This window comes from Vulpes lagopus, chromosome 2, assembly GCF_018345385.1.
Source record: "Vulpes lagopus strain Blue_001 chromosome 2, ASM1834538v1, whole genome shotgun sequence".
NCBI lineage: Eukaryota > Metazoa > Chordata > Mammalia > Carnivora > Canidae > Vulpes > Vulpes lagopus.
Genome location: NC_054825.1, coordinates 101,418,666 through 101,562,844, shown reverse-complemented (window position 1 = coordinate 101,562,844; position 144,179 = coordinate 101,418,666). Strand labels below are relative to the sequence as shown.

At 40.9% G+C, this 144,179-nt stretch overlaps 1 protein-coding gene across 2 annotated transcripts; it reads left to right on the top strand.

Moving 5' to 3' along the window:
- The first annotated feature begins 53,894 nt into the window (after nt 1–53,894).
- CNKSR3 (CNKSR family member 3) lies at nt 53,895–142,044 on the top strand. Of its 2 annotated transcripts, XM_041737833.1 has the most exons (14): nt 53,904–54,442; nt 55,408–55,520; nt 106,317–106,480; nt 112,874–113,076; nt 113,565–113,652; nt 118,703–118,744; nt 121,436–121,555; nt 123,646–123,705; nt 127,954–128,022; nt 128,272–128,418; nt 132,470–132,594; nt 135,354–135,562; nt 136,055–136,144; nt 138,773–142,044. In XM_041737833.1, the coding sequence occupies exons 4-14, from the start codon at nt 112,898–112,900 to the stop codon at nt 139,069–139,071; spliced, it is 1,428 nt and encodes a 475-aa protein (XP_041593767.1). In that variant the 5' UTR covers nt 53,904–54,442; nt 55,408–55,520; nt 106,317–106,480; nt 112,874–112,897; the 3' UTR covers nt 139,072–142,044. The 2 variants fall into 2 exon arrangements, with proteins under 2 accessions (XP_041593756.1, XP_041593767.1); XM_041737822.1 differs by lacking the exon at nt 55,408–55,520 and having other exon boundaries at nt 53,895–54,442.
- Nucleotides 142,045–144,179: the final 2,135 nt, after the last annotated feature.

Genomic DNA, 144,179 nt, shown 5'->3' with positions numbered 1-144,179 from the left:
CTTTAAAAACTTCTGCAAAGCTTTCTGAGTTGACATCAGAACAAGTGTAGAAAAAAAAAAGAACAAGTGTAGAAATCCGTGGGGTTAAGCAGTGTTGCAATTCATAAAAGGCAGGGCCTCAGTAGGTAGGTGACTGTCCCCTTGTTAACTCTGTGTACATCTGTGAAGTCTAGTTATTCAGAACATAACATTTCTCAAGTTTCATGGTAGTTCATAGCTACACTTGTACAACTACTTAGAATCCCCTTCCCACTTTTTTCATCAATGTCCATCTTATTTAACCTTCATACTGTCCCACAAGCATTGCCTACTCTAGCTCACTTCCCATGTCAACCATTTTTATTTAGATCTTTCTTCTGCATGCCAAAATCCTACACATATTTCTAATTTAACTTGTATCCAATGGCTACAACCATTTATTTACTTTGCTTTCTTGCTGGCCATACTAAAATCTCTTTTGGGGTAGGGATCACACCTTACTTATTTAATTTTGTATTTCTAATGCTTAACAAAAGTGCCTGGCATGTTGTCATTGCTCAGTGAATGGTTTTTTTTAACTGAAAACCTGTAGGTTTTGAGAGTATTGTCCAAAAGTTACTATATCCATTTGAGTGCAAACAGAAAAGCAGAGGTTTTTCAAATAGAGCAAATTTAATACAGGAAATTTGTTTCAAATGTATTGGAAGATGGGACACCTGGGTGACTCAGTCAGTTGGGTGTCCAACTCTTGATTTTAGCTCAGGTTGTGACCTCAGGGTGGGGGATTGAACCCTGCATTGGGTTCCGTACTGGGCATGGAGCCTGTTTGGGATTCTTTCTCTCCCTCCCTTCTGCTGCTCTCCCCACTTATGAGCTCTCTTTCTCTCTCTTTAAAAAATAAAATAAAATGTATTGGAAGAGCAGAAAAATGAAGAGAGGGTGTTTGAAGAACAACAAGGAATAAGGGGTGATATTCACAGATCAAAAGTTGAAATTATCCCTGGGCTAACCTAAGCCCATGATCTTGAGGCAAAACTTGCCATTGCACTGCTGCTTCTGGATCTCCTGGGGAGGTCATCACTACAGGCTGTTACCATTAAAGAAGCAGTCACTTCCTGGGCTGCAGAAGTAGCCTCCATGTTATTTCTGCCTTAACAACTGCCAAAAACTGCCAGCAGCTATCATCAAACAAAGACTTCTCTCTGCCTCAGATTAGTGCTCCTCTCTGACAAATCTGAGAAGAGGAGAACTGATGAGAATTTGGGGAATTTGGTTTCCAGACTTCCAGCCTCCGTGGTTACAGGGAATGGGGTGTAGAACGGAGAGACAGTAGCCACTGAGACTTCCAGGAGCTCTCAGTGTTAGAATCCATAAATATATTGGAGCTTTCCAGTGAAACAGTACTGCTTGATTAAAAAGCGTGAATGTGAATATGACATTTTACCTCCTATCTAAAGACATGCTGATCAAATGTACCCCTGCCACAAAAATGGGGGATAGGAGGCAACTTTATGAAGCTCATCAGAATTAATATTCAGAATTTTCTCAGCAGATTAGAAGTAGGATTCACAAGTCAATGAGATAAAATCTAACAGGAATATGTAAATGCAATTTTCATTTGCATAAAAAATTCCTAAATCTTTTCACTTATTTTACATATGGGAAACTTACGAACCATAAATGTGATATGAACCATACGATGAGGCTTCTAAAAAAATTAGCCACACACAAAAAAATTAGCCACAACTGTTGGCTGCATTAATAAGAATATGATTTCCACATCTAGGAGGGTAATAGCACCACTGTACTCTATTTTGTTTAGATCTCTTTAGTAGTATTAATAATTCCTTTTCAACTGTGACTTTTCGACGTACAAAGTACAAATTTATAGAAATGTACCTCAGTATATAATTTTGGCAAGAGGAAGGAATTGTAGCCTGTATATCTGAAACATTCCACTTCATTGCTGTTTTTCTACCAGACTATTGGTGAAGATAAGAGAGTCATCAGTGCTTTCTCATTTTCACTTTAGATGGATGATTCTGTATTCCATTATGCCCAGTGCCACTTTTAATAGCTTCTTTGTAATACTCATTTCTCTGTCCTGAGATGGAATCTATTGATAACTTATACAGATAATTTCATGTAATTCAATATGATACCTTATAAATAATATAAAAGAAAAATAAAAAGCAGTTTAATATAGAAACTCTGATGCTGTGAAAGAAAACATAAGTGATTATATGCTTGCTTCCTGTTACAATGAATATCTATGGATTTATAAATAAAAACAGTATTCAACTGAATATTTTCCACAATTTGTATTTATTTTTATATTTTGAAGTAAGGGCTAAATAAGGTCTTAATATTTATATTTGTTTTATGGCCCAGAATTTCATTTATCTTTGTGAATGTTCTATGGTTTTTTGGAGTGTTCTATAAATGGTAGTCAACTTTGTTTATAGTGTTGTTCAAATCTTCTGTTTTCTTACTGACTTCCTGTTTACTTGTCCTGCCAATTACTGAGAAAGTAGTGTTGAAATCTCAAATTATTTTACTACTTTTAGTTCTATTGGTTATCATGTATTATGATGCTCTGTTATTGGAAGCATAAACATTTAAGATTCTACATTGTCATGATGAATTGACATCTTTATCAGCCAGAAATGTGCCCTTTTTATTCCTGGGAATATTTTATTGTTCAGAAGCTAACTTTGGTATTAATATAAACCCCTTCAATTTTCTTTTGCTTAATGTTTTCATGGTATATCTTTTTCCATCCTTTTATTTTTAATTCATTTATTTCTTTATATTTAAAGTGTTTTTCTCATAAACAGCACTGTAGTTAGGTCTTGCTTTTTTAAAAATCTGACAATCTCTGTCATTTAATTGGAGTGTTTAGTTTATTTGCATTTAATGTAAATATTAATATGGGGATTAAATCTACCATCTTACTATTTATTTTCTATTTGTCCAATTTAATTTTTGTTCTTCTTTTTTTACTGCTTCTTACTTTCTTTTGGATAATCAGTTACTGGTTTCTACCATTTTAGTTTTCCTCACCATTGGCAAATCTGTGATATGTTTTCTTTTATTTTTTGATACGTTTTATTTTTTTTAGTGGCTGCTTCAAGGTTTACAGTATGCATTTAACTTCTCACAATCTACCTTACATTTTAACTTCTCACAATCTACCTTTAAATAAGATTATACTACCACACATGGGGGGATCCCTGGGTGGCTCAGCGGTGTAGTGCTGGCTTTTGGCCCAGGGTGTGATCCTGGAGTTCCGGGATTGAGTCTCATGTTGGGCTCCCTGCGTGGAGCCTGCTTCTCCCTCTGCCTGTGTCTCTGCTTCTCTCTCTCTCTCTGTATCTCTCATGAATAAAAAATAAAATCTTTTTTAAAAAAAGAAAGATTATACAACTGCACATGGAATGTAAACACCTTACAGCAGACTGTCTCCATTCCCCACCTCCCCATCCTTTGCACTATTGTTTCAGACGTAGTGTTGTCATATATTGTGCTATTTCTGTCATACATGCCCCCACATAATACTGTTATTGTGACTTTAAATCGTCAGTTGTATTTTATAGAGAAAGGAAAAGAAAAGATCTTTGAATATGTTCCCATGTATTTATTGTTTCCACGTTCTTCATTCTTTTGTGTAGATCCAGGTTTTCATTTGGCACTATTTTCCTACTGTCAGAAAGACTTCCTTTCATGTTGCTTGTAGTATATTATTTTGATAAGGAATCCATTCAGCTTTGGTATGTCCAAATAAGACTTATTTTGCTCTCATTTGTGATGGCTATTTTATTTGGGTATAGAATTCTAGATAAAAAGTTTTATCTTCACTACTTAAGACATTACTCCATTCCCTTCTGGCCTGCAAAGTTTCTGATGAGAAGTCTGCCATAATTTTTATGTTTATTCCTGTGTATGTAGTGTGTTCTATAGTTTGTCCTCAAGAACTAGTAAGATTTTCTATTTATCACTGATTTTATGATGTTTCTTGGTTTGGTTTCTTTATGCTTATTCTTTGAGTTCCTTGAGAATCCTAAACTTGAGAGTTTATAAATTTCATGAGATTTTGACAGCCATTATTTCTTTAAATATTTTCTCTTTATCCCACCCATTCTATATAGTACCATGTATAACCATAGTTATACATGCTTTAGACCAATTAATATTGTTACATAGGTCACTGATGCTCTGTTTATTTTTTCCAATTTTTCTTCTCTTTGTGCTTCATTTTGGAGATACTATTCCTTCAAGTTTACAGATCTTTTTTTCTGCAGTGACTTTCTGCTGTCACTTCCATCTAGTGGGGTTTTTTCCCCTATAAGTAATCACATTTATCATCAGTATTTAGTCAAAGATTTGAGAGAACTCTTTTGCATATCTTGGAAACTCGCTCTCTTTCTCTCTGTGTTACTTCCTCCTTTCATTTTTTAAAGATTTTATTTATTTATTCATGAGAGACACAGAGAGAGAGAGGCAGAGACACAGGCAGAAGGAGAAACAGGTTCCCCCAAGGAGCCTGATGCAGGACTTGATCCTGGACCCCAGGATCATGCCCTGAGCCAAAGGCAGATGCTCAACCGCTGAGCCACCCAGGCGTCCCACTTCCTCCTTTTTTAAGAAAACTATTTTATTTATTTATTCTTGAGAGACACACAGAGAGAGGCAGAGACACAGGCAGAGGGAGAAATAGGCTCCCTGTGTGTAGCCTGATGTGGGACTCAATTCCAGGACCCCATGACCTGAGCCAAAGGCAGACGCTCAACCACTGAGTCACCCCGGTGCCCCAGTATGCTATTCTCTCCTTACCAGTCTTCTGCCTCACAAATTCTAGCCACTTAGACCTTTGTAACTCTGATCTCTGTCTCCTTAACTCATTAAGAATGCCAGCCTCCATCCTTTGGCTTGGAAATAGCCTCCAGGCAGTAAGCTGGGGCAACTATAACCCTAACCTCATTTGATCTCTCCTTTTAGGAATCACAGTCAGACTATTACAGCCAGTTGTCCAGTGTCTGAAAACAGTCATTTCGTATAGTTTGTTCAGTTTTCAGTTTGTGCAGGGTGGGAAGAGAATTACTGTAGTCATTGATAGATCATGAATGGAAGTAAAAATATAAATAAGTAAGTTTGAATGTTGATTTAGTATCATGGCTAATGCTATGATACTGATTGATATAGAATAAACTGATATAGGTGGTCTCTTATTGGTGCCTCCAACACTAGAAGCATTTGTCAATGGGGATTTCCATCAGTGATCAGTTACTTTTGGTATATTTTCAAACATAGGTCTCAATATTCCCTCAAGTTACATGATATTTGCATTCCTAGAGAATTCTATATATGTTCACTGTGTTTAAATATAAAATGGAATTTGGTTCTGGGCTCAGATAATATAAACAGGTTTTCCCTTTACAGGAAAGTCCATAGGGTATGAAATCACAATCCCTTGTATAGGCCTATGGTATAGCATCCTTTACCCTTATCGGAAACCATTCCCTACATAATTAGTACCTTTCACATTTATTTTATCTGTTGTATGCATGATCATGTAGTGATTTTGAAACTTACATGCTATTAGAAAAGCAATAAATAAATTCTGTCTTAGCTGTAACTTCTGTTATCAGGGAAAAAGGAAGATACTTAATGTTGTTTTACCAAGATAATCCTGGTACTTTATAATGAGAGAATCTATATATATATATATATATATATATATATATATATATATATATATATTATTTTTTATTCGGAGAGGATCTATTTTTAGTTCTCCTTCCAAATACATGACCCTTTCTCTAAAATCCAATGCAAAATTAGCCAAATCACCAAAATTCACTCATTAATTCATTCAACAAATATTTATTGAGCTTCCAATATATGCCAGGCATTGAGATTATAGTAGTGATCCAACCAATAAGAATCCCTGCCCTCCTGGAGCTTACATGTATATTAAGGTTCATGCAGAGAAACTGGATACCAAAGGAAACACTTTGCATTTCTCTCAAATTTGAATGACAGAGTTTCCACATCACATATTTCCATTAACTAGTAAAGCAGGTCACAAGAATATTAAGAGTTTATGAAATGGGAGAAAAATCCTTCATTCAATTTTTTTGGTCAAGATTCCAAACTTAAAAAAGACTTTAGTCTGAAGAACGGATAACCAAAATTGGAGACCAGACCTTCAGGCAAAGTTTAGATGATTTGCTTCGATTCTATTAATAGGTTCAAAGAGATTTTCAAATTATACTGTTCAACCTACACTTTGTGCTTTACTGAGAGAGAAGAAGAAGCCTGCTCTCTCACTGAGCCCATTTGCCTAGGATCACCTTGGCTTCTGAGAAATTACTGGTTTTGCTGAGATCTCACTTTTGGAACACACTTCCTTAGCTCTGGCAGCTAGAGTCCTGGATCAATGACCACTTGGCTTGTTTGGATTGATCCCCTGGGCTACCTGCTTTCTGATGTGGCCTCAGCCAGAGCCATAGGTAAATATACATGTTATTCTACTGCCTCTAGTCAGCTATAATGCCACTGTGGGATTACACTGGGAAATTAGGGATGTAAAACTCCATGAAATGTGCAGCCACAAAGATAAAACTTGGTGTCAGGTGCCCCAGGTTCAAATCCCGGACTCAAGATCTGTTTCATAGGGGTCCTGGGTTGAACCAGTTCATGTTTTCTTTTTCTGTGGATCAGTGACTCTAGCTCTAAAACAAGGACAACAGTAACCATCTTTATGGAGTTGCTGTAAGAATTATAATGAAATAATGTGTATGAGAATTCTTTGAAAGCCACACAGTACTATATATTGCAGATATGCATTGCTGTTATGGTAAGTGCATCTAAATGTGGTTACGTTGATGCCCAAGAGACAGTGAAGTAGTTGCATGCAGCACCCATCTTCCCTTCATTACTGTGGGAGCTTCTGCCTGGGGCTGACCTGCTCAGGATTGGGATGGTACCTGTGTAGCTGTCTCAAACTGACCATCCTCAAGTAGATCCAAGCACAACTGTGAATTATTTACCTTGCAGGGTGGTGCCTGTCCTGAGGCTAAGAGGGCATGCTTGCTCCTGTGATCTAGGCAGCCTAGTAAAGCATGATTATGGTTCTGCTTGCTGTGTGGGAGTCAGTGATACAATTATAGCCTGCCCGACAGATGGCAGGCATATGTTCCTGCACCAACGAGAAGTTCTTGCTGGATCATCAAAATGCGTTTCTCATTTGGGCATTGGACCTCGTAGAATCTCATTCCTAGCTTGAGGCTTCAGCATCTGTGTTTCATTGTCAGTCTGACCTCTCTTCAAATGAGATCTGGAAAGATACTTTTCCAGGAAGTCATCCATACACTGTTGACTTTTACTTTCTACTGGATCCCCTTCTCATTACCTCAACAGTCACTTATGAATACTAACCAGTGTGTCTTGGGCTAATTGGTCTAACCTGGTTTATCAGATCTATTGATAAGCTCCTTTCAGTTTGTTTACTTAGCTTCAGTTCTGTGTGTGCGGTTTTAATACTTTTTGTAGTTTAGACAAAAACATACAAATCACAGTGTTTCCATTTTATGCTTGATATAAGAATAGTAATCCATTTTACAGACTCTGTTATGAATCAAATGCTTTGTGTCCATGATCTGATTTAATCCCCATATTGCTCCAGAGCAGGCATTATTATCCTCCTTTTATATATGAGGCTTAGAGGATATAATAACTCGTTTAAAGCTACATAATAAGCAATCATTAGAGCTGGAATTGGAACCTAGGTAAGTTTAAATCCAGGTCTGTGTTCTTTCTACCAAACTATGCTGGCTCTTGGGTCTTCAGTTAGCCTTTGGCATGACATTGGACATTGGAAATCAGTACTCTATGGGTTTCAGGTTATTTTCCCCTTAGCTTTTCCATGCAGGGAAGGAGGATTGGGTAAAAGTGGTTCTGATTTTTACAAACGTTAAGATGTTTCTAAAAAGTAAACTACAGAACAGATAGCCACGAGGCACACTAAGCTCCCAGAGCCATGTTCAGATTATCAACAGTGAGAAGTAAAGCATAATGCCAATAAACAATGTCATATGGTAGATGGACCCTAAGCTCTGACCCCCTTCAATCTTTCTTAACAGTAGTCAGACTAATCATTTGAAAACCCAAATCTGATTATGCATTTACCACAATGTATAAGTTTATGTTAATTTGTGAGATTACTTTTTGAGTTAATGCTAGTCTCTCCCAATAGAGGCTTAGCATGATACTGCAAGGAGCATCTCTCTCTTATTTGGCATTGGATTCCTTGCTTAATGCAGTGCCTGTCTGTGGCCCTTTAAATATCAGGGTAGTTCCTGATTCCAAACCTTTCTGCCAACCATTCCTTCTGCATGGAAAGCCATTCCCCAGGATGCCTGCATGCTGCTCTCTTCTCACTTCATGAAAGATTTGCTCAAACTGTCCCTCATCTGAGAGCCCTTGCTGATCGTGGTTTCTAAATAACACTCTCTGCCCCTACCCTGAGTCCATCACCTCCCAGTCCTTTGCCTTTTTTATTTAAATAAATAAAAAAAAATTTCTAGCACAAATCACTGACTGACATTAGACTATTATTTATAAAAATAATCTGTCTTCCTCCACTACATTATAAGCTTATGGAGGCCAAGGACTTTGTTTGATTTACTGCTGCATCCTTGGCCCTTAAGACAGTGCCTGGAAATAATAGGTGCCTAGTAAATATTTGATGATCTAATCAGTTAATAAATAACTCAGTAAAGATTTATTGAAATAATGAATAATTCTCAAGTGTGTCCTTCAATCCTGTCTGTAGCAGGTGCCACGAGTGCCCTGAGCCACATCCCCTCGGTCCACCTCTGCCTGCAGTGGTACCCAGGGCCCAATTTGTGTGTATGTCACTGCTGGTTCACCTCATGCACTGGCAGCGTCCTCCTTTGCTGTAGCAGGCTTTTTTCAGAGGTTGTTCAGAAAGTTGCCCCACTGCCTGGAAATGTTGAGGAGTTAAAATTTCTGGGGTCAGGGGCACCTGGGTGGCAGTGGTTGAATGTCTGCCTTTGGCTCAGGTTATGATCCAGAAGTCCCGGGATCCAGTCCTGCATCAGGTTCCCTGCAAGGAGCCTGCTTCTCCCTCTGCCTGTGCCTCTGCCTCTCTCTCTCTCTGTGTCTCTCTTGAATAAATAAATAAAATCTTAAAAAAAAAATCTCCAGGGGCAGCATCAGCCACAGAGGAAAGGAGTCAGTGGATAAATGCTCGGGATGTCCTTTTTCAGAGGCCTTTCACAGAGTTACTCAGTTGCCAGCAGGCCTGCGTCCATAGTGATAATGTAGCTGACAGAGCCCCCTTCATGATGCTCCCACCCCTCCCCCTCACTATTTCTGCTCCTGTGTTCTCTGGCTTCCTTGGGTCACCTCTTAAGCCATCTGCCTCCAAGTCTTTGTGCCTGGGAAACCTGACTGTCCTTTTCAGCTCTGTATCAATGATCCATATGTGAGTACTGAGGGCACTATTTTTCAGATTTGCCTGCAAATATTACTGATATTTTATGTTTGTATTAGCTTTTATAGTTACAAGTGCCTTTACTCAGGTTGAATGACAAATTCCCAAACAGAATCATGATCCAAATAAGATGGTCAACGTATCTTGAAAAATTAGTTAAATTCAAGCCCTAAAGTCAAATAGGAAAAACTGTTTGAAAAAAAAATCCCTTCAGTTGAGAAAAACAATCCCACATATACACATATATAGAAGGGAAAGAAATAATACTCCAGGGAGGTGGGCAATAACACTGGGAGCTTTTAATCCACCCATTCAGTAAGAGCTAACAACATACACAGATGTACAAATTATCTAGTGAGCATTGGTCTGTATTTGGGGAGGTTTGCCTTCTAGCTTTAGGAGCTTTGTAGTTTATGGATTCCCCCCACCCCCAAAAAAATCCTTGGCTTCTGTGAGATACTATAAATCTTAAAAAATAGAGGATTTGACTTGTTAGTCCAATATAGGGGAAAGGCCAGATCTACACAAACAAAACAGAAGAGACTCTCACTTTATCTCTCACACAGGAGTTCCATAAAGAAGAGAAGTCAGTGGGAACTTAACATTAATTAATTAGGATTTCCCAAGGTGCACATCCCTCAAAGGGCCCAAGTTCATTTTAACAATAGCCCCCAGTGTTACAACATTGATAAAGTACCAAAGGCTCTGTCCTTAACAATAGGCTAGCCTCTTATTACTCACAGACCCTTTCCCTGGAACCTCTGGGGGCATTTCCCTTGGATCACACCTCTGTATGTCCTCTCCTCTGCTCGTCACACAAGTGTTCACCTGAGGATATGACTATGGATATTACTGGACACGTGTGCATGGGCCAGTCTCCACTGGAGAGTTATCTGTGCTCACCCAGGCCTGCCATGCCCTGCAGTAAACCACCTCTCAGTGATGAAAACCCCAAAGACAGATGTTTCCTACTGAACACAGCATGCCACAGAGAATTCCACGAGAAATGTAAATAAGCAGATTTTGAAACAATATTCAGTTTATGAAAGGTTTCTCTAGAATAATAGCGTCTCGTTATTAAAATCAGGACATAAAAGGACAACTGTTGTAGCAAATGTTCTAATTTAGAAGTTTCCCCCACTTATTCGAGACTGAGAACAAAAGATTGTGTAAAACAACAAAAGCAGCCAATTGAAAGACCACCCAAATATTGAGTATGATTAAAAGGAGCCTTAGGAAGAAGCCTGTGAATATTCTTAATTATTATCAGGTCTCTAGGACTTTGTGTACTTGCATTGAACTTGACTGTGAACAAGAAGCTGATTGTTTGAGATACAGAGCTCTCTTGACAAAGCTAATGTTGATCCCCCCCCCACTTTTAACAAAATACTTTTCTTTACATTTGGAACTGTAACTCTTCTCTAACACATTGAATTTTTTCCTGAAAAACAAACCTCCAGTATAAAGCCCATTAGTAAATACAAGAACAATAACTCTGAACACATATACTGAGTACTTAACTTATATGTTTTGATTGATTGATTGGATTGATTTTTTTATGAATATATTTCTTTATTAGGATGCTCACATGTTTTGATTTATTTAATGTACACATTACACATACATGGTCCTCTAAGATGCATATTATCACTTGCAGATTCCTATTTATGGGTGAGGAAAGTGGCCTGCACGTTGTCATCTGGATAATAAGTGGAAATGAGGAAGGTGGGACTCACATTCATGCAGTTTTCTCTTTACTACAGTAGGCCTTCCTAAGAGGGTCAGAGGACATCACCCCTCTTAGAACCACTGTGTGGGAGATCCCTTGTCCTTTTCTGACATTTTTATCCTGGCAAGGATTGCTTGTTCAAATCAAAGGTAGCAATGGTGGGGAAGGCAGCAGGGAGATAGTGATGGGAGGCTGAGTTGTTAAGAGAGAGAGAGAGAGAGAGTTTGTGTGCAGCTAAGAGTTTGTGTGCAGGCGGTCCTAGTTGTTACTAATATTTCATTACATTGATTTTGTCACCTACCCCAAGGTGAGCGATGGCTTCAGCTGCTGGACGGAGTCCTTTAAATCTGGGGGCCACTGGGGATCCCCCTGAGGCTCCCACCATCTAGGGTGGGACTAGCTCACACATGACTCTAGCAGCAGACACAGAATATAACAATGCCATTATTTCTTTCACTTTCTAAAGGATGTTCCCAAGGGGCCAGTTTGTTCAATGACATAATTCTGCCATTGTGGAAGGCATCATGTTGTAGTCATCAAAAGCCAAACGAGCATTAAATGTAATTCTTACTTGAGTAAGATCATATTTAGTAAAGCCAATCTTTTTGGTGTTGCTGTGAAATCTGAGTTCAGTTCTCTAGTGCTTGACCTGGAACTGCATAGCCACGTCTCTTAGACCTGAGTAAGCCCTCCCTTGATACCTCCCCTGCCCACCACGCCAGTTGTTCACTCACGGGATCTTTTCTCACATGACTAAGGGACCTGGACTGTCCGTAAACAACAATCATTTCCGTCCCTCACCACACCCCTGAGGGTGCTGCATGGGTAACATTGGGCAGTTCAGAACTGGGAGAATAAAATTGCTTTCTGTAGTCTTTTCTTTTTAAAAGATGTTATTTATTTATTCATGAGAGACACAGAGGCAGAGACATAGGCAGAGGAAGCAGAGGCTCCCTGCGGGGAGCCTGATGCAGGTCTTGATCCTGGGACCCTGGGATCACACCCTTAGCTGAAGGCAGATGCTCAACCACTGAGCCACCCAGGCTTCCGTCTATAGTGTTTTCTATAAGCTGACTTGCTTGATATGGCCATGGTTGAGTTATCTCCAAATATCAGCAAGTGCTTTTTTTGTGGACTGTAAAGCAACCTGCATTCAGGAAACTTGTTTCAGTGCACCTGAAACAGAGTGGAAGAATCACGGTGGATAAGTAATTAATATAGAAACCAGCCATTGGGAGAGTTTACCTTGTAGACACTATCCAAGGATCTCTTCTATCTTCAAATTGCTAGAATTGGAGGTGAGAATTTCTGTTGTTGGGCAGATTCTACTTCTTATTTCTTCTTCTTATTTTCGCCTATCTCTGTCCACTTAAAATGAGAATTCACATTTCCAGTGCTTTGTAGTTGATAGATCATATTCACATGCATTACCATATTGTTCCTTGACCTCATTCTGTGAGTCGGCCTGGCATAATTATACCCATTTAAAAAGTGAGGAAATAAAGGTCGGAGGACTTGTGACCACATTAAGTTCACATGATGCATTGAATGTGCTACCAGCTGGAAGCCAGGTCATGTGAATCTCCCTCAGCTCGCTTTCTGCCAGACTCAGGGCCAGCTGGTCTGTTCAGTGCTAGGTTTGGGGGTTTTTGTTTTGTTTCTTGGGGAGTGAGGTTTTGACCCACAAAGTAAGAACATAGTTATCAGCTAGTCATAAAAACACAAACTAAAAAATAAATATCACTTTCCATGATGTTAGGAGAGCAAATGTTCCATGCCACACAGTGTACTACTGTGTCCAACCTCATCTGGCACTTCAACGGAAACATATTTTTAAATGATGGTGTCATCATTCTCATGACACGTAACTGACCAGGTCTGGAGTAATGCGTTTGGACAACTCCAGATGTTATTCTTCTAGTGGGTCATTTCCCCTCATTGTATCCACAAAGTGGTTACTGAAACACAAAGCTATCCCTGTAGATTTCTGGTACCTGATTGAAATTTTCCTGGACGCTCTTTTACTTCCTGGCAGCAATTTAATTGGTGGAGAAATATGAACTGAATATACCTTCTGGTTTTAACATGTCCTCAAGTCACAAGATGCTTTCCCCCTGAACCTAACAGCTGGCATATACAGAAAGATCTGAAAATATCATTTAATAAATCATGTTCGAAAAAAAAATAAAAAAAATAAATCTAGTTCGAAAAAGTATTCACCACAAAATGCTATTTTGATGGCTGTTTAAGATATAAACAGCTAAAATGAACTTACTCCAGCACCTTAAATTTTATATTTTTCAAGTATATATATATAATATACATATATAATAAATATATATATGTAATGAATTGCCTGACCTGATTTCATTTGTTGTCTGTGAGTTCAAAGTTTCAAACTGAGGGATCCCTGGTTGGCGCAGTGGTTTGGCGCCTGCCTTTGGCTCAGGGCGCAATCCTGGAGACCCGGGATCGAATCCCACGTCCGGCTCCCGGTGCATGGAGCCTGCTTCTCCCTCTGCCTGTGTCTCTGCCTCTCTCTCTCTCTCTCTCTGTGTGACTATCATAAATAAATAAAGAAAAAAAAATAAAAAAATAAAAAAAAAACAAAGTTTCAAACTGAAATATTTATCTTGTATTATAATCACAAAAGTCTATAGAAATGCTTAGTCATGCTCTTCTTGGGAGTTATGATAGATTGTAAAAGAAATGTTGAATTATTATTCTTTTTTTTTTTCTGATTCATTAAGCTGGCCACTCATCTCTGATCCATGTTTGAACCTGGTATATAGAGCTTCACTCCTTGGTATTGTTAAGGATTTCAGCTCCATGGACAGGTTTTTAAAAAATATAATAGCTTTATTTATATATAGTTTAAACATCATACAGTTCACCTCTTTAAAGTGTAAAATTCGGTGGTGTTAAATTCACAGAACCGTGCAACCATAAACACAACCAATTTTAGAATATTTCATCACCCCCCGAAGAAACCACACACCTATTGGTAGCTCATAGACAATCTTTTTTGTATATGATTATTATAACCCTGGAAATTCTGCTTAAATACAGTAGATTAATACATGTGTTTATCTCTGAAACAAACAAACAAATCTCCCATAAAACCCATATACAAACATAAGAAGAGGGGAGATAACAGCAAGTGATTTGAAGTGATTTTGGAAACTGAACAGTGAATGGGTGAGTTGTTCCTGACTTGGATTAGGGAACCGACAGCTAAGCGCCTGCCACTGGTGGCAGGTGTCAAGTGGCAACTAGTTAGCAACAAGCTAGTTTGTACTGCAGAACCTCCAGAAAGGCTCAGGAATTGGAGGCATCTGAAGAACCTGAAAGCAGAGATGTTAAGTGGGCTGCAGAGTAGACTTTAATTTGGAGGGAGTTGGTTGAAAAACTTTAGAGGAGGAGGTAATGTTTAAAGTTTGAGCCTGAAGGCAGAAGACCCAGTGTTCTTGCTCAAAAGACGTTAGGCAGGAAAAATCCCCTCTTATTCAGGAGAGAACCAACAGTTTTGGTCTATTCGGGTCTTCAACTGATTGGTCGAGGCCCACCCACATTTGGGAGAATAATATACTTAAGTTAATCTACCATTTAAACGTTAATATCCAGATCCCTGAGTGGCTCGGTGGTTGAGCATCTGCCTTCAGCTCAGGGCGTGATCCCAGGGTCCTGGGATCGAGTCCGCATCAGGCTCTCTGCAGGGAGCCTGCTTCTGTCTCTGCCTCTCTCTGTCTCTGTGTCCCTTATGAATAAATAAATAAAATCTTTAAAAAAAGTTAATATCTTCTAAAATCACTCTCATAGAAACATACGGAATAATGTTGGACCAAGTATCTGGGCATGCCATCAAGCTGACGTATAAAACTAACCACCACTGTTACCTTATGAAGTTTTCTTCTTTACATCAACCCTACCTTTAAATGTAGGGAATGTATTTTATTTTTCCAGTCCTTTTTTTTTTATAAGATTTTATTCATTGAGACAGAGAGAGAGAGAGGCAGAGACACAGGCAGAGGGAGAATTTCCAGTCCTTTATAGAGTTGTTACATAGTAGTAAAGTATAGAAAGCATTTTAATCAGAGCAATAATTATAACTTTTAAACTTTGATTTGCTAACCTTATACATGGTTAGAATATTTGTAAGGGCATTTTTTGCCAATGTGAAGCAAAGGCAAATAAGAAAAGACTTTTCTCTTTCCCAGAAACAAAAATAGTGATAATTGTAGAAACAGTTGCCAATTCAAACTAGAAGTTTCGTAAGGATACTCATCTCTTCTCTTCTCCCAGGAAAGCATTTTTGTTGTAGCACCCGGCCTCAGGATAGAATGGGTTTCCCAGAGTGTTCCAGCTGTAGCTAAAGAATTCAGGAGTGTTAGATACTCTCAGTTACCAAAACACCAAGCCTGTGGGCAAAACCTATGCTTTGGAATTTCTCTGTGACCCATCTGACTTCTCTCCCCCACAGTAACAAAACAAAGTTCATGCTTGCCATGGATATTCTAGCTCTTTGAGATTACACATTAATCCATACAACATAATTACCTTGCAACGACTTAGTTTTCTTAATTGATGCTGAGGCATTTGAAGAATTTGACAGTGCTGGTGGTAAGGTTGGCATTTGTTTATACCAACCACATACATCATTAAGAAGCTTTACTTAGCAAAAGCCTAATGCTGTAGAAATGTCATGGTAAAAATGAAATCATATCACCAGGCATATCTTAACCCAGGTAGAAAGCTATGACTTTTTATTATGAGTAAGGGAGTCATTCCCCGTAGGCTAGGGCATGGTTAAGTTGAACACAGAAATGACATCATCCTGACTGTGTTTAGGCATTTAGCCACATGTGCAATATATGTTGCATCCTCCATAAAGGGAGGAGTTATTTTATGTCTCTCACCAAAAGAAGGAAAAGACATCAGGTTTAAATTGAATTAAGTGCAGATCATTTTCAAAATTTTAAAACTGTGGCTTTTAGAATTGAACTCAAAGAAGTAATAGCCTGTATCAGAAATGGCTTGGGGAAGATTGGAAGTTGTCCACATTTTCCCTTTCATTACCTACACATTATACTCTTGACACCATAAAATGTGGGGGTTCCATGACGTAGAGGGATGCTGACACCCAGAAACCCAAAGTCTCTGCAGACAGCAGCATGATGGTAGAGCGTTAGTGGAGGAGGTTAGAGATGTCCATGTGGCTGTAAGGTTAAAATATTGAGCTTTCATGGGTCACAAAGAAAATGCAGTTTAATTTTTTTGATCATGCACTTTGCTCAGAAAGGGAAAGGTATCGGATGTGGAAAGAAATTTGAAGATGAGGCAAAACCCCAGATCTAATCCTGGCTCACTATTACATGGCTCTGTGTCCTTACAGTAAAATAAAATGGAAGCATTTTGGAAGTTGTAAAACATACACAAATTGGAAAGTTTTTAAAAAAATTGTATTCTCTTTAGAGAGATCTAGGATAGTAGGAAAGTAAGTGGTTTTGGCAACATAGAGTTTAAGATCTGATTCTTGGCTCTGTGAATGAATTTCTGAATTGTCCAGGCAAGTTACTTATCTCTTAGGGATTCCATTGCCTCACTCTTAAATAATAACAGCTATCTCACGGAGTTAGGTGTGAATTAATGACATGACATTTGCAGTGCAGCTAGATCATTGCCTAAAATATGGGAAGTACTCAGTACACAGTAAGGATTATTATCTGTAAAATGAACAGGTTGGCTAACATGATCTCTAAAGTCTTGTATAACTTCCAAAAATTCTAAGTAACGTTAGCAACTCTTCTGCCCAGTAGTGTCTGTCTTAATTTCAGACTTTGCAAGAATATCAACCCCGCCCCCCGCACTTTGGAAACTCCTTCCAATCTCCATGAATTGACACCACACTTTACCAAGCTGCCCAAATATAATGTCCCTTTTCTATTTGACTGATATCCCTCAAATCCATTCCCTTCTTCCCATATCCACTGCCACACACTATTTAGACAGTTATCGTCTCTTGTATGAATTATTGCAGCTGCCTTTTAACTGGCTTTCTTCCTTCCAGATTCACACTTTATCGATGGGTAAATGCACTCTAGGAATGTTTACCCCTTCAGCCCTCATGGTAGCTGGTCAGGACCTGGGGCCACCTCTTTCTGTCCTCTTGTTATGCTTTTTAGTATTACTGTTTTCCATGGATTTCATGGATGAAGAATCTGGGAAGCACTGGTGTCTAATCCACTGTCTTCACAGCAGCCAAATTGATTTTTTCTTTTTTTTCTTCAAGAGAGGGAGAGGGAGTGTGTAGGGGCAGAGGGAGAAGGAGAGAGAGAATCTGAAACAGGCTCCATGCCCAGTGTGAGGTTGATGTGGGGATTAATTTTACAATCCTGAGATCATGACCAGAGCCAAAATCTAGTGTCAGATGTTTGCGGTGCCTGGGTGGCTCAGTTGGTCAAGTGTCTGACTCTTGGTCTCAGCTCAGGTCATGATCTCAGTGTTGTGAGATGGAGCCCTTTGTTGGGCTCTATGCTGGGCATGGAGCCTGCCTTAGATTTTCTCTCTTGACTCTTAACTCTAGGAAACAAACTGGGGGTTGCTGCAGGGGAGGTGGGTGGGGGAATGGGGTAATTGGGCGATGGGCAATAAGGACAACACGTGATGTGATGAACACTGGGTATTATATGCAACTGAGAAATAATTGAATACTGCATCTGAAACTAAGTATGTACTATATGTTGGTTGATTGAATTTAAATTAAGAAAAAAGATTATTTCTTCCCCTCTGTGTCTTCCTCTCTTCCCCACTTCCTCCCTCATATACTCACATATACTCTCTCTCTCAAAAACAAAGTCGGACATATAACCAACTGAGCCATCCAGGTGTCCCCGAATTGATCTTTGAAAGAAAACATGTAATCATGTTTATAATAGTCAATGGTTCCTTGTGTTGCCCTTAGAATCGATCAAACTCCCTTAGCTTGCCAGATGAAGTTCACTTCATTAGCTTTAAGTTGTATCAGACTTGCTAGACTTTATCTTAAGAAAATATTAGCCAAATTCTTTTAACTCCTTTTTTAGCATACTAACAAGTTAGCCTGGAGAAGTGAGCTTATAGAATTCTCTCAGTGTAGAGGAGAGACTCCTGCCCCCAGTTATAGATGGAGTAGGAAAGGAGGAAGACAGGACATGGGAGAGGAAAAGAAAAGACCACCCATTTCTGACCCTATGGATGGTGGGGAAGGGTGTGTGAAGGAGAGGGTAGATATGGAGCCAAAGGTCAGCCTGTCTTGGAGAAGGTGAGGGCTGATTAAATCAGTGGATTATACTAAGAGTAAAGAGGGGTGATCCTGTCCCAGCCATCCTAGTGTGTGACCTCAAAAAAACAGGGTAGTGTGGATATTTCCTGAGGTTCAGCCTCAGTTCCTGTGTGGGAATGAAGCTAATACTGAGTTATGGCAGCGTAATCTAGGCATGGCTAGATGGAGCCCAGAGCACTCCACTCAGGGAAGGCAGCTGGTGGGAGCCCAAGTGAGGTGGAAGCAGCCACAGAGCCCTTCTGATCCAGACCAGGCCAAGAAGTCCCCATCACAGGTTCTGCCAACACCTAGGATGACAAGGAACTCTGGTATCATGCTGTGGACCCCAGTGACTCCCCCAGATCTCAAGGACAGATCTATTCTCACACCTTTGTTCTTATATACTTAGATAGCATTTCAAGAAGAAAAGCAGAAGATGAGGAGGCTTCTTGAGAGGCTAGGCATTTTTTTCCCAAGAAAGATTTGGCATTCTCTAAATGGTCTCTTAAAATTATTGGATTGGACTATGCTTTTATTTATTTATTTTATTTTTTTGAAAGAGAGCGAGCACTTGAGTAGGGGGTAAGAGTGGGACAGAGGGGGGGGGGAGAGAGAGAGAGAGAGAGAGAGAGAGAGAGAGAGAATGAATCTTAAGAAGGAAGAGTGAGGAGCCCAACACAGGGTTTGATCCCACCACCCCGAGATCATGACCTGAGCCAAAATCAAGAGTTGGATGCTTAACTGACTGAACCACCTGGGCACTCCTGGATCAGACTATGCTTTTAATTTGTTCTTCGTTTACTAGACTTAGGAAAAAGACAAACTAAATAAAGTACATTTTTCTCCACATCTCAGTTGGAGTCTGTGAAATGTTTTACACAACTGCTCTGTATGCAAAGCTCAAAGAAGAGTAGTGGGATAAGTCAGAACATGAAATTCTCGGTTGCTCTTTCCCAGTTTTCCCCTTTTCTCCTGCTTCTGATGGTTTACAAAGTCAGCAGAGAATAGAAGGTAATGTTTTGAGGTTCCAGTTTGGGCAGCTGATTGATGCAACTGATTTTTTTTTAAAGATTTTATTTATTTACTCATGAGACACACAGAGAGAGAGAGAGAGAGAGAGAGAGAGAGAGAGAGGCAGAGACACAGGCAGAGGGAGAAGCAGGCTCCATGCAGGGAGCCTGATGTGGGACTTGATCCCGGGACTCCAGGATCACACCCTGGGCCAAAGGCAGGCGCTAAACCGCTGAGCCACCCAGGGATTCCCTGATGCAACTGATTGATGCACATAAGACTAGAGTAGATTTGGACCTAGGAACAGGACTGTGAACTGTACTTTGGACAAGTTTAACTTGATACAATTGTGCAATATCAATGTCAGTATATATTTTAGAAGTTGGGGGGATACCTCCTTAAGCAAGGGGTTGGGACAGAAGGTGTGGACTGGAGAGTCTTCAATATAGGAGTGAGAAGAGAAGCTATTGGAATGGACGAGATCTCCCTGGAACACGGTAGGAAGAACATGTATTGATGGGGGAGGAAAGGGTCAATGCAGGAGACTAAGAAAGAAGACTTGTGAGTAAAACAGCCAATTGGGAAAAGCAAGACATTTTTAAAGCCAAAAGAAGAGAGAGTTTCCAGAAATACTCCATGATAAGCTGGGTCAAATGACTTAATTATCGATTCATTCAACAAATATTAAGGGCTTATCATGTGCCTGGTATGGAATCAGGGTCTGGGGAGGCAAAGATGAAAAGACAACAGGTACAAGGTAGTTAGGTGGGGTGAGAACCAGGAAGGGGGGTAGGTATGCTTCACCTCACTTCATTTTTATTTCATTTTAATTTTTTCAGCTTTTATTGAAGTATAATTGACAAATGTTAGATAAAATTGTAAGATATTTGAAGTGGACAAATGGTGATTTGATATTTGCACACTGTGACGGGCTCCCCCGAGTTGAGTCACTTAACAGATCATATCCATCACCTCTCATATTTCTTTTTGTTCTTTAAATGTTCTTAAATAGAACATTTAAGTTCTATTCTCATAGCAAACTTCAATTATACAGCGCAGTTTACCAGCTCTGGGATGCTTCTTTTGAAATGTAGAGGAGGACCATATAAATGAGGAAATGTTCTGTGATGCTGGCAATTTCAGAACCTCTCTGGGCCATTTTTGTAAAATAGAAAATCACCCTTGGGATTAAATTGGCTCATACTGGGGCAGCCTGGGTGGCTCAGTGGTTTAGCGCTGCCTTCAGCCCAGGGTGTGATCCTGAAGACCCGGGATCCAGTCCCACGTTGGGCTCCCGGCATGGAGCCTGGTTCTCCCTCTGCCTGTGTCTCTGCCTCTCTCTCTCTGTCTCTGTCTCTGTGTATCTCATGAATAAATAAATAAAATATTAAAAAATAAATTGTCTCATACTGCTGAAGTCCTCAAGGCAGCTGAAGGGATTCCTTCCCAGTGGATGGTATCGTCTTGGTGAAGTAGTGGAGAAAGGTCTCCGAAGAGTGAGGTCCTGGGGCCAGAAGGAGAGAGAGAACATTTGGAAACTGCTGCTGAGGAGGCTGAGAGGGATTGGGAACCACAACATCTAAGGGTCTCACTAACTCTGCTTCGATGATATTTTCTCTCCCTGAAGTATTTCTTTAAGCCAACGGTTTCATCCAAAACTGAAGTCTCTTTGTTCTGAGCCCAAGAGCAACAGAAGTCATAGTACAATTATAAGCCTTGACAGGAAAATAGTACCCAAGGGAACTGTCCCCTGGACAGGAGGAAGCTTTCTTCAGAATCTTCCCTGACCATCCCCAGCCTGCCCTGAGTGTGGTCCGGCCTGAAGATTCTAAAATGAACTTCCCTTGGAAAGGGATGCCATTATGGGGTGAGGTTAGGGTGATGGTGCCTGTGCCAGTTTACCTCCAGGTCCAGTGCAGATGTGGGTATCCTTTACAGCAAGCATGGGATTTGGTGACATCCAGTAAGAGTAAAGGATAGGCATGGTACATAACATTTTGATATGCAGTGTATATGCGTAGGGTTATATATATATATATATATATATATACACACCCCCTATAAATATATAAATAGATCTGTATTATTTTTTTGAGAGAGCAAGCGTGTGCTTGAGTGGGGGTGGGGAGGGGCAGAAGGAGAGGGAGAGAGAATCTTAACTGGTTCCACACCCAGCATGGAGCCCAGCACATGACTTGATCTTACAACCTGAGCTGATATCAAGAGTTGGATGCTAAACCAACTGAGCCACCCAGGTGCCCCCCAATTAAGGTATGTTGTAATGGATTTAGGTACACAGTTCATTCCCTTGTTTTTCTATTTAGGAAACGTATTTCAGAAGCATATAATATGCATACAGTATTCCTATCCTAAAAAATTACTTACTTAAAATTTCTGCTATTTTCTTTCTACCCAGTTTTCTTTGCTTAACTAATATATGCAATGTCACCATTAAAATATGTGCTTTATTTCCTTAATGTCCACTGTCTTTGGGTGAAGTCACTAAGTGAATTAATCTCCTTTGTACTTCTTGTTTTCTTTCTATAAGAAAATAAAATGTAGAAGTAGTTTCATGTGGTTATTAACAAAAGAAGTTAATTTAATCCTTAGTGATACTGATTTCACAGTTTTTCTTTTCTATAAATTGCTGTAGCTTGTTTTAATGAAACAACTTGTGAAATTTCCTGAAGTAATGTTATTTTCTCTTCTTTTCCTTTTTCTCACATACTTTCACATTTAATTTAAGAGCTCAAAACATCTCTATTTCTGTTTCTAACTGTTAAGGTTCTTTTCCTTAAAAAAACATTCTTCCAGAAATTAAAAATCCAGGATGGATTTATGACTTTAGACTTATGTTGAAGTTAGGAGACATTGCATTGCTGTTGGATAGAAGATTTTCATAATGCAGCTCTCTTTGGTCTTTTCTTGGAAAGTGACCTTTTCCCATTAAATAGCAACTATTAGGAGAATGCTAAGAAGAAATGGAAAGACAGTGTATGGGATTTATTAATGATGCTGTCTCCTTGATATGAAGTCTAAGAAATATATCAACATTCTGGATTTCAATGTCCTATACAGAGTCTTGGTTTGAAAATATGATCAGAAGTCAATGTAATTGCAGTCTGGGACCACATAGTTCTCTCTCAATAGTGCTTGACTCTTTGGCAGTCCAGGTGGGTTCACTTTCTGGACTGTTCTACCTTAAGTGAAGTTGCAAGCTGTTTTGCAAAAGTGTAGAATGGCACTTCTGTATTATTGAAAGCTGTGTCTTATAAACATATGATGCCACATGAACAAACTGAAAAATAACTACCTTGCCAATTGCCAGTTTTAACCTACAGACACATACACACACACACACACACACACACACACACACACACACATACATTTAAGGATTTTATTTATTCATGAGAGACACAGAAAGAGAGGCAGAAACATAGGCAGAGGGAGAAGCAGATTCCCTACTGGGAGCCTGATGTGGGACTCAATCCTGGGACCCCAGTATCATGCCCTGAGCTGAAGGCAGATGCTCAACCACTGAGCCACCCAGGCATCCCTTAACCTATATCATAACACTGTTTACTTTGAGTAAAAAATGTTCTTTAAACATTTAAAAAATATTCTTGCTATTTTTGAACTGTGGTCAATCCACAAAGTAAACTGTGCAAGTATTAATTCAGATTGAACTTCTATGCATGTTAAACTTCCATTCTTAGTAAAGTTAAAATCTCTAGTGTTGCTGGTCAGTCTTTCTCTTTTGATTGGTTTTAGGATTCCTTCTTTAAATTCTGCTTTGATGACACAACTAAATCGTAGTTTGACATTTAACCAATAGTAGCACATTAGCTATTTTAAAGAACACAGACTTAGGATGGAGGAACAGTGAAATCAAAGTGTTCGGAATTTGGATTTTCTGATCAGTCAGCAGAGAATGGATATTTTCCATCTGGCGTGGTGACAATGAGAAAATTTATTTAGAAGTCATGGTCAAGAGGAGGTCCCTGGCTGGCTCAGTCAGTAGAGTATGTGACTCTTGATCTCAGGGTTGTGAGTTCAAGCCCTATATTGGGTGTAGAGGTTAAAAAAAAAAAAAAAAAGTCACAAAGACTTGAAATTTCTGAGCTATAGAGAATCTTAAATTCTAATACAATTTTATACAAACAGCTCTCTTATTTTTGTAGAGATGCAAGCAGGGAGAAGGGAGGTGATTTATCTAAGGCACTTAGCTGTTAGTAGTAGAGACAATTAGAACTGAATTCTCTGGCTTCCAAATTCAACAGTCTGCTTATTATACAACAAATTATGAAAGTTTAAGTATGGAGAATGAATATAGGGAATTGGAATAGGATTTTGAAAACAGTTATCACCAGTTCCCTTTCCTGAACCAGCTATGTTTGGAACCTGTAACTCAACTAGATGTAGCTAACCAAGTAATGTCAAGGGGGAAAAGGAGCTTAGATTTGCCTTGATGTATTTCATACCTTCGAGGTCTGCAAGAGATTTGGAATCCAATTCTAATTTTGATACTAACAATTTTAAGCTTTGCTGCCAAAGTTGTAAAATAAATTGCTTGAACTGAATCTGTCATGGTTATCAAACTTTACCATGGATGAGAATTGCCTGGGGGGCTTGTTCAAACTAATTGTCTGGGCTTAATCCCAAAGTTTCTGGTTCAGTAGATCTAGGTAAGGCCTGAGAATTTACATTTCTAATAAATTTGCAGGTTGTCTGAGGGCCGCATTTTGAGAAATCAGGCTAGGGATCATCTTAAAGTCTTTTACTGCACCAAAAATTCTTAACTTTCACCTTCTTAGCAAACAAAAGTTAACATTTTATACTTTAAAGACTCTTGGAAGGGACGGGGCAGGGAGGTGTTATATTAATGAAACCAAGTTTTTGTGAGATCTTTGCATGAAAGATACAAGTTATTTCTGGAATGATTTTAATATAGTATTGTGATGAAAGTCACAAATATTGAAACAAGAATGTGAGATATTCTGACAAGAAGGAACTGTGGAAGAACTTTGCTGTACTGAGTGCATTGTAGGCATCTCAGCAGTGCCTTCTCATGGAAGCCGATCTCAAAACAAACTGTATTTATTTAAATTGGAGTCTGTGGGAGTTCCTAATGAGAAAAACTCAGCTAGAAGATCAAAGCAGTAAGTGAAAAACCACAAAACAAGAATTTTTATAAAACTACTATCTAAAGAATTCTTCAGGTAAGACTTTGCAGTTACATCTTACTAATGTTCTTTCATAGTTAAAAATGGCATAACGCCATGGTTTTAATCCCACTTTCCTCCTTTCTTAATCTTTAGGACAAATATGCTTGGTTGTTTTATTGAGGTAAAGGCATTTCTTTAATCATAACAAGGAAAAGGGGAAATCCAAGTGTATAGTCAATTCCTTGTTCCTATTGCAGATGCACACAGTTTTGCCGGTAGCAATTTTTAGGAATGTATATTGGCCGAGGTGGCTCTGCAGGGGTTTCTGCGGGAGTTTTAGCTACTACAGTTACGTTTTGTACTGTATGTAGCCTAATTACTAAATGGATGCACCACTTACTTTTTTACAGTTTGTTTTAGGCTGCATTTTAAAAGAAATATTGCTAAGTTTTGGAGCAAGTCTTTTAAAAACTAAAAATTGCATATAAGATGTAAAAATATATCCCCAATATAAAAATTTTATTTTACATTTGTTTAATTTAAAAATGACCCCAAATCAAGTTAAGGGGAGGTTACTTTTCTGATAAAGATCTAGTGTACTGGTAATCTACTTTTGTCCTAATTAGATATGACCCTTGTAAAGTGTAAATTTGAAGAGAATAAAGAAAATAAACACATACTTCTCAGTTGGCTTTCTGTTGACTGCATTAACAGTGTTTTACCTGTTTTTTCACAGACACAGCAGGAAGAAGATATGTGTCTTGCAATGAAAAGTAGCCTGACTGATCATTGTAAGGCCATCTGGGAAACTTCCTTTAAATAGGTGGAGGGTGTCCAGGACACTGAGGGCTTGGGCAGCCGTTGTCCCCGCAGAGCCACAGAGGAGCTCTGCTGCAGGTGTCAAGATTAATTGGAGCTTTTTCTTTTTTTCTTAATCTGGTTGATTTGTGGGGATCCCTGGATGGCTCAGCGGTTTAGTGCCTGCTTTCGGCCCAGGGCGTGGTCCTGGAGTCCCAGGATGGAGTCCCACATCAGGCTTCCTGCGTGGAGCCTGCTTCTCTCTCTGCTTCTCTCTCTCTGCCTATGTCTCTGCCTCTCTCTGTGTGTGTCTCTCATAAATAAATAAATAAAATCTTTAAAAAAAATCTGGTTGATTTGTGACATCATCCAATAGTTGTTTTTTAGAAGTTAATTATGTCAGAAATAGAAAATGAGTTTCATCATGGCTATAATAAAAACAAAGTCAGATAGTAACAACTGTTGTCAAGGATTCAGAGAAATTGAAAACCACATAACTTTGCTGGTGGAATGCAGAATCGTGCCGGTGCTTTGGAAAACAGTGGCTCTTCCTTACACAGTTATACCTAGAGTTACCTTGTGATTGGACGGTTCCACTCCTTTTATTCTTTCTCTCTCCCTCCTCCCACCTTCTCCACGTAAAATTTCAGACTTGCTGCACTAGAACATAAGCCCAGTGAGAGTCCAGGCCTAGTCTGTGTGGTTGCTGCTGTATCTCCAACAGGAACAAAGGTTGACACATGGTGGGTGCCCAGCATATTTTTAATTGAACAAAACCAGTAAGACACGGGCATATAGTGAAGTCATTAAGAGCACAGGCTCTGGGGTTACCCTGCCTCTAGTGTGAATTCTGGCTCAACTCTTACTATGGGATCTTGCATTAGTTACTCAGCCTCTTTGAGCCTCAGTTTCCTTATCTGTGAAATGGGAGAGTGATAGCACATAAGATTTTTGAGTGACAAGCTCTCAAAAAAAGTATTAAAAATAAAATTCATTTAGCAAAGTTTTTTTTAAAGAATTGACTGTGTAACACTTTGCACTATGTAATATGGGATTCATTCCTGTAGATGCGTAAGATGTGTCTTCTGTTCTCCCGATCCTAAGGAACTTTTCCCTTATTAGGGAATAAACCAAGGTGATTGTACCACATTAGCCAAACACAGTAGGAATCATGGATTGGCCAAACTTTATTCCCAGTTTTTAGGATCAAGGAGACACAGTAATTTTGAAATGAATTGATTTTTCTACAATATTGTGTTGTGTGTGAAAATGTTAATTTTTACATATTTCAAGTGAACAACATTTAGTCATCATGAGAAAATCATATTCTATGTCTGGCCCACTTATTTCATTTAAAAACAATGAAAATGTGTACATGAAACACAGAATATGTTAAAAATATTTTGTTTTTGTCTCCCACTCTTCTTTTAAAATGTATTTCAGGTGGAGCATTTTTCCCCTGCCCCTGGATCTTAGCTTAGACAGGTCATGGGGCTCACTCTTGGATCATTGTAGTTCTGTTAGGTTTTGGTTACAGTACCAGGTTGTGCTTCTATTTACTTATTAAGCTTCCGCGTAGGCCTAAGTTCCAAAAAATACTAAAGTAAAGAATTCACAGTTAAGAAACTTAGTGCTTTATAGGAAATCAAAATAGAGATGGGAGACTGGACCAGGATTTGATATACTCTTTCTTTAGAATCCCACGTTCATGAACTCTGGCTAGTGACAATCAAATTTGAAGGATTAAGCAGCACAAAAACAGCACAAACATTGAATCATCGCAACATCTGCTAGTTTGGATACCTCCTCACCTGGCTTTCAAACAACACAAGTATGTCACCAACCTCCTTAAAAGAGGGAAGATTCCCCTGTGAAGAAAGAGTGGCAGCACGGAAGGTAGTCTATTCTACTTCTTATAAGAGTAATATTAGGAACTTTTATAAGGAAATCATGACTTTTTTTATGGGCATATTTTTTTTAATGTGTTGTAGGAAAAAGGTAAAGCAAAAGTTGGCTGTTAAGAAAATCACTGTATCTGTAGAATGTTTAGATAATGGTTTCCTGTATATATATATATATGGTGTGTGTGTATGTGTGTGTGTGTATCTTTTTATCATCATTATACTGGTGAAGAAGCCAAGTTCTAGCATTCTGCTTGCAACTGAGGTAGTAGAGACATTGTCACCATTGTCTGTTAAAACTGAAATGTCAGTGCTTGTCTTCTTTAGGGGAGATGCCCCAAAGTGGCTTTTCTATATAAAGCAAGACTAATTCTGTACAAAGCAGGTCCAATTAAGTAACAAACTTTTTGTGACAAAAATGTCCCATACAAAGCCTTTACAAAGTCCCGTACGTGTATTTTGCATTTAATAAATAAGACTTTGTACTAGATAAAAATGTTTTTGGTGGCATCTTAGACGTGTTCAACTAATAATAATGAGCGATAAACTGTTCCTGGGCAAATACTGTAGCTAGAAACTACCTTCCATCCTCTTCTAACTCAAATAAATTCATTTTCCTTTGGCAAATGAGGTCCCAAGAGTGATCTCCACCCTCTCATTCCACCTCTGGCCCTTCAGTTCCATGTTCAGCATGTCCCTGGCTTCATCATCACCCTGAGCTGTTACACTGCTCTTTTAGATTCCACCATGACCCTAGGTGGTGTAGTCCTCGATGCTCATAATGGGAAAGTTCAGAGAAACCTTCATTTAAGATGTTTGTTGGAGGGATGCCTATGTGGTTCCGTGGTTAAGCATCTGCCTTCAGCTCAAGTTGTGATCCCGGGGTCCTGGGATCGAGTCCCGCATGGGGCTCCCCATGGGGAGCCTGCTCCTCCCTCTGCTGGTGTCTCTGCCTCTCTCTCTATGTCTTTCATGAATAAATAAATAAAATATTAAAAAAAAAGATGTTTGATAGAATTTTAAGCACATCTCAGTTTCTCAAACCCCATCGTCATGGCTGCCAGGACACCGCATTGCATAGTGTCAGCTCTGCCCATGAGAACTACTTGCCAGTGGGTCTGAATCCCTCCAGCCCTTCCAACGTTGAGTATCAGTCATGTTCCCAAGTGCTATCACATCACTTTCATGATCCGTGCAGAGCTTTATTACAGAAATCTTGGCTTCTGCTTTACCTAATTATTTTCTGTTCCTAATGCATGGTATCTCCTTTTCTAATTATTTCCAAAAGAATGTTTTAGAATTCATGTGTGCTGCACTGATTTGTTGCTGTCATCTAAATGTCACATAAAAGTAAATTCACTGTATCAGAAAATGGCATCACGAAACTTCTGGCTGAGAAGAATTTAGTATTTAAAAACTAAGAGCAAATGAACAAATAAATGCACCCAACGAAACAAAAACTCTTGTTTCATGGAGTAGCTTCTTAATATAGGACTTGCTACTTCAAAAATGATCACTGGTTATTGCTAACTCTGTTCAGTAAATTTTGATAACATATTGTGATATAAGCGTGTCTTGGCCTTCTTCTTCTGTTTTTTAACCTAAAACCTTAATGAAAATATACAACATCACATTCTGCAGTTTCTCCTCATGCATTGTTACGTAGGCAAAGGCCATACATCTCCTTCTGTCACATTACAGTACCCACGGCTGCCTGACCCTTGTCCTTTGTTGTAATGTCTTTGAAATCAGGACTGGGTTTTATTTATTTTTGTATTTTCCCCTGGCTCTTAACTTGTCCCATAAATTATTAGGGGAAAATTCTTTCTCATCACTGCTTTTTATTCCCCTAGAAGATGATTTACAAAAAGTAATAAGGTCTTTGTCAGCATATACCCTCCAAAGAGAAATAAAATGTTGTGAGTTTTTTTTTTAGATTTTATTTATTTATTCATGAGAGACACACAGAGAGAGGCAGAGACATAGCAGGGAGCCTGTTGTGGGACTTAATCCCAAGACCCCAGGATCATGACCTGAGCCAAAAGCAGACTCTCAACCACTGAGCCTCCCAGGTGCCCGGAGAAATGAAGTTTAATTTGTGCCAATTAGTCATTTATTTCAATAGCACGAAAGATTGGGGAAAAAAATCAGAGATGTAGAATCAGGATGGGATGGTCTCTCTAGATTCCTTTAAGGCTAAAAATCACACAACTATTGTTTTGTTGGAATGTTTTTGTTTGCTGCTGTCATTAAAATAACTCTTAAATTGTGACTTTATTTTTTTTTTTCAGGTAAATCGTGACTTTAGACGCAGTTACTGTGGGCAAAATATTCAAGACTTGCCAACCTTTGCTCTTCTTTAAAATGAACCAGGTCAATAAAAGGGAGAGGGGGAAGACACAGAGAAAGTGAACACACACACACGCAAGTTAACAGGAGCTGCCTCTGTGGCTGCCCTGCAGGCTCAGCTGGTGTTTTATGGCCTTTGTGGGTCTTGCTCAGGACAGGGAACTAATGGCCATGCCTCATGGTAACTCCTGAAAACCCAGATGCAGCTGTGTGCTCTATTGACAAAGAAAACAATAATGGTGAACTCACACATCTCGCAATATAAACAATTGTCACAGAGATGCATGGTAATTAAGCATAAATGCTTAGCATTTTACATAAATTGCTTTAATTATTATTATATTTTTACAGAAAGACAGGCTTTTAATTTCCTGCTTCAGTGTACTTGTAATCAGTCCAGAATGTTCCCTGTAAAGCCTATCATTCCTTTCTATCATCATCATTACCAAATCTAACTGCATTTACTCACAGAGTATTTGGGATTCCTTTGCCTTCTATGGCATTCCTCTATATCCTCAAGGCAAAGTCTTGCTTATGTGCTTGGACCCCACACCCTGTCTCCTCTGTCCTCCTCCACTGTACTTTGGCCCTCAGAACCAAGGGAACAAGCTCAAGGTTGGAGGGCTGTGGATCCCAATGGAGGGTGGGTAAGAAACAATCCAGTGTTATAAAAAGGAATAGAGGACAAAGTTCAGGGACAGTCATATAAGAATAAGAGGATCTATTGAAATTAAGGGTTGGTTCCCCTTATCTTGAGCTGTGATCAGGTGTGTTGAAGGAGAGGCATCAGGAAGGAGAGGAGGTCAGTCGGAAGCACCATATTCATCCTCTGGCTCACCACTTCTACCCACTGATTCAAAGCTACAGACTTCTAATGTGGGTCACTTTCAAGACATGCAGGCTATCCGGGCCATTTCTAACACCCCATCTAGTCTGAGGTATGCCTACTATGAATATTCCACACTGATGGGAATTTTAGGGGGTTAATAATAATAATAACATGCCAATTTTGTCTGGAGCTGTGTAATTTATGAAGAACATTTTCATCTAAACAAATAATCGTGACTGGTAGGCATTATCATCATCCCCATTTTTACATAAATAATTTTTTAAAAAAATCTCAGCTTTCCTGGGGTATAATTCACATCTAAAATTATATGATAAAGTACACATCAAAGTAATTTCATGTGTGTGTACTTGGTGAAAGGATGCAGTGAATTCATGCATCCATCATTTCATGTCTGTATCTTTTTCCTCCCTCAGAACATTTCAGTTCTACTCTTTTAGCATGTTTTAATTATACTCATTTTTAACTGGGTAAATTGAGGCTCAGAGAGGAGGCACCCCATAACTCCCTGGTGGTCAAGCCAGAGCCCTGACTCATATCAAAAGAGCCAAGAACACCAGGAGGTAGCAGTGAAGCAAACTTCAGGTAAAAAGGGAGGAAGAGTGTGACAGTGGAAGAAGAGAGGAGGATGGGAACTGAGAAGACAAACTTGCATCCTCCCCATTTTGTGGGGCTGGCCTCAGTTTATCTCTGTCTTTGTGCAGTGAGGTAAGACCTACGCGCAAATTGGTTCACCGATCTGGCCTTTTGAGGCTGTACTTCTTCATCTCAGCAAGAATTAATAGCTGCAATTTTGAAAACCTGGAAAAAATACATACTATTTTTGGAAATCATTTCCTACAGTTTTCGCTCGAATCAAATTATCAAATTTATAATGAATTTGAAGAGGCTGTAAAAATCCTTCCACTGTGCTGACATCTGGCATCAAATGTTGCTTCTCTGAGAAATCTTAGAAGGATTTCTTTCCTTGGGATAGCTGGGTTCTGTTCTTTTTACCTCTATATCACCTATAAAATATTTTACTGTAGATTATTAAATACTTAACTGCTTCCCTGCTAATCTTGCTCTTTTCTAACTTTAAGAAAAAAAAATTTCATTTAGTTTTTAAGTGGCTTAAAAAATCTGTTTTTAGATGAAAATATATTTTTGTCCCCCTCTTAGTAGTCAGGGGACAGTTGTTCCTCTTATGACTTCTCTGTTGCTTCTTACTCTTGCCTGGTGACTTCCACGTTCAGATCATTTTTCTATAAGTAGAGTCAGGTTTATAGGTTATTTATAATATAATAGGCATGTCTCTAAATTACCAGATCAGTGGCTCTTAAACTTTTTAGGCTTTGGATCTCTTTATGCTCTTAAAAAAATATCAAAAACCCCAGAAAATTCTTTTGTGGGTTTATATGAGGTATATATATCTGCCTATATCTACCCCAAATAGAAATAAAACTAAGAAACTTGTGAAATATTTATTTATAATTCATTAAAAACAGCAATAATGTTAATAGAAATAACATTAAATAACAAATAATAACATTAAAAAGCAAATAAAAATCACCCCACCAAACAAAAAGAATTGCTGAGAAGAATGGTATTGTTTTACATTTTTGCAAACATCTTCAATATCTGGCTTAATAGAAGACAGTGAGTTCTCGTATCTACTTCTTTATTCAGTGTGTTACAATATCATGCATCACGCAGCCTCTGGAAAACTCAGTTTTATTATGAACATAATTTTGACCTCATAGAGTGCCTGAGAAAGTCTTAGGGGCCATTATGGGTCCCCACACTACACTTTGATAATTACTGCACTGAATCTTTGGGTAAGGGTTAAAGGAGGAACCAAACAGATCATTACTAACAATCATGATCATTCTTAAACCATTCCAAAATGTTGGTTATCTTGTAGATTGTCTTTCTTTACATGTAATTTTTTGGGGGAGGGAGAGAGGTAAATCCATTCATCTACCTATCATCAGGAGAGTTTAACATTTGGAAATAAGCAATATAGTGTAGTGGTTAAGAAAAATAGCTTTATGAGGTGTGCTTGATGGTACCATTTCTGTTAGAAGTAAAAAGAGTGAGCAAGAGTTACTTTATGGACTTTCTAGAAGAATATATAAAAAAAAACGTAATAGTGGTTTTCTTTGAAGTGAGGACTGGGGAAAAGAACAGCTCTCCCCCATTTATTGCTCACAAGTTTTTTTTGTTTTTTTTTTTACAGGTGTATGTGTTAGTTTCTCAAAATATGTATTTAATGACAAAAGGAAAAAGCAACAAATCTTTAGGGTCAGAAAGATTTAGGTTAGAATCTTAGTCTGCTACTTATAACCTACAGAACCTTGGCCTAATTACTTGACTTGTTTAATATTCATTTTTTAACCTGTAAATTGGAGTTCTTGATGGTTCCTACCTCATAAGGTTGGTGTGAGTGCTAAATGAGAAAATAAAATAATATCTTGTTTCTGAAGAAGGGTATGTTTTACCTATTACTGTCACTAATCATAATTATCATCACTTTATAAATCAAAGGCTTATTTTGAAAGTCAGTCTTTCTATAATTTCCCTGATTCTGAACCTTCGTTTGATGAATATGGTAATGCAATTGCAATCATGATCTGCTCATTGAGGGGTCCTTAAAAAGTCTAGATTATTCGGTCATTTTTGACTGCATCTTCTTATCTTTCTGCCTACAATAATTTGTGCTAGACTTCCATGATCATGCTTCTATGCCTCACACCTGTGCTTGGCAACCTTAAATGGGGGCTTGCGCTTAGGTCCATGGTTCCAACCCAACCAAGCTGAAGTCCCTAGCTCTAGATCAGCCAGTCTAAGTTGGTGTTGTGCTTTTTATTCTTGAATGTGATTCATCCTGCTCTGTCATTTCTGTATTGGGTTTAGAACCATCTATTTTTAATAATCTTTTAATATTTTGGTTATTCTGCTCAGTGAGGATAGATTTGTAAGTTCCGATTCCTCTGGTTTTGATTCTGTGTATGTTCCTAATGCATTACTCACTTCCTACTTAATATCCATATGATTATTTCCTGCATGCTTTTCATCCTGTTCTGTTGGGGTCTGATCCTTGATGGTCACTTCACAAGTGTCTGAGCTTCAACTGCTAATTCTTGGTGCTCAATAAATCTGAAGAATCCTATATCAGTAATGTATAGATTGATAGGAGAAGCAAATTACTTAGCTTGGTGAAGATGGAGAATATAGAAATGTCATTCTCTGATACCTATGAAATATAGTATACTCTAGCAAAGATGGGGTTAGGTGAGACTGCATTCTATAAGGGGTGCGGCTTATTAGATTTTGCCAGGATCTTGAAAGCAACTGTCACAAATTCACCTGGACCAGATATCAGTATAAAATAATAGCTATGAAATTATATATTAGGAAGACAGAAGGATTTATTGAGTATGAAATGAGAAATACATGCATTTTTTCTATAGCCTATCATAAATAAATTTTAATGGATTTATTTTTTTAAGATTTATTTATTCATGAGAGACACACAGAGAGAGGCAGAGACATAGGCAGAGGGAGAAGCAGGCTCCATGCAGGGAGCCATATGAGGGACTCAATACCATGATCCTGGGATCATGACCTGAGCCAAAGGCAGACAGTCAACCACTGAGCCACCCAGGTGCTCTGTAATGGATTTAGATATCAGTCCTCAGGACCTTTTAAATAAAGAATTGGTGATAAACTTAGGGATCATTGCTGAAAAAAAAATAGCCTCGATTTTAGTCTAGTTCAGTTACTCAGCCTGGACACTGTTGACATTTTGAGCGGGTAATTCTGTTGTCAGGGCTGTTCTATTGTAGGATGTTTAGCAGCATGCCTGGCCCTGCCTGCTAGATGCCAGTAGCACCCTCTTAGTCATCACAATCACAAATGTCTCTAGTCTAGACTTTGCCAAATGCCCTCTAAAAATGTGGGTCAAAATCAGCCTCTATTGGGCTAGTCTTTATAAATTTATAACGGTGTGCCTAACTTTTGATTTATTAGCAAAACAAGTGGAAGAATATTGGACTTGACTTTGCCTCATTTTTGTGACAATGTCTTATTATTGTAACTTTTTGTTTCCATTCTTTCTTGTTTTGTTTCCCTTGACAGAAAGTTAAATTATTACATTTGCAATATGTAATTCTATTACATAGAATTATTATTCTTGTGAAATTGTTTTGTCATCCTCAATGCTATTGTTATTAGTCATTACCCCTTTTCCCTAGTAGATTCTATTTTTTTAGATTTTTATTTATTTACTTATTCATGAGAGACAGAGAGAGAGAGAGAGACAGAGAGAGGCAGAGACACAGGCAGAGGGAGAAGCAGGCTCCATGCAGGGAGCCTGATGCGGGACTGGATCGCGGGACTCCAGGATCATGCCCTGGGCCAAAGGCAGAGGCTCAACCGCTGAGCCACCCAGGGATCCCTTCCCTAGTAGATTCTAAACACTATGAGGTAAAAAAACATTTTCTAGACCAGTGTGTGTTCTTGTCTATATTAATCACTGCCATTTGGTAGGTGCTTAATAAATATTTGTGGAGTGAGCGAATGAATGAATACTTATACTTGAATCAAGAAGCAGTATATTCATAGAGAATTAGAAAAAGAGTCAGAAGCGCTGCTTTCTGGTCTTGGTTGCACGGTGATATCTTTGACAAATCTTTTCATTTCACTGGTTTTTTATTTCCTCCTAAGAAAAATGAGGACTCACGAAAGATCTTGTATTAGTTTCTTTGCCATAACAAATATCAGGTACTGGGTGGCTTGACACAGAAATGTATTGACCTGCCTTGATCTTAGACCAGAAGTCTGAAGTCCAAGTGTCTGCAGGGCTATGCTGTCTCTGAAACCTGTAGGGGACATACCTCCATGCTTCTTCTAAATCCTGATGTTTGCGGACAGTCCTTGTAATTACCTAGCTTCCAGATGCATCCATCAGTCCAATCTCTGCCTCTGTTGTCACATGGTCTCCTTCTTCATATGAGTCTCTGACTCTCTGTCTTTTTGTGCCTTATAAGGACACTGTCATACTGGATTAGGACACAACCTAATGACCTCATCTTAACTTGATTTCAAATAAGGTCACATTCACAAATAAGTGGGGATGGGGGGAGGGTTAGGACTTCAACATATCTTTTGGGTGGGGGGATATAATTCAATACATAACAAATCCCATTTAATCTGTTTGTTGCTATTATGGTTTCTGATTTTGTCTGTTGCTCTTAAAATACAGATCACAATTGAGATTGAGAACAGAATTATAATTTGAATCCAATTTAGGATTTAGACTCCTTTGAAAGAAATCGCTGAAAACTGACCGTGCTAGAGGAATCTCTGAGGATTGATTTTGTTGAACTCTAATCTACACTATAATGCTGAGCTCACCAGACTGCTTTGCCTCTGTGTTTGGTCAACACCAAACCATGACCATCAAAAAAACCTCATCTAACAGAGACAGTGGCCACTGGCAAGTCTATGCTCATTGCCTGACTGCACTATAGTCTGCAACAAGCTCACCTATAAATTAATTATAGAAAACTATATATTAAAAATAAAACCAGAAAAGTATATGATAGAATATTACTTGATATGGTTAAGAACCATAAAGTTTAAAGTTAGATGTATTTTTTTAATGGAGAGCTAGCATGATGATTAAGAGGTCAAACTTCATAAACACAATGCCTGGATTTGAATCCCAACTCCATCATTTACTTAGTGGCCTTGGGCAAATTACTTAACTGCACTAAATATGCTTGTAAAATGGGGATAATAAATACTATCTACATCATAGAATTGCTTTGAGGATTAAACGACAGGGACATGATGTCAAAAGGACTCACTGAGCCAATTTGAAATTCTCACTGATGAAAGGTAGAAAAATCTGAGTTTCAATGAGGATAAGAATTGCAATGGATTGAAACCTATCAAATACATTTAAATCTATGATTTTGAAAATGCACATGATTAAAATAAATAATTCAATAATCTTCTAAATCGGTCATCAGTCAAGCTTCTATAACAGCTTTTCCTTTATGCCCTGCTCTTTTAGTTCGATCTATCCTGTGGACATATTCCACTGAGCTGGTTGGAAAGTCATAGTTGACCAAAACAAAACAAAACAAAACAATAACTTACTCTCTTGAAAATTGCTTAAGGAGAAAAAAAAATCAACCATTTATCTTGCCTTACCCATATAAACAATGCCACTAAGTAAATGAATAATAAATGAGAAGAATCATCTTATAAATTATTTCATTTGATAAGTAAAAGAAAAATGGCAGCACTAAAACATCAATATTTTGTAATTCTAATTATTGAATAGATCTAGGCATTGAGCATCAGTAGCCACTAACATAAAAAAGAATGAAACCCAGATAATTTTCCTGATGAAAAAAACCATAAGAACATTTACTAGACTTTCCAAAAATGTCACAACTGAATCTGAGTTTAATAAAGTTTCTGGATCCAGCTGCCAATTTGTAGGAAATGCAGAGGATAGAGGAGTGTGTTAAACTGTACCGTGAAAATGCAATCACCAACATTGAGACTGTGGGAAATTCCATGTCAAATGAGCTGGAATGTTGAACAGATACTTTTTAAGGAAAAGGAATAGAAAGAAGAGAAAACCATATCATAGATTAAAAGATTTATCAGATTAAAAAAATAGAGTATCTAGGTATGAATGCTTGGGGATAAAACCAATGAAGGAAATGATTGATTGATTGATTGATTGATGAGAGAGACACGAGGGAGGGGTGAGGAGCAGAGGGAGAAGCAGATTCCTCTCTTTGCAGGGAGCCATACATGGGGCTTGATCCCAGGACCCTAGGATCATTACCTGAGCTGAAAGCAGACTTTTAACTGGCTGAGCCACCCAGGCACCCCAGAAATGATTATTCTACAAGTCAAGAGAGTGCTTACTTTTGGGGTAAGGACATGATTAGGATAGGGCACAAAAAAGGAACTATGGGGCGACAGGCAAAGGCCTATTTCTTGGGTGGTTTCAAAGTTTTTGTCTTATACAAATTCACTGTCCTTCACATTTGTTTAGAGTGGCTTCTGGTAGCTGTTTTTTTTTAAAAGGTTAAATATTTCTCCAACACTGAAATATCATCTAACAACCTGGGAGACCAGATTTGGATGTTAGAAGTCCTTGACTTCTCAGAGTTCCACTTTGTGGAAGCACAGAGTGGTTTTGGAGAGTTAGCCCTGGCCTATGACCTAGCTCACTTCCCTCCCACTCCTAGCCCCATATCATACTTGAAGGGCTCTCATGCAAGCACATGTGCACCCAAGCTTCATCTATACTTCCCTACAAATCGCTACACCTTAGAACTAGGGAGGGCACTCTGGCAGCCTGTATATAATTGGGCTTGAGAGAGAGTCCTGCAAGGCACTGACCACAGACTTGGGGCTATGTGGGCAGTATACTTATTTCCTAAACCAAGAGCTGCCATAACAAAGTACCACAGCTGTGTGGCTTAAACAAAATCAGGATGTCAACAGGGCCATTCCTTCTGAGGAATCTCAGGCCTCTCCTTTTGGCTTACAGCTGTCCATCTCCTCATTATCTCTTTACATCATCTTCTTCCACTGTGTCTGCCTGTGTCCACTAGTCATAGTGGGGTTAGGGCCCACTCTAATGACATCATTTTAACTTGGTTATCTATATAAAGACCTAGTTTCTAAATGAGGTCACATTCTGAGGTACTGGGGGCTCCAACATATTTTTAGTTGGGGATACAGTTCTACTCTTATTAGGCAGGAATTCTAGGATTCCATGGAGCATCGTCTAGAAGGGGTTCCATAGGTTCCAAATGGCCATGTCCTCTTAGTTCCATGGACACCTTACCCAGTAGGGAGGTCCATAGCCAGGGGAGAGCTATAGGGACCCTGTTAGTAGTGTGCCTATTAGTAATGTATCCTATAATGTAGCATATATAATTATAAACTGTAGCCAACTCTGCTCCACCCTTTTCTCTCAGCCTTATTATTTCAGAGCAGACTGGACCTATGACCTACTGCCAGCAACTACATCCCTTTGCCTGAAGGTTTTTTCTGGCCCAAGGAGCCTGCTCTGTGCCAAGAAATTAACACTCCTCTGGGAACAGCCTTTAACCCATGACTAAAAAGATTTGGGGCATGATCCAGATCCCTGGCTCCTTAGGAAGGTTGAATCTATGGAAAGGGTAGATATGATATGTGGGTCAAGGTCAAAGACTTTACCTCATCATTAAAAAATGTCGTGAAAAGATATTAATGTTGAATTGTCATACATATGTGTTTTTCCCTTGTGGACTTTATTCATTTTTTTGTGTCCTCCACCTTAAAGAGTAAACTTAAAGGAAATGAGGATTTTTTCTCTCTTTGTTGGCTGCTGTATGCCTAGTCCAACACAGGGTCTGGGACACGCACATGTGGGTGATACTGTTGGGGATGTAGATCCTAGGAGAGTAGAGAATGGCTGCACTCACAGGGCAGAACAGGGGGATTAGGAAGCAAAGTTCAGAGTACTTAGGAATGCTGCATTTCATTACCTTTTATTTTTATTTTCTAATTTTTAAAAAATATTTTATTTATTTATTCATGAGAGACACAGAGGGAGAGGCAGAGACATAGGCAGAGGAAGAATTAGGCTCCCTGCAGGGAACCGGATGTGGGACTCCATCCCAGGACCCCGGGATCACGATCTGAGCCAAAGGCAGATGCTCAATAACTGAGCCATGCAGGTGCCCCATCTTGTTTTTATTTTTACCATGATTTTCCTCACCCTTCCCCAATATTATGATTATTTGAGAGCTGTTTGTTTTGGGCGCATGATGTGTATCTGTATTTAAATTTCCAAAATAACTAATCAAGGAAGAAATGTGGTTGCAAAGTAACCAGTCTGGCCACAGACACACCCCTACTCAATCTTCTCCCTGATGTTTCCTCTTCTAAACATCTCTTTTCTTTTCTTTTTTATGGAGGTACAATTGACATTATATTAGCTTCAGGTATACAAAAATAACAATTCAATATTTGTATATATTGTAAAATGATCACCACAATGTCTAGTGATCATCTGTCACCATACATGATTACAAAACTTTTTTTTCTTATGATGAGAACTTTTAAAACTTACTCTCAGCAACTTTCAAATATGCAGTACAGTATTATTAGCTATGGTCGCCATGCTGTACGTTATGTCCTTAGTATTTATTTATTTTATAACTGGAAATCTGTACCTTTTGGGTACCTTCTGACCCCCTCTTTCCTTTTGCCCACCCCTAACCCCTACCTCTCTGGCAATCACCAGTCTTTTCTTTGTATCTCTGAGCTTGTTTTTTTAATTCCACATATAAGTGAGCTCACTTAGTATTTGTCTTTCTCTGTTCGACTTATTTCACCTAGCATAATGCTCTCAGGTTCATGCATGTTCCTGCAAATGGCAAGATTTCATTCATTTTTTTTCTTTAAGATTTATTTATTACTGTGTGACAGGAGGGACAAAGGGAGAGGGAGAGAGAATCCCAAGCAAATTCCCCGCTGAGTCGCTGAGTGTGGAGCCTGACACCGGGCTCAATCCCACCACCCAAGCTGAAATCAAGAGTCAGATGCTTAACTGACTGAGCCACCTGGGTGCCCCAGAATTTCATTTTTTTTTCAAGATTTTATTTATTTGAGTGAGAGAGAGAGAGAGAGAGAGAGAGCAAACACAAGTGGAGGAGTTGGACACGTAGAAGGAGAGAGAGAAGCAGACTCCCTGCTAAGCAGGAAGCAGGATGTAGGCTAATCCCAGGACCCTGAGATCAGGACCTGAGCTGAAGGTAGATGCTTAACTGACTGAGCCACCCAGGTGCCCTAAGATTTCATTCTTTTTCATGGCTTAATAATATTCCTCTGTGTGTGTGTGTGTGTGTGTGTGTGTGTGTGTGTGTGTGTGTGTGTCTGTATGATTTTCTTTATCCATTCATCCACGGATGGACACTTCGCTTGTGCTTCCATATCTTGGCTATTATAAAAAATGCTGCAATGAACATGAGGGTGTACTTTTTAAGTTAGTGTTTGCATTATTTTGGACAGATGCTGAGAAGTGGAATTACTAGATCATAGGTTAGTTCTATTTTTAATTTTTCTGAGGCACCTCCATGCTGTTTTCCATAGTGGCTGCATCAATTTACATTTCTACCAACAGTGTACAAGGGTTCCCTTTTCTCTACATCTTTGCTAATTTTTGTTATTTCTTGGCTTTTTGATAAATATTTTTATCTATTTTTATTCTATTTTTATATTTTATCTATATTTTAGGTATTTTAACAGGTATGAAGGAGATATTTAATTGTGGTTTGATTTGCATTTCCCTGATTATTAGTAATGTTGAGCATCTTTTCATAGCCATCTGTATGTTTTCTTTGCAAAAATGTCTATTTAGCTCTTCTGCCTGTTTTTTTTATTGGATTGTGTTTTTTCTGTCGAGTTGTATGAGTTCTTTATGTATTTTGGATATTAACTCCTAACCAGATACATGATTTGCAAGTGATTTTTCCCCTTCAGCACGTTGTTCTCAATTTGCTCATGGATTCCTTTGCTGTGCAGAAGCTTTTTAGTTTGATGGAGTTCCACTTATTTATTTTGGTTTTGTTGCCTTTGCTTTTGATATCAGATCCAAGAAATCATTGTCACGACTGATACCAATGAGCTTACTGCCTATATTTTCTTCTAGGAGTTTTACATTGTCAGGTCGTATATTCAAGGTTTTTTATTATTTATTTATTTATTTATTTATTTATTTATTTATTTTATTTTATTTTATTTATGATAGTCACACACACACACACACACACAGAGAGAGAGGCAAAGACATAGGCAGAGGGAGAAGCAGGCTCCATGCACCGGGAGGATTCAATCCTGGTGGGATTCAATCCCGGGTCTCCAGGATCGTGCCCTGGGCCAAAGGCAGGCGCCAAACCGCTGCGCCACCCAGGGATCCCATATATTCAAGTTTTTAATCCATTTTGAATTAATTTCTGTGTATGGTGTGAAATATTGTTCCAGCTTCATTCATTGCAAGTGGCTGCCCAGCTTCCCCAACATTTATTGAAGAGGCTATCCTTTCCCCACCCTGTATTCTTGGCTCCTTTGTTATAATTGACCTATTTCCATTGGTTTATTTCTTGGCTCTTTATTCTGTTCCGTTGATCAATGCATTTCTTTTTATGCCAATACCATACTGTTTTGATTATTATAACTTTGTAGTATAGTCTGAAATCAGAGAGCCTGATGCCTCCAGCTCTGTTCTTTTTTTTTCTTGAGATTGCCTTGAAGATCTTTCAATAATTCTAATTATTTCCCAAGGCACCAATAACTCATAAAGAATCAATTATTATTTTTCTATGGAAGGCAGAACTCCACCATTAACTCAGGTTTTAGGCCTCTGATTTATTTTTGGTTTATCACTTTTTTCTGTTCATTCTTTTTCTGTTTATTTACTAGGGTTGTTTGCTTCAGGACAGATGTAAGCCAATTTGACTGTAGCTCATTCAACCCATATAAGAACCTTTCTCCTTCTGAAATGTTTACTTACTTCTGATTTCACTGACCTTGCATAGCTTCCATCTCTGTAACATAATTCAGCCCAGAGGTTGAATTAATATATTATTACCCTAGTTGCCTGTTAGGCACAAGCCTACTGTGGTGGTCTTGTCTACTGCTGTAACATTTTTGGCGGGCAGGTTACATTATCTTTTAGAAAGCATTATCTAATTTTTTAAAATATTATTTTATTTGTAGGACCCAGAACAAATAGGAGTTGAATTGATAATAAGATAATCATAGACTTTTTAAAGCTGTGTTAGATCAGAATGGTTAAAAGGCAGCATAGTTACTTAGTGTTTTCTCATGTCCAGTGAGTACAAAGAAAGTAAAATGACACAATGACTGCCATGGAAGAGCACAGAGGAATTGTATAACTTGGATGAAGAGTCAATTCAGTAGAGAAAGATTTAGTTAGACACAGGGAGAAAATAATTAGACTGATTAGAGGAATCTTTATATACAAATAGGAAAGCAGCTAAAAACAAAACCAACAGATCTATCTGGCTCTGTAGTATACACAGGAAAGCAAAAGCTTAGCAGGTGTTGAAAACAAACACTGTATTATTTATTTTGGCTCTTAGGAGACTGACCACACTGTACTCATGTTACAGTCTCTCAGCATTTTCAAATTATCAATAGAGTCAATCATATCTATTCTCTCACACTAGATTTGGGGGTGGTGGGTGCTTGTTTGTATGTTTAGTTATTGTTTTGCTTTTTGCTTTTTTTTTCTTTTTTTTGCTTGTTTTTCTATAGAATTCTTCCTTCTCATACTTGTTCATTGGTTAGCACTATGTGGAGAGATTCTAGAATTTTATCCTTAGTTCAATACTTTCCTTTTGTCAACAAATAGTTCCACAAGTAGTTCCAATGTAATAAAATTATCTTAACATTAGAAAAGTTATCCCACCTTTACTATAAATATTGTTACCATTTTGCCACTTTGCTAAAGTTTAGTTTACTACTGAGGAAATACTTGAAAAAGTTTTTTTAATCCTCTACTATTTATCTGATAGAGATTATGATGAATTCACCACATGATTCATACGTTCAAGAAATATATATATTTTAAAGATTTTATTTATTTATTCATGAGAGACACACACACACAGAGAGAGAGAGAGAGAGAGAGAGAGAGAGGCAGAGACACAGGCAGAGGGAGGAGCAGGCTCCATGCAGGGAGCCTGACTTGGGACTCGATCCCAGGTCTCCAGGATCACTCCTGGGGATGAAGGCATTGCTAAACTGCCGGGCCACCGGGGCTGCCCTGAGCCACCAGGGCTGCCTGTTCAAGAAATATTTATTGAGCCCCTACACTGTGCCATGCATTGTTTTTCACTGTAAGTGCACAGCACTGAAAAAAAGGAAATTTTTTTTTTTTGCTTTCATGCAGAGTACATTCTAAAGGGATGGGGCTGACAATGGATACATCAATAATGTTTGAGATAGTGACATACTATATATGTATATGATAGAAATCTTAGTGTAGAAATGGTTCAGATATTCTATATTAGTTATCTATTGTTGCCTAACTTACTGCAGCATAAAGCTATAAATGTTCATTGTCTCACTCACTTTCCATGAGTCAACGATCCAGAGTTGGCTTAGCTAGTAGTTCAGCTTAGGGGCTTCTCAATCAAGATCTTGACCAAGGCTGCAGATATTTGAAGGCTCAACTAGGGTTGAAGGATTACTTCTGCGGTAGCTAACTCCCATGGCTGGCAGGTGAATGCTGGTCATTGGCAGAAAGCCTCAGTTCTGCATCACACAGACCTCTCTGCTGGGCTGCTTAGGGGTCCTCCTGGCATGGAAGTGGGCTTTTTCCACAGGGAGTGATCCAACAGAATGATAGGCAGAAGCCACATGTTCTTTAAGACATAGTCTCAAAATCACTATCTTCACTTAATGCCATATTCTGTAAGAAGCAAGTCACTCACTCAAGAGGAAGGGAATTAACCTCTACCTCTTGAAGGGGAGATATCAAAGAATTTGCAGATGTATTTTACAACCTCCAGAATTACTCTGATGCATTGAAGAACAATTTTTTTTTTGAAGAACAAATTAAATGGTATGTTTCAGAGATATTTCAAAATTAATTTTGCCTTATTTTATATACAGTATGAAGAATGTTAATAAATTCTACCTTATTTTATAGCTATTGTTTTTTATTTATTTTGGACAAAGAATCATTGAACATTTAGGTTTCTTGAGCTTCATTCTTTTCTTACTGTTTTGGCTGTTTTGCTACTACGTGTCAACACTGTTTAGGGTTCTGTGGGTAAAAACATTTGAGATTTATTTTTTCAGTTATGGTATTAGCTGATGGATTTAAGTTTGTATTGAACTTTGTACTGAACGTGATTTATCTGAATGACTGGAGACTGGACTTTCAAGGCTCAGGGTTAAAATAAAATCCCCTCTGGTTCTCAAATACATTACTTTTGAAGCGACTTTCTTTGTCTATAGAAACAAAGCTCCTGTGTGGGATCCTTAGGCTTGTCTGTACATAAATGCTGTGCCAGAAAATGAACATTTAAAATTGTGGTCTGCTACCCTTTAGTTTAGAAACCTGGTGAAAGATTGTGTATCCTTATTCAGAGGATATAAATAGCACATAGAGAAATGAAGGCAAAAGAATAAATCTTCAGCTACCTGTCTATATCTGCATATTTGACTGGAACAGATGAGAGGGCCTTTGTGGCCTATGTTTGAGAACAGTTCTTCTTAAGGACTGAAATGGCAAATTTGGAATTCATCAAGCTCAACTTTTCTCCATGACTGGACTTCCCCTTTGGGCAGTCTTCCATAGAAAGCCTTTAGGGATTCTTTAAAACTATGGCAGTTCTACTGGGGATTGACAATGATTTAGCCTCTGCATCTTTGAACATAAAGGACTCTTGTCAACTATATAAGACCTTCCCCTGGAAGGGAATGCTTTTAAGTTTCTTAGTGGATTAATTAGTAACTGAAGATAACACCATTCTTTGAATTGTTCCCCCCTCTTTATTATGACAAATAACCACAGAGGCAAGTATTATCAGAAGAAGAAATTTAAAAAATCATATAAAAGGTAATCAGTCAGATTTCAGACCTTGTCAGTTATGTGAAGATTTCATTTCTATTCCTAGATCCTGCTGTAAATGGAAGAAGCTGGTGACTGAGTCAGATGTTAAAGAGAAAGGGGAGTAGAAGAGGCACTTTTTCTCTCATTGCATTGGTAGGGGAGTGTGGGGTCTTGGATATCTTACACATTTCTAGTTGTACAGAGGCACAGACTGAGGAGGATAGAAGGTCATTGTCTGAGAAAGACATAGTAGGACACAATGAATGTGAAATGAAAAAAAATCAAGTGCTGATTAAGGGCATACTTGTATCTGGGAGTTCCTTTGGGTAGGAGGGGGCAAACCTCAGATGTATTTATGCTGATTTTTAAGCAATGGTAGGCAGTGTGGCCATGGTTAAATATATGATGACATGGAACAAACAGAGACTTTATAGATGGTTTGATTCTCTCTGGTCTCTGACTCCAGAGAGATGAAATGATTTGGTGAATCATTACTTGGTGAAGGGATATGGGCACAGCTGATAGTAGAACATTCTGGTACATGTTTCGTTTTGCTTTGTTTTTCTTTTCTGGATAAACAAAATCTCTGAATTTAGGATTTCATTCCTTACAAAATTGTAATTAATTTATTTAAAGATTTTATTTATTTATTGACAAGAGACACACAGAGAGAGGCAGAGACATAGGCAGAAGGAGAGGCAGGCTCCCTGCAGGGACCCCGATGCGGGACTCAATCCAGGACCCCGGGATCATGCCCTGTGCTGAAGGCAGATGCTCAACCACTGAGCCATCCAGGCATCCCATAAAATAGTAATTTAAGTAGAGATCATTTTGTACATATGTTTTCATCTGAGGGGGGGAAAAAGGGAAAAAAACCAGAACTAAATAAAATTTAAGTTGTTAAAAAAAATCTAGTGAAATTAAAATTTAAACAGTGTTTGCCCAGAAGACCTCCTGAATAGTGGAGAAACCAAGGTGAAGGGGACTGGAAAGGAAAAAGCAGTTTGAAACCTAAATGAAATAGGGGGCACCTCACTTCACACCAGGTAACATTTCTTTCTTGGGCAGCCAGACAGTCAAGAAGGAGCCAGACTTGGCATTTGATGCCAAGTAATATGTGTGTCTCTTTGCCTTTAGTATCTTTACTAATTTTATTTTAATACTGACAGAAGTGAAATCCTTAGTTTGACAACCAAAATAGGATTTGCTATGATCACATGATTGATAGCTTCTGGCAAACTGTGTAACTTCATTCTGACAAATTGCTTATGTTCATGCTATGGTAAAATCTATAAATAATATACAGAAGCTTGAACCTCTTCCTTTTTTTCCCTTTATCACTATTTTGTTTCCTATTTTCAAAGCCAGTTTTACCTAGTGATTTTATACAGCCATGGTGAGCCCTTCAGGCTGACATCAGACAGGAAGGAATGGGTCAGGTCTCTCATGCAAAACTGCCTTCCCCTCCTCTGTCCCCAACCACTGACACCTCATTGTTTAAAAAATAGAAATGCAAAGCTGGAAGGATTCTTAAAAGTTCCTTTAGGCCTAGATCCTCCTTATAGGCCTGAAGAGGCTGATTTGGTCAAGGTTACCTGGCTGGTTATAGGCTGATTAAGAGATTGAGATGAGAAAGTTAGCTAGGATCTCAAAGAGTTTCCGTTCAACAGGTGAATTCTCTAAGAAGATGATCTTCTTAGGTCAGTGTCTCAGCGGAGATGAAGTTATTGAACCACAACACAGTGGCATAGAGGGGGAGGAGTTTGCTCTGGGAAAGGGAGGTGATACAGAAGGCCGACCTGGCCTTTTGGTGTTACCTGGCCAGTGAAGCCAGAAGCAGAATTATTCTGATACCCTCCTTCCCCTGGCTGGCCACCGTGTGATATCCACAGGGGACATTGATGGAGCAGGGCAGAAGTAAGGCCTGCCAGTTACCTCTCATGGGGCCTATGCAGGTACCCCCTTGGTTTGGTTCCACCAGCAGCAAGGGATTTCCTGGGACTTGGGTATCAAGCGTTTAACCACCAAAGGGTTTTCTTTGAGCCTCCAAACTGAGGTTCCTCCAACTCTTGGAATCTCTTCTTGGGAAGCTTGGGAGAAGGAGGAAAAAGAAAGGGAATGAATTTAATCCCATTCTTCTGTAACTAAATGCGAAACTTCAGTGGAGCTCAAATTGAAAAAAGAGATTTGATCTGGGAGTTTTGTCAGAGTACAGTGCATACTGTAAAACAATTACTGTTGCTAACACTTGTGAGCTGGTTGGGGTTTTAACAACTATTTTGCTGACTCTTTGGCAGCAAGTGTGAGTTTTCCTGTTCAATTGGACCTTTGGGAGTGTTCTTAAAATCCTATGGAATCATTTGACTCTATACAGGAAAACACTGATTGGTATTAATTTTCATCCTTTTCTTTTTGATGTTGAAGGAGGCTGAAGCACTTCCTGCTTTTCTGCCGTGTTCTTTTTCTTTCCACCTTTCCCCCATCCCAGATGATTATGGCATTTCCAAATACGAAGGGCTAGTTGTAGACAATTAAGGAATAGGGTCCTGTTACAGGCTTGAATGCCTGAGGATCCAAATAAGAGGAATAAATGTGCTGTGGGTGAAAATCTGGTCGTGTTATTTAGTGGTGGCTGCAGAATTTACATGCTCTTGGTAGGCCAAAACTTGAATAAATTCCCCTCCTCTATATGCAATAGTGGCTATGTAATGAAAGTAAGCATCTTACATGCTGAACTCCAAGTTCATTAAAGTTGTTTAACTCTAGTCTAGAGCATTTGGATATATATTTCCATTTGATTTGAAACGTCATTATAGATATTTCAGTTAGGCAAAACTCAAATTAGAAAAATATAAATTACCAAATAAACAATGTTTATGTTCTTGTGAACACCTTAAAGAGTTTTGTAAAATTTTGGGTGAGTGTGTTTATGAAACTCAAACTTGTGTTTTATTTCTACTGTTAAAAGTTTACTTGGCCTAATTGAATTATAGGGTTTTTGTTTTGTTTTGTTTTGTTTTTAGGGCTAGAATGACTTACATTAGTCTTTTCTTTTCTTAGCCCCAATTTTTGTCTGTCATTATCAACATGGAGTTTATATTTGAAACAAAAATCATTGAGTCTGAAACTATTGGTATTATTTGTACTTGTTTGGAGATTATGAGTCCCTCAATGTTAAAATGAAATTATAAGAACAACTGGTGCAAATGGCATTCTGTTCTTTTTGGACATTCTGCAATTTGATAGCTGGAATGAAAAGGAGCGTAAAGCCGTGGGGGAAAATGTAGGATTGATGGTTCCTTCTTTGTCTATAGCATACTCCTTTGTTAGCTATGTTAGTCATTGCGGGTGAGGAAGCTCAACTCTTCTGTGGATATTGCTTCATGAAACAACTCTTCAAAAATATAGCTATAAATCCTGGAAAATAGGATTTAATGGTGTCACTGTTTCTCTCTTGTGTTAGAAAAGTCTAATCAGCATCTCCCAGTCTGACTTAAAATAGGTGGGGTGTTTGAACACTTATCCAATTGACATTGATCTCTGAGTTACAGACAAGGCTCAGTAAAAAGCCAAATATCAGCTTTCCTCCTGTAGGATGACTTAATTAATGTAACTGAATGCAAAAGAATTAGAAGAAGTAAGGCAGCACTTGTGAGACTTTAAACACACACACACACACACACACACACACACACAGAATCTAAGGACTTGACTACCTGAATTTTCTGATGGGGAACCTGAATATTTAGGAAGATTAACCACATTACCATGGTGTGAAGAATTCAGACCAAATGGGATTGAATGAAAGACAAGATTATCAGCAGGCTGGATAATTTAGTTAACTGAGGATTTTGCAATGAGGTCATGTCATAGATAAGAATGTGTCCTTCTAACTGTGGGATATTTCCCAGGCAGCATTTTGCAGAATTGTGTGGGATTGCTCAAGATAAAAGATAACTTGAGAGACATACACGAGACAATTATGTGTGAAGAAAACATTAAATAGTTCGGAATGTTCTGAAAATAGTAAAGGCAATGTGATAGGAAAGAAAGAATAATGAAGGGGACCTAAGATTATGAGATAAAGCTGAATCTTTGGAGTACCTTGTGTTATATTTATTTTTTCTTTATATATATATGAACAAACAAACAAACCCCAGTGTTTTGGACTGGTGAAGGAGACTAGGTCTTTATAGATTCATAACCTGTTTAAAAGCTTCCTTATTTTGCTACTCCCATGTTCGTCCAATTTAGTAATAGCCACTAATCCAAAGTGTTCCATCCTTAGTTCTCCAATTAAAACATTAATAAAATATGGACTGGTTCAAAATGTTAATACCATGTTGCCCTTTAAAACTTTCTTGTCTAGGTTTACCAGGATCCTTCCCTCTGATAAAGATGACTGAAGAAATCTTCCCCTCAGAAAATCACACGGTACCTTTGGCCTATAAATATTACTGGCACTAGGGGCACCTGGGTGGCTCAGTTCGGTAAGTGTCAAACTCTTGATCTCAGCTCAGGTCTTGATCTCAGGGTCATGAGTTCAAGCCCTGTGGTGGGCTATACACTGGGTATGAAGGCTACCAAAAAAAAGAATTTTTTTTAGATATATAAAACTGCCATTTGTTTCTGAATCTTCTTTGTGCTTAGTTTAATGCCCTATAAGTACTGAATGAGTATTTCATTGGTTGACTAAATGACCTCTATGTACAAGGAGACTCAAAGTCAGAAAAATGAAGAAGCTGGAAGAGAAATCTAGACTTGGGTTCTGGTATCAGTTCTACAAATCAGTTCAATTTAGAAGAGGATTTATTCAGTTTCTTGCCCTGTGTCATGAATTGTGGTAAACATCAAGGTCCAAATGAGTAATTCTGAAGAAGATGACATAGTTGCAGTTTGGTAATGTGCATGCATACACTGTGTAATAGTAGAGCTACAGATTATAACTAGCAGAGAAGAAAACTTAGCAAATTTACAAATGATCTTTCTGTCTGCACTTTAATTTCCGAAGCTATTTACCTAAGATTCTGCCTTTATTCTGTGCCATTAGTGACTCTGGATGTCTTCAAGTTTGCATTTCAGACAGGAAGGCAGGCCTCCCTAAAACTTTCACATGCTAACAGCTGTAATTAAAGCAGAAGGCCTTATTTAAATAGTAATTAGCCTTCAGGACTTGAAGTGTAAACAGAACGCTAATTCATTTAGATAGTTAATTGGTCTTCTGGGTTAGAGATCTTAGCATGGCCTTCCTCTTTAACTATGATGTATTTATGTACTGAGAACAGATAGTGTGTTGACTCAGTGGGATGCAATTTTGCAAAATCTTGCTTGACTCTCAGAATTTTAGCTTTTAACTCCCCAGTAAAGGCTAATGTGAATGAATTCAAAAACATTGTGAAAAACCTCAAGTAAAATTCTATAGCAAAATCATGAACACTTGAATTTTTTTTTCATAATTACGGGGACCATGTGGCCCACTTTATTCATATTATTTCCATGTGATTATCGATAGCTTCCCTTTAGTATTCAGGAATATCTTGGTTTGGAGATAAATTATGTGGTCATCCTATTCATAATTAAAGGTGACAATGTACAGTTATTGCTGTAACAAAAGGTGTGGATAAGATTGGTTGTTTCCTAGTGAACCCAATGACAAATGTCAAAGTCCTTTTCCCGACTTTCTGCCATAAAGATGATTAACGAGTGATATTATTAAGTTTTAAAGATCACCTTTTTTTTTTAATTAACTTTTATTGGTGTTTAATTTACCAACATACAGAAAAACACCCAGTGCTCATCCCGTCAAGTGTCCACCTCAGTGCCCGTCACCCATTCCCCTCCAACACCCGCCCTCCTCCCCTTCCACCACCCCTAGTTCGTTTCCCCGAGTTAGGAGTCTTTATGTTCTGTCTCCCTTCCTGATATTTCCCAACATTTCTTTTCCCTTCCTTTATATTCCCTTTCACTATTATTCATATTCCCCAAATGAATGAGAACATACACTGTTTGTCCTTCTCCGATTGACTTATTTCACTCAGCATAATACCCTCCAGTTCCATCCACGTTGAAGCAAATGGTGGGTATTTGTCGTTTCTAATTGCTGAGTAATATTCCATTGTATACATAAACCACAGCTTCTTTATCCATTCATAAAGATCACCTTTTTTGAAGGTCATTTACTCAACCAGGAAGTTTGTCATTGTCTTTGCCAGGTTTGCTAGTCTGCCAATAACTCTTGATCAAAAAAAAAAAAAAAAAAAAAAATCGGGATCCCTGGGTGGCGCTGCGGTTTAGCGCCTGCCTTTGGCCCAGGGCGCGATCCTGGAGACCGGGGATCCAATCCCACGTCGGGCTCCCGGTGCATGGAGCCTGCTTCTCCCTCTACCTGTGTCTCTGCCTCTCTCTCTCTCTCTCTCTGTGACTATCATAAATAAATAAAAATTAAAAAAAATCATTGTATTTGATAACTGCATATCTGTGTTGTGTTTCCTCAGCCCCAGAGGTGGCATGGGTGGGTGGGTGGGGGGGGGGTGATCTGATGTTGTTTCACTTTTTAAAGTTTTTTTTCTTCTTACTCCAGCTAATCACAGTGTACAACAGGTGCTAAGGCCTGCTGCTAGCCATCTTTTCAACATATGCATCCTAACAGACTTGTATAAATAGTACCTATCACACTAATTCAACAAATATTTTGTGAATATGGTGGCTGGGGGCATAGGAGGCATTCACAGATGCTGATTGAATACTAAGCACTCCTTTGACTTGGTGTGAGGTGCTACCAGCTGCGTGATAGGAAGAGGAAGAGGAGAGAGCTCTATATAAATAATATCAGGTAGGTTCTGCCTTCAAGTCTCCAAGGGGAAGGTGTGAATAAATAGTCATAATTAGAGGTAAGAATCGTGAAGTGCCAAGAGAATCTTTATGAGCAGGTGGTAGAGCTCACTCCCGGGAGGAGGGGGGTGTTTCATGGGAGGCTTTGAAGGAGGAGAGGTAAATATTCGAATTCATGACTTTCCCTCTGTTCAGGGTTCATTTTGGCCTCAGAATTGAGTCTTATGAAATGTGGAAGGGCCTTCCTCATGTCATTCTCCACAATTGTGCACTCGATTTTTGTATGTTTTTGTTGTTCTTATTGTTTTGTTTTGTTTTGTTTTTGGCTGGCTAGTACCTTTTCCTTCAAGATTGATGACTAATCCAAATGAGCATCAGCTCGTTTTGCAAATACGACTATTATATACAGCAAGAAATAATGCTGAAAGCTACCAATGTATTATGATTCACTTTAGCATGAAGTTGATGTATCATTGCAGTAGCATTACTAAAAGAAGTGAGTTGAATCTTGCAGGGTAACCATTACCACACCAGCTCTGGCCTGCCAAGCACCTCATACTCAGTAACAGGGAGGTAGCCTTTCCCCTGGCATGCGGGCGATTGCTTTCCATTAGCGCAGGGACGGCATGGGAGCTGCTCTTCAATCCCTGGGTGCTTGCTGTGAGTGACAGCCCCGTGGCCCCTGACTGCCACCCAAGACCTAAGTAGGAAAACAGAAGGGGTTGGATCAAAGTTTTTCATTTCAGATGAGAGTGGGAGAAGGCTGAGAATGAGATGATTAGCTCCATTTCCCCTTGCCCCAGAAGTGAGGGCCATTTCCTCCCCAACTCCTCTGGCTTTGCCCACACGCCATCATTCTGTGTTGGGCACCTTCAAATGCCTTGGCCCTTTTGTTGCCAATGTGTTGGGCACCTTCAAATACCTTGGCCCTTTTGTTGTCTTCAAGGCAAGATTCATGGGACTTTGTGGCCCAGCCCATCCCAGAGTCAGGAGAACTTGGCCCATATCGAGTTAAAATGAAAGATAATTGCTCTTAGACCCCTTGCCTTGAAGATCCAACAGGGAAAGCTTAGTTTGAAAATGAGTAAAAGGATGAAAATATACACATGGAGGGCCAGTTTGTCACTGCAGGTTAGAATGGATGAACTGGAGGGTGAAGTGAGTAGCCCAAACTCTTGGTGAGCTTGCTGTCTCTGGAGAAGGAAATAACATCGGGCTGGTGTTCAGGGCGTTAAAACAAACAAACAAACAAACAAACAAACAAACACCAACTGAGTTACCTTGTCACAGTGTCACCTAAAATACGAAGTGAAATAATTTTGCCTTGAGATACTTAAAACGAAGAAAGCTTAATCGTAGAGCGATACTGATGCAAAGCGCTGAAAATGAACAGAACATGCAGATCCTACTTTTTTTTTTTTCTTCTTTCTTTCTTTTTGTGTGTGTATTGTTGCTCACACGGAGACAGACTGTTCTGCTACCAAATAGGACCTGGGCCTCACCCAAGCCAAAGGGCTCTCCGGGATGCACGTACGACCTACAACCCGCCCCCTGAAAAGGAAAGCAGGGCCCGGGACACTCCGGCTGGGCGCGCAGGGCTGGGAGAGGGAGCGTAACCCGAGCCGGCCGCTTCGGGCGGACCCACCCACCCCCGCCCCGAGTTTCCCCGGGCCCTCCGCCCCGCCCCTCTTTGATTCCGCGAGCAGCGACCCGAGCCGAAACTTTGTAACCCGAGCGCGCTCGCCCGCGCTCCTCCCTGCCCAAGTCCAGCCCCGGAGGAGGCGCGGGAGGTGGGACCTGCGGCCGGGCCGGCTCGGGGACGCGGGCGCACGCGGCGCGGAGACCCCGGGGGAGCGCGCGGCGGAGAGCGGGAGGGCGGGAGGGCGGGAGCCGGAGGGGGGCGCAGCGCACGGCCCGAGAGCCCGAGCTAGAGGTCCCGGCCGTCGGCGCGGGCGGGCGGGCGGCGGGAGCGGCCGGGCCCCAAGGGCCCCCTGCGGAGCCGAGGCCCGGGGGGCCGGGGGTCAGGGCCCCGCGTCCCCGCAGCTGCCGTCGCCCAGGAGCCGCAGCTGTGCCGGGGCTCCCGGCGGCGCGGGGGAGGAGGAGGAGCCGCAGCTGGACGGTGGCAGCTGGAGGAGGGGCCGCGCGGCCGCCCCGAGGCCGTCCCGGGGGAGCGGCGCAGGGATGGCCCGCTGACCGCGGTCATGCAGCCTTGACGGGGCGCTGCGGCGCACGGGGACCAGCCGCACCGCCTGGGAGCAAGACTCGCCGCCGACCCTAGCCCAGCGGGGAGCGCAGCCGCCTACCATGGAGCCGGTGACCAAGTGGAGCCCCAAGCAGGTGGTGGAGTGGACCAGAGGTGAGCGGGGCTGGGGGCCCGGGTGTCCCGCGCAGGGATGGGGGGACCGCGGGGCGCGGGGCGCGGGGCGCGGGGTGCGCTGCGGCTCCTCCAGGCGAGACGCGTCCAGAGCGCTGCGCGGTGACAATGCAAACTTCGGAGCGGCCCGTGCACCCCTCGCTCTCGTGCCTGCTTTTGGGGGTGCGGTTAAGGCGGGCCGAGGGGAGCCCCAGCGTCCAGCGGTGCAGCGGAGAGCGAGGTTGGGGGCGCCCCCCCCCCCGCCCGGGCCCGGGTGCGGTGCCCGGCTCCTAGGCTGCCCGTCCCGGGGCGGAGAGGCACAAGGCGCCTTTGTGTGGGTGACTCCCCGCGGACCTCGTAAATGCCGCCGGCCCGGAGTAGTTCGCCGGCGGGACGCGGCGGTTGGACAGGTAAAGGGAGGGAGACTCGGGCGAGCCGCCGAGCCTCTGTTTTTGTTGGAGAAGCGACAGGGCAGCGGGACAGCCGGCACTGCGGCGTGCACGCCGGCGACAAGCCGTGAGCCAGGCTCCCTGGAGGGGGGACTTGCTGGGGGAGGTGCCAGTGCCCACCCCCACCCCCACCCCCACCCCCACCCCGACCCCGGCCGTGGCGCTGCGTTTTTAGGCCCCAGTGAGACCCTGGCAAGAAGAGATCTGTTTAGAATAAGTGTCCTGACCTGTATTTGGGATGAGGAAAGCAGTGGGGTTGGGGAGGTGATGGGTGATGGAGCAGGGGTAGAAGAAGCACTCAGAGTGCCCTGGCTCACTTTTTACGGCCTCCCAAGATTTCCAGGGAAGAGTGATAGAGCTTCCTCAAGCCTCTTTGTACTCTTCCAAAGAAAGGAAGCCCACAAAAACAATCTCTGTTTTCATGGGTCCTCCCCTCCCCTCCCCTCCGCACCCCCAGCTTATCATCTCTTGGTTTCAAGTCACTATTTTTTTTTTTCTTTCTTCTATCTGCTCTTCCAGGTGAGGAATGGTGTCCTTTCTCAATAATAATAACTAGAATTGTATAGCGCTTTACAGTTTGCTAAGAACTCTCTCTCTGTTATTGCCTTTGGTCATCACAGTAAACCTGTGAGGTAGGTAATACTGGTAAGATCAGGTCATCTTTCCAACTGTCTCACCCGTGGCTGGGGCGTAATGGAAACTGGTCATCTCTGCATCTCATTTCTCATGCCTGCATAGTACACAGAGACCACGTGGAATGGGATGTTCTAGATAGATGGGCCATATGGCATGTGTCAGTGGGGAATGCCTAATCATTTCCTGCTGTACCGGGAACAGAGAAGAGCTTTGTCCAAGGACCAGAATTTCCTGGGCTCTTACTTAAAATGAGGATGAACGCAGCACAAGCTTATACACTGGTGACTAGGTTTGCCTAGGTAGAGAGTAAATAGCATTGCCAGTGCTTGGCACAAAACGTTGACTTAAAAGCTGTGAGTCCTCAGACCCTATTTTGAAATGGGGTATGTTCCCCTGTTCAAGACAGCACCAGATCCCCGCAACTGGTGACTTGCTGAGACTGAGTTGGTTTTACCCATGTGTCCATCATAGAAGCAACTTGAGAAACGGCTGATTTTCAGCAGGTTTTGACCTCCAACAGCTGTTCTGAACCAACAGGGTAGCTCCTAGCCACATGTGACTCTTAAGCCCTCAAAGTGGGCTGGTTAGAATTGTAGTGTGTGTTTTAAGTGTAAAATACACCCATGTGAAGACTTAGTGCAAAAAAAAAAAGTAAATTACCAAATTTTTCATATTTACTATGTGTGGAAGTGACTATTTTGGGTATGTTGGGTTAAATAAGATTTATGATTAAAATTAACTTCACCTACTTATTTTTATCTTCTTAATTGTGGCTCCTAAAAAAAATGGAAAATTAGACATGTGCCTCACATTTGTGCCCTGCAGTGTATTTCTGTTGGAGCATACTGCTCCAGAGTAAAGAAGGGGTTACAGTTTATCAGTCTTTGGCTTTCCTACGCCCCTGCCAGCCTACTTGATAATGTACAACTAGAAAAATGGTAACAGGCACACAGGAAGGTTTTGGAGTGAGATCTTCACACCCTCAAGATTCATGTCTTTTTTTTTTTTTTTTGAGAAGTGTAAATTCACATCCTGTTATGTTTGCTTAGTATCTAAAAGGAAGAGCAGATTCAAAGGTTTTTGGTATCCAATTGCCTCGACGTTATGACCTGAGATTTCTTTCATCCAGGGAAAGTTTCCTACTGACGTGAAAGAGCAGTTATGAGTGGTTTGATATCTTGGTATCAGGAGCACTGGACACTGATTAGGTTACATACCTGTGGTTAGCATGTGGCAACTTGATACAGAATGCTTGCACCCTTTTGGACCTTAAGTACAGCCTCATAGAATGACCTGGATACTTTCTGTGTTAGAACCTAGAAAAGATAACAAGAGCGAGTGTGGCAGACTCTTAGACAAGAGGCTGCATTCTTCCAAATTGCACGACACATTGCCTAAATATTTTTCATAGTAATGATGCGAAAGTATTGACTTTTCAATCAACTATTGACTTAATGCAAACTTGTTTGCTTATACAACTATTTTTAGTTGTCTTTGCTAACCTCTCTATCCAACACCCACTTTATAAATACATCCTCCTGATAAGCAGTTCTTCGTGTAGACTTTGCCACTCTTGGTGTTGCAGGAGTATGGTATGGTAATTGTGAGCATCGTAGAAACCGTTGGATTTAAAGCTGTCGAAACCTGAGCATACCTTACAGCTTGCCCTCCCTCGTGAATGAGGTTATGAGGCAGGTGCATGCATTAGGAAAAAGAATTTATGTCTATGGAATGAACTAATTCATGTGGATTTTATTATTATTATTTTATTATTATAATTTTCATTTGTGTGAATGTTTAGCTATACTGTCACCAATTTCATCATAATTTTAATAGGTCCTCCATAAATCTTAGCAGCATATCAGGCTCAGTTCTCTGGAATGTACAAGTATTCACTTGTTTAACATATGTAACCACGTTTTGAGGTAGGAACAGATTTTTCCATTTTGTAGTTCCATTCTGAGCACAGAAAGGTTTAGTACCTTGATCAGTGTCACACAGGGGGAAGTGACAGCAGCATGTGAGCCTGGGTGCTTTGGCTTTACTCCCATCTTCTCAGGAGGTTCTCACTCTTAGAGGACTCTCAGAATCTTCACCACGTTGAAGAGCAGACCTTCAGATTCCCACGATGTGAGTTATTAATACCATGTTAGTGGAGGAGAGGTACTTGGTACATGTGTGTCTTATCCTACCTACTTAGTGTATGTCAGGGAGATTATTTGTAAATCAGATGAGTTCACAGGTCATGGCACTCTGCCTTTAAATAATTCCAAAGGCTTTTGCAGAGCAAATGATCTTTTACAGTGTATATCAGGTGAGGATAGTGTCTGGCGCCCATAACTGAAAATCCAATTTACAGGAGTTTAACCAAATGGGAGTGTTAGTTTTCTCTTGTAAAAGGGGGTCTGGAGATGGGGAATTCAGAGGTAGATGGGGGCTCCATGATGTGGTCAGGGGCCCAGGCTCCTGCCATCCTCTTCAGGCATTCTTAGCATGTGGTGTAGCAAGTAGCATTCATCTTCATACTTTAGGCCTCAGTGCAAGACGGCTGTTCCACCTCCAGGGTCACGTCTTTATTCCAGGCAAGAGAAGGGAGACCCAGAGAAGGCAAAAGACTGGTGGTCGCCAAGTCTCCTCCTGGGAGCTCCATCAAGTGAGTTGGCTTACATCTCAGTTGCCAGACTGTCACGTAGCCTCATGCTACAAGAAAGCCTAGTTACTGTAGTTTTGTTTTTTTAACTGGGTATATGATAGCCCTGAAAAATAATTGGAGTTTGTTCAGTGAGAAAGAAGAGGGGGTGGGGAATAGATATTGGGAAGCAGCCAGCAGTGTCTGACACACAGTAATTTATATGTATTGATCTTTATAGGTTCTCAAAGTAGGATACATGTCATAATTTTCCAGTTAACATCAAGCCCGAGGTTCAGCCCTGTTTTAGAAAAGGTGCTGCTCTCATTCCTATTAAGCTTTCTCAGGTCAAAACTGTAAGTCATATGAAATCTTTATCTGTAAGCTTGTTTTAAATATTAGAAATTGCAATGGAAAATGCAGCTACCCAAGTTGTGTTTCTGTTTTCAGACCACTGGGAAGTGTCTTTGACAAGGAGGAAGGACCACTGATTTGGGCTAGAAGTGCCGTTGGTCCTTGCTGGGCCTGGAGTAGGCTGGTTCTCAGTAAGTGTGTTGTTGAGCGAGCACACCATAAGACCCAGCTTTAGTGGCAGAACGGAAGTCTCTCTGGCTAGCTTCTGGCTCCTAGCATGGTACCATTTCTCCATCACCAGGCAGGAGTAGAAGGGTTTCTTGTGGGATTCAGGGCATCTGCCCATTGTCTGCGGTCCGACCGCAGGGACTGCTCTTCCCTGTCACATCTGTTAGTATGTGGCAAGTTGGCGGTCTTAAAGCGCCTCACTGTTTGGTTCTGGAGGGGCTAGAATTTCAATGTTATCTCTACAGATCTGGTACATAGTAGGTCAACTCCAGCATTAGGCCCCTGGGCCCCCTCCTGCTGCCAATCCATACAGAGGCCAGTTCTTCCTATAATCCTGATTCGGACTAGGTTGTATTTTTCCCATTAGCCTTGTGGTCAGTGAAAAAAGGAGGTCCCTTTCTTTTGACAGTTGTAGGTCTCCTTCGTAGGCTGGAAACTCTTCTCTTGATTCTACTCTCCTCCTGGTTCTAGTCTACTTCCTGGGTTCTAGCCATAGAGTTGTCATAGTCATAGTAATAGAAAAATGTTTACAGAAGCATTTATGATGTGTCAGACATGGTGCTAAGTGCTTTATCTTGACTCCTACAATTCTCAGAAAACCCAATGAGGTGTGCAAACCATTATTAACCCATATTAAAGCTGAAGAAACTGAAGTGGAGAGAGAGAGAGGGAGAGAGAGGGATAGGGAGAGGGAGAGAGAGAAAGAACATGCTCAGGGTCCCATATTTAAAAGTGGTGGTGCTCGTAAACACCTTCCTGTCCCCCGTGACTTCATCACATCATGGCCTGCACCAGGACAGTGGAGCTCCGTGGTGAGTGTGGGCCCGGGAATCACATTCGGGAGCTCTATCCCAGTTCTGTCCCTGAGTTTGTGGTCTTACGTAAGTTCTCAATAAATTACTACTCCTGTTTTTATTGCTTCCTTTTATTCTGTAGCCCCAGGTCACAGATTTTTCTCTCTGAGCCATCGGGTGTGTCATAAGGTCAACTCCTTATCAGGGGCACCAGTCAGTCCCGAAGACATTTCCCTGCTATTTGACAACCACTCAGAGGATCCAGGGCAGGACTTGTAGCGGATCGGGAAGATTCTTGGCTAGCTGAGTGAAAGACATCAATTGCCAATATCATGAACCTTCTTTGGGTCGATAAATCCAAACCATATTATCTCAACCTTTTTTTAAAAATAGTAACTGGACTTCCAGTGGACACAACGTTAGGGCTGGCTCATGCTGTCAAATGTCGACTGCTGTCTGGCACCTGGTCCATGGCCAGCAGTCCATATCACCTGGGAGCTTATTAGAGATGCAGAAGCTCCGGCCTGCTGAACCAGAATCTGCATTTTCTGATGATCCCCGGGTGATTCGTGTGCTCAGGACAGCTTGAGGAGCTCTAGCACATGACTGCAAACACATTTTTTTTTTTTTTTTTATGATAGTCACACACAGAGAGAGAGAGAGAGAGAGAGAGAGAGGCAGAGACACAGGCAGAGGGAGAAGCAGGCTCCATGCACCGGGAGCCCGATGTGGGATTCGATCCCGGGTCTCCAGGATCGCGCCCTGGGCCAAAGACAGGCGCTAAACCGCTGCGCCACCCAGGGATCCCTGCAAACACATTTTTATACTCTGCTGGTAGGTTCTGCTATCTGATCTGACACAGTCTCAGTCTGTTTTATTTAAGTCTTTAAATGTTGGCACTTCATTTGAGGATGCTTGACTTGGCCACTAATTAAAGCAAAAAGGCAATCTTAGGGTGTGTGCTTGTATTTATAAGCACCACCTAGCAACAGCATCAGGTAATTCTCTGCAAACTAAATGAGACATTTCCCCTGAGATTTTGTACGTATGTTTTGGGACTCGAAGAGCTCTCTTGACAACCTTTCTGTTTCTGTTTTTGTTTCTTACAAGTAGTAAGAAGGGAGCTGTGGGATGGTCAGTGGGCATCATGGTTGGAGTTTGTTATCAGGATTGTCAAGTGGACGTTGGAGGATGAGGCGGGCTTTTTGTGACCACCCAGAGTTTACCACAATTAGCAGATTTTGTGAGATTTCACAGTTGGTGAAAATGACACAGAATGTTATTTTGGGAACATCAGAGCAGTTCTCAAAATTTAAAAGTGTGTGTTGTGCCAAGGCCAGGTGTCTCCGTTCAGTCTCCATAGAGATTAGGAATGACCTCTTCATGCTCGAGTCCCACGTGGAAGCTGCCGTGTCTGTGTTCAGAGCATTGCATGGAGCTATGGGCGGGGGGGGGGGTCTCTCTTCTGTGTCCCACGCTTCTGTGTCGCTGCCGCCAGCTCTGACCGTTCCTAGCCTGTTGGGTTCTTGCTCTGGGACATTTCGTGTTCTCACCTTGATTTCCCATTTTACTCTCATTTCATGGTATTCCTAGAGTTTTCACCCCAGGCTTAGCCATCATTTAAACTTCTAACAAATAAGACAAGTTTTATTTACATGAGCTCTGCAGAGCTCTTCCATGTATGTATGTTCTTTCTTGAGTCTTTTCACAAGCCTGAGAAATGTGCAGTGAAGCCACATCTCTGTTACAGATGAGATTTTGGCTTCTAGTTGTTAAATGAGTTGTCCAAGGGCAAAGGCCAGGCACTGGGACCAGACTCCACACATTTCTGTTCCCTTGTTCTGTCCAGTCCAGACCTGGTTCCTCCTCTGGCCAAGGTGGGTGTTTTTTGTCTTCTCCTAATTGACACATGTGGGAAGGGGCAGCTGCAAAGAACTTCTGACTTTTTGTGTTTCCTGATTATCCATTTAGTATTTATACTCATGGAGCATAGGCCTTTCCTTTCTTTTTTCTTTCTTTTTTCAATTACACAGCCTAAGGAGGACCCTACATATTTTGAACCTGACCTTTAGCATTCGAGACACTTACTGCTAGTTACTTATTTTATTGTGGTTTGTTCATTGTGTTGCTTTGTTTCAGAATACGCCTCAGGAATGGAATACATCATTTCTTTTTTTTGACACTCCTAATCTCTATTTTGAGTGTCATATTGTAGTTTTTTTGGTCTACGATGCAATTAGCGTTTCTATTTGGTACAATCATACACAGAGACATACACACACACACATACGTAGACCCACAGCCAGTGCTAAGGCCCTGAGGTGCAAATGAATTTTGGAGTGTTTGAGCAAAGGAAGTGTGGTGGAGTCTTGAAGAGCAAGGATGGTGATGGTGAGGGGAAGGGTGGGTAGAGATGGGGTGAGAGATATACAGAGGTAAAATCCTATGGGGTCTTACAGATCTTGGTCTTGTGTTGGCAGTTTTTTTCTAGTTGATGTGGAAAACAGGGGAGTGACAAATTTGATTTGGATTCTGGGGCAGAATTGAATTTAGGGGGTCCAGCTGGAATGCATTACACTGTTTTGGACATGATGGCATTTTGGACTAAGCTTTGGTGGCTCCAGCATTTGAGAAGCCAAGTTCTAGATAGAGTCAGTTCGTTGATAAATCATTTTGAAATTATGTTTGAAATTGTGCTATATGTATACTTGTGGTTTTTTTTTTTTTTCCTTACTAGGGTTAGGAGAGCTCCCGCCCTCCCCTCATCCTGATTACTCTCTTGTCGTTTAAATAGAGAGTGCAATCTGTCTTTTTGCATTCACATGCTTTGTTCCCTGTATTGTTCTTTCCTGGCACATTTTGCTGGGAGCTACAGTTTCTGAAGCTGTTTATTCATCTATGAATAGGGGTTTTGTGAAAGTGGACATAGCCTAGTTTGTTTTCTTTGACATCAAATGGCTGATTGAACAGTTTTTAACCTGGGATCAGAAGGGCAAATGCAGTTGTGTTTATTAGAGCAAAACAGTTCCTTAGAATGAAGATCAGTAGGTTGTAAAAGCTAGAAAGCTTTCTGTAGGAAAACTTAAGAAGTGTTTGAGTCAAAGGAACTCATAGATAAATCTGATTTAAAATATTTTTGCTTCATTGAGAAACTATCCCACTTTTGCCTTAGAAAAGAGAGCCACAATGCTTTTGGTTGAATAGATGGTGAATTGAGAAATTTTTAACAGGTTGGAGTTGAACACGTTTTTAAACAGTTAATGCATTACTTATCAACAAGGTAGAGTGGGAGGGAAATGAAGGTAGGTAGGCTTATAGGAGAGTACCCTGGAAGCTTACTACATGCATCTCCCTTTACCCCCAAGAAGAAAATCTGTCAGCCCTTTTAGAGGAGAAACCCCTACGTGTTATCTATCAGAAAAGGCAGTGATTATGATAATCTGAATCATGCTTTCCTGAGGAAAACCTTTTAGTGAAAGGAAACATTCTATTTCCTATTTTCAGAAATTTGAAGCCAAGGGGAAATTCATTGCTTTTGGATTTAGTAGTGTGTGTGTGTGTGTGTGTGTGTGTGTGTGTGTATTTCCAACTTTAAACTGTGTTAATTGAATAGTCTTTTCATGTTCTCAGAGTAATTTTATATTACAATGTTTTAAAGGTAGTCAAGTCAAACTACCTGGAATATGATCTTTGAGACAAGAAAACTAGCTTCCTATGTAGATTGGACCAGACTTCATGTAATACTTTTTGAAGATTTGAGCATCTTCTTAACATGGATTCCAGGTGGAGTCTTACATGAACCATGCATAGATAACATGGCTTGAGTAGTATGAGTAGTGACTGTCTATGCTAAAGCCAAAATTGTTAGTAATGTTTTTGAAAAAACCACAAATACTCTCTGCTAGAAATATGCCTAGAGACATGTAGTATGAAGTGGTTTGGTTATAAATACCCCTGGGCCAAGTTGGAGAATCTTACATAATGCTCATCTGAGAAGAAAGACCCATTTTGGATGTGAGGAGAGTCTTCATTCTTATCTGGTGCCTTCTAATCAGTACACTCAGTAAGCACCTATATAAGTATATGAATATTGAACCTGACTCCTGACATTTTTAAGCTGAGATTTTCTTGAGACCCTTTCTCAGCCCCATACATGTGGCACCACACTTCCCCCCCCAACATCTTATCATTGTTATTCTTGAACTTACTTTCTCAGCATCCACATCAGCTGGGAACTTACACATGTACATTCTTGGGCCTCACCGCAGACTCACAGAGTCAGACACTCTGGGGTTGGGTCCCAGGAAGCTGCATTGTATCAAGTTCCTCAGGGTTTCTGGTGTTGGCTAAAATTTGAGGACCATTGATCCATACCACTCATGTAGAACATATAAAAATAAATGATTTAAGGCGTAATTCTTATCTACAGTTTGTTTTCCACTAATACATAATGGGCAGTTGGAAAGGAGAGCTTTTCCAGTAGGGATGGTTGTTACGTATTTCGGTGGATGAGTTAATGTACCTCTGTCTGTGAGTGTCCTTTCACGGAGTGGGCAGGGAAGGGTCACAGCAGTTATCCGTGTGGGCTCCTAGCCAGCTGCTCTGCCCCAGACCCAGGGGATTCTTTTGTTGTGTACCTCAGAATGCTGGGCCCCAGGAACACACAGAAGGAGAGGAATGTTTCATGGTCTGAAGGGACCTGTTTAGGTTTTGGGTGGAATTTTCAGACCTTGCTCTAATAGAAGAGCAGAATGTAACACCCCCTCCTTCTTTCCATTTTGAGAGAGAGGGTGGATAGTTGTTCTCTCTCACTTAGCACTCAAGTTTTGGCTTTGAACTGGGCAGGCAGATGCAAAGAGAGGTGAGGGAAAGAAAAAGCAGAAAAGAGAATTACTCAAAGCAGCAAATAGGTTGCAGCTCAAGGTGGAAGCTCTTTTGTCTCAGTACATGGATATTGAATCAGCACAGGTGGAGTTTGGCAGCACCCCCCCCCCCGCCCGCCCCTTGTAGTTGTCCAAAGCCAAGACAGTGCAAAATATAAAAGGTATTACAGAAATGAGCACTGAAGACCAGGATTGGCCCTCAGACTTGGAACAGGAGTTGCAAACTCAGAGGCCTACAGTGGCCAGACAGGCAGTGTCAGAAATTGAAATGTAGGACTATGTGAGTCAGTAGGAAGTGGTAAAGAGTGTGGCAAACCCAAAGACATATTCATTGGCTCAGTTTCTGCTGACAGGACCTACAGTTTCCAGATCTTCTGATTTTTGTTGTTTTCTGTTTTTGTTTGCACAGTGAGGCTAGAAATCTGGTTTTGGACATGACATTTTCCAGTTTGTAGAAAACTGTTTACAGTTTTTTTGCATGGGACAAACAAAATACATCTGCGGGCCAGTTTGTAATTCCCTCTGTGGACAGCCATGGTCAAGTGTTAATGCCCGAGTGAGAAACATACCTGTAAGATGTGAATACAGTTGGCTTTCTAGTAATTCATCAGTTATTTAGAAAATCTGTTTGTTACCTATGATTTCACTTTGCTATTTAATTAGTTCCATTATTTCTGATGTTGGAATGCATAGTTCCATGCAGGTATTGTTAGGTCAAAAAGACCAATGCTTTAATGGACGTAGCAGATCATTAGGTAGTTACCCGTCAGTGTGAAAACAGGAATTTGGCTACTCTCGATTGAGTTTACTTTGCCATTGGCTGTGTGGTGTTGGCCTTTGACAGGAACTGTTTCTATTTGTACAGAAAGATTTCATTCATACATAAATTCATCCCTTTGTATGGAAAGATTTTTAAAGTAGGGTATATGTTCCGAATCTTTGTGCTAGTTTGTGGGGTCCTGTTTGATTTAGTAAGTTTAAACAGTTGATGTAAGGTCTTTTCAGGGTGAATTGGAAAACAAAACAAAACAAGAAGAAAAGCACTAGCATTAGTACTTAAACTGGGGGTAGTACTCACTCCAAAATGCAATCTACACATTTCTCAACAATATTTATGTATTATTTTAAACTTTTGGTTTGCTATATAAGTAAAAAGTCGATATGTATGTATAATAATAATACATACATACATAACATGCATATACAGAACACATACACACACGTATATACATACAAACATATTCATTATAGATAATCTTCTGTTAAATGTTCATTAAGTTTTTATTTCAACCATTCATTTCCTTTTGAAAGTATAAAAGTCTGTCTATCTATCTACTTATTTTCTTTTTCATACCAGTTATTCTGCTTCATACTAGGGACAAAAAGATGAGTCAGTTATAAATGAGGCCTATTGTCAAGAAGCTCATGAGAGTAAGGAGGCAGCAGTTAGCAGGTGACATTGAGATTCTCTAGGTGCCAGGCCCTTGCCAGGACTTTTTTTGTGAATTGATCTCGTTTAGTCCTCAAAATGCTTTTTTGACAGCAGCACTTTCATTGTCTTCATTTTAGAGTTAAGAAAACCAGTCCCTGACCTCTCTGAGGTTGCATAATAAGTAAATGGGGTTTGACTCAAGACACATTTGATTCCAGAACCTGACCTGTCACATAGCTGCTCTTTGACAGGTACTGACATAAGCTGGCTGGCAATAAGTTTTGAGGGCAAGGGAAAAACATTTCTATTATTAATGGTATGATTTGAATTAACCTACTTAAATTTAACCTGTAATTTTACCACCCAATAAAAGAAATTCTGGAGAAAACTGTGTCTGTTTCTTTTCTTTATTATTATTGTCTTTTTTTTTTTTTTTTTTACAGAAAGAAAGTGCACATGCAGGTGCATGGGAGTGGGAGTGGGAGGCGCAGAGAGAGAGAGAGAGAGAGAGAGAGAATCTTAAGCAGCCTCCACACTTAGCAGAGCCCAACCCAATGTGAGGTTTGATCTTATGACCCTGAGATCATGACCTGAGTCAAAATCAGAAGTTGATTCCATAGCCAACTTAGCCATCCAGGTGTCTCTGTTTCATTTCTTTTTAAAAATATTTGATTGGGCTGTTGTAAATGGGGAAAGATGGATTTTCAAATATATTTGATAAGGATGATGTAACCTTTGGATAGTCACTTAATGATTTTAGGTTCTGGTTTTCTCGTGAGTTACAATTCTGAGATTGTGTGAATATTCATTAAAAAACAGACTGGAAGGAAATAAGTGCCAACACGAGTTATCTCTGGATGATAGAATTAAAGGTGGTTTTTATTCTCTCTTTGTACATGTGAAGAGAAATGATTTTTCTCTTGAATTTAGAGCAATGGCTACTCTCTGGTTGGCCTCTTGTCTTCAGGATGCTTGGGAATCAGAAAGACTTAAGGAGTGGTTAGATTTTAGTGGGCATAAGAGTCAGTAGTATGGACTAAATGGTTTGTGGTCCTAACTGCCAGAGTCTGCGAGTGTTCTAGGTGAGGGAGTCTAGAGCCACGTGTTTAGGAGGCAGCCCTGGATGTCTTTTGCAGCTGGTCTATGAACCACAGCTTGAGAGCCACTGATCTTTAGGAACTTTGTTTTTAATTCACTGGGGAAATAATAGAGGGGTTTGAATGGAGGCGTGTTGCTGCTAAAATTGTGGGAAATGGGGAGAACTTTGAGGAAGAGTGATTAGGGATTAAGAGACTTGCTTTAGAGGGCACTTGGAGTTCTCAGTGATTGCTGAGGAGGCTTGAGTTACAACAGAAGCCTTGGCAACAAAAGCAGGGAAAAGAATGGTGAGAGAGGTACCACCCAAGAGTGGACTGGGAGCTCCAGCAGGGTCTGATGAGTGAGTAGTAGAAGGGACTTTCATATCCAGGTTTTGTGGCTCAGTGACTTCTCATGGCAGCACCAGTAATCTGAGTTGAATTCTAGGGGCAGCTGTTCTGCAGGTTCAAGGATGAACACACCTTATAGATACCAAGCTCTAAAGCTCTTCCAGTTTGTAGAAGATACATCTTGCATGGTATACCAACGTCTTACATGATTCAAACCCTTAAGAAAACACAGTGCCCTCTCTTATTACAGCACTATGATTGTCTCATGTTTTAATGAGGTGTAAATATCATGCAGCTTGGCACATGAAATGTGTTAAAATAGAATAGTGTTAGCTGAAATGTAGGTCCTCATACTTGAGTGTGAAATGATGCAATATACATGAATATGACACCTAGAATTATTTCTGTATGGTGCATTAGAGGGTATGGGATGCAAAAGAAAATGGAGAAGATGACGGTCCTAGAGGGCAGCATGTAAATGGACATATAAAATCAGTGCTGATAAATGCAGAATTCATCTTGGAGTTGTCCTTGAAGTTTTGTCCAGTGCTTAGTGAGATTAGCAGTTTTGGCTAACATGCTTGGTCTCAATTGCTGTGTGGGTGGGCGAGCTTGTGTCCTGGGATTAGTGCTTTCTCTGGGCTGCCAGAGCAAATGAATGAGTAGAAGGACCAACATGGAGAGCCAAGGGTATGTAGGGCTCTTCAAAGACCTCACACCAAAGGGCATGGGCGGCTGGTCCTCCTGCATCAGGTATGATATGACCCATTTTCTTATTCATCGTCAGCCCAACGAACCCTTAGATATAGGTATAATTTCTTCTGTAATTTCCCTCAGGTAAAGTTAATAGGTTCTTAATAGGATCAGCTATAAAGTCATAGATTATTTTTCTTACAGTGTTTTTCCCAGTATTCTGAATGGCTGACATTTCTATTAAAACTTGCTAATTTCCTATCTATGATTTTTGTATTAGTACTGACTCCATTTCCCTGGTGTTCTGAAATGAAGCCACTTGTCTTTCACTTTTATTTTATTTTATTTTATTTTATTTTATTTTATTTTATTTATTTTTTCACATTAATTTTAGTTCTGGAAACAAAGTTTTTGGTGAAATACTGTGTCACTAGGCCATATCAGGAGAAATAGAACTCTTTTTTTTTTTAAGATTTTATTTTATTTATTTATTCATGAGAGACAGAGAGAGAGAGAGAGAGGCAGAGAAATAGGCAGAGGGAGAAGCAGGCTCCATTCCATGCAGGGAGCCCAATGCAGAACTCGATCCCAGGACCCCGGGATCACACCCTGGGCCAAAGGCAGGCGCTTAACCGCTGAGCCACCCAGGCGTCCCCAGAACTCTAACTCTTTGCATTTAACTAACTCTTAGTCTGTTAATTAGAGTGCCCTGTTAACTGGTACTTCCACAAACTCTGGTGAGGGTTCATAGTCACCATGTATTCATTCAACGAATATTTATTGTATGCCCACATCGTGCCAGGTAGTGTTCCAAGAGCTGAGGATACAACAGTGAATAAGAGATGGTAGTTTCTGTCTTCCTGGAGCTGCTATTCTAGTGGAGGTAGACAGAATATAAGTAATATTTGCAACACATAGACATGGTATATATTGTGGGGAAGGGGTGCATAGGTGGAGGCAGGAAGGGAATGGGGATGCAATTTTAACTGTGGTGACTGGGGAAGGATTTCGGTGAGCAATGAGGCTAACAGGTGAAGAGGTGTTTGGGCAGAGGTAACAGCAGGTGCAATGCCCTGAGACAGGAGAGTGCCTGATGTGTTGGATAAGCAAGGTGCCTGGTGTGGCTGGAGCAGAGTGAGTGAAGGGAAGAGCAGAGGAGGTGAGATCAGAGATTGAGATTGGAGACCAGATGAGCAGAGCCTTAGAGATCAGTATATGCTCATGGCTTTTATTTGGTGTTTGGGGACCTGCTGGAAGATTTTGAGCCAAAGAGCACTATCAGATTTGCATTTTAAGGTTACAGTGGTTGCTGCGTTGAGAAGACTGAAGTGAGCAAGAGTAGAATTAGGTAATAGAATGCTAGGACAGCAATCACATGAAAGATGACACTTGTACCCAGTGGTAGTTGTGGCGACCATGGGAAGTGGCCATGTTCCAGGTGTTTTGAAAGGCTAGAAGCATTTACTGGGAGATTGGATGTTGGTGTAAGAGGTTACCTATCAAGTGTTTGGTCTGGGGGGTTGGAAGGAGGAGATGGTTAAGGGAATAGTCAGATTTTAAAATTGCAATGGATATTAGTTCATCAAGTGAAGTAGGAGGTTGTATGTATGTGTCTCGATTAATGGGCCAGGTGGGGACTGGTTCGAGACTAGATGGGTCACCAAATAAGTGAGTGAAGACAAGTGAAGAGAAAAGGAAATGTGGGGAACCCAATCTTTAGAAGTCTGGAAGATGAGCAACCAGGAAGATTGCTGTGAAATCGCTGCCTATAGCAGATGGAACGTTAGAAGAAAGTGGTGCTGAGGGCCAGTGCAGAGAGCACTCCCAGAAGGAAGGAGTGGTCAGCTGAGCCAAGTGTCACTGTCAGGTGGATAAGGCAAGGACACAACCGACCAGCATTTGAACTGTGTGGAGGACTGGACAAGTTAGTTTCAGTGGGTTGATGGCAGTAAAAGTCTGAGTAAATCCAAGAGCAAATGGGAGAAGAGGAATTGATGTCTTGAGAGACCACCTTGTGTTAAACATCTTCCCGAATGAATACAGCACTGGTTTATTCTCAGTATGACTTAGGTACTGAATGCATGATATTTTAATTCTTTAAAATCTGTACCCAAGTTTTGAAATAGATAACTGTTTGGTAAGTAACTATTTGATCAATTCATGTTACGCCAGCTGGGTAACAGTACACTGTAGATGATGCAATCTCTTATTTTAATACTAACAAAGCCATTCATTTAGTGAGTGACTGTGTACTGTGGCTCCCATAGAGAAGAGTTATTCAGCAGAAATTCTCTTGACCCCATTTTTTCCTGCATTTTTTTTTGGAAAATGAAAATTTGGAAATTTGACTAAATAGCTCTCTACCTGAGTTATGTGATATTGCATAGTTAACCCATTTAGGCAGAAAATACTTGTTGTGGGTGGATCTAAAACCTTGGGAGAATTCCTTGTTGCTGATGATTTGCCTCCATATATTGTAAGATTTATCTGAAATACTCAGAGTGCCATAAAATAATATGTAAGTAATGTTGGTTACAGCCTGTACATGGAGGCCATTTGTTAGCAGGAAAATTAGTGCAAATAGGTAAACCAGTTAACTTTATATATAAGTCATCAAATATTTATCGAGTACCTGTCATATGTAATGTCCCTTCTAGGTGCAGTAAATAAGACAGGGTCCCTGGTGTCTTTGGCACCTTTTGTTGAGTAGAATACACAGACAAGTCCATAGGCATTTTAGCTACAGGGAGGGTGTCCTACGAGTGCAGAGGAGGAGTGTTTATCTCAGATTTGAATGGGTGATGCATGAATGGCTTCTTGGAGGAAGCCACTTTCAAATCAAGACCTGTAGTATGAGCAAGAGGTAACTTGGCTTAGATTAGGTAGGAGAAAGGAAATATTTGGCAGAGAACTGAAAGGCAAGAGAGAGCCAGACATTTAAGTACCAGCTACTGAAAGAGCTTGATTGTGCTCCATCTATCAGGGGGTAGAGCGAAGAGAGATGAGGCTGGAGAGGTGGTGGTTGGCGAGCAGGGCAGATCACCAAGGCCTTGTTTATGCCTATGAGCGGACAGAAACCAATCAAGGAATTTATATCTCTAAGTGGCTTTCCTTTTTGGAGGAAGTATGTGTGCCTGTGTACATACATGAACAAACATAGGTATATTCACAGCCATATAACTATACATATATATGTATATAGATTTCAAGATTTTATTTATTTATTCATGAGAGACAGAGAGGCAGAGACATAGGCAGAGGAAGAAGCAGGCTCCCTGCAGGGAGCCCAATGTTGGACTCCATCCCGAGAGCTTGAGATCTCGCCCTGAGCTGAAGGCAGATGCTCAACTGCTGAGCTACCCAGATGCCCCTATGTATTTATATTTTTTAAGGCTACTATATGTTACTTGATTCAGGATTCTGTTAGGGAAGTGCTTACTTGATGGACTCTCATGGAACAAAGCATGATACTGGGTTTATGACCCAGAGTGAACTAGTCGCTCTACTGTAGAAGGAGCCCTCGAATCTCAAGAAGTATCAGTTAATGGCTCTGTGTGAAAATTTACTTGACTTCCTGGGTATTTATTTCCTTTGATCTGTGAAATGTGAAACTGATTAGACTTTTAGCGCAAGGAAACAGAAAGATTCTTCATTAAAACAAGAAGTGCTGAAATATTGACTTGAATTAGAAAAGTTGAAGTCTGGTGGTGGGAGAGAGAAAGAAGGTGGTGAGGAAGGGAGAGGATCAGAGCCTTTGGGGGGGGTGGGGTAGGCGAGAACAGAGAGGAAGTTAAGTGCCTGGGGGAGTGTGGCCTGCAGGTCACACCTTGGACTGTGGGTGTTCTGTGTGTTATCACCTCCAATCTGCTGCCCATGGCTGATTAATGATTAATGATTGTTTCTAGCTCAGCATATAATGTAGTCTTTATATGTTCAGTCTTCACTCCAGTGGGGTGAGCCAAAGCATAGTATAGCATTTGAAGGAATTTATTATCCAGAAGGGGTCAGAAATACCAGCTAAAGTTTAGGAAAGCTCTTTCTCCCCAACCCCAGAAGGATGTTCAACCACTGAGATACACCATTCTCTTCCGCCCTTTCCACTTTTAGCTTGGTGTAGTATATACCTAAATCTTGAAAATATATGTTCTGGACATTTCTGACCCAGGCCCAGATGAATCACACTTGCTATACCAGATCCAGAAGCCGCCACGTGGGTGTTCATCTCTGAGGTCCTGAACTCTGGAAGAACATACGGATTGTACTTAAAACTAATGGGGCTTGATTATGGTTGGATGAAAAAACCAAAGTAAGAACCCACCTCTGAAGGGTGTGGCTGCCCTTTCTCTTGCTTTGCATTGTTTCCCAGATTGTTGTGGGTGGCTGACATTGCCACATCATTCCCCGGGTTAAACATATACTCAGTTCTGGGAAAGCTTCCATCCTCAACAGTCCACAATTATAATTCAGTAGAATGTGGTTTTAAAAATAATTTAACAAGGTAAAATTTTAGTTCTTAATAGTTACCATTTAAAAAACCAGTCAGTTTTTGTTTTTGTTTTTGTTTTGTTTTGTTTTGTTTTTTTGCTTCTGTTCCCCTCTCCTCCCCACAATGATTTCTGAGTATGTTTCTGGATCCCTGGAGGACATCCATATCTATTTAATTAATTTAAAATGCTTTTCTGTATATTTTAGTAACCCGGAGTTCTGTTTTGTAACTTTTTTGCATCAATGCCTTGTTTCCCATCCCAAGATTTGTTTTTTGGTTTCTCCTTCATCTTTTTTTTTTTTTTTAAAGCTCTAGAGTGCATATTACAAAAATCTTTTATTGAGGTAGAATACATATTGGTACCTTTTTCCTATTTCTGATTTTAAAATTCCAATTTTAAAATGAGCGAATGTAATGTTCCAGCTCTGCCACAGACATTCCATCTCCTAAAATCAGGTTCTAATGAATCAAAGAGAAAAGGAACATTTCTTTCTTTTTTTTTTTTTTTAAAGATTTATTTATTTATTCATGATAGAGACATAGAGAGAGAGAGAGAAAGGCAGAGACAGGGATCCCTGGGTGGCGCAGCGGTTTGGCGCCTGCCTTTGGCCCAGGGCGCGATCCTGGAGACCCGGGATCGAATCCCACGTCGGGCTCCCGGTGCATGGAGCCTGCTTCTCCCTCTACCTGTGTCTCTGCCTCTCTCTCTCTCTCTCTCTCTCTCTCTCTCTCTGTGACTATCACAAATTAAAAAAAAAAAAAAAAGAAAGGCAGAGACACAGGCAGAGGGAGAAGCAGGCTCCATGCAGGGTGCCCGACATGGGACTCTCATCCCGGGTCTCCAGAATGACGCCCTGGACTGAAGGTGGCTCTAAGCCGCTGAGCCACTCGGGCTGCCCAAAAGGAACATTTCTTAAGACTAACTAATAACAAAAGGGAGGAAAAAAAAGTATAAATGCTTATAAACAACCTTAGGAATTCAGGGTGAAATCTAAGGATCTAAGATAATCTATTTTATTAAATGCAATTGTGGTAGATTTCCTGGAAGTGATCAGTGAGGTGAAATTAGTCTTTTATAAAGGCTTGTCATCAGAAGATCTGAAAACAATTTTGTGGGGTAAGGTAGGTAATTATTATCCTTGGTGATCACGATATATTATTATAAAAACATTTTAAGACTATTCTTTCTTATAAAAGCAGACTGCATACTGTAGATCTTAGTATTGTAATTGTTGGTTTTGTTTGCTTTTTACAGATCCAAAGTTATAATGAAAGTGACATACTGTTGCAATGAGCTGTGAGGAATAGAGTTGCGCTTTTTTTGCTTTTTTTTTGTTTTTATTTGCTTTGGTTTGGTTTGGTTTAATTCTCTGCAGTTAACATTCTTTTTCTCTTTTAAGAAGATCATTTTCATCTTAAGGCCAAATGGTAAGATTGACTTTTGCATTTGAGATGGTCAGGGATGGTGTCCATTTATCTTCTCAAGGTAGGGCCAGACAATAATGGTCTTTGGTAAATACTTGATAGGTAGGAAGGTAAAACTTGTTAGTCTCTCTAACAAAGTTGGAATTAACTTTTACAAATCCTGGCGCTCCATGGAATGTGTCTGCTTTGAGTCAGGTAGGAGCACATGCCTGCCTTTAATTGCCTTGCAATAGAAGAGCAATTGTTCCACTCTTAAAGATTTTGCCTGGAGAGAAAATGTATTCATGTATCCATTCTTAGTCTACCTTCCTTCCTCTCTCTCTTTCTCTCTCTCTCTCTCTCTCTCTCTCTGTCTTATGGTTGTATAAATTTGTATGTATGTGTGTGTGTGTGTGTGTGTGTGTGTGTGTGTGTGTGTTGGGGCATTCCTCATTTTTAAAACATTGGCGGCTTTTCCAGTATGGCATAGTGGTTAAGACCAGGGCTGATGGCTTAAGTTTGAATCCATTATCACTAGATGTGTGATGTTGGCTAAGTTATACACGTGGTTGTCATCAACTAGCTTATTTTCAAATTTGGGGTCATGCTGTTACTAAACATTTGGGGTTTGTGTTGGGGGTTAGGTGAGACCATGCAGGTGAAGCCCTTACCACAATAAGTGATAAAATAAACTATATGGCACAGAGTAAGCGCTTAGTAAAACTCAAGCTGTTGTTTTGTTGCATAGGCTACTTTCAGGGGTATTCTGGGCCAGATCTCACATTTCCACCAGAATAGTTGCAGATTAAACACAGACACCCTGCCTTTTACAAATGGTGAATTACAACTCAGTGAGAAGGAAGGCAAAAAGAAGATTGGATCACATTTTCTTTGGGGGGACAATACTGATATAAAATGGCATCGAAAAGAGGAGATGCTGGGCTGCCTGGGTGGCTCAGTTGGTTAAGTGTCTGCCTTCAGCTCAGGACATGAGACTGGGGTCCAGGATCGAGCCCCATGTCGGGCTCTCTACTCCTCAGGGAGCCTGTTTCTCCCTCGTCCCTCTGCCTGCTGCTCCCCCTGCTTGTGCGTTCTTGCTTTCTGTTAAATAAATAAATAAAATCTTAAAAAAAAAGAAAGAAAGGGAAGAAAAGAGGAGATGCCAGTTATACCTCTTGAACTTTAAGACGTGGGTAATTTCTTAAATCTCTCTCCCTGATTATTCCTGTAACCGATTGTTCCGAGACTTGACAGCTGCTAACAGTGGTCTGTAGAGTACAGTTATTAAAGTCAGAGGGAAGGCTGTCACCAGAGGACAGCCCTTTAAGTTTATATTTCTTCTGGTATCACAATTAATGTTCACTTTCCTGCTTTTATGGGCTCTTGATATTACCAGTGGGGTGACAGCAATTCTAGGGTGTGTCCTCGGCATAGTGCGTATTCCACTGAGTAATAGTCTTCTGTCATCACCTGGCCCCACAGCCCCAGTGGAAGGTGCTCCGTCTCTCCAAGCCCAATTAAGAAAACCAGCCAGGTTTCTTCTTGGGAGCCAAGAAGTTATTTCGTAAGATCGGCTCCTGTAAGCACTGTGGGAATAGCTATTGGGATGGTGATTTCCTTGTCCTTTAGTTACCAGAGTGGCTCCCCTCAGCTTCAAAAGCATAGAAAGTCACAAACCCCTCAAAGGACCTTGAGGTTATATGTGCAGAGGGAGAGAGGAGGATCCACGGGTCTCAGAGAGGCACCTGTGCAGGGAGGCACCGGAAGTGATAGGAAACAGGCTGTCAGTGGGCTTATGAGCAGGGCTCATACCTGACCTTGGTTTGGGAGGCATGGGGTGTGAAATATAAAAGCTGGAAAGTTGGGGCGCCTGGGTGGCTCAGTGGTTGAGCACCTGCCTTGGACTCAGGGCATGATCCTGGGGTCCTGGGATGGGGTTCCCCACTGGGAGCCTGCTTCTCCCTCTGCCTATGTCTCTGCCTCTCTCATGAATAAATAAAATCTTTAAAAAAATGCTGAAAAGTTGACCTGATTTGCTTATCAATAGGGAGAATAGACTTTTTGTAAGGCATCTTTGAGGGGAGGAAGGAGATGTTTTTTGTAGCTTAATCCTTGTGTACCTGATTCTGAAACAGGATTTCAGCAACAATTAATGTAGGAAAAAATTTTTTAAAACTAGATAAATCTGTATTAGTGAAAGATGACCCCTCTCCCCTTGAGAAACTGGCACATAATTTCTTCCAGATCAGTTTTCCACTTACTGTATTTGTTTATGTTTATGTATTACTTAAAAAAATATATTGGTCAGAGATATCCATACCACTCCCCATCCTCCCATTATACAGCTTTAGATTCTGTGTAGGGAGATGCAGGCTACTACTCATAGATTAATGCAGAGTATAGTTTAGATGCTATCAATTTTCTAACTTGTACCCTGAATTTAAACGATGAGAAAAATCCACAGGAAATCCTGTGAAGAGAGATTTAAAATACCTGCTGATTGGCAGCAATGTCTTCAGTGGAACTGGCAATTTTGCTCTCTTAAGAAAGCAGGAGTGCTAAGCCAAGCTGACAATCCCCTCCATAGGCCTGGAGCAATCTGACCAGGCGAGCCAGTCAGTAGGCCTGTGTGGCTAATCTTACTGTCTATTTATAAGCTTTAAAGACCTAGGGTTTGCGGTCTGTATTCTTTTGCTGCTTAAATATGCAACAAATGTCTTTGCCTCAGATTCATAGCAATTTATTTTAATTTCAAATTTTTATTCATTTTATTTGGGGGAAGGTATAGGGGAAACCTGTTAGCTTTGAGATCAAGGAGACCACAAGGATCCTTGGAACTAAAGAAATAAGAGGTGTGAAAAGCAGTGCTGAGATGGTAACCCTGCTTAGGTTTGTGAACTGGAAGATGGCTTTTTCTTAGGAAGAGCAGGCGATTGCTTGACTTCTGCTGGAAATATAACAAGGCAGGGGGTTTTTCTTCGAACTGTGGTTCCAGCACTCTGATTTCCACCTGTTTTCCCCATTACTAACATAAAGTGATATCCTTAGAGTATGTGGCCCAGAAACATGTTCTTTTGAGCAAATAAATTATTTCATTTCCTACTTAAAGAACATTTGGCCCAGAGAGTTACATAGCCAGGATGCATTGGCAGGACCTAGACCAGAACCGAATTCTCCATACTTCCATCCCAGAATGTCTCTGATCATCCTGTTCTCCCAACTTCACCCTCATCACACCCTAGCTCACAGTCCTATACACTTACAGCCTATAGATGCCCCCTGCAACCCCCCTCCCCTGCCAGCAGTAGGATGAGGCATTACAGTCCTTTTCATGTCTGCGCTGCGGTCCAGATCAATGAGCCTGTATTCATCACCTGTGATGTGCTAGATTCAGGGTCAGCCCTGGGGATCCAGTGATGCAGGGTTTCCAGTCTAGCAGAAGAGATGTCAGCACTAATTATTACACAACGTAGTCTGGTACTTACAGCAATGGACGTAGGTACAGGTCTAGGAGCCGTTCAGAGGAGCACACAATGCAGTGTGTGTGTGTGTGTGTGTGTGTGTGTAGTTAAGGGGCCAGGGATAAAGGGGAGTTTGCCAGCCAGAAGGGGAGGGGGGTGGGTCCTTCTAGGTGAAGAGATTTAGAAAACTAAAGACCATGCACTGGCAGCGCTGGAGGGTGGAGCCAGTAGCAGGATGGTTACCGGTTGCAGAAATCGAGAGGTTATACTCACATTGTTCACCTTCTCCAGGCTGTTGCAGAATGGAAAGAAGTGGTTGAAGGTTCATCAGTAACTTTGTTTCTTTTAAACCAAAGAACAGTAGATATCTTTGAATATGATGGCTGGTGTGACTGTGTAGAAGCTGTGACTAGTGTGGACTGGCAGGTGCCCAGAGGCTCCTGGCAATGGCTTGGGTGAATCAGGAAGGAAGGTTCAGGAATAATGCTTTGCCTTAGACTCAGAAATATAAAGGTAGCAGGTTCTGCGTGGAGCCTTCCTGCCCTTCCTCCAAGATGCCATTGGGGTGAAGGCGTGGATGCAGGTTTATGTGTTCAGCTTCTGGAACCAGACAGAACTGCCTTGCAGTTTTCACGGCCTTGGAGGAAGCAGATAACGGATGATAGGAAACAGCTGCTGCTAACGACGCAGGCAGAAATGCAGCCTCATGGAGCAGTTTGGTAAGCACAGGAATATTAATGCAAAGCCCTCTCCGATAAGATGTTTGGATGCTGTGGAATGCGATTTGTTTTCATACATTTACCCCCCACCCTGTCTTTCTGTTGCCTGCAGATTTTATTTCGGTTTGTCCGATAATACAGAAATACCTTCTTGTAAAAAAAAAAAATTAAACACTGTAACTCTAGACATTTAGAAAAGACAGTCACTCTCTCTACTGAACCCCCTCCTTTTCCAGAGTTGAATGTGAGCACCTCCAGAACCCTTGCTGGATACTTGCATATACTTTTATATATATTCATGGACAATTCTTTTCTATAAATGGATTCATGGGTAGTTTAAATCTAATTCATATATATATATATATATATATATTTATATTTAATCCTCTCTTAAAGATCTTTACGTATCACTTTATTTAAATAAGCTCCAAACAGTTTAGAACTTTAGAAGTAATTTTTATACAATCAACCTTAATTCAAATCATTAGTAATTTAGGATAGCCGTATGAAAATCTGGGTGCCTCTTAGGAACAGGAGGGCATTGTGGCCCACCCACATTGGTCCTGAAAAGTGGATTTAGGATGTTTTATGGCAGGCTGGCTTGGCACCTGGCAAAATATCTTGGGTCAGCCTGACAAGAGAGAACTGATCTCTTGCTATGAGAGTTTATTACTGTGTCCCCAGTTCTGCTTCAAACAAACATTTGGTCTTTCTTTTTCATGTCAAGATATTAAAGGGAAAGGTGGCCTGATACACAATCTTTGAGATCTCCAAGACGTAGAGAGAATGCAGAACTTGTGTCTTCTTCCAAAGCTTGCATCATAATTTTGTAAAGACTATTTGAGAGAGATTGGTCAATTTTTGACCCAATGGGCAAGGTCACTTCTTTGAATTTCAAGGCTGAGAAGTAGGATCTAGAGTTGATAAGGGGAACTCTTTGGAAGGGGGATTAGGGTAGGTTATTGTTTTTGATACATTCATGGGTTGGTGACATCATGGGAAGCATTTGATGATAAACTTACCAAAATTGTATTGTACTTTTGAGCTTGCCAAACCCCAGCAGACCGGGGGCCTTTGTGGCTGTTCCCCGAAGTACAACAGCAACTGTCCCAGGAGCAGCAGTTGCTGCTGGAATGCTGTCGGTATGACCTCAGTACATGTTGTTTAGACAAAGAGGGGAAGATGCATTATTGGCTTGACAATTTGCCAGCCACCTGCTGTCATTCTTTTTCTCTAGTGCTCTGAAAGCGACCAGAATCTGGTAGTTAGGTCTCTTTTTAAAAAATAACAGAACAGGGGTGCTTGGATGGTGCAGTTGGTTGAGCATTTGACTCTTGGTTTTGGCTCAGGTCATGATCTCAGGGTCATGAGATGGGGCCCTGCATCGGACCCTATGCTCAGCAGGGAGTCTTCTTGTGTTTTTTTTCTCCACCCCTCTGTCCTTCCCCCCTGCACTGTCTCTCTCTAAAATGAATAAAATAAACTTTGAAAAAAAACCCCATAAGCGTGCATAAAATTGTAAAATCTAAGATGATGATATAATTACGAAGGACACATGCAGTATATTCCTATTTTCCTCATCTTCTCTATTCTTGAGTGCACTAGGTCTTTTGTATTTTACATTGTTAGTTGCTGCCTTAAAGAGGGAAATTCTTGAGGAGAGATAGGCTTTCTTGGTCACTTAGATCTTTTATAGAAACTGTTATCAAATAAGTAATAGAAGGAAGATGTGAGTCCATGTCCTGCTTTTATAAAGAAATCATAATCTCTAGATCCGATGGTATATACCCAGTTCATTATTTTAATCTGGCTATCAAGGAATCTGGGATTTTGTGGGCCATAGTGAGGTCAAGAACATGGTTTATCTTCTGTTGGCTATCGAATTGCTAATTATGGATCAGTGGTGTCATCTCTTTGACAGTGGACAACAGGGACCCTCTCACACAACGGTTAGTATGAATTCTTCAGACACCAGGTTTATATCCTTCATTTAGTAAGCATCAGTCAGTTTGATCACATAGAGAACAAGTCAGGGGGATAACTCTGTTTCCCTTCTTCCATCCTGTTCATGAGGCTTGTCTGGGGAAGTCACTCTAGGATGGGAGCTTCACCTGCTGTCACCTGCTGTTGGGGGATGGCGGAGCCAGTCTGGGGCAGAGTGAAAGCCCTGTGTGGAATTCTCCTCCAGTGCTTATGGGTGGTATGACCTTGAGCACTTAGGCATTTACATCCTGCCTCCCCATCTGCAAGATGGAGACACTGATACATCTTCTGGTGATTGAGTAAATGCCCAGCTCGGGTTACGGAATCCAGAAGGGCTCAGGAAATGGTACTTATTTCTTTTTCTTCTGTGTTCTTTTCTCATGAAGCGAGTTGGCCCCAGCACCAGACACTCTGGTTCTTGGTTCTCTACGCCATTCACTAGTCAACACAGAGAAAGTTTCCTTCTCCAGAAATGATCCTTCTGGAGTTGCAGCCATTCTGTGATTTATTTGCTTCTTTTCCTACCCCCACCACGACCAGTGCTAGTGCAATAAACCAAAGATTGTTTAAGGGAAGAGCTAATCTTAACCATTGTGTGAAGGGGTCTCGGGGCTGAGAAGACAGTGTACAGTTACAGTAAGTTGTATGGACAAAATCTCAAATTACTTTGGCACAAGTTTTTACGTTTGAAAGTCTTTTCCAGGTGCTTCCTCTTGAACAACAACGACGAAAATTTAGAATCCCATGGAAAAGGACACTTTATTTTTAAAAAGGCCATTTGGAAAGATGTAAACACCAACATTTCACGGCGTCTGCGCCGTTGTTCTGTGCTGCACGTCCTTGTATTAATTTGTAGCAAGGGCTCCTTTTGTAAAGTGATCATCCTCAGCCCTTGTTTCCCTCACATGTTCCCAGCTGCTGCAGGAAGATCTGTGTTGATGTGAAATATGGAAATGATCTCCCCTACCCCCACCACCACCTTGTTTCTTTGGTGCTTGAGCTGGGATGTAGCAGCTGAGGTTTTCCTGTGTTATTTTTAAAGGGTCTTCAGTTTCAGAACTGTAGTTTGGGCTCAAGGAGGGACAGCTGGCAGCGTGGCCCTGGCTGGTCCTCAGGAGGTCCAGCTAGCATTTGCAGCTGAAACCCCACTCTGCATACTCTGCATCCAGCATCCTCACACTGACATGGGAAGCTCTTCCTTCTAAACCTCATTGAAAACAAAATACGACCTAGAATAATGGTGGGGGAATCTGCTCCAAAGGAGGCATTTCTTCCCTTGAATCTGTCTCCTTTATCGGGAGCCGTGTTTTATGCTCTAATTTCTGCCCCCCCTGACTGCCCCCGGCCCACAATTTTTTCCTTCTTCATCTGCCCTTCTTTTTGGGTGCCATAAGGATGGGGAAGGTAGAAGCTGAGCGTTAAAAGCCCAGAGTGTAGCTTCAGAAAAAGAAGAGCCAAAAGAGAGTATGTGTTCCTCTCCCCGCCACCCCCCTTTGAAACAGTTTATCCTCCTAAAAAAGAAAGTTTTGTGAAAATGATCCCAGGCTATAAAAGAGTATATAAGTTGCTTTCATTGTGTGCAGCATTACATTTTCATTGTATCTTCGGTGGTCCTCTTGGTGTCTTGGCAGATAGGGTTTCTTTTCTCACAGCATAATGTTTTTCCAACTGCCGAGTTATTGCTGCATGGTGTACCATGATACATGGCAAGGTGTCAAGATAATTTTATAGGGGGAAAAATCCCAAGAGGACCTTTAAATCATGCAGCATTCAGAAACAACAACAACAAAAGTCAGTTTTATAAAAAAGGCCTTTAAATAAAAGGGCACTCATGGGTTCTTGGTGGGTAGATCTCCTCAAAGATGGCATTATAAAAAGAGGACATATATTTCATTCATTCATTAACTGAGCTTCTAAAGTTGTAGCTGTCTTGAAGGATGAGGTCCTGGGGACACAGGGATCAATATCATGTTCTGGCCTTTGAGGACCTCCATTTTCCTAAGGAATTAGACACATGACATGATCCAGGTGGCAGAAACGAGGGCCGATGGCCTTGCTCAGCTGGGTGGCGGTGTGCAGCTGGTGTGCAAGGGAAGGCCTCGTAAAGGAGGAGAAGCTTCGATTGAATCTTGGAGGATCAAGAGGAGCTTGCCAGATCAGAGAGGAGTGTAGAGGCCTTGAAGGCAGAAGGGCAAATGCAAAGGCAGGAAAATGCGAAGTGGCAAGGTGTGTTAGGAGAGAGGGTCCTAGCTTGGAGAGGCTGGAGTGGCCTCCCCAGTTCAGGGGAAGAACTTGGCCAGGAAGCCTAGGGTCAGCTGTGGGAGGCCTGTGCATGTCTATGGTCATACCATTTCCTTCAGGACTGTGTTCTCTTCACTTGAGAGGTCTCCTTTGACTAGGATCATTCTTTCTTTTCCCTGCTTTATCATGCTTTCTAGCACTTATCACCTGACCTGTTCTAGGCTAGTGTGTTCATTGCTCATGTCCTGTTAGGATGGAAGCCTGTATTTCTAGTGCCTTGGACAGGATCTGGCATTGAGTGACGTTAGGGAATTTTTTCATCCTGTGAGTGTTGGGGAACCGTCAAAGGGGCTAAATCGGGGTTGGGCTGGAAGAGCAGTGTGAATGATATGTAGAGCTGATGACAAGTGTCTAGAAAGGGAGCTCATTGGTGCATATGGAGAGCAAGGGTTAATTATCAATAGCTACTATCAATCTCATTCTATTAGAGATGTTTTGAGACCATACTAAAATTACAGAGCTCAGAGAACTCCCCCCCCCCCCCCTCTACAAAGCCCGTAGCTGCCCAGGGATTCTAACAGAAGTCATAATATCATAATATTATAATCATTTTCTTCATTTACTGGTAGTTCAGTGATAGATTCAAGAAATCTTAATTATCTTTCCTTGAAATGCATTGAATGCTTTGATATAAATGAATTTCTTTATGTAAAAGCTGGTTTTACTAAGCTTCAAACAGCTGACCTCATAGCCATTTGTGTCTGCAGTTAGATTGTTTGCAAAGTTAGAAAAGATGAGAAAGTGTTCATTCTGTAATTCCGGAGAGAATTGATGTGATGTATCATCCTATTTCCTGGACTTGATGAGGGAATGCAATATTCCACATATGCAAATTTTCCTAATAACTGAACTTCATTTTAACACCTGGATATTTATTATTTTTCCCTGTGATTTTGAAGGGACATATTTCTGAAACAAATTATTGTCTTTCTTGTGCTGCTAAAAACCAGAGTGCACTCAATATTCCTTCCTTGTGGAAGAATGAATTTTGCATAATCATCGAAGTGAGCAATTACCATAAAGAGAATGTATTGATACTGTGACTATGTTGCCAAATGGCCCCAGAATGCCACGTTTTCAAAGTTAATGTGCTTGGCTCTTTTTGATAAGTTAATGTGCTTGGCTCTTTTTGATACCGTTCCTACCTTGCCTTTCTTAAAGTTACCTAACTTGTGTCTTTGGAAGCTGGGAAAGCAAATAACTGGCTGCCTTCCTGAAATGAGAAGAGCTAGGCTTTGGGTGAGCGTCTGTTGGAGGAGTCTTCTGTAAGTTAAGGGAATGTACCTTATTGTAGAGGCTCTATCTTGTCTTTAATGAAAGGACTCCTTTTCTGTTTTCCAAGCTTTCATAACATGAAACCATTCACATCTGGAAAACAAATGATAATATCATTACTTCCCCCGGCAATATAGCTCGGTTTGCAGAGTGAAAGAAAGTAGTCTCTAGGCCTCTTAGACTGTTTGTCTAGAAGCCTCTTGGCTTACGTTTGGGTTCCAAAGTGTGAGGTGAGGTTGCTGGAGGTTACTATATAAAGGTGGTTTTTCATTATCTTTGACAATATTTATGGAGCATCTGCCACACATAAAGGACTGTGAACAACCCTGAGGATGACTTTTTTTTGGTGGGAATTTAAAATTCTGACTGGGAAGAAGTAGTGGAGGAGAAAACTGTAGTACTTAGAATTTGTCAGAAGCTACAGCAGGGTGGCTGAGCCCTGGGAATGCCATGGCCAAACAAGAGTCCTCTCTCCCAAAGGGTGATCTCTGACTGAGGTTGCAGCTTCCAGGATAACTCAGATGGAACTGGGGAAGGAGGAGGTCCTAGGGAAGGCACAGCTGTGGAGGCGACTTTGACCATCAGTAGGGTGGCAGGCATGTGGTGGCCAAATCAGCATACCTAAGTTGAAGCTTGTCTGTATGTGCCAGGCAGGTAGGGTGGACAGGAAGGCCTCTGGGAGTTTGGGGGAGGTGATCGCTTCCACTTGGTAGGGAGGGTAGCTCAGGACTACTCCTCAGAGCTGGGAGGATTATTGTCAGATCCTGACTATTGAGTACAGTTGCAGAATTAGAGAAGGTGAGGGAGGGCTGGCCGAGTGGAGAAGGAAACCCAGGATGGTGGCAGGGGGTGGGGGGCGGAGAAGAGGGCTGGGTGTGTATTGTACGTCTGATCTGTTCTCCTCGGAGAGCGGCTCATCCTCCCTGCTTCACTGGCTGAGCATCCCTGTGGGGAGACGGTGGCTTATGGGGTTGGATGAACTTGAGTCCCAAGACTAGTTCTGCCACTTTCGAGTTGTGTTGTCATCAGCAGTTTTCTTAGCTCCTCCAACATCGACTTCCTCATAAAAGGAAAGAGATGATAAGACTGATCTTGCGGTTTCTTCAGAATCACTGCGACTCCATCTGTCCATGTGCTACAGAAGCCTGGTATGTGCTCAGCAGGTGGTAACTTCCTTGGGGCAGCCTTCCCGATGCCCATGGCCCATGCCCACTCACTGACTCACGTATGGGCGCAGTCAGCCCAGCAGGTGCAGGAGGAAATGCATGACCTCATCTTCCTCCACTCCTCTCCCTTGGCAGATCTATGTGTCCTTTTATGTTGCCGTTTGATGTTTGATTGGAGTCTGAATTCTTACAGTTAGCCTAATTCAGCCCTTGGTGTTGTCTTTGATTAATTCTTGCCTTTCCTGTGACATTTCTACCCTATCATCTGATCCTGTGCCTTTCTTTGTCTTGCGATGCCACAGCCCTCTGTCTCTGCTGTGCTCACATCACTTCATGAATAGATTGCCTAGAAGTTTTTTGGGGGATTCTATGACTTTAATCCACACCCCCACATCCACCTTGCATATTCTTCACATGCTTCCGAACTCCTGTCTCCTTTCATAGTCCTTGATTGTGCCCTACATTTCTCATCCAACCTTCATTTTCATTTATTCCAAACATAACAATAGCTAACATTTATTTGCACTTATTTTGTGCTGACAATATTTATATCAGCCCATTTCAAAAAAATAAAAGCACCAGGAAGTAGATACTATTATGCTGCCATGTTGTAGTGGAGTAAGCTGATACACGGGGAAATTGAGCGATTGCCCAAAATTGCACAGCTAATCAGTGTTTGAAACCAGGCAGTCTGGCTTCAGACCTTACCTTCCTAAGACGTAAGCTCTGTCTTCGTTGGCTTCCTCCCATATATACAGTGCTAAAGAGCAGAGGCTAGGTCATTCCTCTCAGCCCACCACACTCCATGCCTCATCTTGACATACAGTAGATGCTTCCTGAATGCATGCTCTGCTAGTTTCCTCATCCTTCCTGTGAGCCCTAGATCATGGCAGGAGTTGGAGGAAGGGATAAGTTCTCTGATAGGAGCTCAGACTGTGGGATTCAGATCATAGACACCAGCTGTCTCACCTTGGTCAGATCACTTCTCTCAAGCCATAGTTATACTTTACAAAATAGGGATGATAATTAGGTTCACCTCATAGGGTTTTTTTTTTTTCATAGGATTTATTTGTATAATATATGAGATAATGTGTGGTAGATGTGTTAGTCTGTGCCTAGCACATGGAAAATGGTCAACACACATTAGCTCTTGAAGTAGCTGTATTATAATGTTCCGTTCCCCCACCTCTCGCAGCTAAACTTTATTCTTTTAAGGCTATTTAACTTTGTGTGTTTCTATAGCACTTGTGTAACTTCTTCAGCTCACAAAGAACTGAATCAGTGTTCCTGTGTAGCCATTTGTTAGCCATATGATTTTGAGCAACTTATTGAAATTTTAAGTTTCAGTTGTACCAGGGTGATTAACAAAAGTGTTTTTTTTTTTTTAGATTCAGAAGGAATATGCCATATATTGTATCCACTCATTAAACTTTAGTTTTCTTCCCCTTTCCTTACCCTTGTCACTAACCCTCTTCCACTCCTCAGGCCTTCCATAAAGGCTCATAGATCGATTCAGGTACCTAGCTTAGTTGTTTGGAAGTTACATGGAAGAAAAAGAGAGGCTTCTATTAAATGGGATGGATTGGATTGTCAGGTAGCAGGAAACTTTAGGATGTTTGAGAGTCCCTGCTTTGTGTCCTTTTGAAATGTACTTTTAGTAGTCATTCTAAACATGCCCAAGGCATATATAATATATAATAAAATTGTGACATCCTTTGACTTCATTCATTCAACACTTAATTCTTGATTACCCGCTCTGTGCCAAGAACTGTCCTAGCCGTTGAGGGTATGATGATGGAAACCAATCTGTTCTTGTTTTCATGGAGCTTGTGTTTGGGGGACAAATACCAACCATGCACATATTAAATTATAAAGAAAAGCACCATGAAATACATAATCAGGGGTTTTGCATTGAAGGCAAGGGAAATATTCCTGTTGGAAGGGGTGTTTGAGCTGAGATCAGAGGGCTGAGTAGGAGTGCCCACGTAAAGAAGGCAATGGGATACCTTCACATTTCATCCTCACTCTTTTTCTGTAAATGTAATATGCTATTTAGTATTTTATTAAGCTTGGATGATGACAGATGATAATTAGTCTTCAAATGTGGAGGTGCCCAAATATGCTGTCACTTTTTTTTTTTAATCTAACTTGTGTATAAATAGTACGTGTGTCAGTTGGGTGAGGAAGGCTGAATATATTTGAGCACAAATAAGGCATTGTGTTTTTTATTACACTCGGGGCCAGTGCTGTCTGTCAAGCCCATGAGGCATTTTGTCACATTACGGGTCGCATTGCCTGGACTTGCCTACCCAAAGGCAGGTGCTCTTACTTTTAATTCGTGTTACATATATTTGCTCTGAAAGCTGTTTTTGTTGAAACTTGAAGAGCCAGATGCTTGCAGCTAGAGTATGGACCAACTTATTGGAAATTTGCTGAAGAAAGTTTGTTAATGTGAAGAAGGGATACCCTTCAGCTGAGTGTAACTGGCTACCAAAATATGCTGTTTGGGGCATTTTTTTTTAAAGCCCCTCAGGATAATCCTCACAATGGAACTTATTTTCTGACCACCTCTTTCAGGAAAGGTATTCATGAAATGTTACAGCGGTCTCTTCCAAAGTGCAGAGTCCAAGATAGTAGTGGAGATGATTTTAGACAGTTTTGCTAAGCCGAGGGAAGACTGTGTTTGTAGCTAGCATGTCTTGGACACGTGTCACTTGCAGTTTCTCTCTTACCATGAAGAAGCAGACCCTGAGAGACAATTCTATCCAGCTAACTTGGTTTTTATTATATATATGTTTCTGATACTTTCTATTTGTGGCAAGTGATACTAATTAATAACAGTGATTTAAAGGCTCTTTTAAAAATGAATTGATTTATAAAAATTAAGTACATGATAGTAGAAATGGCACCCAGTTTTGACAAAATCATGTAGATGATTCTTGAATGACTGAAGTTTGAGAATACTGGCTTGGTGTAATCCAATTTTTTTCCCTTCTGTGGCATTTGGTTTTGAGTACTTATTGAAGACTTGGATGTTCAAATCTGATAACACAATAAAATATTACTTCACACCCATTAGTATGGCTAGAATTAAAAAGATGTATAGTAACAAGTGTTGGTGAAGAAAACACAGAAATTAGAACCCTCTTAAATTGCTGGTAGGAATGAAAAATGGTGCAATCCATGTGGGAAACGGTTTGGCAAATGTTAGAAAATGAAACCTAGAGTTACCATGAGACTCAAAAAATTCTTTCAGAATAGGAGATATATACCCAAGAGAACTAAAAACATATGTTTACATAAAAACCTACACACAGATGCACATAGCAACATTATTTATAATAGCCAAAAAGTAGAAATAGTCCGTATGTCCATCAATTGGTGAATGGATTAAGGAATATGGTATGTTGATACAATGAGATATTAGTCAGTTAGAAAAAGGAATGAAGCATTATTACATGCTATATGGATAAGCCTTGAAAATATGCTGGGATGCCTGGGTGGCTCACTGGTTGAGTGTCTGCCTTCGGCTTAGGTCATGATCCTGGAGTCCCTGAATCGAGTCCCGCAGCAGACTCCCCACAGGGAGCCTGCTTCTCCCTCTGCCTGTGTCTCTGCCTCTTTCTGTGTCTCTCATGAATAAATAAATAAAAATCTTTAAATATTAAAAAAATAAAATATTATGCTGAGTGAAATAAACCAGACACAAAAGGCCACATACTACCTGAATCCATTTATAGAAAAACATCCATAATAGGTAAATCCATAGGTAGAGGGAGTAGGGATTGGGTGTCCGGGACATGGACAGTCACTGCTAATGGGTATGGGGTTTCCTTCTGGGATGATGGAAACGTTCTCAAATTAGATAGTGGTCATAAAACCTTGTGAGAATACTAAAAACGACCTATTTGGACACCTAAGAAGGGTGAATTTTGTGGTATGTGAATTCTACCTTTAGAAAGATCTGGCAATGGGACGCCTGGGTGGCTCAGTGGTTGAGCATCTGCCTTCGTCTCAGGGTGTGATCCTAGGGTCTCAGGATCAAGTCCTTTTTTTTTTTTTTTTTTTTTTCAGGATCAAGTCCTACATCCGGCTCCCTGCATGGAGTCTGCTTCTCTCTGCCTGTGTCTCTGCCTCTCTCTGTCTCTAATGAATAAGTAAATAAAAATCTTTAAAAAAATATAAAAAATAAAAAGATTTGGCAGCATAAAAATGTGCGACTGTCATAGAAGGCTTAACTATGCAGAGATGTAGTGTCTGCTGCTGCTTAGGGAATGGGGCTCCTGTCCTTGCCCCTCTGCTACTAGGATTGTGCCTTCCCCACATGCCCATGTGGCCTTTGGAGCCAGAATCTCAACACAGACTGACGTGGGTCCGCTGTAAGCTGCTGTGCACAGCACAGCATGGCATGTTCATATTAACAGTAGGACTCTGAGATGATTTTTCATTTATAAGGGAGAGAGGATGGGACATAAAGAAGTTGAATGATAGTGTAGGGGCTGGAACCCTGGTCTTCATGCTGTGCTTTCTACTACAATGTGTAAACAAGTTGTCACACACTTGGGAGGGAGCCGGTCAAAGGCCAACGTTGCAGAAAGGGGTTAAGGTTAAGAAAGTTCCCTCTTGCCAGATTAACACACCTATTTAAGGATTTATTTTATTTATTTATTTTAAAAGATTTTATTTATTCCTGAGAGACAGAGAGAGAGAGAGTGGCAGAGACACAGGCAGAGGGAGAAGCAGGCTCCCCACAAGGAACCTGATGCAGGACTCGATTCCGGAACCCCGGGATCATAACCTGAGCCAAAGGCAGACGCTCAACCACTGAGCCCCTCAGGTGCCCCTTAAGGATTTATTCTAATGAACCTTTTCTTTCGTGCCACTATAAATATTGACTCAGAATGTCTTTAATAATAATAATAATAATGATAATGATAAGGTACTTCATAATTTACAAAGTACTTACAAACTCAGTACTTCCTGTTATTTTAGTTTATGGCTAAGAAAACAGACTTCTGAAGGTTAAGTAATTGTCCCTAGACCCATAGGAAATTAAGAAGTCAAGCTGGATCTCAAGCCCAGGATGTCTGACCCACTGTATTTTCATGCTTCTAGCATGCTCTCCTGTTGCTTTGGAGCACGAGAGTGCATTCATTCTTTATTCAGTCAACAGTTACTTACTGAGCTCCTCCTACGAGTGAGAACCTGTTCCCAGAGCTGCAGATATGCAGCTAATAAGGACATTGAGAACCCTAACTCTGCGATGTGGATGGATTAGAGGGAGGAGACAGACAGGAAGCCATTAGCCTAATCAGCAGGGTAATTTCAAATAGTGATGTCTTCAGAAGAAAATAAGAGGGCAGCATGATAGACGTGACCATGACACATAAATGGACTTTTTAGATTAGACAGTCAGGGAGGGCCTCACGGAGATGTGACATTTGAGTTGAGAATGGAGGACCTGAGAAAGTCAGCCAGGCAGAGATTTAGCAGAGGACTTTTTTAGGAAGATGAACATTTGGTGTAGTCCATACCCTCAACATTTCCTCTGTTCCTTATAGGATCCACATTCTGAGACTTGAGTTTAAACCCTTGTTCTGGTCGTCTTCTGTGTTTACATGTGTCATTTTGTACTCTTTGGCAGAGTGTGTATGTGTGTGTGTGTGTGTGTGTGTGTGTGTGTACTCTATTATACTAAATTATATATGGTGTAAATAAGTAATATTTATATTAGAGAAATATGTTTTAAATCAAAGACTTCACTTTCAATAGAAAAATGTCATTTCAGATGTGGGACTTTCCTGTCAGGCATAAGCCTCATGCAAATCACTTCAAAAGGTTACCTCTTAGGAATATGACCTATGGTTTTTGCTTGGGTGACAAGAACCCGCAAGGGCATTTGTAAGTTCACCGTTCCCCTCCCGCTGCAGGAGCACTGCAGAGCAGCCTGTAGGTGATGCTAAATAAATATATCTAAGTTGACTCAGATGGAATGAATTCTTTATTCTAGGGAAAAATGTCATTCTTTTAGAACTCTGAGACAGAAAACTTGTGTTGGTAGTGCCGTGCCTGTCCAAGACAAGAAATGGGCAAACTTCTGTGAGTTCTGAGGCAAGGTGGTGGTGTTTGGGGAGGATGGGGTAGGAGGTTCCATGGAAAATGTTTGTTTGGGGAGCTGTAGTTTCATTTATGGACTCGGGGTGGTAAGGATGGCACAGAGGAGCCATGGAAACTGTGTGTCCTCTCCCCCAGAGCTTCAGCTGCCTTCTTGAGCTCTCCATACCTGCCTCCTGCGCCCTGCCCTGCTGGTTCTCCATGGTTAGCTTTTTTAATATAGAACAGCACCCCCATATTTTCTTCTCCTCTGTGGAAAAATACAAGTGGGGGAGAATAGCTTCCTGGATATTTCCTGGGTCCCAGACTAGGGTGCAGTGAACCCTCCAGTTCTATGGCGTTCCCAGTCTTTGCAGCTTGCCTTCTGTAGGGCAGGTGCTTCTTTGGTTCTTGTGTGTATGTTAAGACCTGGGTCAGCCCCTGAGCCCCGTAAACTGGCCTCTTCTCCACTTAGGGAGCACAGCGCAAACAGAGCTGTTTTTTTTTCATTTTTCATTTCTTTTTCTGTAGCCGACAGGTAGGTGTCGACGTGTACTGACAGCTGTGTTTTCTCTTCCATGGAGTGTTGTCTCTCTGCCTTTGTTTCTTCTTGGAATGCTAATGCCTGCAGAAGACCTCAAGGGGCTGAATGTTCCGGAAAGAAAACTTGCCTTTTTCTATATTAAAGTTTTTGAAAAGTAACTTTGGGAAATTGAGGGAGTCTTGTGACTTCTGCAGATATTTAATCCCTCATTTATTTTTGGGAGAGAGAGAGAGCGAGCGAATGCAAGAGTGGCAGGCATGGGAAGAGGGCAGAGGGTGAGGGAGAGAGGCTCTCAGACAGGCTCCACGCTCAGCAGGAGCCACCCTGGGGCTCAGTCTCACAACCACCAGATTATGACCTTTGCCGAAACCAAGAGTCAGGACTCAGGACGCTTAACTGACTGAGCCACCCAGGTACCCAGATATTTGATCTTTTAAAGGTGGTCAGTTTTATTGGTGTATGACTACTCTCTTATGATCACCACCGACTTTAGGGTCTGTTTCTGGAGCTGCATTCAAAATGGAAAGAGCTAGAAAAGAATTCTGTTTGGATTTCTTAGAAAACAAAATTCCATCTTACGTGTCTTTTAGAGTGGTACTAGGAAAACGGGGACACAGGTTGATAATGTCAGGATATGAACAATGACCAGTCTGTAGGAGCTGTGAATTTTCTTATCTGACCCATCTAGGTGGGAGGGCCATTTGTATTTACATTGCCATGACAATGTCTGATGGTAACCACAGGCAGTAAACTAAGCTGAAATGACATGTACACTTTCCTGTTACACAAAACTGTATTTTCCTTAGATCAGCTAAAGGACTGTGGGTGAATGTTCTGCACTGGAGCACAGAGAGGCAATATATGAGGGTGAAGAGCAGAGCCCCTGGCCCCCAGGGTGTGAGCGCTGCCTCTGTGTGGCCTTGGGTAGGGTCACCTCCCTTCTCTGGGCCTCAGGTCTTCATCTCTGAAGTGAGAGGCTATAGTACACCCTCATGGGGACCGGAGGAGGAGGAAAGTTTTTATATATCTAAGTCTTGAAAAAGAGCCTGCCATGTAGGAAGTGACATTTAATTGTTTGCTATTTTATGTGTGTAATTTTGTATATTTTTCCCAATTCTAAGTTTATTTTTCTTAATTTTATGTCATAGAAAACTTGCTTTCTTCTTATCCACAGTATTTGGTGAGAGGTCAGTTTTATTGTATTTCACATTAAAGACTTCAAAATTTGCTTGAAGCCATTAATTTTGCAGGTCTCAAGACGAAACACAGACCTCTTTGCGGTTTTTACCCACATGTGCTCTCATACTAGGATGTTTCTCTTGAGAGGCTGCTGGAAGTTTAGGCTTCATGGCTCATTCAGGTCTTTGACTTTCTTTAGCATACTTTAAAAATCTAGGATTTGAACGGTGCCTCTGAATGAATGGTTCCACGTAGGAATTTTTTTTTTTCTTTTGAATAGCTGCGAAAGCTCTTTAGGTCAGCTGTCTCGCCTTCTGTGGGAGGAAGAGTGGAGCAGGCACTGCTGCCCCTGCTTCATGAAGATGAGGAAGGGTTCCAGAGGGGCCTGTGGCACAGGACACGGTTTTTTATTAGGCATGATGCATCTTTCAAATTCTGCTCCAGTTTCTGGGCTTATATAATCTGATAATATATTAGCCTCAAAAGTACTACTTTTTCTTGTCAGTAACTATATACAAAACAGTGCCAGTTACATGTCCTATTGTTGGGAGCTGGCTTTGATATTTGAGCCCTTGACTTCTCTGTCAGCAGGCGGTTGGATGATACTGGTTTCTTACTGATTCCGAAGATGGGAAGAGGGAGGTAGTGTCCTAAGATCATAGAATCCTAGAAGTACAGTGCTGGTGGGACTGTGGGATCAACCTTTCAGCCCCTGCCTTTACACACTGGTGAGCGGATGAAAAGATCTGCTCGAGGTCACATAGCTGGTGAGATGAGAGCCACAGGCCTCCATTCTCTGCCCTCTGCACGATACAAAGGGGACTTTATAAAATAAAAGGGCCTATGAAATTAACATCACTCAAGTATCATAGGACATGGACATTCTGTGTTGGCCCCTGGGGTGTAGTAAAAACTGGATTTTCTGGCGAACCAGGAGAAGGCTTTACTTCAGTCACTCAGAGAACTAGAGCTGACATTTTGTTGACCATAATTGTGGCAGACTTGTGGGGATTTTGTGTGGAAGAACCCAAAAGAGTGACGCCTGGGTGGCTCAGTCTGGTTAAGCGTCTGCTTTGGCTCAGGTCATGGTCACAGGGTCCTGGGATGGAGCTGCGTGTTGGACTCCCTGCTCCAAGGAGAGTCTGCTTCTCCCTCTGCCTCTGCTGCCCCCCACCACACCCCCAATTATGCACTCTCTCTCTCTTTCAAATAAGAAAATTAAAAAAAAAAAAGAACCTAAAAGATTCTTACCCTGCCATGTTGTAAGCTGCAAGGGCTGAGACCTTCCGCTTCTATTTTCCCGTTATGGATATCCACAGCTCTTGTCACAGGGGGTTAATGGAGGAATGGGAGAAGCAGAGGGTTGGACAGGTTCATCAAGAAGAACACAACCTCATTGATTTATACCCTGAAGCTGTGGTCTTCATTCTCAACCAGGATTTTCCTTCTTTTTGTCTCTTCTGTCCAAATAGTATTGGAGTGCTGCCTTTGTGCCAGGGAGCGTGCTTGGTGCCACAGTGAATAATTAAGACAGGCCTGGTCCTGGCCTTGTGTTTCAGAGAGGGAGAGAGGCACATGAGGGATAACGAGTCACAACTCACAAATTTGCCAAGTCCCATAAAGGAAACCAACAGGATTCATAGGGAGGAACAGGGATCTTTGGGCTATCTTATCACCTGGATCAACTGGGGCCTCCTGCGATGTGCTCTTGGAAGCTGAGGCTAAGGTACCAGGAGGCTAGATCATTCTCGGTGAAAGGAACATGCCTTAAGGTAGACAGGAGCTGGAAGAAATAGGTAAAACCCGTGTCCAGCATAGTAGTCGAGGGAGAATGTGGCCCGAGGTGAAGTTGGAGAGGCAGGTAGGAGGCTAACAGACCAAAACGGACTTCACTGGCTTGGATTTTTTCCCAAGTGCAGTGGGAAGCCAGCAGGGCTAGGAGCAAGGGAGTGGCATTTAAACTGTTCTGAGAAGGCTTTAATGAACCTTGAAAACATTATATTATGTGAAAGAGGCCAATCACAAAAAACCATATATTGTAGGATTCTATTTATGGGAAATGTCTAGAATCCATTATGTAAAATAGCCAGGCAGATCCTCAGGCTTAGAAATAGATCAGTGGTTTCCCATTGGTAGGGGTAGGAGGGGGGTGAAATGGGTTGAGGGGGGGCACAATTGAAAATGTACTAATAAGATCGTTGTGGTTACGGTTGTACAACTCTGAATATCCCCAAACTCATTGACTTGTGAATGCAGGAGGTGAATTGTATGGTACATGCATTCTATCTCGGTAAAGCCATCGTTTAAAAAAATCAGAAAAGACTGATGATACCTCATAACTAGCTCCATTGCCCCAGGCCGCTGTCCCCAAATTAGCAGGTGTTTTTGGCTTTTCTCATCCTCCTTGTATCAGCATCCTCGTGGCCCCCATCTCCTGCTGCACAAAAAAGCTTCAGCTGCTCATGATGTCAGCTTCTTGCCATCTGACCCCCAGCCCTCCTGGTCCCATATGGGCTCCTCTGCTTCTCTGCACAGTGCTCAGCAATGGCTGAAATCCTGACTCTGCTTCTTATTGGTTGTATAATGTCAGGTCAGTTACTTAAAACATCCCTGAACCCCATTTTCTTGTCTTAAAAAAACAAAACAATACACAAGACTTAAAATTTTTATTTTCACACTTAAATAGCACTTACTGTGTGTCTATCATCATAGTTGTTAGTGCTTTAAGAATATTTAACATGTTTAATCATCCAGATCACCACACAAGTTAGGTACTGCTATCTTTTCCATTTTGTAAATGAAAAAACCGAGGCACTGAGAGGTTAAGTAACTTTCCCAAGGTCACACAGCTGGGAAGTAGCAGAGCTGAGTCCAGGCAGTCTGGCCCCGGAGGCCCTGTTCCTTAATTACTCTGCCTTACTGCTGATCCTAGCCTATAAAATAGGCTTAATAATAGTCCTTTCCTTGTTTTTTTTTTTTTTTTAAAGTCCTTTAATCTTCAGTGACTTGAACATCAGTTGTATGTTACAGCGTTTCTGTGGTGTTCAACATGGTACCTGAAACATAGTCTGTGAAATAATGTGCTTAATTCAGTCTCTTTGGCATCCTTTCATTTCTTCGTTGACCACCTCAGACCCCACAAGGGTTTGGGTGCCTGATTGAGGCCTGGGCTCTGTGTTAGCCTTGCCTTCTTACTGGCATGATGTCCCGGGGAACCCATTCTCTCCTTTTGGCTTCCTCATCAACGGAGTGGAGGTAATTACAACCTGGCCAGCATCCTCCCTAGGGTCATTGCACAGAGCAATGAGATACCGTGTGTGCGGGTGCTCTATAAACTGTGCAGCCTCCTGTTAACCCAGGGGCTTCATTTAACATGCAGCCCAGCTGTTGGGACTGTGCACTTTGAAGTGATGATGGCAGTGTTGGTAGAGGGCTAGGCAAGTGGCAGTTTTTCCCTGGAACCCCTGATGGGCCCAGGTGGAACGGAAGTGATCCATGTGTTGTGTCTCCCCCCCCCCCCCAACACTGGGGCTTTCCCCTGGGCAGTGTGGACACCCAAGTGATGGGCAGAGATGAAGGCTGGCCTCCAGGCTTGCTGCCATGGTCACTGCCTGGTCCACATACTGAGTTGATTCTCCTTAGTGCTAGAAACTTAGGCTTGCTGTGTGTGAGGAACTAGTTAATTCTTCCCTCGGTTCACTGTGAGCATGCCAGTGATAAGAGTTGTAGCCAATGTTTGGTTTTAGAGCAAATCTAATTTATAGTTTTGACAAAAATAAGTTGTGGTAGAGGCAGGAGAAGGCACAGCTTAGATTGAGAGAAGTACATTCTTTTCTCCTCTTGCACATCTTACTCTTCCTGCCCCCCCACCCTTTTGGTCCAAGCATTGCAGAATTGGATACAGTGGTTTGGTTACTGAATTACACCAACCAGCCTTGGAAAGTACACTTTTTTCCCCCTAGAGCATTGTGAAATCTTTTGTGTTTGCCTCCACAACTTTGTTTTTATTTTTGGAGTCTGAAAAAATTGTTTTGCATTTTGTGTTGAACATCTACTGGGATATTTATATAAGCCTATATACACACAGACACAGTAGCCACCCTGAGACATACATAAGTCAATGTCAGATTTCTTCCCTGCCCTCAGTGTTACCTTTTCATGTTCATGATACTTTTCTGAGGGCAGCAGGCAGTGGAGGAGGACTCAAAGCTGAACATTCGGGACTGCCATTATATTCTGAATTCTTTTTTTTTTTAAGATTTTATTTATTTATTCATGAGAAACACACACACAGAGAGAGAGAGAGAGTGAGTGAGAGGCAGAGACACAGGCAGAGGGAGAAGCAGGCTCCATGCACCGGGAGCCTGATGTGGGATTCGATTCCGGGTCTCCAGGATCACACCCTGGGCTGAAGGCGGTGCTAAACCGCTGAGCCACCCGGGCTGCCCTATATTCTGAATTCTGATCATCTTTTTTAGACCACTGGTTCTTTGGTTGCTTCTGATTTGCATCAGGATTTGCGTTTGTCAGTTCTTTTTTAGTATTTAGCTCTGGATCAGGATCTCCTGAAAAAGATGTTTGCAGACAATGCAGCTTTCATTTCCCATGTCTCCACTCAGGGCACTACTTCCTTCGTGGCTAGACTCAGGATGCTTAAGAGATGGCAGGATGGGTCCCTTTCACAGTGTGGTGCTGCATCTGTTGGAGGGTGGGAGGGGACAGGGTCAGATTGCAAAGCCTACTTTGACGCAGAGTTTCCTGGTGAAAATTGCCAGCTGGAAGGCATTACTTACCAGTGCAGAAACCTCAAATGAGGGCAAGCCATTTGACTGACCGTTTCTGGGTAACTCGAGACTTTGAGCTAAGGTAGTCTTTCTATTTTTACCTCCTTAAGTTATCCTGGCATGGATATATTTGCTGTTTCCAAGTTTTGTTTCGGTAATGGATCATCTGCTTCTGCAGTGAAACCTAAAGAGTGGTTGTTTCTTGGTTACATTTTTTGATGTCTTTGGAGTGACAGAAGTCTTAGAAGGCATTAGTTATTAGCAAGAAAGCTGAGTTTGCTTTAGAAACAAAAATACTGACTGCCGTCTGCTCTCCTTGTTATTGCTTCTTGTAAGAAATTGAAGCCTGGGTTTATTGCTCCGTATTTGGTACCCTCTTAGTGATGTGTGATTTGTGGACCAGCTTTTCCCAAATGGTTAAGAGCACAGACTTACACTTGGTCTTCAGCATTACTGTGCTGTCAGCTTGGTGCTCTAAAAAACGTCCAGTACCATGTCCCTCCTCCTCAAAAGCAGTTGCTCATTCCATAAATAATATAGTGAAAGAACTTGGTTGGTTCTTAATTGGGCTTCCAGGGCTCTCGTTGCTGGTTCTTTCCATGTGTTTGAGTTTCATCCAGCTTGTGCTTTGAAGGCAACAGAAGCCATAGGGATGACTTCATATGTTCGGACTCTAATCAGCACAGAAAACCGGACAGGGTTTTCCCCAAGACCAACTTCATTCACTTGCTCATTATTTTTCGGCTCTGAGGATGTTTGAGATTTAAGTTTCTGGGCAATCTTTTTCCTTCTGCATTTTTGGCCATTATAAGTGAAGGTAACTCATGCTAACTCAGACATGTTTATAAGAGCATATACTTGTAGACCTCAAAGGAACCAAGAGGTCTTCTAATCCAGTTTTCAAGGCATTGTGTGGTAGTCCTCTTTCTTCAAATTACATTTAACCAGAGGTGTGTGGCAGGATGACTGAGAAAATCAGAGCCGTGGGTAGTTGTATGCATGGGTGTCAGTTCTAATCGGAGCCAGCTCATCCGTGTTTGAGGAGCCCAAGAACTGTGAAGAAAAGTGGTTTAACCAGGGTAACACAGGCAGGCCATGGAGTAAAGGCTAGAATAAGAAATAAGGTTCCTTTTGGTAGAAAGCAGTTCAGTGACTCCCAGGGATAGCAGGGAGGGAACTGACCAGCAAAGGGAACTTTTGGGGGTGATAGAGTGTTTATATCGTGATTGTGCTGTGATTACTTCATGGTATGTATTTGCCAGAATTCACCTAGTTGTGCACTGAAAATTGGTGAATTTTATCATTACTCCAAGAAAAAAAAAAAAAAAAAAGAACTGACCAAAAGGAAATAGTAAAATAAAATAGATAAAAAGTTGAAGAGGTGTCCTGAAACATGTTTAGGATTTTTGTGGTGGAGGGGAGATAGCATTTTCTCTGCCTTTTAATTCAGTGTAGTTATATAAAATGATTCTTTGAAAAATATAAAAAGAAAAGAAAAGAAAAGAAAAAAACAGATTCACTTAAATCCCGGTCTCGTCTTTTTTTCCACTTGGCAGGTTTATCATCACTTTGTACTCGTCACTGCTGTTAGTTACACCAGGGCTTGGTAGAGGGCCAGATAGTAAATATTTGAGGCCTTGTGGGCCGCTTGGTCTCTGTCACACACTCAGTTCTGTCACTGTAGCGTGAAGGCAGCCTGAGGCAGTACGTGTGCGAAAGAATGTGGCTGTGTTCCTATAAAACTTGACTTACAAAACCCGGCAGTGGGCCGAATTTGGCCCGTGATCTGAATTGGCTAACCTGAGAGTCATACTTTTGTTCCTTTTGGAGAAAGCATTTCTACATTCTCACCAGAAAAATGAATGTCCCAGAAAAGTGGGAGTGCAGGGAAGTTTGGAAGAGGACAGACCCTCCAGGGCTCACGGACTTGGATCTGTAAAGGGGAGGATGGTTTTGCTCGGATGGAATGGTGGAGGATGAATTAAAAGGAAGAGGGGACTGAGCATGGCAGCCGGTTTCTTAGATGACTGTAGAAACCTAGGCAAGAGGGTTTAGCTGTGACAGTCACATATGATGAAGGGGACAGAGTGAAGGGATACTATAAAACCTAACATGAAAAATAGACATTTCCAAAGGAAAAGCTAAAGATTAAGACTTTTTTTTTTAGTTTTAAAGATTTTATTTATTTACTCATGAGAGAGAGAGAGAGAGAGGCAGAGACATAGGCAGAGGAAGAAGCAGGCTCCATGCAGAGAGCCCAATGTGGGGCTCGATCCTGGGACTCCAGGATCACACCCTGAGCTGAAGGCAGACGCTTAACTGCTGAGCCACCCAGGCGTCCCTAAAACATTTTTTAAAAAGAAAAAAATCACAAGACAAATACATATTTAGGTGTGATTCTTCATAAATGGCATGTGACACCGCATTTCAAGTGATTCTCGTTAGATCTTACCATTTTTGATAGTTTCCTTGTGCTTGTATTATCTGCACTGTGTAGTTTGTATTGCTTTTCATGCTACTCCTTGTCCTCTTGAGATCTATGAGGGAGGACAGTGGATCCTGAGCCAAAAAAGGGTATATGTGGCTGCAGTTTCTTCCCTCAGAGTGGATAGACTGACAGGGGACAGAGGATGGGGTTGTGAAGAAGTTGGATCCTTCTAAACTAGAGGGAAGAAGTGCTACTATCAGAGGCCTCCAGGTGCAAAGGCAACAGGACAGTTAGGTGTGTGCCCTTCTGTCTCAGGCTGCCCCTGAGAGGTGGCACTTGGGCTCCCTTTCTCCCCCATGTTACCTAGTGACACTGGTTGTAGTTTTGACTCTTTAGGAAAGGTCAGTCATTCAAGAGCCAGTCCAACCAGGCAAGAAGAATTCCTCAATCCTTTAAAATTACACACCCCCATGTCTCAAACATAGTGTTATTGCCAAAACTTAGATTACCATATTTAAGCCAGTTTTATCAGCTAGTTTTAAAATTAAGGTCTAGAGACTTCACTAAAACCAGGATGACAAAAAAAAGTCATTCTAAAGGGATAGAGTTGAATGGCTCACTTCATAAAAGGCCCTTGGAGGTCCTACCAGTACAGCATGATGCTGAATTTTGGCATGCTCTGAAATTGGTTTTGCTCCATTAATCATATTATGCCCACATAGAAGCTTAACCATGTTGAGCTTTGTTGGAAACTTGATTTTTTTTTTTTAATCTTTAGCAAAAGACCATGTTTGTCAGATACTGTTAACAAATTGGATCTGGAGTGTCAGCCAATTGGGAAGGCAGAAGAACTTTGATGTCAGGTCTTTACTGTTTCATGTTTTTAAAAGTGTTGGGAATTCCAAGAATATTTTAGATGCACACACACACACACATATATATATATATATATAATATTTATTTAAAAATAAATATATATAATATATACATATATATAATATTTTAGGTATGTATATATTATATGTATGTATATACACACACACACACACACACACACACACACACACGTATATGTGACCCAAGTCTTGTTTCCTTGCCTCCGATTGAGCTCATCAAAAACTGATCTGTTCCTCATCTCCTTCGCAGTAGAAAGTCATGCACATGATAGTTGTACCATAAATTGTGTTGACCTAAATTGAATTTGTGTGATCTGTAATTGATTCTCCTGGTTGAACAACACTGCGTCTGAACAGCACTGTGTCCCTGGATCCTATTTGCATCATCTGTCTGTCACTTGTGGCCCTTAAAAGTCCTGAATGAGACTTGAGCTTATAAGCTTTAGCTTAACCAATTTCTGAATCAAACAGGAAAAAACCCTCTGGTTAAAACATGCTTCAGTCAGTGATCAAAAAGTACTAGGTGTAGGGATCCCTGGGTGGCTCAGCGGTTTAGTGCCTGCCTTCAGCCAAGGGCATGATCCTGGAGTCCCGGGATCAAGTCCCACATCAGGTTCCCTGCATGGGGCCTGCTTCTCCCTCTGCCTCTCTCTCTCTCTCTCTCTCTGTCTCATGAGTAAATAAATAAAATCTTTAAACAATTTTTCTTAAAAAAAAAAAAGTATTAGGTGTAAAATACTGTAAGACTGTTCCAGGCTCACTATATTTGTAGAACTATAGTTTTTGCTGACTTGAGCATACAGGCCAAAAGCCTAGCCATGGAGAGGGAGGGCCTTCCAGGGGACCTCACCAGCAGAAAGGAAGATGATGTAGTCAATGATCTGATTGTCGTCTCCTGCAGAAAATAAGAAGAGAATAGCTCTATGTTTTTTATAGTGGATCATTTACTCTAACTTCTTAATCTTTGTGTACACAAGCCTTCCCACACTTCAGAGATATTAATTAATTAATAAAGAATCATTTTTAGTATGGGGCAAGTATCTTGTCAAGGTCTGGAATTTTACTTTGGGGTTTTGTTTTGTGCATGATACTTTTCCTTAATGTTGACATGACCTTCTTTAATCTTGAAACATGGAAACTTGGAGCATGCACCTGTAGATGATATCACAGTTTCCTTCTCTTTAGTTACTAACTCGCATGGGAAAGCAAAATCAGGTGGCTTGTCCATTGGTGTGACATTAATATTTTTGTGAAGTTCATTGTCTTTCTTAACACATTCATGTACTTCTACAGATAGTATTAAGCACTGGCAGTGTTCTAGATGCTGGAGGATAAACAGAGAACAATAGGAAGCCTCAGATTTCATGATGTTTCTATTCTGGTATAAATCAGAAAACATTTTTCGGGTGGAATCGATGATTATGGCAGGCTCCCATATTTGGGAACACCTCCTAGGGAGGACAGTAATGTGAGCTGTTGTCTAGTTTACTGTGTTCCCAGGAGTGGCTGCCTAAAAGCATTTGGGAGTTTCTGTGTCTCCCTAGCAACTTTTATTCTGAACACTTAGCAAATTGAGGAGCTGAATAAATCACATTTTTGTATTTAACAGTATTTGCAGAGTATTTACTATGTGCTTCATTGTATTTTAAGCCCATTCCAGATAACAACCCTTTCCATTTCATTATGAATCTGTGCAGTAGGTAGTGTTGTTATCCGTGGTTTCCAAATCTTAGAACTAAGGAACTTTCTCCAGTTAGCAAGAAGTGGGATCAGTACTGATACTCAGGCTCATAACTACTGCCTTGTCTCATTCTACCACTGGGGTGAGCGGTTTCTTTCTTTCCTTTTCCCATTTGGGATTTCTTTGAAACTTCAGGAGTATTCACTGCCAGATCTGGGGACAGTGGAGGGAGTCTGGGCCTCCCTCACTGTGGTTTGCATTCTTTTGGAGCTTCCTTTCCTTTTCCTTCCTGATTATTGCACATTGCATTATGTGTTTAATTTGTGTAAATGGAATGTGTTTAATTTTATTTAATGATGTGTTTCTCTCAGTTCTGCTAGACATTCTGTAAGTTCCTAGAAGAAAGGATCTGGCAAATAGGTACATGTGACAAAGAGGTCAAAGTGTGTGTTGCAAATTCTAAAATGATTAGACCAATTTCCTTGAAATTAGGGATTTTCTCCTCCTTTGTGGGGCTGTGTAACAGTTTAAATAATTTAGCTGTTTACAAATGTTTGACTGTATTCCGATCAGTGGGATATGACTAATAGGCCATAACATTTTGGGATAATAAAACTGGGGGCAACATTATTTAAACCTGAACATATTCAACATATGTATCCCTTGGGAGGAAGTCTTCATGCCACTATAGATGCTGTTTTTAGGTCAGTAGCAACATGGCATTCCCAATTGATAATCCTATATGTCAGGGATCTTTTGATTATTTGAGGTTACGTCATTTATATTCCCCCAGAATCCTTAAAGAGATTCTGGCCTTCCTCCCAGGGAAATGTTCGTCTGTATTGTTCAAGTTCTCTCTCTCTGATCATATTTACAACCTTCGTCCTATCAAGAAGCCTCATCGCACCTCCCCCTTCCCTGTGTCCAGAATATTTCCTCATGCTCTCAAGCTACTTCTGAAATCCTGTTCCCTCAGTGAAACCCTTCAGTTAATTAAAAGAGGAATCTGGCCTCATCTTTATTTCTACTTATTATTCAGGGATGAAGTTTAATGAACGTCCATGGCGCATGAAGTTTAATGAACATCCATGCTGCATCCATTTCTTCACTTTAATTTTAATGGATTGACTTACTCTGCACATGAAAACTGACAGGAATCTCTGTTTTATACTTTACTTTGCACAGTGAGCTTGCTTGGCACAGTAAGCATGAACTTCTAAGTCTACCGGTCCCTGTTTGTTTTGTTTATGAGAGTTTATGACATGTGTATGAATAATGAACCGAAAGACTGTTACATTTGTGTTGGTTTGCTGGGGCTGCCATAAAAAAAGTGCCATGGACTGGGTAATGAAGCAACAGAAATTTATTTCCTCCCACCTCTGGAAGCTGGAAGTCTGAGATCCTGGTGTCGGCAGGGCTGGCTCCTTGGCTTGTAGATAGCTTTCTTCTTCCTGCGTCTTCACGCAGACTCGCCCCCATGTATGTCTCCTCTTCTTCTAAGGACACCAATCATCTTGGATTGGGGCCCAACCTGATGATCTCATTTGAACTTAATCACATCTTTAAAGCTTTATCTCCAAATACAGTCACTTTCTGAGTAACAGGGATTAGGACTTCAACATATAACTTTGGGGAGAAACAGTTTGGCCACAACAAAGTTTAAACGTATTACATGATGGTCCTAAACGTTTATGATCATTAAAACAAAAATTCATTTTAAAGCTTAAAACTGGGCAACGGAAGAGGACATCCTAATGGAGAGGCAATTGCAGGATATTGGCTGTGATCTGGCTTAGAACTGGCTAAGTGATTTAGGGTGAAATTCATAGTAATTTAGACTTTTGCTTGTACTTACCCAATTGTTTGGATTCAATGACAGTGCCTTCTAAGTACCTCTAAGGTTTTGTGATTCTCTCTTAATAAGTGTTTGTAATTAGACCCTACTGCTTTTTTCAGGAAGATGCTTGGAGAGAAATTTTTATAATCTTGTGTTTCCCTGGGTAGAATGTGAAAGAGCAGAGCTTGTGCCAAATAGGTCTCAATTTGCATTTGAAGCCTTTTCTTCCATAGCGAGCTGAAGAAGATGGCTATAAAAATCCTTCTCTTGGCATCTTACCAGCTGTGTGCCTGTGGACAGGTTATGTAGCCCCCATGCACCCTAATTTAGTCATCTATAAATTGTGAAGAGAGCTGTCAGGAGGCTCTCCTTAGCTCTTGGCCCTCGTCACCGTTGCTGTTGTAGATAGATGCCACCCCTCTGCAGATGGCCCTGAGTGTCAGGGCTCTGGAACACAGTGCCTATAGCCCTGGGGCCAGGGTGGTGGCATCCATCTCCATACCTGCTGACTTGGGTAGCGTCCAGTGCCTGTCTGATTCATACACCCTGATGGCCACTTGTGGCTCATGGCCATCAAAGTGGAGCTGGATTCATGTCAGTGTCTCTAATTTTGCTTGCTGTGTGATGGAGCCTCTTGGCTAGATAGGTGTCGCTTGAGGGAAGATGAGGGGGTTCCAAATCACCTTAAAGTGATTTTTTCTCACCGCCTCATCCTATATTTGGTAGTCCCAAATAGTTGTAAGAACATTGTTCTTCTTGTTATATCTTATCGGGAGGCAAATGGTGAAAGTTATCATTTAACCTAGCACATCAGCTTTTAAGATCCATAGACGTTAGTATTGCCAAAACTAAGTGCTAGACCTAATGGCTACTTTTCCTAGTCTAGAGTACCCACATGGCAGAGCTTGGGGGTAAGTGAAGTAAGTGTGTGTGTGTTTGAGGGTGGCAGAAGACAGCAACATGCCTTCTGCATACTTTATGCTAGTTCAATTGAATTTTCATCCTCTGTGTTGGGGTTAAACATTTTTTAGCCTCATTGTTGAAAACACTAAGGTGGCTTTCATTATTAGGCTTGAATAGACCAATTGACTCTGTAAAATTTTATTCTAGTAAAACATTTGAAACAAGTTGACCAGGGAGTTCTCTCTATAGGCATAAAGATACCCAAGTCCTGTTAGTCTTACCTATTTTATCTATCTCAATCATTATATAAGAACATTAAAATACAGCACTGTTGGAAGTGGTATTTGACCTGGAAAAAGTCCCATGAGCTAACCCATTTAACATTGTCTTTCTCTGGTACCACTGCTGGTATCTTCTCCTTTGGATTCTGTATTCATCAGAACTTTTTCAGTTGCAAGGGACAGAAACCCAGCACAAACAAGCTTAAGCTCTAAAGGGAATTTATTTCAATTTAAGTGAAAAAATAGTAGGGATAGAAGTATCCTTAAGCAGGTTTAAATCTAGGAGCATATAGGATATTATTGGAATATTTTCTTCCTCTCAAATGGATTTATTTTCAGAAAACTGATCAGAAAAATGACTACCAGCATCCCCAAAGTTGTGTCCTTATGGCTTCCAACTGGAAAGGAAGAACCTCTATCTTCCTGTGTCAGGGACGATTTTGATTGGTTCTGCTTGGTCATCCTTGAACCTATAACTGGCCGGTGGGTCAAATATTGTGGCCAGAGACTGTGGCAAAGCATCTTGATTGCCAAGTCCACTGGGAGCATATGGGCTGGGACAGGGATGATGTCCCAAAGGAAGACTGCTTAGCAAACAGACATATGTCTAGTATGCATAACTTGCATTTCCAAGTCGGCAAGGGTTTAGTATTTATTCTTTTAGTTGAAAGGGAATGGAAAGGTAACCATCATAAAATTGTGCTAAATCCATTTGAAAATGTTAAGCTGTACATTGCAGACCTGTTTGAGATGACAAGATGAGGACACATCTGACAAGTGTCCATCAGGTGGGATATACATTATATAGACAGTCAAATAGTTGGAGCATAATTGGGAGATTCCTGAAGTTCATGTAAATGTGGGCAGTGTTTTGAGTAAAGGAAACAAAATGACAATAATGGACTTCTGCTTTTTTTTTTTTTTTTGGTAGGGTTAGATGATTGCCTGCAGCAGTATGTCCACAAATTTGAACGAGAGAAGATAAATGGAGAACAGCTGCTGAAGATTTCGCATCAGGATCTTGAGGAGCTGGGGGTCACGCGAATTGGACACCAGGAACTTGTGTTGGAGGCTGTCGACCTTCTCTGTGCACTGGTTAGTTCGGGAAAAGATGATCTGTGCCATGGTGATGTTTTTAGAATCTTTATTCTCTCAAATCCTCAATGTTCATTCGTGATTTAGCATAGCATCATCTTCTATCAATGATCCATTGAAGTGAAGCATGAGCTGGAAACAACATAAAAAAAGGAAGAAAATAAATCATTTCCTAGATTAAGACGTGGCAAACTGTGGCCTTTGGGTTAAATCTGGCCTGCTATTTTTGTCAGTAAAGTTTTATTGGCACACAGCCATACCTATTTATTTATGTTTTGTCTGCGGCTGCTGTCATGCTACAGTGGTAGAGTGGAGTAGTTGTGACAGGGAACGTGTTGCCCTCCAAAGTCCAGTGTATTTACTATCTTGCCTTTTAAGAAGAAGTTTGCCTTTTACAGAAAAAGTCTGTGTTAGTTTCATTTTCTTATCTTCTGTGGAGAATTAAAAAGATGGAGATGGTCCTGAAGGAAAATGCCCTCTTCTAAACCAAAATGAGAAATCGATTGATTTTCATGTATTTTTGTTACTATAAAAACCTTTTTTATGTTTCCCAGGTATCTGTGATATATAAATAACCGATGCTTGTGCTTGCAGTAATCACCTTATGAAATGGTAGCTAGGTGGGAAAAAATGTGAACTTAGTTACACTTTGCAAGAGGATTAGCTTTGGCTTGAACATAAAGGAGTTAAATCCTGCCAGGTTCTGACTCTTGCATCACACCCATGGCTGCGTGAGTAACTTTTTTAGGCGTGGGCTAAAAACACCTGTGAGGGCATGGTGTTTCCAAACTGGTTGCCGTCCGGTGGGATCCACGTCTGGTCTGTGTGGTGCCACGTTCAGGATGCAGTTTCCCCAACTGTCAGGATTTGGACTCATTCCGCAGCATTCAGGCTGGGTTAAGTAACGCCGTGAACCTGAGCCAGGGGCATATACAATTACATCACTGAGAATGGTGGGAAAGAATGTGTTCCCGATTATTTTGCCATTGCTGGTCTGCGTTCCGTTGATTATATAACACTTGCTGCATTGTGCATATTCTTCTTCTTAAAATGGACAGAGCTTTGTCTCCTGCTCTGAGATGCGCTGCTCTTGTTTACAAAAGTAATGGGGAAATTATTTGTGGTTGATAAATGAGCTGCCACGGGGGAGACGCTGTGGCCAAGTGGTGTGAGTGTTGGCCTGGGAGGCCGGCTTTTTTGCATTCTAATCCTGGCTCTGCTACACACTCCTCGCTCTGTGACCTCTGGGGAAACGATGGTGTCTGTTTTCCCCATCTGTACAGTAACACTCCCTGGACGTGGCGGTACACTAATGTGTGTGTTGCATTGCCCAGAAGATGTCTTAGAGTCCTGTTTATTATTAAAGCTGTATGGTGGTGGTGGTGGTGGTTTTTTTTTTTTTTTCTTCTTCAGTGAAACATATTTGAGTTTGCTTTTATTATTATACTTTCTGGGAAGATCACTTTTCCATCTTTTCTGCTCATTTGATTTGACTCTTTCAACTTCGAGGAAGGGCTTTGAGGACAAGTAAATTACTTTCCAATGCACAGTATGAGAGGTGAGGAGGAAGGGTAGGTTAGAGGCATGTAGTTTATAGCAAGCCAGATAATAAACACAGCAACTGCCTCTTTGCTTTTACCCCTTCCCTACCTCTTAAAATACTGGACCGAAGCGAACAAAGCTGGACAAATGCCAGAACCTAAAGCTGCATTTTATCTCCTACAATTTCCTTCTAATTTCCTTTGTAGGCAAAGGTTTGACCTCAAACTCATTCTGGACATGCTTTGTGCAGTACAGTGCCAGTAAAGGCATTTGACAGGAGGGTCACAGGAGGGTTCTCAAATGAGTGTGCCTTTCCTGGGTTGGGGAAGGTTTTAGAATTTGATTAAAATATCTTTTCATCTTGATATAATCTCCCTTTAAAATGTTCCTATTATAAATGTATATGTTAATTATACTATTTGTTTAATCCATTTACATTATATATAATCTTTGTATATATAGTGATAATTTTTCCCCTTGAACAACCCACCCCTTGGGCAGTTAATACATATTTGCTGTTGGCCCTGGGGTTATAAAAGAGGTTGTAATGTAAACTTGGTTTGGTGGCTGCTGGTTTTGTGATGCACAGGAAGTGAGTAGAATTTAGATTAAAGAGAGGAAAAAACAAAACCATTGGAAAGTTCTGGAAAGAACAGGGCAGATACAATGGATAAAAACCTAAAATAGGGACTAGCTATTGGTGAAGATTCCAAAACCAGTGAGCAGATGGTCCACAGATATCTAGTCACAGATAGAGAAGAGAGCCAAGAGAGAACACCACTGCCTTTGGCCAATATTGACCTTGGCAAGCTGGTGCAGCTCAGACAGGGCTTGTATTGTGAAGTAGAACCAAAACCACTTCCCAGGATTGAATTCAGAGTCTGAGCCCAACTTTTCTCCACCTCTCTGGGGCAGACTCTAGGGCTGCTCTTTCCAGTAGGACAACTATTTGCCATGTGCAACTATTTAAAACAAATTAAAATGAAATAAAATTCAGTTCCTCAGTTTCACTAAGCTGCATTTCAAGTGCTCATAGCTACTGGAGGCTAGTGTCTATCAGATTTGGATAGTGCAGATAGAGAGCATTTTCCTAATTGCAACAGGTTCTATTGACCTACACTAGTCTGGAGGGTGTGATTGAGAGTAAGAAAGTATAATTGTAACCCATTTTTGTTGCCCAATCAATCAAACCCTAGTTACCAAGGTAGACATATATATGTACATATTATATAATATTATATATAGAAATATATAAAAATATATAATATATAAATATTAATATATTTAATATATAAAAATATATATCTTAAAGGTTTTATTTATTTACTTTGGAGAGAGAGAGCAAGCACACCTACAACAGGGAGAGAGGGGCAGAGAGGGAGAGAGAATCTCAAGCAGACTCTCCCCTGAGCACAGAGCCCATTGCAAGGGCTCAATCTGACTATTCTGATGAGATCAGGGCCTGAGTCAGACACTTAACTGTCCTTCATTTTTAAGATTGAAGTAGGTTGAGAAAGTGAACAAAGTCAAATCAGTACACATGTTAAGTGATGCCACCTAAATGTGTGCTTAAATGAAATACCTATAATATATTTACCTGCACAGGACACTTCTCTGCACTTGTATATCCCTGACATTATTCAGTTCATCATTTACCCATCTATGGCAAATCATTAAAATAGTGTTCTCTTCATTATGGGGAGAAATCATGCAGGCAGAGTAATCTTTGCTGACAGTTTGTATTTAACTTATCTTGCTTATGAGTATATTAAATGCCTTTGGGAAATACTGTGGAATATAGTACTTAGGTTGTGACTTCATTGATCCAAGCCAGTGAGATGGTTTAGACTGTGTGTCTCTGCCATACCTTCATCACACATGTTAGATCATGGACAGGGTCGGGAGGAATGGGAAAAGAAGGTAGAAGAGAAGTATAAGATTCATCTTTAGCTAAAATGTGCATAATTAGGGCATTAGAAGAGTGGGAATCTGCCTGCCTCCTGTGTAATTTCTCTAGCCAGACCAGGAAGTGGTAACCCCTGATGGCTCACCTCTAAGGATCGAGATATCCACAGAAGGTTTATGTATGTGTACAGATTTTCAGACACTCATTTCATTCCTTACTTGGTTTCTACATTAGAGGTTCTACATTAGAGGTTTCTTATGTTTCTACATTAGAGGTTCTCTTGAGCTAATATAATCAGTTTCTTGTTCTCTTCTTGTGTGGAATGGGGTGGAAGGGGAAGGAATGGTCTTTCCTTTGCTCCTTCTTTCTATCTTGTTAAAACTGTACTCCATTATAGCTGCCTCTGTTCATCCTTCCAGTCCCACGATGGGTTTTGGGTGGGAAACCAGAATCCAAGTGCATTGAGTGGAAATGAAAGGAACCAGTTCACAAGAAGCGACACTTCCCCTTTATTTGAATATTAAAAATGGGAGGTTTATATGAGATTGAAGTTTAACAATTCTCAAAACACTGAAATGTGTTTAATTCTCTTTGAGTTCAAGAAGTGAATGTTATGTGTAGTAATAAGAGTCCCAAGTCATTTCTGGTGACAACGATTATAGAAAGCTAACTTCCCTGTGTTTAGTTCAGAACTCTTGATGGGAGTTGGCAGCCTGAGTAATTGACTGAATGGGGGGACAGTTCCCTTTAATTAGTTACAAGTCCTTCAAAACAAGCTTGTCATGTGGCTCTTTATCCATTCACTTGTGAGTCTTTGATTCTCTGAATTTAAAAAGCATGATGAAAATCCATCTTTGTTACTTTTGTCTTCTCTGTTGAGGGACAATGTCATATTTTAGTCTGTAGAAAATGACAGGAAAAATATGAAGGAGAAAATGACAGGAAAAATATGAAGGAATATGAGATTTAGATAGAACATTACTGTTAAGACCAAACATTTTTATTAGGAAATTTTATTTCATAAAATTATGAAATAATGTACTTACTATGAAAATTTTAAATCTTGTTGAAGACAGCTTCCATTTAATGGATCTGGGGAAATATTTTTCTTTTTATTTTTTTTATTGTACTCTTTTCAAAATTTCTTTCTTTCTTTTTTTTTTTTTTTAGATTTTATTTATTTATTCATGAGAGACAGACAGAGAAGCAGAGACACAGGCAGAAGTTAGAAGCAGGCTCGGGAGCCTGATGCAGACTTGATCCTAGGACCCCGGGTCACACCCTGAGCCAAAGGCAGATGTTCAACCACCGAGCCACTCCTGTGCACCTCTTCTCAAAATTTTTATCTAAATTTTTTAAACAGCACTTTTTATTTTACTATAGGGAGCAACATAAACTTAAGCTTCATGAACATTTTACTGTAGTGAAAACCCAGCTATAGTCAATGTCACCAGAAGTTACTTGGAACTTTTATTACTATACAAACATTAACTTCTTGAACATCGGGGGATGGAGCAGGTCAGGATAGAATTTGGGAGGAGTTAACCAGCTTGTTAGTTTGTAGACCCAGGGCCACTGGCTACTCTTCTTTTCCTTGTCAACTACCCATCCTGTTTTCTGTCTTCTTCTGTCCTGTCTTGGGCAGGGAGCTGGATGGGGACCATGCAGCATAGCGATCAAAACTTTGTACCCTCACTGCTGGTGGCCTTGATTTAGAATCCCACCTCTCTGGAGAATTTAATGGCTCTGTGCTTCAGTTTCATCACCGGTAGAAAAGAGAGCCTATCATTTCCACCTTCACTTGTTTTTTCTCCGAGATAATACTCGTTGATCAGTTGGCCCAATCTTGGAAAGGCATAGAGTATGTATTCAATAATATTGGCCATTCTGTTATTCCTAATGTTTAAATGGCACCACATTTTGGTTTGGGATGCCATTGAAACAATTTAATATACCCCAGAAATATCTTAATTTTTTGTTAAAATAATGAAACACCAACTTGGGGAATGTACATACAGTTGAATACAGAAATTCATCCCTCCTTCCCCCAAAGTCATCTTAGATTTAGGTGTTGCCCTCTGGGTTTTGTTCTCTACCTATCACATGTGATTCATTTTTTTCAAAGTACCAAAGTAAGCTGAATGTTATTCAGAAAGAACCCAGGTTATAAACTCAAGAGATGGAAATTACATTGCGGGTGAATTGACATTTGGTCAGTGCTGCTCCGTTTCTGGGCAAGCTAGTCTCACCTGATGGAAATTCATCCATTGGTGAATACTTGATTGTTTGCTATGCTGCTGCTATGGCAGTGAGCCGGACACAGAACTCGGCTCTCAGGCTCTGCGTCCCCATGGAGGAAGATGGTGCCCAACAGGGTGGTTCAGAGAAGTGGCAGATCAGTGATGTGCTGGGGAGTGACCTCAAGGGGCATTTGGAATGTTTGGAGACCATTTGGTTGTCACAACTAGGGAGAGGGTGCTACTGGCCTCTAATGAGTAGAAGCCAGGAGTGCTGCTAAACATCCTGCAATGTATGGGAATCCTCCCTCTCCCCCTCACCCCAACCAAAACAGAGAATCCTGGGCTTTAAAAGTCAGTAGGGCTTCGGCTGAAAAACTACTACTCTAGATAGTCAGGGAAGCCTCAAAGATGAGCGAACCTTTGGGCTAGTATATAAATGTAGAAAGAGCTGTCCATGCATAGATTTGTGGCAGGAGCATTTTGAAAAGAGGAGCTAGCAAGAACAAAATCCCCAAGACTGGAGTAAGCTGGATGCAGAACAGAAGAAGCTGGAGTGGGGAAGATCGGCACCATGGGTAAATCATGGAGGGTTTTGTGGTGGTGGTAGAGTTACTCAAGTTGCTCGATGGGCTTTTGAGTTATTATGAGAGTTTGGACATTGTTGATTGTTTTGACTTTTTTCCCTTTGATCTTATTTTTCCACAGAATTATGGCCTGGAAACCGATAATATGAAGAACTTAGTTCTGAAACTGCGGGCATCTTCCCACAACTTACAAAATTACATTAGTAGCCGGCGGAAAAGTCCGGCTTATGATGGAAACACTTCCCACAAGCCCCCTAATGAGTTCCTGACTTCCGTGGTGGAGCTAATAGGTGCGGCCAAGGCCTTATTAGCTTGGCTGGACAGGTAAGTGACGCCTGCACTCAATGTCCAATCAGTGGAGGGCCCGAGCTGCAAATAGGCCTGTCCCTCTCCTGTCACTTCCGCCTCTGCAGGGGTTCTGGCTCAGTGGGGGATTTTAGGGTCCCTTTGGAGGCTACTCAAAGGGTGAATGGCAGGAGCCAATGAAGCTCCACTTGGAGAAGGTCTGGAACCGTGCTGAAGCTGCGCTTCATTGTCTGTAAATGCTCATGATTATTTGGCTGCTCTGAAGGCTCCTAGTTGACCTCTATAGGAACATTAATTCTTTTGGCTAATTTTATGATGTGTTTTTATCCAGCACATCTCTGTCTCTTTTCTGTTCACATTCCTGTTTTGGGGAGGAAACAGTTGCATGACAAGTCTTCTGAGCCAGCCTGTGGTGTGGCCATGCATTTCAGCATATATGGTGCAGGATCCTGGTGCCCACAACCCCCCCCCTTTTTTTTTTTCAAAGAACATTTGTTGCTTTCCAGGGCTCCATTTACGGGGATCACTGATTTCTCAGTAACGAAGAACAAAATCATTCAGCTTTGCCTGGACCTGACCACTACAGTCCAGAAGGTCAGTATATCATTGTTGCTTTTCAACACTGTTTCCCTCCTTTGCCCTGTCCTATTCTTCACAGGGCTCATGTGCTTTTCACTTCTCTGCTCTGCGCCATTTTTTTCTGAATCTCAACTGGGGAAAGATGAAAGGCTTTTACTTGATGCGTTGTACAGATGGTTTCTGAAAAATGACCAGTGGCTTTTACATCAAAGATTACCTTCTTTTGTTTTAAATAGAAAGTCTGGAGTAACCAAGTGACATAAGGTTAAGAAATGCTAAGGGGGGAAGGAGCACAGGCCGGATTGAGGTGGAATTCAGGTTTTGATGTGTGACTAGAGTGACCCTCGTTGAAAAGGCCACATTTTGAGTAATCTGTGCTTGCCTGGATGGAATGGGCTTCTTATGTCGTCTCAGGGTGTTTTCCTGGTACTCACAGAGGTGTTGGTTATTATAAACTGGTGGTAGGAAAAAAATCTCCCCATTGGAGGTACAGATCTTGAACTGTTCACATCAGGAGAATGGTACCTGCTGAGCATCCTCATCACTTTTGCCCCCTGCCTTTTTTGGGCCTCACGCTGCCTGGCACATGATAAGTGGTGATATTTAAATGTGTATTTAAATAATGAGATAATGGTTTTGACCAGAAGCTGATGTGAATTTGTCACTTATCAGGAGAAATTTAGCCCAAACCTAGGGGGTGGAAGAGGTATTATTTTTGTTTTTGTTTTCCCTTTGATGCTTCAGAGACTGACAGCCATAGGTTCAAATCATAACTCTACCACTGATTAGCCCTGGGACCTTGGAAAAGTTGCTTAAAACTTAGGAGCCTCATTTTTTTGGTCTGTAAAATGAGAATACTAATACTTACCATACCAGATTATTTGGCAGGATTTTTATAAGTTATTGTTGAATAAGAATAAAAGGGGAAAAATGTGTAATATAATGACAAATGGTGACCCCCAAAATATGAAAATGTATGCATAGATGTATTTATAATATACACACATCCAAGAGCCTGTGTGTACAAAGGAGGGAGTACAGTAGGTAATTTGGAAGAAAAGTTGGGTTTACTTTGGCAGGGAGAGAAGTAGGGATGGAACATAGGAGCCAAGCCCCTGCTATCCCAGGAAGGAAAAGAAACACTTTTTTCATATAAAGAACGTTACATGACCACACATATATATTTGTGTAAAATTAGATATAGAGAAATTGTGTAAAATATTTATTGAAAATAACAATATCTACTGCAAAAGATTGGCATGAAGATTAAATGAAATAATATATGTAAAGCACAGTGCCCACAAAAAATCATAGCATTTAAGTAGGAAATATAAAAATCATGCCTTGATAAAGAAGATGTGTTGTATAGGGGTGGTGGAAGGGGAGGAGGGTGGGGGGTAATGGGTGACGGGCACTGAGGGGGACACTTGACGGGATGAGCACTGGGTGTTTTTCTGTATGTTGGTAAATTGAACACCAATAAAAATTAATTTATAAATTAAAAAAAAAGAAGATGTGGTGTATATACATATATATATATATATGTATACACACACACACACACACTGGAATATTACATTAAAAAAGAAATTTTAACCATTTGCAACTATGTGGATGGAACTAGAGTGGATGGAACTTACACTAAGCAAAATAAGCCAAAGAAAGACAATTATCATATGATTTCACTCATATGTGGAATTTAAGAAACAAAACAGGATCATAGGGGAAGGGAGGGAAAAATATAAGACAAAATCAGAGAGGGAGATAAACCATAAGGGACTCTTAACTCTAGGAAACAAACTGAGGGTTGCTTCAGGGGCAGGGGTGGGGGTGGGGAACTGAGGGATGGGCATTAAGGAGGGCACTGATGGGTGTTATATAAGACTGACGAATCACTGACCTCTACCTCTGAAACAAAAAATATACTATATGTTAATGAATTAAAAATTAACACTTAAAAATTTTAAACATAAAAAATCATGCCTTGTACTGCTTTTCTGGCAACAAACTTGATGGTTTAAGGAGAGGAAGTTAACAAGTATGTTGCTCTTTTTTTTTTCTGTTCTTGGCCTTTTGTTTGTTTATTTAAATTTGAACAATTTTTAAGGATGAAGATTGGCCAAATATGAACATACATGGGAGTATCACTGTGCACTTAGATTGAAAAAGATGTTTCGCTCTTGTGAACATATGTTTTCTTCAGCAGTCAGAAAACACAGGTGCTTTGGCAAGTGAATTTTTGTGTGCACACAGGTTAGAAATAACAAACTTGATGAGTGAGCTGAACTCCTTTTTCTGTGATGGCAGCGACAAGCCTGGATGAGCCAGGAGGCTTCACGCTCTCTTACAGCGAGGGGAAGTTCAGTTTTCTTCAAAACTTCTTGGCGGAAGGTCTGTTGACTTTTCCGGAAGAAACCAGGCTTTTCCACTTATCCCTTTATTCTGGGAAATTTAAGGAATGAAAATTGTGCCCTTCTTTGCGGTGACAAGGATCATGTTCTCCTGGGGTCCTTCCTTATTACTTTCGTCTCCATCTGTGAGGGGAGACGTTTGCTCATCCTTTTGCTCCTTTCTCTCCTCCACATGTTGCTGTCTGCCCTCCTCTTTCTCGTCACTTTGTGTCCTTCTGTTTGGGGCTAAGGTGTCAGTCTCGTGATCTGAAGGGTACGTGGTGGCTGCTCTTCCCCTGTAAGGACCCTGCACCTGTCTAGGTAAGCATGCCTCAGCTGCTGCCCCACACCAAGTTCACGGATAGACCTCCCGTCCAGTTTGCAGGCTCTGCTGTCAGACGAAGAGACTCTGTATGTTGCTCTGTCCTCGTAAAGTTGTGATGACAGGAAACCTGCAATCACAGTGGTGGGAGATGAAATGACAGGGGCAGGTGCCAGAGTCCACTGCGGAGAAAGTGGCCCAGGAGGACTGAACAGAAAGCAAGGTGGCCATGGAAGCAGAGGAGAAAGAAGCCACGAGAGCTGGTTGTGTCTCAGTCATGTGCCACATGCTTGACATGTGATCATGTTTACTTCTCAGCAGATCTCTGAGCTAGGGTTGATCGTGTTGGCTTTATGGAGGAAGAAATAGGCTCAAGTCACCTCAGCTGCTAAGGAGGTAGAATAAGGAAGTGCAGAGGAGGGAAGGGGCACCTGATATCAGCCCTGGCTGGGTCCCTGCCAGGTAGGCTGGCCTGAGTCCGCTGATCCAGGTGACCAAGGAATGTGACAAAGCTCAGCCCCACTGTCTGGCTCCTGACGGGTGACTCGGTTCCAGGACTTCTTTTTTTCCAGTCCATTGCCTTTATGCCAAACACCATGAAGTCATGTGTGCAGCTGCTTCCTCCCAGTAGGAATGGGTGTGGGAGCCTGTATTCATGGCAGCAAAAGGTAAAAAGTGAGCTCTCTTGCATGCAGACTTGAACAAATTTGGTGGGCAGGAGAGCTCCTCTAATGACTTGGCTCCCACCCCACAGGGAGAGCCCATTTTCTTGGTGGCTTCTTAGATCTGTCAAGGAATCAAGTGTCAGGATCCCCGAGGTCACACAGCCACCTTGAGTCATGGGTCCTGGTGTATCAAGAAGAGCTGTCTCTCTGTGGGTGATTATCTCATGAGAGTGACAGGGCTCATCACATCATTTTGGGATTTGTAATGAAAAATCATAAACACATATTATTAGCTTTATTTCTAGCACAAGACTGCATTAAGTATTCTGTTTGCTAAAATTGATATTTATTTAATAATTCTCTCTTTCTTATGGTTTTAATATGAGTTGAGCCGTCATGGTAGTCAAGCCTCTACACAAGAGGGAGGAGGAAAATCATACTTTTGAGTTATAATTATTCTATTTTATAGAAGTTGCTCCTGTAGGTTGAGATTATATCAGATTCATGCATGTGAAAATACATTTCTAAATTTCTTTTTTTTTTTTTTTTTGAGTGTTTTCTTACCTGGCTGCCCTTTTCCTGAGAATCAGTGTAAATTTTGGGAGCAGCGGAGTATTATTGTTTCTCACATTTTTTAATTGAGTAGAGAATTTTTTTTAAGAAGACTTTGAAAATCTGATTACAAAATCGTATAGGGTAGATTATCATGCATTTCTAGTCCAGGCCCCCTCTCCCCGTAGTAGTAAAAAAATGACGTCAAATGACTTTTGATTGAAGTGAAAATCTTTGACAGTTCCAAGAGTTGATTAATATCTTTCACCTACATGAAATAATTAGGATGTCCTAGTTTGGGATTATACTTAATGGTGCAAAATAAACTCTTAAAGGATCTAGTCCCTTTTCCCCCCTGCATACTCTGCTATGGAGTTGGGAAACCTTTGCTGTAGACCAGTTCTAGAAGAACTGAGAGTTTCACATGGCAGCTTCATTGTGACCACTTTTAGACAGGACAATGGAGACTCCTATAATCAGCCAACTGGGTTCATACAGTTCCGAGGCTTTTGTTCTTAAGCTGAGTAAATAATGCTTTGCATTCCAGCCCTTTATTTGATGTCATCAATAGCATACCTCAAGACCACTTTTTTGGCAGTGTGTTAATGAATGTTTTGTTGAACGCTTTTCATTTATTAAGGACTGAGATATCTGATTTAATCTCAGTGCTGCTTAAAATAAACTTTTGTGGCTACTTTACTCAAGCTCTTATTTGAAAGCTATTCTTACAAGCAGGCCCAGAGCTAAAAGATTCCTGGCTTGTTGGCCAAGTGCTAGTTGAGCACGGGGTCACATTTGGGAGCCATTGTCCAGTTTCTTGGACTTGATTTCTGGCTTACTACTCTCTGCCCAGTCTAGATGGTTGGTGGATTCCAGTTCAGTTCTTTTCATAGGTTTTCTGATTAAGTAATCAGTCAAATGCATTCCCTGGATGATAAACTCCTTCAGTCAGGAGAGAGTAGGACCTTAGGAGGAGGTGGATGTCCCCCTCTGTGCCATCTGCACCCAGTGCTGGACTCCTTGAGCTGCAGGGTGAGGGGCACACCCGAGATGTCTTGGGTACCTCTAGAGCTAAGTAACCAGTTTTTGGAAATTTCTATCTCTTACAGTTTTCTTTTTCTTCTTTCCTTCTTTAGGATTGCCTTGTAGCAGAAATGGAAGATAAAGTTTTAGCTGTAGTAAGTATACCTAAGTTACTGTAAAATTCCTTTTCCCAAACCAATGGGACTCCTATTAATTCAAGTAAAAAATTCTGTGGCTAATTCCTTTAGGATATACTTTGAAATATTGGCTTTTGGGAGTTGAATCTATTAATTTAGGTAGCGAGGTAAGATTAAAAGTTATTTAACAACAAGAAGATTACGACTGTGAAAATTCCTGTGCTTAACTTGCATAGATGGGAGTCTCTGTTTCATCAGGTACAATTATACTTAAATTACAAGCTAGCCTGTTAATCATGGATATACTGATCTGCATATTTCACTTTAGGAACATTTTGATTAAAAAAAAAATCCTTGGCAAAAACTTTATGATGGAGGGGGGATGTGCTGTGATTGTTTAAAGAGCATTTTGTTACTATTCATCATCGCTTCCTTCCTTTGACATAAGCCTGCCTGTGCTCTTTTGATAAGGCCTTCCTCCTACTGATGTTGAGGAATTTAGCAATGAAACTGCTATAAATATATTTTCCATAAATAGGAAGGCTAAACAAATTGGGGGAATGTAAGAAGTGTCACTTCTTGGATTCTCCCCCTTGGAAAAAAAAAATCACTCTTTGGAATTTCCTGATTTCTTTGGTGGCTTAATTTTGAAAGATGAGGTGAATCTGACTGAAGGAGACAACCACATAACCCCTGTTAATTCTACATGGAGAACACTGAATAGGGATCTTCATGTCTCAGAAATTTTACCTGATCAATGTTTGGGGTCAGAAAATGTGAGCCAGTACTAAAAACGTCATACACCTAAATGTAAAGCACAGATCTGTGTATCTCCTAGATGATAACAAAAAAATCTAGGTTGGGGCAGCCCCGGCGGCACAGCAGTTTAGCGCCGCCTGCAGCCCAGGGTCTGATCTTGGAGACCCAGGATCGAGTTCCACGTCGGGCTCCCTGCATGGAGCCTGCTTCTCCCTCTGCCTGTGTTTCTGCCCCCCCCCCGCCCCCCCCCCGTCTCTCTCATGAATAAATAAATAAAATCTAAAAAAAAAAAAAAATCTAGGTTGACCTTGTGTTTGCTGATGAGTTTTTACATACAACACCAAAAACAGAATCCATGAAGGAAAAATTGTTAAGGTGGTTGAGGTGGAACACTGTGCTCTATGAAAGTGTTAAGAGTGAAAAGACAAGCCACAGACCAGGAACAAGTATTTTTAAAACACATATCAGGTAAAGGACTTGTATCCAAAATGTACAAAGAACTGTTTAAACTCAATAATAAGAAAATAAACAACTCAATTAAAAAGTGGGCAAAAGATCTGAACAGACACCTCAGCATAAAAGATGGGCATTCGACAAATAAGTATGGGGAACGATGTTCAACGTCGTGTGTCATTAGGAAATTGCAAATTAAAACAAGAGTGAGATACCACTACACACCTATTAGAATAACTGAAATCCAGAACATGACAACACCAAATGCTGACAAGGATGCAGAGCAGTACAAGCTCTTGTTCATTGCTGGTGGGAATGCAAAATGGTACAGCCACTTTGGAAGATACTGTAGTAGCTTCTTACAAAACCAAGCCCACTCTTAACCTACGATCTAGCAGTTCTACCTCTGAGTATTTATCTGGTCACAAAAACCTGTACAGAATGTTACAGCAACTTTGTTCATAACTGCCAAAACTTGGAAGCAGCCACATGTCCTCTAGTAGGTGACCATATAAACTGGCACATCCAGACAATAAAACATTATTCATAATATTCAATATTATTCATAAAAAGAAATGATTTGTAAAGCCATGAAAAGATATGGAGGAGCCTTAAATGCACATTACCAAGAAAAAGAAGCCAATCTGAAAAGGCTGCGTATTGTATGATTCTAATTATCTGACATTCTGGAAGAGGCCAAACTGTGAGACAGTAAACAGATCAGTGATTGCCAAGGGTTCATTGTGGGAAAGGCAGGAGAGGTGAATAGGTGAAGCACAGGGGGTTTTTAGGTAGTGAAACTAGTCTGTATGGTACCATAGCAGTGGTTATAAGACATTATGCACTTGTTGAAACCCATAGAATTGTACACCACAAAGAATGAGCCCTAATGTAAACTGTGGACTTTTGTTGATACTTAGGTACCAATTTTGGTTCATCAGTTCTAACAGATATACCACAGTAAAGCAAAATATTTGTAATATCTTGTTATTATTAACTATGTTCTAGCTATTGTTGGAAGTTGGGATGGGGAAGGAAGTATATAGAAACTCGGTACTTTATGCTCAGTTTTTCTGTAAACCTAAAACTGCTTTAAAAAGAAAATCTATTTAAAAAAAATTGCAGACAAAATTTTTTTTTTTAACTGTATGGGTATTTGATATGCTTACAATGTGAGTGATCACTAAGAAACCTTGCAAATGGCAGGGAATAGGTGATTCTCCCTCACTGCCAGATGGGGGTTTCTGTATAGTCCATGGCTCTTCAGTGGCCTTAATTCACATAAGAGCTGCATTCTTTAAACAAAGCCGAAGTAGTGGCACTATTTCCTCTGATTGCAAATACAAAGTCCAAATGCCAAAGCTTCATTGGGTAGCATTATTAAAATGATTACTGACTGGAGCTATAGATTGTGGATGAAGTGCATTTCTTTAAAATTCAGCTTGAGATAAACTTGGTTAATGATTGAACCTTTCCTATTTGCCTGTCCAACTCTAGGTCAAGGTTTTAAATGGCATCTGTGATAAAACAATACGCTCTACTACGGATCCTGTTATGAGCCAGTGTGCGTGTCTGGAGGAAGTTCACTTGCCAAATGTTAAACCGGGAGAAGGCCTGGTAAGAATTCTAGAATCGCTTGTTTTCTTTTAAAAAATAACAGTATCATTTATTAAATTTTTTTCTGATTCCTTATTGCTTTTGTTACAATTCTGAATAGAATTAAATAGATTGTCTTCCATGTAGTTAGGAATTGGCCATCTTGAACTGTTGACAGGTTTTATGTCTTCAAAATATAAAAATAAATACAGGTTTTAAACTGTACTCTCATATCTTAAAGGGATTGTCTTAACAGTTTTATTTTTAGGCCTTAGCCATGCAAGGAGATATAAAACATTTACACAAAGGAAAGATGGTCTCTGGGTACAAAACAACATCTGTTCTGAAAGTCTGTATTAGCACTTAGGGTGAATGTGAGAAGAGATGGTTGAAAGAAATGATTTCCTTAAAAAATGTCCAGAAATGTTTCTTAAGTGACGTATGAGCCCTATAACAAGAGGCCCTGAGCATACAAATAGGTAGAGGTACCTGGCTACCTGGATCTGTGCCTTGATACCTAGATCTTCCAGCATCAGGCATGATTAATTTGCTGAGATTTAAGTGGAAGAAACTGTGAGGCTCCCTCATGAGCTTTTCAAGGCTGTGATTTTGAGAGAACTGGGTTTCCTCATCTGTCAGAAGTGAATAGTAATGGACAGCCCGGGTGGCGCAGCAGTTTAAGCACCCGCCTTCAGCCCCGGGCATGATTCTGGAGACCTGGGATGGAGTCCCACGTCAGGCTCCCTGCATGGAGCCTGCTTCTTCCTGTGTCTCTGCGTCTCTCATAAATAAATGAAATCTTAAAAAAAAAAAAAAAAAGGGAGTGAATAGTAATAATGACTGCCTCACAGAGTTGTTGAAAGTATTAAATTAGGTGCTGGGTGCCAGCTGCTAGATACATCGTTCCCTTGCATTCATTGGTGGCTTGCAGATACTGAGGAGGAGGAGGACGAGGAAGGCCTAGTGTGTAGATAGCTGTGGGGAGGCACCAAGGCAGTCTCTGCTCTCAGGAAAACAAAAATCAGCCAAATATCGACAAGCTCATGTTCTTAGTAAGGAGTAATTCACATGTTGAGACTTCTTGGCTTCAAGGTGAATGATGGATTAAAGTAGTTTAAGCAGGGAAGACTTCCTGGAGGTGAGTTTATAGTTATTTCTCAAAGCAGAGAAATGCCCCCAGTGGCAGAAGTGGCCTCAGATGGTAAAGTTACATAAGCAGATGCTTTGGAAGGAGGAGTCCCATAGGTTGGGAGAAGTGGATTCTTCGGTGAATGAAAGAAACGGGAAAGGGAGGGAATGGAGAGAAGCTTGAAGGTGTAAGCATTTGATGAGATTCTCATTAGAGAGTAGGGTGGGTTGCTGAGCAAGACAAGTCCAAGGTCAAAATGATTTCTGAGGATGATCTATATTATTGCAAATTCAATACCAGAGTGAGCAACAAATCTTTTCCCCATCGACTGTTTGCCCTCCCCCTCCCACACCATCTTATAAAAGTTTAATAAACATTTTTTATATGTGATACAGTAGACGTGGCAGTGTTTCCTCTCTGGTATGGTATTTGCCTCTGAGTTGGCTTACCAGGCCTGTCGGGGGAGCGTCTTTGTCTTTATGCTTCCCTTAAAATGGAAGAGTGCCTTTCCTAATAGACTCCCTATGTTGTGTTGCTTTAATAATCTTTGTGCATATATCCTGGTCTTCAGTGGCTTAAACAAGTCACCTCCATGATGACTGCTGCTCCCACGTTTATCTGAATATAGTGTGTCACCGAACAAAGAGATGGTCAGGAGAGAACGGTCCTTGTTTGAAATGCCTCATTCATCCTGCAGGTCTGAGAAGGTGCCTTCTGAGTCCCCAGAGTTTTATAACAAAATTCTCTGTGCCCAGAACACAAGTTACAATACCAGAGAGATCTGGCCCCTGATTTCTTTCATGAGCGGTTCCCTTTGTTTGCTCTCCTTTGCTCTTGTTTCCCAGTGTTTCAGGAGGCCTAAAAAAAAATGAGTGTTGTTCTGAAGGGATTGCCTTTAATGTTTTATAAGATGAAGTCTCCCCGGCGGCTGTGTTTTCTAAACTTTGGAGTAATGAGTTAATGTATTTGTGACTCCCTCTAGGGCATGTACATCAAATCAACCTATGATGGATTGCACGTGATTACTGGAACCACGGAAAACGTAAGTGGACATATCCGTTGAATGTAAAGCCATTATGTGTTTAAGCACACGTGACACAGAATCCCTCTACTTGGTGCTGCAGCGTGTGCATCCTATTTTATTATCTGTAGTCACTGTGGGGGCTGTTTTGTTCATTTCTGTTGCTAGGACGCTGCTTATCACCAGCTGTCATGGATTTATTATTTAAATTGCCTTTTATTGCTGTCATTCACATACCTTGCCCAGTTTTTACCCACCCCCCCACCCCTGTTAATTATTCCCTTTGCTCCTTGGAAGTGTTAACCCGTAAGTATAAAAACAGTGATCTCTTGTTGAAAACCATTCTGACAAGAACTGGGATTGGTAGCCATATGTGTAAAATACAGTTTTTTGTTGTTGTTGTGTAATGGAATTTATATGTATCACCAAAGCGGCTATTTTGGGATTTTTACACAACGTAGATTCTTTTTATAGAGTTGTGTTTTGTAATGTTTGGCATGATCCTGAAATTTCGGGTTTTTTCTTTCCCCCTGATCTTTTGAATAGAAAAAGCAGGGCTGCTTCTACTGGGAGAGTCTTTGTATACTGTTAACTTCCTTTTGGAAAGGCTGCTCCATGAAGGGTTTTTCCTGAGCCCCTCAAAACATTTTGAATTTGTAAAGAGTAGAGCCAATTGAATGCTTTCTTTTTGCAATCTACAATATGGCTAGTTTTTTGATGACATTGATAGGAAGCTAAAAATGTTTGAAATGGCTTCTTGGATCTGTATGAAAGAAGCACGTGTTTGTGGAACTAATCTGCTATTTAATCAACTAAAACAAGAGGAAATAATTCCTAAAAATAGAAGAAATTTGGTAACTCCTCTTCTAATCTGGTGGAAATACATGCTGAATTTTGAACTTTAGCTGCTAGGTCTTTTGATAAAATAAAATGGCATAATCTTCGATGAGGGTTTGTGACACAAACTTGATTTTTGTAGCAAGAAAGAAATGACATTGCTCAAGGCAGTGAATTTTAAGTAAGTTTTGTGATTCTGGCAGACGAATGAGTAGAAGATGGTGGTATCTTTAAGCATTCTTTGTCGAGCTACAGTGAAAATCACTGAGAAGCAATAGAAATTTTTATAGCACATACATGATAAGCAATAACAGCATGGGAAGTTATGCTTTTAGGTCAGGGATGGTGCAGAAGAGAAAAATGCAGAACTCATTACACAGTTCATCCCTCATTCTTGTCGAGACTTAGCATATATCAGCTGAACCATAAGGAGAACATACTTGTGTACCATTCAGTGCATTGTTTTGGGGTTGGATGGATTCAGAGGGATGGTGAAGGTCATTTCAGATTTTAAAGAGTTGAAGTTTTAGATATAAAACTAAACTAACTGTCTACTGATTGCATTGTTTAACAGCCAGATCTGTGTGGCTGCAGACTGGTCTTCCTAAAGCAGTTTTCATCTTGGATAAATGTGTAGCTCACTGTCATATTACTACCAGAAGGCACACAGATTTCTCCTCTTCAAACGACCCCCCTGCCTCCTGTCCTTTGGTTTTAAGGATGAGAGTTGAAACAGAGACTAAACAGGCTGCTTTTGAATGAAGTGAAATGTCTAATGTAAGGATACATTTCCTAGAATTCCAACCAGACCCAATAAGACTGGGTGAGAGATTTAAGATTTACCTGGATGTAGTTGATCTCATACAGGACTGTACAGAAGCCACCTAGAGACAGGTGGTTTCCATCTTGTTAAAGATCAAAAAAAGGGAAAACTTGTCTTATTCCAGCTGGCAATCCATTTGAAAATATCACTCATTTTTTTCAGTCATTGAGCTTGTGTTCACTGAGTACCTGGAATGTGCTGAATACTCGCTAAATCTCACAGATGTGGGTGAAAGGTTAGATAAGAGCCTACTTCTCAAGGGCTTAATCTGGGTATTTTACCCTAAATGCTGGGTATATTACACTTAAATGGCAGTAGAAAATGTCAGTTTCCAGCTCTGGAACAGCTTTCCAGCTAGCAGGTAAAGTTGTTGGGACTTTAGAATCAGTATGTTAGTTAGTTAGTTAGTTAGTTAGTTAGTTAGTTATGTATGTATGAATGAATGAATGAATGAATGAGAGAGTGCATGCAGGGACAGGGGCAGAGGGAGAGAGAGACTCTCAAGCAGACTCTTCACTGATCATGGAAGCTGATGCAGGGTGGAGATCATGACTTGAGCCAAAATCAAGAGTCTGATGCTTCACCAGCTGAGCCACCCAGGTGCTCCCAAAATCAGAATGTTTTAATGGAAGCGTAGTGTGGTGGGTTGTAGTGGATGGAAATCACCCACTGCATTCCCTATATTTCTTTATCTTGGACTCCAGGCTGAAACAATGATAGCAGGCCATCTTAGGCCTCCAGTCCATTTTGGGGAGAGGTTACCTGAGAGGTCAGGATCATTCCAAGGTCAGCTGAACAGTATCCAGTGATTCCCTATGACTTCTTTTTTTTTGATGTTGTTCAACACCTTGACAGGATCCCATCCATACTTCTATTCCCTACCTCTGAGATGATGTGAGAATTAGATTAGCCTCTGAAGAATGGATGCATTATTCTCCAGGTCATCACCCTTCTGCAGAAAACCAGAACAAGCATCATTTTTCAGTAGTCTGGCTCATGGTGAAGATAGGCAAGAGCCATTGCCCCAGGGAGAGTTTTGGTATTAAGCTCTCTCTTTACCAGTGTTCTGCCAAATACATCGCTTAATCACCTGGTAGGACATTTGAGAAATGAATGCATGAGGATCCCTAGGAAGGAAAGTCAATTCAGGACATTTAGGCTTGGTTTTGAAGATCGCACATCTTCAAACAAGAACTTCCTGGCTTCAGGGTCATCTTTTATAAAGTGAACCTTACCTTAAATTAATCCTGAGCCAGGAAGATTATCTGGGCTGGAGTGATTCTGATCAGACTTAGCAAAATTGGTCTATAACTATGGATTAAGCATCTGACACATGGGCAAAAAGGAGCCTAGGTGCATTTGCTGTTTTCTTTTAGTGCCTCAAAAGAGAAAGAGATTTGAGGTAGGCCATCTTCCTGAGGTGCCCATGGTGTGGTTCTCTCAGGCAAGGCCCTGCTCATTGTTACGGTGGCAGGTGAAATGTTTTGAAACACGACTGTCATAGTTACCTGAGCCTTGCATTGAATCGAAGATGAATGTAGATGAATCGAAGGGAATGTTTCTACAGTTGAATGTTGCTTGCTCGTTTCCTGCTGAGCCTATCCCAGCAGTTGAACAAGAAGATTTAGTGAGAATGTCTTGAGTTTGGTTGCTGCCCTCCTGACCATGTTCAGAGGTGCTATTTTTAAAAAGATAATTGTAAATATGTCTGAAGATTCAGTCAGTTACATAAGTTACCAAGTAAAATACTCTGGCCTAGATAACATTTGATGGTAATTTGAAATCAAGGGTTTTATCCTTTTCTTTGCTTTTGCTCATAGGAGATACCTTAAACGTAGAGAGTGCTAGTTTCATTCATTGAACAGAATATTATGGGCAAAATAGCTAATGAGTAGATTATATCTAGGTATTTATATGCACAAATATGTGCAGAGAGAGCTATATATGTATGTATATATATATTTGTAAATTTGTAGCAAGGTATTATTTGGGGGAATCAAAATCTGGACTTTTGATACTGAAAACACATTCGTTTTAAATTCAACCTGAAAATGACAAAAATTTAAATTTGTTTTCTCTAAAGAAGTCCATTTTCTATTGTCACCATTTTTCTATGTGAATAGCATTGTGATAATGAGTAAAGCAAAGTTGAGTAAACAAGGTTCAGTTTTAATAATTGCTTAAAAGGAGGTGGGATGACAGGGTTACAGTGATGATCTTTACATTTTCAGCACTTTGTCAGCTTTTACAAGATATATTTTGATACGGATCTGTGTAAGGTACTTCTTAGATGAACCAAAGGGTCGACTGTGTGTCGCACTCTTCCTGATGGGGTAGAGGAACCTGGCTGTTCCTCTGACAGGTGGTCAACTGACAGGTGGTCTGGACCAGCCGACCACTTATCTAGTGGGGAACATGAGTGCCCACCCGTATACCAGGCTCTACAGACCATGTAATCTTGGGATCATCTCTTAAGTGCGCTGTGTAATAGTTCTTGAGAAAATTTTATTTCCATTGCTCGTCTGCAGAAGAAAGAAGGAAGAAGAAATAAAAGCAGAAAAAAATAGAAGATTTAAAAAATAATAAGTCTCTGTGTTTGTTCCTAATAGTCTCCTGCAGACAGATCTCAGAAGATTCATGCTGGTGATGAAGTCATTCAGGTTAATCAGCAGACTGTGGTGAGTTTATTCGTTGAGACTTAATGCTTTTAGTATTCTTTTCTAGGACTTTTAACTAAATCCAAAGCCTTTGCTTGAATTTTTAAAATTTTGCAATTTCTGTCCAATTTTTCATAATTTAAGTAGTACTGGATGAATATATTGGTGTCTGCTTATTTGCTCACAACTGATTTCCTTGAAATAAATTCATAGATTTGATTTTTCATAATTCATGAGTGAGTCCCTTCTCCTCATTTTCTTTCTTTGAAGGTGGGATGGCAGCTAAAAAATCTGGTGAGAAAATTGAGAGAGAACCCCACAGGAGTCGTATTGCTGCTTAAGAAGCGTCCCACGGGTTCTTTCAACTTTACTCCTGCTCCCCTGAAAAATCTACGGTGGAGACCACCCCTGGTACAGGTATCTGTTATGGTTGTAAACATTTATCTGCTATCAGCACATGAACAGTGTTGAGTATCAGATTTGTCTCTAGAAAGAAAAATTACAGGGGTGCCTGGGTGGCTCAGTCCATTAAGTGCCTTTGGCTCAGGTCATGATCCTGGAGTCCTAGGATTGAACCCCACAATGGGATTCCTGCTGAGTAGGAAGTGTGATTCTCCCTCTGCCCTTCACCTCATTCGTGCTCTCTGTCTCTCACTTATTCTCTCTCTCTCTCAAATAAATAAATAAATACTCTTAAAAATTACAATTTGAAGGTGAATTGTTTCAGGAATTTATGTATGTAGAATTATTCTCTAGTCCTACTTCAATGAAAATATGCATTCTAGATCTTGTACCAAACAGTGTGGCAGCCACTAGCCACATGTGACTACTTAAATAAATAAAATGAAAAGACCAGTTCCTGGACCTCATTAGCCACGTTTCAGGGGCTGGGTGGCCTTGTATGGCTAGTGACTGTCATCATCACTGCAGAAAGTTCATGCTGGTCCTTTTCTCCTCTCATTTCAAACACATCTGAAGATATACAGTGTGAGCACTAACCCCGGAGAGACCACATGGGGTTGTGTCCTTAGCAGCAGTCTCCCAGGGCAGCCGTAGGGACTGTGGGGATAATCCACTCAGTGGGAAGCGGTATCACTCCATTGTTTAGTTCAGAATTGGCAGCCTTGGGTGATAATCAAAAACAGACCAACTTAGAGTACTGTATAGTACCGTATAATTCTAGATGAGCAGTACACTCCTTTATTGCCTGCACCTGGGTGAACTGTGCTCCATGACTAAAACGCCCTCTTGATACCATTAGTCCTTAGTGTTTATTTTTTAAATTCGGAATAAAAGCAATGACATCTTTTTTTTTTAAGATTTTATTTATTTATTCATGAGAGACACAGAGAAAGAGGTAGAGACACAGGCAGAGGGAGAAGCAGCCTGATGTGGGACTCAATCCCAGGACCCCAGGATCACGCCCTGAGCAGAAGGCAGATGCTCAACCATTGAGCCACCCAGGTGCCCCAAGCAATGACATCTTAATGTCTTTTTATAAGATTGAGATTGCAATTTATGTATATATAACTGTCTGCAATCTTACTGTACCTCTTCAAATGGAAGGAATGGTAGTCATCTCAGGCCTTTGATTTGGACACACCTACATGTGAACCTTAAGAGGGAAGGGGGGTTGAAATAAATAACAAGATATGGAGCAAGGAGGGGCATGTAATTATAATCACTTCTTAAATAATAACTAATAAATTATTTATAAGTCAATTCTTGTAAATAGTCATGTCTTTAATAACAATATTAATCACACCCCAGCTGTGACAGGGCAATTCCAGTGAAAGACTCATGCTAAGAGGTCATTGGGAAGAAGCATGAAAAAGATTCACAGAGCAGCACAGTATAGTGGTTAGGTAGGGGCCTTGGAACCATACTTCTCAAATTCAGATCCCAGTTTTGTCACTTATTAGCTGTGGGACCTCTGAGAAGATATTTAATCTTTCTAAACCTCACTCCTAATTATTAGTATTTACTGTTAGAGAAGGCTGGGGCACCTTTGTGGGTCAGTCTGTTAAGCATCTGCCTTTGGCTCAGGTCATGATCCTAGGGGATCAAGCCCTGCATCAGGCTTCCTGCTCAGTGGGGAGTCTGCTTCTCCCTCTCCCTCTCCTGCTCCCCTTGCTTGTGCTCTCTCCCACACATGCTCTCTCTTTCAAATAAGTAAAATACTAGAAAAAAAAAAGAAAAGAAAAGAAGAAAAGAAAAGAGTCTTTGGGTTAAGAGGTGAGGATGGCAAGGAAGGCAGGTGTGAAATCTGACAGTGAACCTAGCTGGTGACACAGGGACAGAAATTAGAAACTCAGGGAAAGCAGAGATGGTGGGTCTTTTGAGCATCACTGAGTGTGAAGTGATAGAGGAAGATTCAAGTGGCTGTGTTCAGGTGGTAAGTGAAAATTATTTTTAAGGAGGCTAGAGGTAGTCCCTTCACTTCTGGAAATTCACTTAGGAAGGGCATGCTTCCCTCCTCTCTGGATTTGCCCACCCTGCTAAAGACCCACCAACTGTGCAGTTTTGGGGAGGAGATGATGGTGAGGGAGGAGACACGTTGTTTTGCTTCTGACTCAGGGAGAGAGCCACCATCACAGTTCAGAGGCCGTTTGATAGCTTAGCTACTCAGTGTTCTCACGATGCATCCAGGATATTTTCCGAATATAAACTCTGAAAGACCAACACTCCCTGGGCATTGCTAAGTGTGTGTCATTCTACAGGCTTCTTCATGCCTGGGCACCCACCTCTTGTGGGGGAGGGAGCTTCTTTCCTTCTTGTTAACATCATTAATGCAGCCTGTCCCTGGAGAGATGTCATCATTCTGTTTTTAGGCCACAGTCCTGGTAACTGAGAGTTATTTTACAGACATCATCATCAATGTTAGAGTGTTTGGAGAGTGTCTATTCTGTGCCAGTGCAGTTTAGCTCTGCTTCCATTGTTGAGGGCCTGCATCCTGTCCCTGTGTATTTGAGACATTGCTCAAGATTGATGGACTGAGGTGGTCATCAATTACATATTGAGTAACGTTGATTGTGTCAATGGCCAACATCTGGGTTGTAGGGATTATGTAAAGACTTAGGGGGATTAGTAAAGACTAAGCCCCTACTTCTCTTGAGCCTGGGTGTCTCCCCCTAAAACAGAGCTGTCAGTGTGAGCACTGGCTATCCCAGTCCTTCCAGTCCTTAAAATGGAGCTCCTGGCCTCACTTTGGGGGGACTTTAGGTCTTCCATCCCCATCCAGGCTAGATAGGATCTGAGGTACCAGGGGCCAGGCACAGTTCTCATGGAGTAACCCCCCTGGCCCCGCACTGGCTTTCACCAGTCATCTTCGTGCTTTGACTCTGGTATTTCCTCCCAGTTCCTTTACCAGCCAAAAGATGTGTGTCATTGTAAGTCTATAGAACAGATAAGATTGAAGGTATCACATGAGATATTTAAAAATAGGTTCTTTGAGAACAATAACATAATTAAAATTAAGCTGTATGGGTCTTACATTTTTAAAATTAACTTGTGTGGATGTGTCTCTACGATACTGAATTAAACAGCATAAGGTTGTACACTTACTATGTGACAAGCAGTGTGCTAAGCCTGTTACATGTACCATATCACTTAATTCGCCCTGTGTTGGTACTGTTCTTGTCCTCATTTATTCCCATCCTATAGATGAGACACAGAGAAGTTGGGTGGTTTGCCCAAAGATACGCAGCTAATGAGAGCTATAGCCAGGATAGCACCTGGATAGAGTCCTAAGCCCGTGCTCCAGTCCGTGATGGCCTTGGTACTGATTTGTATAAACTAGCTCATTCAATCTGCACTGCAGCCCTACGCAAGAGGTACTGTCAGTATAACTGTTTTTTGAGGAAGAAACTGAGGCATGGGTATTTAAGTGATTTGCCCAGAGCTAGAATTCTAACTTGACTCTGGAACTCCGAAGCCACTACTACTACTACTACTACTACTACTACTACTACTACTACTACTACTTCTCCTCCTCCTCCTCCTCCTCCTCCTCCTCCTCCTCTTCTTCTTCTTCTTTCCTCCTTCCTCCTCCTTCCTTCTTCCTTCTTCTTCTCTTTTTTAAAGATTGATTTATTTTAGAGAAAGTGAGAGAGAATGTATGAGCGGGGGTCTGGGGAGGGCAAAGAGAGAATCTTTCAAGCAGACTCCCTGCTGAGCACGGATGCTGGACTCTATCCCATGACCCATGAGATCATGATCTACACTGACACCAAGAGTCTGACTGAGCCATCCAGGTGCCCCCCACCCTGAGCCTCTACTTCTCACTATGCATCTAATCTTTCAAAATTCCCAGTTAATTCTGAGTGTCTGAAAGAGTACAAATTGAGTGTTGCTAATAGTAGTCAACACACGAATGACCTCACCCCTCCATGTTGGTTTTGGGGAAGAAGAGTTACCCCAAAATAGTCTCTAAGTTCCCTTCCACCCTTTGCACTGGCTTCCATTTCAGACCTCACCTCCGCCCACGACAACCCAGTCCCCTGAAAGCACTATGGATACCTCGCTGAAGAAGGAGAAGCCAGCTATCCTGCATCTTTATATCCCTCCTCCACCAGCCGTTCCCTACTCTCCCCGGTACGTCATTGTCCCTGTTGGCAGTGTGCACATCTCCTGTGCGTGGAGCTAAGTGGCACTCTGAAGGCCATGGGGACTTTGAGGGCAGAAGTTGATTAAACCCAGGGTGCCAGGGCTGAGTCTTGAAGTTGCAGTTGTGTTAGAAAGTGGGATCCTGGGAATAGGGGTGGGAGGAATGGGTGAAGGAGATCAAAAGGTCCAAACTTGAGTTATGAGATAAATAAGTTATGGGATGTACTGGACAGCATGGTGATTATAGTTCAACAATATTATATTTTATATTTGCAAGTTGCTGGGAGAGGAGATACTAAAAGTTCTCACCACAAGAATAAAAGAATTTTGTAACTATGTGAGGTGATGGGCGTTAACTGAACTTTTTGCGGTGATCATTCTGCAAGTATATACACATATCAAGTCATATGTTGTACACTTAAAACTAATACAATGTTATATGCCAATTATATCTCAATAAAACCAGGGAGGGAAATGTGTGGTCCTTTAGGGGGAAGTGTAGGGATGGATCCAGGTTTCATCGGGCTTGAAACTACGTCGTTTGGTGGGGAGGGGGCTCTTTATGTAAAGAAAGAATGTGCTCTTGGAATGCCTTATTTTGGCTCCTCCTGGGATATAAGAAGAAGCTGTTTGGGGGTTCCTGGAGCTGAAGTTTCATTATGTATAAGGTAAAATCATCTCTGGGGAGGAAGATAGTAATTTTTTTTTTGTGCAGCAAATTTTGCAGAGTGTTGTGTTCTTCATAGGACATAAAAAATAGGAATATAGGTGTGATCCTCTGTATTTATGCCTGCGTGTGTGTGTGTATGTGTGCCTATTATAAATTCTAAAGGTTGTTCCTCTCTTAATTGATAAATGGTATAACAAGAAGAGTCATATTAGCTGTTACATAGGGGAATATTTAGGTATGAAATACAGGTTTATACCAATTTACCTATTAACAGAGAATTTAGCTCATTTATTCAACATACCTTTAGTGAGTGTAGTGCCTGAATCACCGTCTTACCCAAAACAGATGCAGTTCTCTTGCCCCCAGAGAACTGCCAATGTCTTAGTCAACTGTTCAAGAATAAACTGAGAAAAACATAATTATGCTATAATATTTCATAAGACAAAGTTCGGGCTGAACTTAACAGTGATATTTTACTTCATGTTGGAGTTTTTTTTTATTGGTTTGTTTTTGTTTTAAGCTGAGTATTTGATTCTATCATGTTTCTTCCCTGGCATAAGGAAGAATTAATATCATTTTCGGGATCCCTGGGTGGCGCAGCGGTTTAGCGCCTGCCTTTGGCCCAGGGCGCGATCCTGGAGACCCGGGATCGAGTCCCGCGTCGGGCTCCTGGTGCATGGAGCCTGCTTCTCCCTCTGCCTGTGTCTCTGCCTCTCTCTCTCTCTCTCTCTCTGTGACTATCACAAATAAAAGAAAAAATTTAAAAAAAATATCATTTTCTTCTCCCTGGTTTTGAGTTGCCCAGAACTTAGTACAGCATATAGAGAACTTACATTAGCTGATCAGAGGCATTGGAGTTGGTAGATGGGACTCTTCCCTATCTTCACAGACCAGAGTCATGGGATCGTAAGTGTGTTTAAAGTGACAAGTAGTTGCCTTTGCACATGGAGAACACAGTTTCATGATGACCAGTGTGTAGGTGGTTCTATCAGAAACTAGGAGGCCACTCCCAAACTCCCAACTCTGAAAGTCCTTGTCTGGGTCTCAGTGAGGGTCACAGAAGCAGTGGCAGGATAAGGGGTGTATATATATATATATATATAGTAAAGGGGAAAAAGAGCTGGAGCTTTTCATCTGCTCGGGGGAGACACACATGGACACATATACATGTGCATACAAACCATTAATGAAGGATATTTTCTGAGGAATGAAACAGGCAAATGGTTATGGAGAATGAGTGGTGAGTCTTGAAAGCTTTGTGGATGGGGATATATGCCAGGTTTAAAAGTATAGAAGGAGATGAATTCATAAAGGGAGGAGGGGCTACGCAAGCAGGGGGTTCACTGGGAATTCAAGCAGGCAAAGCTGATCTTTAGATTATTTTTGGACTCGGTGGATGTTGTATTTTGTCGAGTAGTTTTTGCAACGATCACCTAATAGAATTTTCTAAGTGTGAGAAATTTAACTAGCTGGTAACTTGGCCTCAACTAAAATTAATTTCAAGTTTTATAAAAGCTGACATTTAGAAAGAATTAAATTGGAGACGTTTATCCAACACTTGCCATTTTCTGTACGGAATTCAGAAAATAGACGCTCTCCACTGGGTATTATAAAGGCACCTTTGTATTTTTTGACATAATTTTCAAATCTAACAACTCCATTATATGTCAGGTGTCGTCTTTGCTGGATTTGGCAAAGATACTACTTTGGGCATCAGAAAAACGGCAACAATCGTACCTTACCTTGTGATTTCCATAAGAAATAGATTCAGGTATAGGATAGAAGTGGAAGGAAAGCAGAGCTGTCTTTTCAAAGGTATATTTATACTATTTAAACATATATGAAAAAACTATCATTTTCATTTATTTAGTAGGATCTTGCTATTTTCTCTTATTTATTAATAAGATATCTGTGTATTAGAGGGGTAGCAGAGATTGAAAAAGGAATGCTTTTTCCTCCAGTGGAAAGGAGGATTAAACTTTTCTTATGTTTTGTGTGCTCAAGGAAGTATGTCCTATAATTCTTCTGTATGAGAGGATCTTTGTAAGCAACTTAATTATTGCCCACTGTCTTCCAGGGATGAGAATGAGAGTTTTCTTTATGGAGGATTCAGTAAGTGTAAACAACCCATGCCTGGTCCTAAGGGCTCCGAGTCCCCAAATTCCTTCTTGGACCAGGAAAGCCGAAGACGGAGATTCACCATTGCTGATTCCGATCAGTTGCCCGGGTATTCGGTGGAAACCAATATTCTGCCCACAAAAATGAGAGAGAAAACACCATCTTATGGTACATTTCTGAGTGTTTGTTTTGTTCTGCTATTTGTTTTTTCTTCCCTCCCCCACCCCCTTCCTTATTTGGAGCTGTTGGATGAATTTGGCAGACTTTAAGGGTAATCTGAGGAAAACATAAACCTCAATGAAATTCTAAGTATGAGACCTTTATTCATCTCTCTAAAGCAAAGTCTTGTTGAATCATTACTCTCTGCCTGGCATCAAAGCCCAGTGGAGTGAGATCATGTTACAGTTTTAACTTTCAGTGCCTGGTTTTAGCTCGGAGCTGCTTTGCTCTGTAGACACACAGACTGAAGTTCAGCCGCCCTCTCCTAATTGCTCGCCACGGAAATCCGATGCTTTAAAATACTTTTCTTATTTCAAAATAATGTTATTACTTACGGTTGAGTGTGATATGGGGGAGTCTTCAGTTATAAATAAAAGAAAAGATCCTCTAATGGTCACAGACTCTTGTCAACGTGTCATGTTCCTTTCCCTCCCTTTGAAGGCAAGCCCCGGCCTTTGTCCATGCCTGCGGATGGGAGCTGGATGGGGATCGTGGACCCTTTCGCCAGACCACGAGGTCATGGGAGGAAGGGTAAGTTTCAGCAAGCCAAAAATACACTGAACTGGACTTAGAAGAACCCAGGCCCTCATTTCAGCCCTATTCCTAATTGTGCTGCCATAGCAGATAGAGGACCCAGCCCTAGTCCTGTCTTCTCCTCTGTAGGGTCGGGGTTGCTGAATGTCTAAGGCCCTACCTGTTTCTGGAATGACAGAATTTTATTATCCTAGTTAGTGACTGTGAATCTCCTGAGTAGCATTGCGTGCTCTACAAAGGTTGTGGGGCCACCTGGGTGACTCAGCTGGTTAAGCTTCCAACTCTTGATTTCAGCCCCTGCCATGATCTCAGGGTCCTGGTATCCAGCCCTGCATTAGACTCTCTGCTCAGCCGGGAGTCTGTTTCTCCCTCTCCCTCTGCCTGCTGCTCTCCCTGCTTGTGCCTCTCTCCCTCTCTCTCAAATAAATAAAATCTTTTAAAATAATTAATTAATTAGTTAATTAATTAAAAGTTTGTGCCATCGATGGCCTATAAGCTTCTAGATAAGTAGAAACATATTATTCATTAGGCAATCACACCCTGAATTTTATGACTTATTATTACTGGAGTCTGATTTTTGATGAATAGGCATGGATTTTTTTTCTCCTCCCTAAATCTTGTGTGAGAGAGTGATTACCATTGAAAAAGACATTGTGTTAATTCATCCCATGTTCAAAGTGACTGGTTATTACACTAGTGTCAACGGAAATGTTTTTAAATAAATCCTTATTTTTTGCCAGATGATTTGGTCGTCAGTACTGGCAAGACATTCTGCCACTGTTTGTGCAGTGCTGAAACACAGAGCAGGTGAAAAGTTAAAGTACAGTAGACTTTAGGTCATAAAAGGAAGAAGAAAAAAGTTCTGGAGCCTCAGCTTCCAAAATGATCAACCCCTCACGTCTCCCTGGGACTTGATAAAGTTCCTCACTTAGGCACCTAAATCACCTGGATTACAATAAAGTGGAAAAAGGAGCTGATGTCTGTGTAAGGTCTAGGATACCTTTAATTGGCATGTGAAAATCTGTGGAGCAGTCAGCAGGTGGCAGGGCTGTCCTTTGTTTAGATTTACAAATGTCAATGTCTTCATTGCTATTCTCTTAGGTTTTTAATTCCCAACTTAGCCTTTTATTTCCTTTTAGTATGAGAATTGGGGCTGGGAGATTGGGGGGCATTAAGTCTGAAAGTGGAGTCATACTTGACCTTCTCTCTCACCTTCCATATTTCTGTCATATGATCATTTTAGAATGAAAAGGTGTCTGTCTACACAGTGGGCATTTAAAAAAAAAAGCAGCTTTATTGAGACAGAACTCATGTGCCATCGATCTGCTTACCTTGTTAAAGTGTACAATTCAGAGAGGTTTTAATACAGTCATAGAGTTGTGTGTCCACCAGCACTGACTAAATCCAGAATATTCTATCACTCCCAAAAGAAACCCCTGCAATGATTCCTTGTTCCTCCCCATTCAGCTCCTGGCAACCACTAATCTGCTTTGTCTCTGGACTTTTGTACTCTCAACGTTTCATTTAAATAGACTCCTACAATATGTGGTTCTTTGACAATGGGTACTTCTTAAAAGTAACTACCCCTTTGATTACAAAAGCAAAACAAGTACATTGAAAAACATCTAGAAGATGCGAGAAAATAAAACTCAGGGCTATAATCTGCTTCCCCGACCTAGAAATAATCACTCGGAGCATTTTCTAATATTATCCACTTATGAAAAAAAATGTGCAAAATGGAAGAAATAGATGTTTGACAATACCATGAGAGATGACTATTATTTAAAGCATCATGTTTTCTATAATAACTGCATTTGGCAGTCCATCTTCTGGCAACAGCACGTATTCATTCCGTCTGCTGTTGTTGGACATTTAGGTTATTTTGTCCACCACCCCAATCATAAGTAATGCTGCACTCAGCATCTTGAACATACATCTTTGTACATTTTTAGGAGTGGAATTTCTGGGTCAGAAGAATCCTACACGTTGCCAAAGTGCCCTGCATTTTTGGTTTCTATTCAGTTTCTTAACTACTCCCCTCCTTGTCCCCATCCCAGAAGCTGTCTACTGGCATTTAGCCTGGGACCATTCTTCCTTGTTCAGCAATGTCTCAAGCATTGCAGAGCATTAAAATCTTTGAACCCTGTCCGTTAAAGGTGAATAGTGCCTGCCCTCCTTTGAGAATGACCACCCAAGGCAACCCAAGCTTTCTAAATGCTCTTTAGGGGATGCTTCAGGATAAGAATCACTGGCCTAGAAGCCCGTGCTACATGCTGCAGGCACTGAACACGGACAGATGGGGAAATTTTTTTAAATTTCAAGTGAAATTATGAAAATATCTTGCACTGGTAAAAAAAAAAGTGCAGGCTCTCTGATTTTGCTCTGCCCTTTTGTTGCCTCTCAGGTGTAAAAGCAGCCTGTCATGGACTCTGTCTGCTTTCTACTTTCTAAACATCCAGTGGGTGGGCCTGGCTGCCTGTGGGTCTTTGCATCACCGGGAGGAGGGCAGGGTGTGATGCCCACGTTGAGGGCATCAGAGGTGTCCACAGGCTGCCAGCCCAGCTGAACAGGGTTGCACCGTGGATGGTTATTTTAATGCCTCTTGTGGGCTTTGTCTGGAAACAGGTGAGGACGCCCTCTGCCGGTATTTCAGTAATGAGCGGATCCCCCCCATCATCGAAGAAAGCTCCTCAGCCCCATACCGGTTCTCAAGGCCCCCAGCGGAGAGGCAGCTGGTCCGGGGCGCAGACTTTGTCCGGGGCAGCAGGTGCTACATCAGTTCAGATCTCCACAGCAGCGCCACCATCCCGTTCCAGGAGGAAGGGACCAGAAAGAAGCCGGCCTCCTCCTCAGCTGCCAAGTCCTCTACAGAACCGTCCCTGCTGGTCAGCTGGTTGACTCGCCTCAAACTGTTGACTCACTGAGCCCCGCCCTGCCCAGACTCTTCCCTGTCTCCCGCTCCCAAGTGCCTTGTCTCCTCAGTTGACAACCTGTTCTGGTCTTCATCCACAGTGTTATGTTGTGACCTTATGTGATGTCATTGTGTGTTTTCCTTTGGAAGTTGTATACACCCTTCTTGCAATTTTGAATTGGATGAGAACAAAACCAGAGGATCTCACGTGTTGGCAGGAGGAGAGAAGTGAATAGAGTCTGCTTTTCTTGCTTTCTTAGGGTTGGATGACGGAGACACACTCTGTGAACTGGGGCCTTGGCCAGGAACGTGGTGGTCATTACAAGGAACTGGGCCATTGTTCGTTTTGGGAGCGGTGCTGAAACTGGTGGCTATTGTCACACAGATACGTAGGTTTGTGGTCCAGCCTCTTCACCTGAAAGAGCCAGTGGAGAAAACATTTTTGTTTTGATTTTTCAAGCTACATCCCATATTTGTAAGTGTAGCAGCTTTGACTTTGAAATAACATGTGGCATGCATTTCATGCTGTTTCAAAGAAGTGGTTGAAGTAAGTGTAGGCCTGTTACACTTCGTTATTCCCTTTTCCTAACAACCTCGGTATGTAGGTCAGTTAATAGAGAAACACATGAACACATTTAGATAGGGCTTATTACACACAAAGAAGTTTATGGTTATTTGTGAGGGGTGTCGCATTGTTATTATATATTATTGTCTTTAAGGGAAAAGAAGCTATAAGATTTGCTGACAGCCAAAGTATCATTCAGAAAGATGAAACAACAATATTTAGGTTTATGAGAGATACATCAGTTTGCATTTTGACTGTGTAACATCTGTCTTCCAGAAGAAAAAAAAACCAGGCAGTTCTTCAAAATTGTACATATTTTGCTAAATAGAAATCTCTTGGAAAGTCTCATGGTCACTAATTTTCAACTAGCATCAGGTATTTTGGAAAAGTGTGTCTGGATATTAACTCTTGTTTAAACTGAATGTATGATATTTTGTTAGAACAGAAAAGTACTATCTTGTTAATTTAAGTGTTTTAAATATAGTTGTATATTTTTCTTACTCTTAGTCACACGTAATTGAAATATTTGTTTTGCGTCAGACGTGAAGCGAATGAAGGTGAGGGTTCAGGGTGTATTCTGATTGACAAGTGACCACCACTGGCAGTTGCCATGGTGGGCGCTATTATTAAAAAACAAAATAAACCCTCCCTCGCATTTTGGGATTTTAGGGATCAGAAATGGGGATGTTGAGGAAGCGCGGCAAGGTAACATTACATCTGAGGCATCTTCCTAGACAGAACTGATACCCCTTGCTCAAAAACATGCCCCCCCACCCGCCCTGGAATTGTTTACTTTGTTCAAGTGCCTGAAATTCAATGAATTGGAGCTTCCCCAGAGGAGTTAGTAAACATCTTCCTTTTTAAGTACCTCTGGTGAGACCAAGGGGATGAAGTCAGTCAGGCTCTTCCTGTCAGCCTCTGAGGGAGCTAGAGCTGAAGGGTAGAAGAGACTGGGGATGTGTGATTCACGAGTGCTTTAACCACAATGTAAGGACAGAGCATGGGGTGGGGAGGTCTGGTGATAGGGCTCTGAAGACTAGCATGGAGGCTATGGAAAAGGAGGGGCACCAGCCCTGGCCCATTTTACTGTTAGCTTGAGCTGGCTTTATGCCCAGAAAAGGAGATGGCAACACTTCCTCTCACTCCCTGGATTTGGGAGGATTCTTAGTGCTCCATCTAGTTCATCTGAGTAATGAGTTAAGTAGCTTTGGAGGTCTTAGCTGGAGGTTGGCTCCTTTTCTGTGGAGAAAATACCACTCATGATCAGATGACTGTCCTCAAAATGCATTTTTAGGAGTCAGTCTTAACTACAGGCAGTGCCCAACTTAAATGACTGCACCAGGTAGGTGTTTCTGTGACCTTGTTCTCTCAAGCTCTAAAAGGAGAACCAGAGAAGTTTCTGGGTCCTCTGCCTTCATTGGTCAGACACCACAGCTTCATCTGTATTTTTATGTGGGGCTTCCTCCTGAATTGTGTTTGAGAAATAGATCACTGCTAAAAAAAAATGTTTGCATACATCTCTACTTGTGAGATATATAAACAATAGTTTAATACTGATTTCTTAGCAATGAATGAAAACAACTTGCCTCCATAGTAATCCAGATTTAATGGCGGGCGTGTGGAATGACACTTTGACATATAAAACTTTAAAATTAGTGATTTTTTTCTTTAACCCTACCAGACCCAACTCAACACCCACCCCTTTTTATAATAAATATTTTACAACACAGCTACAATTATCAATGAAAAATCATGGATGATAAAACCCATCCTCACACATAAAAGCATCATCCACATTTACTTTTACTATTCCAAAATGAAATTCGTAGGTAGTGTAACCAGCCTCTATAGACACACATCAATTTAATGTCCTAAATGAAATATAAACAAATGTAGAAATATTATAGTGAAATAATCATTTTCCTATGTAAGTGTTCTATCATGGTTGTATTACAAGGGGTATTGAAATAATGAAACAAGGCACATACATACTTGAACCTATAGATAAAGTCACCATGAATGTGGCAGCTACAAATGGAGTACAGGTGTGCTCTGTTGGCAACTCAATGCCAAGAACAGATCTATGTCAGTAATACGATTTTCTAAAATGTGGCCAATTGTTGGTAAAGCTGTAGATAAAAGTCTATGAGAGTGGGCAACCCTGTCAGGACCTTTCTCACTTCTGAGAGCTTTCTCTGTATCTTTTCTTAATAAATTTCTATCCCTTTACTCACTTAAAAAAAAAAAAAAGTCTACCAGAACTATACCCACACAGGGCTTACTGGGTGCCTGCCATTGTTCTAAATCTCTACCTAATGACTTTATGAGATGTCACTGTTCTTCCCATTTTGCAAATGGGAGAGTGAGCTGAGGGTATACAGCTGATAATGGCAGATTTGGGATTAAAATTGAAGCAATTTAGCTCTGTCCTCCTTGTTCATAATCACTTTATTGTACAGGCTTGTCTCAATTTGTGGAGTGATTAGATTTCCTGAAAGTTCCAATACATTTTAAAACTGGAGTAAAAATTCTCTGTATGTGTTTAGATAAAATGGGATTATAGACTCAGCTAATTCTGAACTGGGTTTTCATCTACATGCATACTTGGTGGCACAGTTGGACGTAGTGGGGCTTGTGCAACACCCGGGCCCCACCTGTTGAGTGCCAGTAGTGGCCCTCCCCATCATCAGCACCTTACATTTCCAAAACTGCCTCTAAGGCTAGGTACCATCCTTTTGAGAACAAGTGATTTAAAAGAAATATCATCATCATCATCGAGTGTGATTCAGTCTCCATGCTGTGTTCTTGCCCATAGCCTATCTCTGTTCCTTTTTCCTTGCTTCTCTACCCACCAAACCTGATGTTCTAGAATATGTTTTATGGGGTTTCTTATTTTTCTTTTCCTCCTCCAAAAGCCAAGCAGTTGTTGCCATCTCTGGCACCAAGACCATGGATGTTACCAACTTTCAATTTGTTGGCCCTCAGAAAAACTCTATGGTATATACATATAATTTTGTCCCTTGAGGAGCTAAAGTAAATATCTTTGTTTGACATCTGAACATTGTCAGCAAAGAATAAATGTCATGCGGCTTTTTTGCCACCCTAGGCATTAATGAGATGGCCTAGCTTGAAGGTCTCCATGTGTCTGTGGACAAATGGTTCTCATTTCACTCTCACCCTTGTGATAGAATCCGTGGTGTCATTTCCTTTGAGATGAGACTACTAAAAACCATTATTACCTTGGAGATTTTATGGAAGGTGGATTTTTTTTAATACATTCATACTATTCACCTGAAGGTGAGTATTTAAAAATCTGTTGATTAAAAACTGGCTTAAATAGTACACAAAACTAACCTTTTTAATGTTTCTTCAAATACGTAGAAGGCCTCATGTGATAAATCAAACCTAGTGGGATCATAGTACGTGGTTGGTGATACCTATAGGGACTTTAAAAAAAAACAAAAAGATGTTACACCTGTAGGATATGGGATTAGAAAAAAATACTAATCTTCTTATAAAATTTACCTTTTAATTTTCTGGAAATTTCTCAACTACTAAGTTTTGTCCTTGGGGTTAATCTTTGGCCACAATTACTGCTAGAAATGTGCTGGTCTCACTAAGTTTTGACAAATGTGAGGTTTAATGTAAGTAAAGGAAAAAAGATATTCTCAAATTCAGATTTGCTAGATGGCCCTGTTTTTCACCAGGTTGTAGGGATATGAAATCTGTCCCAAACCCTGTGTGTGTGTATGTGGAAAAGAATTTTGCCCTCTTAAAAAAGTCCTTCTAAAATTATGGCCTGTGACTTACTGACTTGGAAAGAGGAGAGACAAGATTTTGTCCACAATCAACAAAATAACATCACCCAGTCAGGAGACTGTCACACACAGTCTTTGAGAAACTTTGGGCTCTGTTTCCACTTCCCTCATGTAGAAATGCACATGGTGTTGGATTATTAAAGACAAGGTTCTGGTTGTATGCTGGTCATTAGGGCGTACTCTATAATTCTATGGCAGCATTCATGAAGTTCATCTTCTGGTTGATCTGTTCATGTGCTGCCAAATCACAACAGATGTCAGGGATTAAAAGACGTGAGGCTACAGCCAAGATCATGGAGTTTAATAGTCCCTTCTCTCCTGGATCCCACCTACTGCTCTGCAGTCACTGCTCCTGGGAAAATGGGTCAAAGTCTGAGCATTCATGCCATGCTTGCAACCGAATATTACACATGCTCTTCTTTACTGAGTTGTCTCTGTGAGAAGTTGTGAAACTGAAGCAGTAGGAGAAAATTAAAAAATAAACCTCAAAGGCATTTAAAAAAGAAGAGATACAACACTCCTGAAATCCAGGGATCCAGGGAGAGGGCTGTTCTCATTTTCTCTCCCTACATGCAGAGAGCACTGTAAGTGCTCAAATGTTTGTGAGGGAATGATTAAAAGGAGAGAAAAAGTCAGGAAACATTATTTTTTTCTTGTTCTTCCATTGACCAGACCCATTTGAAGGGACTTTACCCTGTAGTCTTAATGTTAAGGTGACAAAGACCAGATTTGAAGACA

What these genes read in the sequence shown, in the direction of transcription:
- CNKSR3 (XM_041737822.1), top strand. Translation starts at nt 54,391, where the DNA reads ATGGAGCCGGTGACCAAGTGGAGCCCCAAGCAGGTGGTGGAGTGGACC. An exon ending in GGTGGTGGAGTGGACCAGAG is followed by an intron (nt 54,443 to 106,316) that starts GTGAGCGGGGCT and finishes TTTTTTTGGTAG; the next exon opens with GGTTAGATGATTGCCTGCAG. An exon ending in ACGAGGTCATGGGAGGAAGG is followed by an intron (nt 136,145 to 138,772) that starts GTAAGTTTCAGC and finishes GTCTGGAAACAG; the next exon opens with GTGAGGACGCCCTCTGCCGG.